Source organism: Syngnathus scovelli, chromosome 4 (genome assembly GCF_024217435.2).
Source record: "Syngnathus scovelli strain Florida chromosome 4, RoL_Ssco_1.2, whole genome shotgun sequence".
Classification (NCBI taxonomy): Eukaryota; Metazoa; Chordata; class Actinopteri; order Syngnathiformes; family Syngnathidae; genus Syngnathus; species Syngnathus scovelli.
The window spans coordinates 10,823,889-10,968,067 of NC_090850.1; the positions used below are offsets into that span (position 1 = coordinate 10,823,889).

General features: G+C 39.2%; 8 protein-coding genes across 36 annotated transcripts in view; 4 read left to right on the top strand and 4 right to left on the bottom strand.

The window, feature by feature from the left end:
• Positions 1-6,529: 6,529 nt before the first annotated feature.
• Positions 6,530-44,580, bottom strand: kcna4 (potassium voltage-gated channel, shaker-related subfamily, member 4). 2 transcript variants are annotated; one of them, XM_049718158.2, is made up of 3 exons: positions 41,546-44,580; positions 23,134-23,259; positions 6,530-12,124 (listed from the first exon to the last, which is right to left on the bottom strand). In XM_049718158.2, exon 1 carries the CDS (start codon positions 44,578-44,580, stop codon positions 42,511-42,513), a length of 2,070 nt encoding a protein of 689 aa, XP_049574115.1. In that variant the 3' UTR covers positions 6,530-12,124; positions 23,134-23,259; positions 41,546-42,510. The 2 variants fall into 2 exon arrangements, with proteins under 2 accessions (XP_049574115.1, XP_049574113.1); XM_049718156.2 differs by lacking the exon at positions 23,134-23,259.
• Positions 44,581-49,173: 4,593 nt separating this feature from the next.
• On the top strand, positions 49,174-52,397 carry fshb (follicle stimulating hormone subunit beta). The gene is made up of 3 exons (XM_049718500.1): positions 49,174-49,307; positions 49,881-50,065; positions 51,275-52,397. Exons 2-3 carry the CDS (start codon positions 49,901-49,903, stop codon positions 51,470-51,472), a joined length of 363 nt encoding a protein of 120 aa, XP_049574457.1. The 5' UTR covers positions 49,174-49,307; positions 49,881-49,900; the 3' UTR covers positions 51,473-52,397.
• arl14ep (ADP-ribosylation factor-like 14 effector protein) lies at positions 52,218-54,749 on the bottom strand. The gene is made up of 5 exons (XM_049718498.1): positions 54,566-54,749; positions 53,697-53,892; positions 53,468-53,599; positions 53,299-53,336; positions 52,218-52,973 (listed from the first exon to the last, which is right to left on the bottom strand). Exons 1-5 carry the CDS (start codon positions 54,634-54,636, stop codon positions 52,745-52,747), a joined length of 666 nt encoding a protein of 221 aa, XP_049574455.1. The 5' UTR covers positions 54,637-54,749; the 3' UTR covers positions 52,218-52,744.
• A 662-nt stretch (positions 54,750-55,411) lies between these two features.
• Positions 55,412-64,947, top strand: nr1h3 (nuclear receptor subfamily 1, group H, member 3). Of its 2 annotated transcripts, XM_049718141.2 has the most exons (12): positions 55,416-55,578; positions 57,541-57,651; positions 57,996-58,182; positions 59,073-59,153; positions 59,465-59,698; positions 60,161-60,427; positions 60,518-60,723; positions 61,196-61,375; positions 61,676-61,775; positions 61,971-62,084; positions 62,222-62,316; positions 62,502-64,947. In XM_049718141.2, exons 4-12 carry the CDS (start codon positions 59,111-59,113, stop codon positions 62,646-62,648), a joined length of 1,386 nt encoding a protein of 461 aa, XP_049574098.1. In that variant the 5' UTR covers positions 55,416-55,578; positions 57,541-57,651; positions 57,996-58,182; positions 59,073-59,110; the 3' UTR covers positions 62,649-64,947. The 2 variants fall into 2 exon arrangements, with proteins under 2 accessions (XP_068506565.1, XP_049574098.1); XM_068650464.1 differs by lacking the exon at positions 57,541-57,651 and having other exon boundaries at positions 55,412-55,578.
• An 848-nt stretch (positions 64,948-65,795) lies between these two features.
• Positions 65,796-97,947, top strand: madd (MAP-kinase activating death domain). 27 transcript variants are annotated; one of them, XM_068650358.1, is made up of 40 exons: positions 65,796-66,205; positions 68,229-68,444; positions 69,594-70,238; positions 71,648-71,951; positions 72,209-72,340; positions 72,582-72,695; positions 72,804-72,884; positions 75,308-75,364; positions 75,973-76,145; positions 76,262-76,497; positions 76,601-76,757; positions 76,894-76,997; positions 77,162-77,352; positions 77,517-77,770; positions 78,066-78,196; positions 78,404-78,505; positions 78,824-78,865; positions 79,574-79,591; positions 80,728-80,787; positions 82,141-82,249; positions 82,357-82,543; positions 83,032-83,182; positions 83,429-83,632; positions 84,883-84,933; positions 86,464-86,567; positions 86,730-86,813; positions 87,086-87,244; positions 87,563-87,683; positions 87,882-87,944; positions 88,876-88,996; positions 89,233-89,338; positions 89,424-89,534; positions 89,604-89,711; positions 89,803-89,967; positions 90,056-90,128; positions 90,579-90,685; positions 92,912-92,981; positions 94,429-94,475; positions 96,578-96,723; positions 96,756-97,947. In XM_068650358.1, exons 2-39 carry the CDS (start codon positions 68,386-68,388, stop codon positions 96,689-96,691), a joined length of 5,115 nt encoding a protein of 1,704 aa, XP_068506459.1. In that variant the 5' UTR covers positions 65,796-66,205; positions 68,229-68,385; the 3' UTR covers positions 96,692-96,723; positions 96,756-97,947. The 27 variants fall into 27 exon arrangements, with proteins under 27 accessions (XP_068506459.1, XP_049575141.1, XP_049575143.1 ...); XM_049719184.2 differs by having other exon boundaries at positions 86,730-86,810; positions 96,578-97,947; XM_049719186.2 differs by having other exon boundaries at positions 86,730-86,801; positions 96,578-97,947.
• Positions 97,948-97,990: 43 nt separating this feature from the next.
• On the bottom strand, positions 97,991-115,206 carry bbox1 (butyrobetaine (gamma), 2-oxoglutarate dioxygenase (gamma-butyrobetaine hydroxylase) 1). The gene is made up of 8 exons (XM_049719211.1): positions 115,050-115,206; positions 113,700-114,139; positions 110,834-110,948; positions 101,625-101,823; positions 100,599-100,704; positions 100,306-100,502; positions 99,943-100,109; positions 97,991-98,972 (listed from the first exon to the last, which is right to left on the bottom strand). Exons 2-8 carry the CDS (start codon positions 114,099-114,101, stop codon positions 98,821-98,823), a joined length of 1,338 nt encoding a protein of 445 aa, XP_049575168.1. The 5' UTR covers positions 114,102-114,139; positions 115,050-115,206; the 3' UTR covers positions 97,991-98,820.
• A 799-nt stretch (positions 115,207-116,005) lies between these two features.
• On the bottom strand, positions 116,006-118,206 carry fibinb (fin bud initiation factor b). Its single transcript, XM_049719213.2, has one exon. It carries the CDS (start codon positions 117,931-117,933, stop codon positions 117,310-117,312), a length of 624 nt encoding a protein of 207 aa, XP_049575170.1. The 5' UTR covers positions 117,934-118,206; the 3' UTR covers positions 116,006-117,309.
• Positions 118,207-135,824: 17,618 nt separating this feature from the next.
• Positions 135,825-144,179, top strand: part of si:ch211-98n17.5 (mucin-15) — an 8,524-nt gene continuing 169 nt past the window's right edge. The window contains exons 1-4 of the mRNA XM_049718210.1: positions 135,825-135,994; positions 138,125-138,937; positions 140,763-140,933; positions 142,588-144,179. The exon at positions 142,588-144,179 is cut by the window's right edge and continues 169 nt beyond it. Coding sequence (XP_049574167.1) covers positions 138,145-138,937; positions 140,763-140,933; positions 142,588-142,709 — 1,086 coding nt within the window. The 5' untranslated portion in view covers positions 135,825-135,994; positions 138,125-138,144 and the 3' untranslated portion in view covers positions 142,710-144,179. The remainder of the gene's footprint in view (positions 135,995-138,124; positions 138,938-140,762; positions 140,934-142,587) is intronic.

The following is a 144,179-nucleotide window of genomic DNA, read 5'->3' on the forward strand; positions in this document are numbered from 1 at the left end:
ATGATGCAAACTTGGTCAACTACTGCTACATTAATGCGATTATTGCAATTTAGTTGTATCTTTAAATGTTTTTTATTTGACAATAAATGTGTTATAGTATCTTTACAAGCAAGGATATTGTGGAGTTCATCACTTTGTGATCAACTACATAAGCAAATAGTTCACCATCTTAAGAACAACATATCTCAACATAAATTTGCTAGCGATTCATCATCTGCGGTCTATAAAATCATGAAACGATTCAGATAATCTAGAGAAGCCTCAGTATGTAAGGGGCAGAACCAACACTGAATGCCCCTAACATTAGATCCCTTATTGTCAAGTGGGTTCAAGAAAACTTCAGAAAACCGTCTACAAGTGCAGGTTAAAACTAAACAATCCAAAGCAAAATCCACATAGCAACAACACAACCATTAATTAGGATCTATGTTCTCTGCTATGTAAAATTTAAATTTTTTTTTTTGGTTAGGTTTTTGTTTGGTTTGGATCACCATGAAAGGCTTTTTTGTGACTTTATGATCTAATTGGCAACCATTTGCCCAGGTGGCATTCATGTGTTTGTAGACCATTGTACCTGTAAACAGGTTTTAAGAAGAAAACAAAAAAAGCTCCAGTCTTCATGAAACTAATTTTAAAAGTTCATATGGCAAATCTTGCTGCTGTTGACATTTGTTTTCTCTCTCTGAGCTTTACACTGAAATCTCACAAGACAAAACAAAATCATCTTCCACACAATCATCCCAATTGAGCAGTGCTTCAAACACTGCGCGTCTTTCTTCAGCTCCCTCGGCTGATCTGTGCGTTTCATGTAGATGTGATCGTAACGCATCATTACACATTTGCACCACAACCGGTGTTCCCATGTTCAAAATGGAGGAGGAGAGCAGCGGCGTGCCGAGCTTCTGGATCCCGATCAAGCCTCTTTGCAAGGGATGTGTTTTTGCCACAGCCCACACTGCCTGTTACCATGACAACAAACAGCCCTTCTATACGATTTACCCATGTGCTGTTCAACACCAAATCCATTCTCTTCCCTCCTCACTGTATCAAGAGACTACACGTCTCTGCATTCTCAGCATCCTGGAGAGTCGGCAGAATACGCTCCAATTGATCTGCTGCAGACGAGTCGAGCAAGATGAATCACATGACTAATTTAGATGTCACTCCGATCACCGCCTTCTCTCAACTCGCCTTCAAGTGCTTTCCATTTATGAAGGAGCTGAAGAATGAACTGATGTGCTTTTCATAAACGTGTCACCACCAAGGAATACATTCCGCCCGGTGTCATATATCACCATTTGGGGCTCGAACACACAGCCTGGCCTACAGAATGAGGTGGAAAGGACACAGTCACCTTTCTGTGTCCAGCACATGATCGCAAAAATGCATTTTTTGAACCACAAACCAAAATAGGTTGTTCTCCTCCACTTTACTGTGGATACAATGGTGCTGATGGACAGCAAGGATACCCTTACACACGATGAGAGGTCATAAAAAACCTGCTCAGTACACACACCAACGCAGACCTAGACCTGTTTTTGGACATCTCCACCTTTGACCTTCTTTATTCATGCTTTAAAATGTCAGAGCGGGATGAGAATCTGTCACAGGGGCTATTCTGGGTTGACTGAAACACACACACATACATACACACAGTATATGCCTTTATGGAATGAGCAGCAGAGCTAAGTAAAACATTTGAGAAATCTTCTTTGGCATTGCCAAACAGCTTCTTTTTATGTTGCCATTGACTCGTGTGTTGAGCTTCTGGTACTAAAGTTCTGAAGTTCTATATATTAAGGGACGGCAGAGCCAGGCCGCAAAATGGTTGTTTTAAAAAGACGAGATTCCAAAGTATGGTTTGCGTGTAAGTAAGAAAGTACAATGGGCTGATTTAATTGCCATTTGTAGATAAGGTTTGCAGGATGATATGGCAATCTGTCCAGACTCAGAGGTCCTTTTGTACTGGTTTTGGAAATGTGTGAGCTGAAACCTGAAAATGTGGAGGAATATTGTGCACAGTGACGAGTCCAAATTTTCCGTACGACAGTTAAATTGTAGAGGCAAAATGTAGAGAGGACACGAGGAATGCTCTGCTGATTGCCACGTCATTGGAGTCAAATCTTTTCGTGGATGTACGCAGTGGGTTTGAGTGGCATTTCCATCATTGGAAAAAATGAGGCTTGTCTTCGTTGGAGCCAATTTTATTGCACGAGAGATATTGAGATGAGATTCTGCAACCAGAAGCCATCTGTATCTCCAGTTTGGGACCAAACTCTGTCCTCCAAAATCACAATGTTGTTTACTATTGGCAGAGAGGATTTTCCTCATTGCTCTGCTGCTCATCTTACAAATTTCTATTCCACATAATGATGCCCCATTTGTGAGAAATGTACAGTTGTGGGAAGAGTAGCACAATACAATACAATACATCTTTATTCATACAGCATTTGATTGGCTCAATCAGTGTGAAATACTTTTACCTCGAAGCACGGTATCTGATCACAGACACCCTCCAAATATCTCTTGCACACTTTTTTCTTTGTGTGCAGAAAGATTTGAAAGCTAACAAGAATGTTAAGCCTAAAAACTTGTTCCAAGCACTACTGGGCTTTGAGATAAATCCACTAGAAATCGGTGGTTGTTTGATGTAATGTTGCTTTGATTGCTGATCCCTCTACTCTTTCTTGTCTGTCTCCCTTGCAGCTCAAAATTGATTGAACACTGTCATGTGTGTTAAGATGCTTTTATTGAGTGCCTGTTGCTGTAACCGTCAGTAATTTATGGGCTCAAAGAAAGCCAGGCTAAAATGCATGTTGACACTTTAATCTGACCTTGTTTGAGTATTTAACATCCAGACAGTGGTATTTGATTGGAAGCCAAATTCCTCCGGCGTGTTTACTTAAATCGACTGAACATCAGAAATGTTACTTAAATGATGACTGAGCAAAGCTGCACACTTGTAAGAAATACAAACATTTTAACTCAAAATGGGCATTTTTTCCGTCATGTCTGGGAAATAAATAAACAGATGAATGAATGAATGAATGAATGAATGAATGAATGAATGAATGAATGAATGAATGAATGAATGAATGAATAATCATGAAAGGCCGTAGCAAGGACCCTTCCATATGTAATGCTGCTTGTTCTTCTCAGTGTTACGGACGAGCTGGAGCAAGCGGCAGCGTACACCCTTGATTGGTCACTTGCCAATCACAGGGCACATTCAAGCCATGCATGCATGCATGCATGCTCACATCACACTTATGCACAATTTTAACTATTAAACAATTAGGCTAGCATCCATGTTGAACATCCAGCCCAGATTCAAATACAGATCAGACCCACAAATTTAGTAACTGTGACACAGTCACAGTATAACCACGACATCATACACATTAAAAAAAAGTACTTTTTTCCTTTGGGCACTTGCAGTCTTCCATCACTCGATCCCTGTTCTCGACCTCTCCTGCTGTTACTCCTGCTATCAGGAAGTCTTCTTTCATCACATTCATAAATCTCTTTATGGTCTGCCTCTTTGCCTTCACCCCGGCAGCTCTATTTCCAATATCTTTCTCGCGATATATCCGGTACCCCTCCTCTGCACATGTTCCAACATTCTCAGGCTTGCCTTTCTAGCTTTGTCTCCAAACCAGAGCTGTTCTTCTGATGAGCTCATTCTGTAACCCGTACATCTTTGTCAGTCATCACTTCCATCTCAGCATCTCTCTCATCCTCAATCCTGCACCACTAATTCTGACCATCTCTAAACATTCAAAATAGCTGGTCACACAAAACTTTTACTTTTCAAGGTAACGGAATGATTTGTATACTTATTTGTTAAGAACACTTTCAGTTGAAGATGGAATAAAGCCAACACGAATTATTTTCCTTGAACCGGGAAGTCTGGTGTTGGAACAAACACTTTTTTCCACTGCGTATCCTCGTCGTCTCTCTTTCTGATTGGCTGCACGTCACCGTCAACCGTCTGCATGTTCATTCGTTCTTGGTGGACCACAACAGAAGGTGCGAATTCGCGCCATCCTGAGCAGCCAAGATCAACCTGAGCACACAACGGCAGGATTATCTGCTGAGACTATCTTTGGAGCCTTCCTACTAGAATCGGGGCTGATCTATGACCTACGGGAGGCGAGATTTGGGGCTAAAATCTAATCAATAATTCTACCGTAGAAAGCGGGCTTTAGGTAGACTCTGTAGGCATCTGTACTTGATGTTTATTTTTAAAAGTTTTACTTTTACTTCCTACTTTTGAAAACAGAATCATCAGCTGTTCTTTACTTACCTCGTTACACACTACAAACTCAGCGTATGATGACTCAACATAAAACAGATGGAATTAGATAAAGGTAAACTTATCTGTAGTTGAGAGGGTCTGATGAAGTGGGAAAAAAAAGACAGTAATGGGAGAAGTGTCATGTAAGTGGGGGGCATTGTAAGTCAAGGTACAAGAATGCAAAAAAGAGCTCCACCTAGTGGAGCTGACGGGGCACTGTCACACCCTGCCCCAATGTAGCATCTGTATCCGTCTTGCTCATGTAGTGGATGTATTGAATTATTTGCAATTTACTCTTTATGGAGCTATCAGTCTCGAACAACCAATTCTAGATCCATTATAGGAGGTGATAACTGTTATTGAGAAGTCATCATCTAGGCGGGGTCACTGATTGTCCAGTCAGTTAACTGAGTGTGAACAGTCGACCAATCCAAGACCATCCAAGCTAAATGTTTCCCTGGAGGAAGTCACGGGGTGCGTTCATAAATCAGATGGCCAACTGCCGTTTCTCTGGATGTAAAAGAAAGGTTTCCTGTCTGCGGAACATTGAACACAATTGTTCTGCTTCTCACCGGCGTCAGGCATCAGAAGCATTGTCTGAGGAGGTGAGCAGGTTTACCTTTTAGGATTTGGCTGATTGGGTTTCAGCGGCTGGCATTGTGCTGTACTGCAGCATTGAGTTTCCATGAAGGAAAATGGTGGAGACCAAGTTCACTGGCATGACTCCATCCATGTGATTAGATATTGTTCCATGTCAGGTGTCATTTTACACCTGTGAGTGATGTACTCCTTTTCTGGAAGGCCGAAGCATGCGTTGACTGAAGTAACTGGAGATGACAGCACACCAACTTGTTTTCTCTTTTTTAATATTCATTCTCAACCTTGATAGCTGACAAGTTTTTCATAGCGAACCCTTAATGTATTTTAAATTTGAATTGGAATTATCTCATGTACAGTTTCAAAATGTGCTATACAATGAACTTGATATGTTCCCTTCTAATTCATGTTTGCATTCAGGTGAACAGGGTCACTCTAATTCTAATAAATATTGATAAATGCTCACGAGGACGCTGTTGGATAATTGCAAAAGGAAACTAAATGGTCTACTACTAAAACCAAAGATGTAGGAACGCATGAAATGTTTAATAATCTGTCACATTGGTGCATGATGGGAGGTTTAGCTTGCTCATATAACACCATTTCCATCATATCCATACCACCACAAGCACTTTAATTTGAACCCAATGAAAAATGAATAATTTTCGAAATGACATTTTGATGTCTTTCCCATGGCCTTTGAGTGAAGGTAAAAAGGTTATACCCTCATGTGATAGCTCCATGATGTCTGTCAACTGGCCTGATGGATGAACTGGTGTTTGTCCAAGAGTCAAGTAATTGCACCATCCAACACCCATTTAAAATATTTAAATGGTGTTCAGCATGTACACTCAGGACTCGGGTTTCAAAAACAAGCACTGTAAAAAGCTACGGTCGAAGAAAACGTTCAGTCGCTGGCTTTTTCCCGCCTCTCCGTCACACAGGGCTCGAACTGACGCCTCCATCATCACCGGTTTGAGAGCGCAGAGCTCTGACCTTTGATCTAAAAGCCGGGTCTGACAGTTGAGTAGAACACAATGCATTCGATCAAAATTTTAATCCTAAAATTTTGTCCATATAAACATCCATTGAGACAGGCGTTCATAAACTTGATTTATAAGTGCTCCTCTCAGATTGGTAGCACTTGACCCACCAATTGGTGCCAAAGAAAGAGGCCCGGTTCTCAATTGGATCCCAGGAACGTCGCCAGCTGTTCACCATTGTGTTTGTAAGGGACTCTTGCTTTTTGTGCTGGCTGGCTTTGATTTCATGTGAACAGTCCGTCCTTCTTATAGGCTACATATTGAACCGCTGTCCTCTGTATTTGCCCGCGGACTCGATAAGAATGTTTGAGTTGTCTTTGTGTAGCACGCGTAGACAGCTGGGATTTGTGAGTGTTATCTGTAGACTGCAGTGAGCGTAGCACTTTTCACATGTACACGTTCATTTTAAAGCCAAGGTGCTATTAACTTGCTGCCCACGATCACTGTCATTTGTGTGTATCATTGCGTGTGTGTGTGTGTGTGTTTCTGTGTTTCTGTGTGTGCTCTGGCACCAAAACTTCCAGCACCCCTAAACTTCTGATGCTAGAACTGCCCCTGATTCACCAGTTGACCATAAAAATGTACACAAAAATGTTTTAAGAATTTTTATTGAATATATTATTTTCTTTATTCAACATTGCACATAGTCCATTTTCAATCACATCTCATATTGCTGCCTATAAAATGTTGTGAATGTAGAAAATGCAGAATTCAGAGGTTTTAATAACAACAAAAAAAGGATCATTAAAGACACATACTCCAAAGATACAACGCAAACGGGTGTGTGATAGAGAAGAATAATAACTCAAACATACTTTGTTTGAGGATGCATTGTTCTTAAAACAAAGCTTCATGCAGGTTAAAAGCAAGGCTGGCCAAAACTCACATGGATATTTCTTACACCTCAACTGTAGAAATATTTTACATGTTTATTAATAGTCAGTCATTCCTTCGTGGAAAATGACAATGGAATGGGCGTTTTGAAGCGCTTACACTATAGCAGCTTCAGCTATAGAAAACAGACAAAACACTGACTGCGACTGCAAAGTACGGAAACAAGAGCATCTTTGCGTTTGCAGATGATTTGACAATGACTGATGGAGATAAACCCAAGTCATATCCTCAAAATCGACCTTAGCTGTCCACACTGTACCAACTTGCATGCGAAAGCAAGAATAGTAGTCTGTGCAACCTGTCAAATATTTCTGAATTCAACTAAATCTTCATGTTTGTTTTTTGAACACATCTTTCATCTGCTGATTCTTGACAAAATATGCCACGGCTAACAAAAACCATTCTATCCCCGTCCCGTGTCTTTAATTTCACCTTACCAATCGACTCGAATGTGTCACTGCTTGTTGAGTGATGGCTGGTGCCAAGCGTTGCTTTGCTCAGGGGCACTCTGACAGCCTTGCATTCATTTGCTCCTCTCTGCCATCTAACACGGGACGCTGCATGAATGAACATAATCACTCTGACAATCTGCCGTGCCACTGCATGTGTGTTTTTTTTCCCCAACCGCCACACTATGTTAACAATAAAAAGTGTGGTGGTACATCACAGTATCCAAAATATTCCTCTTTGCAATTACTAACTTCATATGCTTCCAACCAATGTGCATTTTGCTGTGTATGATTTTCAGATTAAATCAGTCAGTCCATCAGCAACCAGCTACAATCGTCAGATTGTGTCCTATCTTCCTTCCACTTAGTATTGATGGTCTTCTATGGGATCAATGTATCGAGTGATTCGATTGATTTTATCCTCTGTTTGGTCTCACCGAAATAGAGATCCACATTTTTATGTTTGTTAATTGATTATGCTAAGAGACGTCTGGCAAAAGCTGCATTTGAGATTAGGAGGTTGGAAATTTGGATTTTACAAATGCGTTTTGCATCATTGAATTTTATCACCTGTCTGTTGGCATTCCTGTATGTTAGTGAAGTAAGAGTACTTCAAGACTGACTAGGTGGCCCTCAGTAAATTAGAATATTAAGAAAAGTTCATTTATTTCAGTTGCTCAATTTCAAAAGTAAAAATGATATATTATAACAATCAACACTTTTCTGAAAGTTAATTATGACCAAATGTCTGATTAATTAAAAAAAAAAAACTCAGGTAATTATTTTTTAGAATGATTATTTTTGGGTTCCCGTTAGCGATATGTTGACTTTTTGAATCAAACAACTGAAATTAGGTTTTTCCACAACATTCAATTTTAGAGCGATTCAGGGAAGTACACAAACAAAGGGTCACTGCATAGCTACAGTGAATGTTGGTAAAACATAAAATGGTCTCATCAGATGAATTCACACGCAGCATGAACACACCAGCAGTATTGTATGATTGCACCTTACAGGTCTTGCCAGCAGGTCCACTGTATGGTAATTGGAGAAGTCATGTCTCAGAATAACTGTAAACTGTGTCTGATGAGCGTGGCCTCATTGCCCTCCTGTGGCTATGACACCTCTGTCCTCTGTGCACATAGCCTCCGTGTGTTTTCTTGCTGGAGGCTGGCCTCATTAGAATTTCACTTTTCTCCTCTCACCTTGTTGCGATTGTTGTCTGATGGCCCCACCGGCGTTAGTGTTAACGTGGAAGCCGGCGGCTAGCGTGGTCCCGTGTGAGGTAGTCAGTCATTCATCTGTAGGGCTTGCTAAAAATTCTCCATTATTTCAATTACAAATTAGCATTATAATGAGGAGTTTGCATTCACGAGATGCGATAAATGCAAAATGAGAGGACAAGCCTCTGAAAACAATGTTGAATGGTGATTCAGTGCAGATAGGGTTTTTTCTTTTTATTTACTGTGTTGGCCACATATTAGTAAAAGTACAATACGTATTTACTATTACAGTATACAAAACCACAGAAACAATAGTTTGTCTGATCCATTTTCTGAAACGCTGACACTGCAAATCCCCACCCTAAGAACCGAGTCCGATTTTCTAACCACCCCCTGACCACACCGCTGTCTTTTTGATTTTTGATCAATAAAACATTAATTATATAGTTTTTTGGGGGGGGTAATAAGATCCCAGTGACACAGCCACTTGTTGCTAGGCAAAATTTGCAGGACGTTTGAACTTAAACAGGTCACCCCCAACCCTTGCACAACACGCTTCACAAATGCTATATTATATACTTTACTATAATATCCCTGAAAAATATGACTTTTGATATTTGGTTGACTATTCTACTGCTCAAGAGAATGATTTGACAGGTTAGAAGATGGATATTAATTGTTACAATGTTTCTGTAATGTATTGAAACTTTATATATTCATACATGACATAATCCAAGTAGTTATTGATCCCCATGTGGAAAATATAACTTGACCTTGTGTTTAGCATATCAACGGGTAGTCATTGTGATATCGCAGTGTTATCTTTCACATCAGCAGTGTGTGGAAGAAGTGTTGCTCGACTCAATTTGCAATGTTCTGTAAAGCGTAATCTTTCAAACCTTCATACTTAGCACAAACTGAATATTTTTGTCATTATTCTTTCACTCTTTTTTTAAAAAGTATGAATGACCACTTGCATAATGTGTTATAACGGCAGGTTAGAAACCTTTTCTAATTAGCAGCGTGAGCTATTCAATCATCATTAGTGTTGTAGTGGTCTGCTGTGCTGACAAAAGCAGATTTAAGGGACTGTGTCACGGCGAGTTGACATAACCGCAGCCTCAAACCACCGTCATTATTTTAATTAAGAGCCCACTTGAGGAAGTGGGTCAGTATGGTTCACTTGAACGGATTCCTTTCCTTCTCTTCTGGTGCTGTTTGATGCGCAGTGACTGGAGGTGTTGACTTTAACACCATCAAATCTCGCTCTCATTTGCCAGAAAGACACAATCAAGCATGTACACGTTAGTAGGAAACCAATATTTCTTATCGGAAAAACACTGTCCAACCAGGAAGACTTCACTATTTGGTGCAAACATTGGGCAAATAAATAATGTGCAAACGCTGCATTCAGGACTGCTAGTACTGTGTTGGAAATTTCCCTCTAGGAAATGACAAGATCCAGCCTCAGTTTTAGTGGATTTATAAAATAAGGAGAAAAAAAAAAATAGGTCATTGTGAATTCTTTTCTGTCAGCCAGCATTACTGCTTCTCTTCCTACATAGAAACAACTTGAAGCAATGTTCTGACTCACTTTGCATAGTCAGAGGTCAGAAATTTCCAACTTCTGAGTTCTCGGGAATGCAGCATATGCATACAAGTGTCCTAACAATCTACACTGTATACATACAATGCTCGTTGTTTAGCAGTTATCATTTTGAATTTGTGTATAGGTCCCAAAAATGTCACACTTTTCCCCCCACAAATTGTCTGCTTAGTTGATTCATATTCTCGTATGATAAATGTCTTACAGTGCACATTATTCAAGAGTTGACAAAGAAATGACTGAGTCTAATCTCATTGTTGTAGACGTTAAGAAGCTTGATCAACAGGATTTAGGTAAAATGACACAATTGGTTCACTTCACCCCGAAATACTTTTCCTATGCTATTTATTTTTTATTCCAGTAACTCTGCTGTTAAGTGACAAGATAAACAGCAAATCTAGTTCCCAATAAAAACATCTTCCTTGTAAGGTAATTTACAACGACAACCACTGACATCAATTGTAAAACTACTGTGGCTATCCTGTATTGTTACAAGTTTTTATGACACTCTGGAAACACCAGGAACATTCAGCGAATAGCTTATTCCCCCACAGATACAATCGGTGAGGTAATTACAGATATAAATTGTTCAAATAAAGAGCAGTAGTGTGTACTTTGGATTTTCTGTAAAAGAGGGGAAATACTTATAAAAAGATATTGGGCTCTAAATCTGGGATTCTTAAGTGATAGTATAATTAAAACTGCATGTTGAATAAAACCCAAATACAACTGAAGATACAGTTAATAATGCAAAACAGCTATGTGAGTGAACAACATTAGAGAGGTAAGAGGGAGGCAATTCAGCTCCTCAGTGCCCAAACAACATTAGTCATCTTGTGTTTTCAAATAACGACTTTTTGATAGGCTATGTTTTAAATAAATAAATAAATTAAAATTGAAAAAACAAAGTAGACGTGTGAGAGCAGCATTCACAACAATATGAGCAACATGATCGCATCGTTGAGGGCAAAACAAACACAGATGATTATTATGATCGACGCTCGTACCATAACAGTCAAATAAAGTTTGAAAGTCTCAAATGACTCTGTAATACATCTCAGGACACACAAGTATAAATGTCTGCTATATACATTGTCTCCTATTCGGTGTGCATCTATAACACAACATCTGAGCACAACATAGAATAAGTTCAGGGTTTCACCTTTGGTTATGTATTTATCAAGGCTAGGTTTAAAAAAATAGAGAACACGCGTTCATGTTACTTTGCATACACTTAAAAGTGGAAACAAGTCAACAAAGCAGCTGGTCCATTTGTGGTTTGCATCTGAGAACAACCTAAGGTGTATTGTCTTTACGAGTGGGAATCTTGGCGATAGTACTGGAGAGTTCCATCCATCATCTGGGATGGAAGGTGTGTGTGGCAAGATATTTATGGTGGGGTTTATGTGCCTGACATCTTTGTTTTGGTGAGAGTGGATGTTAATGTTCTGGGCGACGTGATACCAATTGATCTTTCAGTCCTAAAAACAATGTGTCAATGAGAATCGTAATGTTAGGACACAGCTCGGACAAGGAAAAACTCGGTTCCAGGCTTTTGAGCAACTCGGGTCAGCCTTGTTTGGATGACAATACGAAAGCTCAAAATACGTAGTACAGCTGACGGGACAAGTTACAATTTCATAACACCTACGTGAAACCTCCTTTTGACTTTGAAACCAAAAGTTGTTCTCTCTCTGGCATATTAAAATGTTCACAACTGTTTCTTACAAGACATTTTTTCCACGTGTAAAGAAAACATAAGTCTCATATCATCCCTTCATCTGTTTATGCGTGGTAATTAAGGCAATCATTCTGGGCCACAGTTTATTCATTTATTCAACCCTGCATGGTTTGTTTACCTATTTCAGAAAGTAGTAGTTCCACCCCCACATGCCCCCACATGTTGTTGAGCCCCCTCCAGCTGTTGTTTTTCTTCAGTGTCCACTCGTAGCCACCATGTTGGTCAAAATGCTGCGATGGTGAGATGCTGGGTTTACGCCCTGTCACTAGCAGAGCTGCAACACACAAACAGGAAATATTCAAAATACCAGCATTGGTTTTTTTTTTTATATTGCACTCCAAGGTGATGCCTCAGCTTTCAGCTTCACATCACCACCACACTCATTAGCTGCCAGCTCACACATGAGCACTGAGCGAGCTTAAATCACAATTTGAGTCTTTAGAAAACACCTATTTAAAAACAACCACAGGACAGTGTATCACTCTTTCTAATAGGCTAAGTTAGTCTTTTTTGTATACCATTGAAAGCAATATGAGGCATTGCAGAAATACTCTAGCTACAGGGGTGTCAAACTCATTTTTATTACGGGCCGCATCGTAGTCATAGTTTTCCTCGGCGGGCCATTATGATTGTCAACGTATTCCATATACAGTATAGGCTACAAAACAAACTGATGAATAACTAGTTTTGAAATCAGAGACTAGTAAAAACTATTTTAAAAAGACAAATGGTAATAAAAATTGCAAGCAATATCTCAATTTTTTTTAAGGTGAAGACAATTTATAATTTAAGTAATGACACAAAGCCGATGCAAAATCTGTCTTTGCGGGCCACATACAACGATGTGGCGGGCCGTATCTGGCCCCCGGGCCTTGAGTTTGACACCTATGCATTAAAGGATCATCATGTTACCATGCCAGTTAATAAAGCCACGCAAAATTAAATGCTTATTGTGGTTTTGGTTTGAGCATTTACGATTTATGTCATGTCAATTTTGCTTGTGTAACAATTGTATGAACTCTATCACATTTTGTTCCAATGCAGCATGATGAGAGAGACGAGGTGCTGAGATTATTGATGTGGTTAAACAACATATATATTGGATACAGACAGGGCCTTGCTTCAATCCCTAACCTATGCTAATGCTATGCGAATGCCATCGTAAAGCTACAATTGCAGTAAATACTTGCATAAAAACAGTTCTCAGCCATGACTATACAACAATCAAAAAACAAAACAAGTATGGTGATGTGTGACTTCTTTCCATGATTTCATTTGTGACCTCTAAGCAAATGGCAGGACCAAAACGATATATACAGAAAAGGATCAGTTTGTAGTCCTGACAAAAGCATTTCATGAATGAGTACTTAAGCAACAAATACAATCATAACCATAAATAAAGGTTTCATGCTCTCTAAAATGAATCAGTTAATGAAACGGCAACCAACAGAGCTGTCTTTATAATATTATTTTCACGCCAGTTATGTCCTTATCAAGCATTTCCGTTTTTCGGTCTTGCATTTAGGGCGACCGTATTGCAGAAGAATTGCTCCATTAAAGAGGTATGTGCCTATTAAAATAGAAGCTATAAAGAGGCTTATGCAGACTCTAAACAGAGCAGCTGTACAATTCTCCACCTCAGTAGTTTGAGGATTTCCACATCGTCTCAGAGGAGCTGGAAAAACATTTTGTATGCAATCATAGCTGCAGTAGCAACAAGACAATTAGCACTACATAGAGAGCCTTTTACCTAATTCCCCCATTAGGATTTGACTGAAGAACCAATGTTTGTTGTGGTTGCTTTGCTGTCTACATGAGATTTAGTCCACCCCACATGGAAGATTTAACATATCTGTTTCAAATATTTTCCCTGTGCAAATACTAATCAAGAGGCATTGTACTTTTAAAATGTATATAACAAAAGCTTCATAGATGTGAGTTTACCGTCTGATATCACGGCACTGACGGCAACATATTGGGCACAATAGTTTTTCTGAGTGTCCTTTGAAATAAAAATAAGCCATTTGTTGTTCACTTAGGTGCAGGAAAATGATTTGAAGACAGTTTACGGACAAGGGCCAGCGTTGGGCAGATTTGAAATGTTTACCAGATGTGGTAGATTGTTTGAAGATTTTGTAGCTTTCTTTGTACATTAGCTCTTCAGCAGCTTCATTTTAGCTTCAGATATCATTTTAATGCTCTCACTGCATGTGAATTTTGCCGATAATTGCTTTCATTTATAGACCATGGCCCCAATCATTCATGTAATATAAGGCCGGATTTACACTGCAGGGTTCAACTGACACAATTCACAATTTATCTATTTTTTGCTTGCCAGTTGTCCAATTTGGATAGCATAAAGTGTACAGAGAAAAACATGTATTTAATCAGATATCTTTGGATCAGAATCAGGCTTCTTCCAAATGTGAAAGCAAATTTGATACGTATCGCATACCTGCCGATGCTTGCGTCAATGCAATTGTGACATCATTTTAAATACACTGATTAGTGGCATACACACGTTATACTATAGAAAATGCCTGCCCAATATTAAAACAATATTAAATACTTCAATACTAAACAATAAATCTAAACAAAAACAAAAGCAGACCATTAAATGTTGTGTAAATAGTGTACATAACAAACCTGTAGATCATTTAAAAAAATAATTGCCAAAAGTGGCCAATGGAGTAATGCCAAGGTTAACCTAATTTAAAAGAATTGGGGACGCTAATTGACAAAAAAAATTCTATTTTTTTATTATTTACCTATTCATGTCCTCACTAACAGATGCTTGTAGAGTTATTTACTTGCAATTTGGGTGTCAGAACAAGTAGAAGTTGAAATGGGCACTTGGTTCTGCAATTTAAATGAAACCTTTAACCGTCAATTAAAAACTTAAAACTGTAGTGTCACGTTCTTAAAATAATGGCTTTTTTTTTCTTTAGTTAACAATATCATTCATTTGGACGCCTGAAAATAATATAGAGTGAAAAGTATGTTTACATTTGACCATCCAAGTACTCAGCTTCTCGTCCAAGTCAGCTGGGAATGGCTGCAGCATGTGTTTGCATGTTATAAACCATACGTACATATAATTGCCTCCATACAGATAAAACGTTTTAATCGAACCAATTATGACACAGTTTCGCGGCGAGGTTTGTCTCATTAGTATTCTTTGTAGTTAAAGTCTGGATCCCTCCTGAAGGCTGTCAGGCTGTTTCACTCCACTTCGACTTCTCGCCATTCGGCAAGATGTTGAACAGGATTAGGGGCAACCCATAGAGTTGTTGCACCGTGTTTTGGATTAGTATTATCACCTATTTGCATGTGTGCGCTATGTGACATTCCTCCCCAAAGACGCAAGAATCTAGTCCAGAGATGAGAGAGCTGCCACTCATTAGTGGAGCCATGAAGTGTCAGTGATAGATCATTTCAACTGCAATGAGGAATCCCTTGAAAGTCACATATCTTCAAAGAAGCATGTAGATTTGAGCCGGCATATCATAACAAGGAAAACGTTGCTTGAATTTCTGAAGGTTGAAAATATAGTAATCGTCATTTTTTTGTGCACGTCCAGAGGATTTAAAAACCCAGAAGGTTAAAGACACTTCTTTAAATCCTTCTATTCCTTTCTCAGAGCATTATGTTCAATTTTCTTGACAATACATCCACTAAATGAAGAGCACGTTTCCTCCTCCGCGCACATCTCCGTGGGCAACTAACTGACTGGTCTTGTGTAGCAATGCAGTCATGATTCAGTGCTGCACGTCATTGTTATTGCAGGATATTGCGGAACATTGACCTCTGTTTGAATTGCTCCGTGATGATCTAAGCGTAAACAAAATCTTGTCATAAGATTACATGCTCTATTTTCATAGAGAGCGCATATGTGTGTGCTCAGATGTCAAATCTGGTTAATTTTTGTAAAATTTATACATAAGTATATGAATATCTTCAGAGGACTACAAAGTGTAAGAACTTTTACCATCTCTGCTAATGATGGCGGTCTGTGTGATCACAAGCAATAACACTTCAGCTACTATCACTGTGGTGACTGTTTGGAAGGACATCAGAAGCACTGATATTCTCTGATGACATAACTGACAGTCTATGCATGTGTACATTTTCTGCACTTTTAACTTTTACATAGCTCTCTTAGCTCATTGCAACTGTGACATCATACTTTTTTTTAATGTGCAACACTTTTTCTTCGTTAGAGGGCGCAACTAGAAATTTCATTCCCCCTAGGTCAGGCATGTCAAACTCATTGTTTTCGCGGGCCGCATTGTAGTCATAGCTTCTTTCGGAGGGCCATTATGACTGTCAACCCAAATAAATGTACGAGCACCTCATATTATATACAGTAAAAGCTACAAAACAAACTGACAAATAACTCATTTTCGAATCAGATGAGTAAAAACTGGTCAAAAAAATAAAAAGATATTAAAAGTGAAGACAATTTGCAATTCTAGTAATGACACGAATTTGCTGTACGATTTGTCTTCACGGGCCACATAAAATGATGTGGCGGGCCGTATCTGGCCCCAGGGCCTTGAGTTTGACACCTGTGCCCAAGTTCCTGTAGGAGAAAAGATGAGTGCCGATTGACCGTTTTGCATAACCTAAATTAAAAATGCTGTTATCCAGTACATATGGGCTTGCTATTGCACAGATTCAAGCAACTTTTGTATGACTACAATTATTGTTCTGTTTCGAGATAACTTTAAACTAGAAGTAGAGCGAGCAATCTGTCTCAGTCATTTTGGTGTTAGTCAGCACATGTGACATGTCATGGCCTATGAACAATGCACTCCTGGCAAATGGGTGTAGGCATGAAAGAATTGTCATTCGGTGTCAGACGAGTGAGGAAATTCGTTTGTCAGGTTCTGTTGAGGCGTTTATGTGGCAGGTTTAGTAAGTTTCATGAAACTGCAAATAAATTAAATTAATTGAGCTGAATCACGTCAGCAAAAGAGATCAGTATGTATAAGCACAAGATGAAACTAGTGTTTTGGTTGTTGAATATATTTTCATGATGATGACAGATTGCACTTGAGCTCACCTTCCCTGGAGACTCCTTTGAGACACAAACGTTCATGTTAATACTTTCATCAACGATCATGTGATCTGGGCGCCAGGAGCAGCTGAAACAACCTCCATCAAAGCTACGAGAAGAGCTTCACAGGCACGTCACCTGTCGGAAAGCCTTAGTGCCGGTCTTAGATGGTATTAGGACTGTGTATTATAGGACGCCGAGTGTGCCGTGCTGAAACGGTGTTTGACGGCTTATCTGACTGTCAGTGGTCAACTGTGGGAAATGTTGCGGGAAGTTCAATAATCCCATCAACTGATTTTTACCACATGCGCTCATCATCAAAACGTTCTAACCTTGAGCAGGCGTGTCATGAATCTTCAGCATGAAGCAAATAACCGCACTCCAATTTATTCTACAGCAAGTTTTAATCTGATGAAATGATTAACATCAACAGATGGACTCATCAAAAAGCAAAAAAAAAAGTAGTTTTCTGGCTAATCACCAAAGATCTAAGTGACATTTTCTATAAATTTCCCCGCAAATGAAGGCTTTCCAAGACCGAGAAGCACCCGACTGGAGAGTGCACATGCACATGATGCCTGGCTTCCCGCTTGCTGACACTAATCCAAAGGCGGTGGGGATTTTCTGCTTCTTGCTGCTTCTTGCCTCACGCTCCTGCAGGGCTCTCACATCCACTGTGTGTTTCCCAGTCACTCACACATACACCAAATTAGATGAACACACCATTCACACTATAAATACTCTGACCCGCATCGGCGTTGATGCAGCGACACAAAAAATATCTGCCACCAACCTCGGTGTCAGCACTTTGCACTTGCACATCTGCTGTACGGTTATTGTTGATTTAGGCAGAATGGTGCATGACTGCGCCCCATACTCAAATTAGTCCTGTTGCTGCATCCATGTATGCTGGCCCCATTGAGTATCACGTGTTGTGCGCATGAATGGCAAAATGTCAAAAGGAGGGAATGTTGTTTGGATGTCACTGAAGCCAGGAATGGTAAAAAAAGTTCCAAAGAAATGTTGGTTTATGAGCAAAGTATGTGGAATACAGCAAAAGGTGATGCTTCCTTTGTTGTCATTGATGGAAAGATTCTCTAAAGGTACTGTTGGGCCTTACGTAAGCAGCGTACATGGCATGTTACATGAAACCAGACAGGAGAAGCAGCTGAAAAGTAGGTTAGTACCAATTACTTCCATGCCATCAGACAAATAATCTATAAATTTCTTTCTTCTTTACTATGACATTGATCAAATCAGACAGCAGTTCTAATCTAATCTTTCAGGCTGATAACTTGCTGACAGAGCGAAGCGATTCAAGAGTAAAATGTCAAACTTAAGACTGATCTCTTGATGGTGTATTTTCCCTACAAGGACGAACAAGAATACAAAATAGAATGAAGTATATTATAGAAATGTACAGTAATGTCTGCAGCACATATGGAAAGACTTGACAAAGAAAATATTGTTTTGATTATTATATGGCTTAGAAAAGTATGTTACTTAGCTTGGCACTACTTTATTTCCAGACATTGATTGCTATGAGGTCCTTTTCTTTCAACCCAATACAATCACTTACAGGGTGCAGATTGTTGCTTTTGTTCATACTGACTTGCACTATTAGTACATTCATCACATCTTTCCGAAAGTGAAAGAACTGAACAAATTCAAATGCATCTCTGCAACCCTGTTGGTCACTCTGTACTTCCATCCCCAGCCTGTATTCCTATTGCATAGTTTACCATACATTTCACACACAATGCACTACCAGAGTTTTGTTTGTATTTGTTTTTTTGTTTTTTTTTCAATCGTGTGAAGCTCAGCAAGCGTCCAGTGTGCTTTTATGTAAGATGAACTCTATCAAACAGTCCATTTGTGTCAAGGACTGAGAGAGTCATGTTCTTATGAATATTAAAGAAGTAGAGTTCAACGCAAAGGTCATGACGATGGCCATAAAATGCACCCGAGCAGTTTAAACTATTCATTGCACAATTACACATCTATCACTATCTGCTACCCGAACAAAATGTCCCATCCTTTAGTTGTCGACCAATGCCCACACTTTCTAACCCTGCCGGACCTTCTGTTGGGAGGACGCCATGTGGTTATGAAGAAGTACACCATCTGGATACAGTGGTAAAGCAGGATGCAAACCCAAACATCATGCTACAGTGGCTCATGTTTATGCTGCCATATGTGGATGTTAGATTTGGGAAAGAGCAATGTTTGTTTAATGCAATGTAGCGAAGAAAGTCCAAGCCAAAAAAGCAATATTCTTTTTTTTTTTAACAGATTAATTGACATTCTTGTATTAAATTTGAAAATAGGGGAATCCACTAATATTACAACGCAATAAAAAGATCACATTTACTTAAGCAAAGGGAGAGGTCAAATTGTCCACAGTTGCCAGTCAATAAACTAGTGTAGGTGTATTATTTGGAAACTTTAATTTGAGATAACCCACTAAAATGTATACTTTGCCCTAAAGCATTTGACATATCGGGATGGTCAAATGTACATTCATAATGCTCACTTTTAAAGTGACTTTGCCAAAACATGATTTCATTCATTACATATCCGGCTGCACTTTTCAGCAATGTGTTTTGGCATGTGTCAGAAATGTGACTTTATGCGACAGGACGTACGGTTATTGCCCACTCAACCTCTATTTTTCCAGAGTCATGCATAGACAACACCAACAACATAAAAAAATATGCAGAGGATTCCAATATATGCTTATAATACGGGACTCATACACAATCATTAAACACATCTTATTTCTGAGACATGACCAGCATTCATGACCCACTCTTAAAGGTCAAAAAGCATAATTCAAACAATAACAGTAAGACAATAAGATGGTTGTAGAATTATGTGTTTCTGTAATGTAATGTAATGTAATGTAATGTAATTTAATGTAATGTAATGTAATGTAATGCAAGTGACAGAAAAGCCCTGCCTTAATATTTCATTGCATTCTATGACACCTTCCCCCTGTGCAGTGTTGATACGTGTTAAACAGCAGAATTAATTTTTCCCCCAAAATCCCTTCAGCATCTCCTGTCTTTTCAATCACACCATTATTTACATCCACTTACCAGGAAAGGAAGAAATCATAATGAGTAAAATACTTAAGGCTGTGAGTCAAGAGATTTCTCCATTCATTTGCTGCTAATGGGAAATGCAGGATGAGACAAATCACAAATCCAATTCTCAAAAGCAATCAGATTTTTGGGGAAGCTTTTTAGAAGAAGCAACACAAAGGTCTTGTCAATCCCTTCTCTAGGTCTTAACTATGTGGGCTGTTTCTAATAACATCTTTGATCAGTTTTATTGCAGCTGGTGACATATAGCAATTCGTATTAAGACGTCAACAATAGCATAAAACACGACACAATAGCCACTGTCAGCTATCACAAAATAAAGATTACGCCACAGCTAAAACACTAGCAATACTCAAATTACAAGGAAGGGGAATCCTTATGTAACAAATGAATTAGATTGCGGTAATACCAATTTCAAGCCAGACATATAATTTATGGTGGAAATAGCACATGCTAATTAACTTTTAATTTATTACTTGTGATTGGTTGATGACCAGTCCAGGGAATGCCTCGCCTCTCGCCTGGAGTCAAATGGGACAGGCTCCAACACACATATCGTGTTAATTTCTTCTGTGGTTTGGCATCCCTGCTCGAGTTAGCCAAAGGACACTGAACCCATTGTGAGCTATTGTATTTTGTTTGTGTATATCGTGCACACCTATTGCAAAGGCCTAAAGCTTAAGAACGGCTTCCAAACAATTCAAGCTTGCAGGGTGACACAGGCAACTGAGCATAAAATCAGTTCAATACACTGTCTTGTTACACCATTTGTCTAGGTCATATGAATGAGCAAAATCAATAGACTACAAATATTTACTATTTGAAAATATGACTGAATTTGAATAGATTCGTTTTTGGTCAATCAAGCTTCAAACTAAGGCCGGTTGAAATATGAAAACAAAAGTCAGCATTCTAAGAGGACAACACATTTATAAACTTTTTTCATTTAATTTGAAAAAATAATTCGGATTTTAAAACGTCATCCCTAAGTGCTATGTGCAGAATGTAAATAGATATGCACATTTTGTTCCGCACCAATTTTACCTTTACAGATCACTATCATTCATACAACTAATGAGAGCGAGCCAGAGTGTAATTTTTTTCAAGTGGAGCCAATTTTGCAATCTACGACTGAAAAAGCCTTCTGGCAGAGCAATGAATCTAGATGATCACGCTGTACAACTATCAAGCAGAGATTTTATAGTGTCGAATATTTTCATTTTACTGTCAGTCTTCAGGCAGCACAGTTGCATATTGGTTAGTGCTGCTGCCTCACAGCAAGAGTGTTTTGAGTTTTAATCGAGGCCTTAGGGTTTTCTGTGTTGGAGTTTTGCAAGTTCTACATGTTATTGTTGGCGTTCTCTATGAGCACCACTTCTCCTCACGAGGGTCGTATCTATCCCAAATGTCTTATGGCGGCAGAGAGGGCATACTCTAAAATGGGTCACCAGCCAATCACAGGACACCAATATACAAACAACCATTCACACTCACAATCATATCTACGGGCAATTTGGAGTGATCAGTCGGCCTACCATGCATGTTTTTGGAATGTGGGAGGAAACCTAAGTACCTGAAGGAGACCCACACAGGCACGGGGAGAACATGCAAACCACACAGGAAGGCTGGAACGCTGCACCTCTGAACTGTGAGGAAGATGTGCTAACTAGAGCATGACTGTACTGCCCAGTATCTTTCTGGTAAAATGTAACTACACACAGTTAGGTGTGTTTTTCATTGAATAGTGAGCAGCCCAGGCCTCATTAACGCAACTGGGATGGCTCCAACTTATACATGGCAAGTGGTGGAGCGAAATAATGGATGGTTGTTGTTTTTCTTAATTTTTTTTTATAAGCATTTCTTATGAGTTTCCTTTCTACAGCCATATTTTTTTATTCTGCAGTAAACGACACACACACACACACACACACGCACACACACACACACACACACACACACACACACACACACTCTCTCTATTTAGAGATTACACTTGATTTTCCACAGCCATTTCTATTTTTTTCTCTGAAGGGAGGGCTTCTCTCTGAAATCACCGAGACAAGTTTTAGTCTGACAACACTTCCATTTTAGGAATAAACAAGGAGGTTTCCAAGGCTCTGTCAAAATTAATTAATCATATAACTCTGAACAGAAACGTTTAAAATTTGTTCTGGAAAAAGGTATGTATTTTTAAACCAAATGTCCCCAAATTCTTCTCTTTGTCTGAGCAGTTAGCGTGTCGGTGTCTGGTTTGATTGACAGTAGCTGGCAGGCAACCAGATTGTTGCACAGCACTGAACAGAGACAAGGAGAAACGTGAGGCGACAGTGGGTCACCAGAAGGCGTTGTGAAGGGCCGCCCCTTCTAACAGGAACAAATATCTCTGGCAAGAACATTTTGAGTGCTTTTAATGTGCCTCACCTAATTGCGACAACAACAGGAAGTTGGCAGTTCACTTTCCAAATGCATGTCTGTATGGTGGCGCGTCATAAATATGTGTGTTAATTGGGCTTATTTTCAAAAGACTTATTTAAAATGGCATAGATATACATACGTTCATTTACAATAGTGAACAAAAAATGAGAACTTCCATATGGAGATCTCAATGTTTTCTGACTTTTTTCCCTGTGAAAAAGAAAGGATGAAGTACATAGTGTGCTTTTATTTATTAGTGCAACATGCACTGTTTGCAAAGTGAAAAATAGTGTTTGGATAAGACCGGGGGGCCCTATTTTCATTCCAGTTTAGCGCTTTTTTTCTCTATATTCACGTCTTGCTAGGTTTCCTTTCAGTTTGGCTCAGTATATCTGACAGATTGTGAGGCTAGAGGCCTGCAGAGTCCCAGAAGCTCAAAGGCGCATAAAGGTTCAGCCCAAGATCTACCTCTGGATACCATCGCGGTCCCTCCTCTCCCATCACCTTCTGATGGGTCCTTCACGTTTCACACATTCTGATCAAGGTCTGACACATTCTGTCAATGCTTTCTGCAGATGAAACAAACGCAGGACAGCTTTGGGGCATGTTTGTGACCCCCTCCAAGTTGTGCCCTTACGTATGTAGTGTCATGTTGTGTTGCATTCTTTCCACTTTACTGCAGCCAACTTGGTTTCTCATTCATACCGTGACTGCGTGTCCATTGTTGTTTTTGACATCTTAAAAATCTGGCATCCATGGAAATCATTGTCACGTTTGCCCATCTTCTCCCTCAGTGCTGTGTCATGTCCATCCCGTTTTGTCTGCAGTGACCTGAAACATGAATACCTATTTATAATGTATATGAATGCAGCGTATAGATGATTCCTTTCTTAAATGCCACTGAGGTTGTTTTCTGAACCGGAACTATGGGTGAAATGAAGCCTCTTTAACCATTTGGAATGCAGTTAAGCATTTGGACATCATTAACATAAGATTATAGTGAGGAAGGCAGGTGACGCAAAAGTCTTTTCAAAGAGCTGAAAAGGGTGACTAAATAGGTCTTCTTTGTCCTTGGATATTGCTTGATTAGACAGTTGAGGTTAATCACAATGTAAAGAGGGCTACTGATTGTAGGCCAGTTTCCCAGATTGTCATTTAATCTCATTCTGGACTCGATTCTTTCAATTGAGATAAGATTTATTGTTCTCCATAAGTGTTTTTACAAAGTTGAAAGGACAAGACAAACAAGGGCCAAGGTGAACACTAAACACCATGTCTCAGTGCGAGTCATTTATTCTTTTATATCTAATTTATTGTGGTAAGGCAAATAAATAAAAAAAAAAATCCTGATGAGTCTGAAATCTTAAATATGAGTGCAATGTGATCAGACACTTTGGATAACAAGATCATCTGACTGAACAATATATAATTGTAAAGCCGAACTACCGCAAATGTAAATGAAAAACGTTATGAGCATGTACAAATGTTATTTTTCACAAGTGAATTGAAAGCGTGATGTCCACATTGGGGCACTTGAAAGAACATGTACAAACAACGGTTATCGTCTCAAAAACAAAGCATTAGGACTTGCTTGGTCAAGTTGCGTTATCTTCACTCAGGTGCTTGCCTGTGATGCAAACTTTGAGATCATGTTTGACTTTTGCTGTGAAGCACTCAGTTAGAAATAAACTACACTGGCTAATAATAACTGACAGTGTATAAGCCGCTCAAAGCAACAGTATTATCACAAAGCAAAATGTAGACTCATATGCATGACTCAAACCGCAAGAGTTGGGTTCAGGTTGGGTTCAGGACAGACATAAGCGATCCAACACATGCAGAACTCTTAAGGTTTACAGCAAAAACAAACTCAAAAACCTAATCAGGTATTATTTGAAAATGTATTATATTTAGCAATAGGTTAACTTACTCTGCCAGGGAACCAGATTTCCAAACTGAGAGTTCAAAAGGAACCTTGCACACCTCATTAAAAAGTACTAACCATGTGCCCCCCCACCACCAATCAGCACAATAATAATGGTGGTACTAATAAAAGATATACAATGACAAAAACTCACAAAAGTTTTAAATGTTTCACTAAAAGGCACTAAAATGGATGATGAAAAAGTATTCCAATGATGGTCTCATAAAGGGACCAGAGCCATGGTTATGGCTGCATAACTCATCATAGTCATTTCATGAGACATTCTGTCTCAAACAGAATCAAGAATCTGCAAGAATAAAGAGTAATAAATGGTATCTGGATAAATCATAAAATACGCAAACTACAGCAATCTACACACCAAAATCAATTACGTCAACCAAAATATAACTTATGTTGCATTTAAAAACAGCCACATTAAAATGACGAGAGGTACTGGATGATATCAGCATACTGAATTATATTTTCTTCCTTAAAAAGTGTCTGTTTCCTGTTCTACAGCAGAGTAGCTGTACAGGGGCTGCATTTAAATGAAAACGACATGGTGTAACATTCACAGCATAATGCATAATTCAGACCACCACTGTGTCTTAAACGCAACTCCCCAGCTGTTACGTAGTCACACTGTGTAGTACGGCAGCCAAGTTCTCAAAGCGCAATGTTATGGTGCCACAAAGCACAATAGACTTAGCCGCAGAGGGAAGCATTCTTATTATTTTGCATCTCTGTCACCAAATTGGGGGAAAAACTGTTCCTTCTCAGCTCAGAGAGTCTCAAAAATGTTTTTTTCATCTACTCACAGTCACTAGTCGTGGTAGAGTTTTCAATTGGAAAATAGCTCCTATCATAGATTCCAGTTTTTGTTGCCATGGTGATGATTATGTTTACCTCAAACATTTGTCATTACGTGGCGCTTCTCCACTCTGACTTTGGGAACATGGCAAAGAGCAGTAATGAAGTCCTCTTCGGAAAGATGCACTATTCAATTGAGATTGTGATGGCATTTAAAATGTATCTAAAGCAAATACTCCTTTTAAAATAAATACCCTTACGTATAAGGTCTTAACACCAGGATACCAATGCTATTCGTTAGCCCGTGTCTGATGGCATTTGACATTGCTTGTTTGCATTAAACTGAATGGCAAAGCTACAACAGGTACAGTAATCCTCTTTTGTATGCTTAGTTTGACAGTAAACTACAACCAAGGGTGGCAGTGAACAGCAAGAATACATTTTTGAAAGAAATCTGTCAAATGACTGTTTACATGAGTGGAGTTGAGTTCACAGGCACCATGATGACAACTTGGTGACAGTCGAAGTATAAAATCTGATGACACCTGTACTTGGAAAAACTCAAAAGTCCAATCGCCCGCCTGTAAAGGCACAAATGAAAGTAGCTTCTCTTGCTTTAATGTAAATTGTTGCAGAGAAAAAATTCACCATGCTCACTGCTCCATACATCAGATTTTATAAGCGAGTAGCTGCTTGACTTCAACTCGCTTCAATGTATAAACAAGTATTTTGTCTAATACAATATTGAAGATCATGATGGCTTGTCTCCAAAAATTAAAAAAAAAACATCAGCATCTATGTTGCCTCTTAAGAAAGGACTACTTATTTTGGTCAATAAATATCAGGATGACATAGACATTATATAATATCAGTGTTATTCAAGCATTACATTTCAATATGCTGTATGCAACCAATCATTAAGTCCTCTTTGAGATTGCCTTCTCCATAAAAGGAAATGAAATATTCATCTTTGCTTGAGGAAAATTTTCAACGTAATAAATGGGAACGTAACCCCCGAACAACATTAAATGGAAGCAATTGATCAAGGGTGACAGGCAGGATGGAGGCAGGGTGCACAGGGAGCACATTTTCACAATCATAAATTGGAAAAAAAAAACTGACCAATCTTGACACTCTGTCGCTTTCACTGATTTAATATCTAACAGAACACATGACCTTGCATTTATCACATGCATGGATTTGCACTTTTTTAAAATTATTTAACTAATCAACTGTCATAAGGTCATCATTTACTAAGCTTTTTTAATTGTTTAACTATTCAACTGTCATGAGGTCATCATTTACTAAGCTTTAAGCCTGCAGAATATCATAGCACAGTCAATCATGGTAGTACTAGAAGGTACACAAATACTATACATTTTTATAACAGTCACATCAGCGAGAGTACTTTTCTTCTGACATCTTCATACACAGTCAAGATTAAATTCAGCCTACTCAGCATTTTTGATTCGATTTTAGTCAGCATAACTTGATTAGCTGTTAATTGCTTCGCACATCTGAATTCATTGTTCCGTCACACATTTGTTCAGGACTTTCCTTTGATTCATTTTTGTTTGATCAAGAACAGAGACAAAGAGACAAAATCCTCTCACATGTGGCTTGCTAAACCGGCTGAATGGCTTCTTAATCACCACACTATGTCATTTGACATTGCAATGATTCACGGGTGAAAGAATAAAGGAATTATTACAACTGCTATAATCACATGTTGACACACTGTAGGTTTCCAGAAGTTGTAACGGTAGTTGTGGCTTTTTGGATTTTAATAGTACAAAAGTGTTATGATCAAAATGTCAGTTCCATGAATGATGTTTCTCTGAGATGCAGTAACCAGCGAGTCAGTGCAGGAAATGCTGTACCTATTTTTAACCACAAACATGCACTTTTTCAGCAGGGACACATGGGAGGGTTCCAATTAGCTCACAGGAAACCCACAGAGACAAAGAAAAAAAAAAGGGATGGCTCAGAGTAAGTCTTTCCTCACACTGCTGACACACAACACCAGAGGGAAGAGGAGTCAACATTCTTAAATTCTTTCAAAAGATCCCAGCTTTTATTACATTCAGGTATATTTTTCATTACATTAGTAGAACTTCATCTTAGGAATGTCACATGGACAAGCCCAGGAAGTATTTGTAGGTCACTGAGTACAGAGCGTTTTATCCAGTATTAAATCAAGACTTTGATTAAGCAATTTAGTAAATGTTAATGATTTGTGAATGCACCTTTAAAAAAAAAGAAGCTTTCACAATCAAAGCTTTTATGAATACATTGTGTATCTATATACATTTGTCTTGTCTTTGATAATGAGCTTTTTCTTTCATTCACATTAACTCCCATTGTTGCTTTTCATCAATGGACACCCACTTACTCATTTATTCACTTTTTGTTCTCTAACCTTTTATTCAGGCTTATTGTTAATAGACTTTATGAAACATGTTTTCATGAACTCATGGTCAACTCACCACAGTTCTCGGAAGCACACAGAAGATTCGAACATGAACTGAAGCATTACATTCGTTGTGCTAGCTGGAAATCTTAAATCCTCAAATATTATGATGCACAAAATCCCATTTGTTATAGTTGAATGCTTTTTGGCCAACTCTCCAAAACGCTGTCAATTGCAGACTGGATTTTGCTTTTGCATTTGTGCATTTGTAATGGGGAATTTTGCAAGGTCACTCCATCACTTCTTCTTAGATAAAATGCTGGCAAACTGGACTGAAATGCTGTCTTTGCTTGTATGTCTCTTTTTGTGACTGACTGACGACCAATTCACGGTGTGGTCCGTTATTAACAAAATAGCCGCAGGCTGCAACCCTGTTGCCTGCTAATTACATAATAATTCCTTTGATTTGATGGTCGCGCATTGCGAGGTCAGTTTATAATGTGAGTGATGCAAATTTTAATTTGAATGACAGCTAATCTGCTTTGTCCTTCACGGCCAAATCAGTACCATTCCTTTAAACAAGTGATGTAATGCTTTTATTTCTGCACACTTTCAGAAAGGCAAAATTCCATTATTGAATGAGAAAACCTAAAAAGATTTGACGTTATCTACCTTATGTCAGAGTAAATTTAATTAGGCTATTTTTGGTGGGAAATTTAAGCGGTGAGTCACACTTGTGCACGTCCATCCATCTGTTTTCTGAGCCGCTTTGGGTCACAGGTGAAATTGGAACCCATAACATTTGATTTTGGGTGAGAGGCCGCGAGTGATACCCAAAATTGCAGGACTTGTGTACTTAAAGATGAAAAGTATGATTTTCTCCCATTTAACAATGATGAAACAGAAGGCAGCAGTTGACGAGCCTTATGCATAATTAAAATAGCTCTTTTAGTATTCTTGTCTTCTAATTATTCTCTATCCATCCAGTTTCCCATCATTTTAGTGCGTGTGGAAGATTTATGGCTCACACAATGCGATACTAAAGCTGAGGCAAACATTTACAAATCAGCCATTTGTTAGCTATGTAAAGTTATATGGAATTTTCCATCAGTGCTTAGGCAGCAATTTTACCCTGCCAAGTCTGGCTAACGAAGAGGCAAAAAACCCAATGATTGCATAAAGTCAGGAGTTGGCTGGATGGAGAATGGATTTACTGTTAGTGGCCTAACAAGTAAAACAAAAATCCTAAAAGAGGATGGTGTGGTTTTTCTTTCCATAATCCAGCAGACTTCCAGTGAAAGTTTTCCAAAATAGCAACATGGGTTGGACCAACAAAAAGGATACTACAAAGTCCCTTGAATTGATGCAAGGATGTTTTCTAACCTCAGAGGTGGGCCTACAATGTGAGAAAAGCCAAAAACAGTTTCAGTTTTTCCAGATTTATTTCCACACTGTGTTTGAAATAAGATGTCATTGCATTTGTAAGGTCAACCACTAAACATAAAAATGGACCTTTTTAACAAGCCTGCTTTGTATTGGCAATGTGGGATGAGGACCAAACAAAACAATGTCATTTCTTCATCCTTATTATGTCCGTGAAAAGTTGCTTTCTAAGCCATTCACCGCCAATTAAAAAACACTTTATGATTTTATTTATTGAAACATAAGTCCGTTTTAAAAGATGACTTTGGCCCACACATTTTTTATTGACAGGCAAAATAGTGTGCCCACGCGTGATGAGAGACAAGCTGATGTAGCAAGCAACATTGACATTGTTGACTTACATAACCAAAAAAGAGCACAATAATAGAAGTTAATAGGATGGAATCATAGAATTGGCAGAGAGAGACAAGGGGCAGAAGGGCAAGATAACAAACGATCTGAAGGAGAACTATTGGAGCATGAATAATTAAAAGCGTTCCGCCGCAGTCAAAGAAATAAAGTAAATTGTGGGAGCCAGTGGGAGGATGTGTGTACAAGTGGGGAGCGAGGCAGCAGCACAGAGGGACACATTCAAGCAGTGTGGCTTGTCCCATTTACGGTATTTGCTGAAAACGAGGATATGTAAGCAAAGTTGGCAAGCACAAGTGAGCTTCGAGTGAAGGCCACCATTGCTACACTTTTAATCCTGATCTTGTTCTACATTGTTGTCGTTGGCTAAATGTCAAACTTAACTTGGAATAACAACTGGAATAACTGCTTTTCCCAGTTGCAGCAGTTAATATTTGATTGTATAGTTACTGAAAGAACTTTATTTGGAAACTTTAGCAAAGCTCACTATTAGTTCTGCATTGTCAAGATAAAACCGTAATTGTGACTCGTGAGTCAACGGTTTCATCGATGCTAGAAAAAAAACGCTCACAATATAGGACCACACCTGAACATGCTATTTGTTAAAAATCAATATAAAATCATGAGTTTTGTCGCATGAATTAATTTGGATATGCTCTTACTATGGATACTAATAATATTCAGATAATTCATATTTTCTTGCTAATAATGTGTGTACATTAAATAGATGGTTTGGAGACTCTATATCACAGGTGTCAAACTCAAGGCCCGGGGGCCAGATACGGCCCACCACATCATTTTATGTGGCCCGCGAAGACAAATTGTGCATCAAATTCGTGTGTCATTACTAGAATTGCAAATTGTCTTCACTTTTAATATCTTTTTTTTTAAAACATTTGAGTTTGATTTGAAGACGAGTTATTTGTCAGTTTGTTTTGTAGATTTTACTGTATAGAATATGAGGTACATTTGTTTGGGTTGACAGTCATAATGGCCCTCTGAAAGAAGCTGTGACTACAATGCGGCCCGCGAAAAAAATGAGTTTGACACCACAGTTTGACCATATAGACTAGAGTCTATATGGTCTGAATCTCATTTTCACTGTCTAAACATAACAGGAAGAAGCAAACATACAAAGAAACACATGAGAAATTCTCTTTTACAAACATTTCACTCACCGAGTATAGTAATCTCGCTATAAATCAGACTTGTGAGAAGGGCAAACAAGCACATATCATAACCTCATCTCACAATGTGCAGCTTTTTACAAATAATCCATTTCCCACCAGAATTCCTAGCATTTTTACTGTGCTTCCTCCCGCTCATCATCATAAGTGGGCAAAAGCCCCATAATACATCTTGACCGTTCAAGTGTAAACTAGTCACAGCAAATGTTATTGTTTATGGCAATGCTTCTGCATCAGTCTGACCGCTGACCTCCTGTTCTGGCTGTAGGGCTCATAGCGTCAGCGTCCAGTCTTCACATGCATGGGAATTGGCACTATAGTGTTAGGATTCACAGCAACTCCTATGCACAATTACAAATCAAAGCATTTGCATGGATCAACATGAAGTGTGTGTGGGGGGATCTCAGTCTTGGCTGCCCATGAAAGTGAGTCATCTTCATGGAAGATAGTCAAGTCTCGGCATGCTGATTGGTCGAGAACCGCGTCCTCGTGCACAAATAAATGCGCGTGCATGCACACACAACGAGATACACCCGAGGCCCTTTAGTGCAAGCATTAGTCACTCCATATAAAAGCATCTCGTCACTCCAAAGCAGGGGAGCAGAGAACAAGTGGGAGACAAGGTCTGTGGAGGTCTAGTCATGGCGGCCATTTTCCAACACGTGAAGAGAAAACTGAAGACGTCTTCACCTTAGAGAGTCAAGCTCAAGTTTGCATGAGGAGACGCCTCTGATCCAGGCTCATGTTGGATCTGTGTCTCCCATTTCTACAGTGACCTTGTCTAGAACATGGCTGAAACCTGAGGCCATATGACTGTAATAGATGTTGACTCTGCATGTGACACTTACATAACCACATATTACCTATCAGCATTTAGCAGTCACACTGTCGTCAAGAAAAAAATTACAGTATACTTTTATTTCTGTGAGTTCTCCATCTCTAAGACATGTCGTACAATTATGATTCGCCAAAGTCAGGGATTGTCAACTGGTGGTCCGCGGCCCTCTAGTGGTCCAAGCAGTATTGCAGGTGGTCCACAAAATGGAAATGGAAATAATTGTGACGTTTTTTAAAAAAATAAAATTTATTTATTACTTAGACTTGATTTATTTTCTAGCTAAATTTGTGAATAATTTACAAATTATTTCAAATGCAGCTGAGATTCCCAAAATAGACATACAGATGCAAATAAATAGCCTGTATATGTAGGTCTATCCTCCTTTAGTACAAAATAAAATAATATTCCGCCAAAGCAGTGGTCCCCGAGTTGCTTCTTGGTTATAATGGTGGTCCACGGTTGAAAACCTCTGGTCAAAGTGTTGATGGACAGTGTTTCACCATGTACATTATGGACACGTCATCATGCAGCTGCAATCAAGAGAAAAGTTTGGAAGCTAAAGAGGATTTTTTTTTTTACTGGTAGTCATCAGATACTATGGGTGATGATGTACAGGTCAATCCTCTTACTATTTTGGCAAGAGCAGCATGCCCTTAGTACCTTGGAGATAAGAGTCATCTTGTGCAAAAAGTTCAAATAGGTTGCATTGTACCAACCTGTATTTTTTTGTTTAACATTTCTGTCGGCAATCAAGTGTGTTGTCCTTAATTATAATCAAATTCAGTGACATGAGCGTGTGGTAGAGAGTGTGTAAAATGCTAAATAAAGGTTCCAGTGCTGGACTAATGAAAAAACAAATATACCAATGAACCAAAATGTAACAAATACTTATATAGCTAAATCATAGAGATGAACGTTTTCCCTACCAATGAATAACTTGCTGTCTGTGTAGCGTTGTCATGGAGACCAGTCCCACTTTCCACATGCTGACCCAACCAAAACACAATGTGAAGGAACGCTTCGGCCACAAAATAGATGGCAGCTGTTGAGGGCCTATCCTACTGTGTATTTAAAGTCATTTGTTGATAGTCATCATCGTTCTGTATACCCCTTACACAAGATAGTCAAATGTGACCCTTTGTCCTACTTTTCCAACAAAAATGTAATAGTTTCCACTTATCTTCAAACCTCGAGCAAGTGTTATTGGGGGCGTACTTTTTTTCTTGGACAAAATGTTATAATACACTTTTCAAACCTCGTTGACTTTAATAGAAAAAGAACAAGAAAGAGACATTATCCAGAACAATGCATTAGATAAATCCAATGAGACAGCAATTGTGGCGAATAATAAGTTTGATCAGATTTAAACTCCTCCAAAAACTTTGCCAACATTGGTTCAGTCATTTTTTTGCCCTATTAATAACACCAATTGGAGTTATATTATATTTGCAGTCACCTTTCCAACCTGTGAGGACGGTGCTTCAGTGCAATGACAAACACAGCTGAATGTGTGGGTAGTGGCGCAATTGTAGCATAATGGCGCTCTTGGGTTTTAGTTGCTTTGAGGACTGGATGATTGCCTTCTTCTACACTAATAAGTCAAAAAAACTATACGTGTCATTTTGCATCATTAGGTACCTCAGAAACATGTGGAAACCACAATTGCCTGTCACCCTCTTTTTGACCAGCTTGGTCATATTTTGCTGTGGAATGGCATCACATTCTTCAAGAGGGATTTATTAGAGATTGCTGAAGGTGTTTGTGGTTGTCACACTGTCACAGGGATCCTTAATCTTTTCCAAACTGAGAGCTACATCTTGGGTGATGTATGTGAAGGACTTCCTGTTAGACATTCGTCAACAACAGATTTGCTGAAATTACTTTTAACTGTGTTATGACTAAAAAATTATGAGATTCATATAATATTGTCTCTGAAAATAATTGCTAACTATGCTTTAACACAGTGGGAAACAGATACATATCAATATGAAACACTTAACACTGTTTCTATAAATCTGCAGGTGTTTACATAAGTGGTCTCCGGCGTTAGTGTTACAAAATAAAAACATCCATCCATTCATTCATACACAATAATTTTAATAATGTTAATCCAGTTTTTTAAGTGAAAAAAAACAACAAGTGCTTGTACTTTCCTTATTCAACTGTTGCCAGGCAAATTTGTCAGTGGCTAACAGCAGATCAGTAAGTTAATTAATTACTAATTATATAATAGATTATACACAATAAACACATCAATCAATCAATCAATCAATCAATCAATCAATCAATAATACATTGTAACACTTTTTGAAAGCGTCCTATAGCAAGCCCAAAATACACTCTTAAAAATATGGGATACTGTAACTCCATCAGGAGTCAAACGCTCGTCTTCAGTATAAAGGAGACTGACTGTGTACTGACATACAGTAAATCTATAATTTATGCAATATTACATTTGCCGTGGATATTTTCTTGCCAGTGATGTAACCCAACCCATTACCATCACATCATAGAAGCATTTAAGCAGATGATTTCTCTGTTGGAGTTTGGGCAACACGACACCCAAGGCATATGTTTAATTAACAGTGCAATGTACACGTCTAGGATGAAGTAACATCGTAAAGCTGGGGATATTGTCAGATTAATGCAGCCAGTTGGAAAGAGGGGACGCAGAAGAGGAGAAATGACTCAGGTTGCTTCCTTTCAACAGAATAACATTGCTTAACTACCCAGTAGCTACAAGATGGTGTAAATTTACACTGGGCTTGTAATTCCCGGCGTGCTCTTGTCACAAATAGCTTTGAGCATTGAGTTAGCGTTGGTAATGGGAGGTGACAAATAATGTTTATTAAATTCTCAATGGCCAGACACAATCTAAAAGTTACCCTGGAGCAGTTAAGGGGCATTTTTAAACACCCACTGACTGTTTTATGGTAATTTTGCAGGTTACAATGGGAATTGATTTTGAGAGGCCAAATAAAACAAAGATATATTATTGCTCTTATTTTATTTTATTCCCCTGTATGTAAGAGCACTTGAATTCCTCATCTCACAAAAGCAATTTACTGAGACAGCAAGAGCACTTCATGACCACACTAACCACCTCATTATCGGCACATACAACAAAGAAACAGTGTGAAATTGTCTCCAACAAATCTTCTCTTCATTGTCATTGGAATGTTCGGTTTTAATTAAAGGTGTTGTTGTTTCTGCTACTGAACTCCACTGCGTTATGCTATGTGCTGTTTTTGGTGATTGGTCGCAGTGAGCAGTGTACAAGCTGATCACGTTCACTGTTGGATGATTTAATATGCTGTATGTAAAACAACGAGCACAAAAATGTACACACACTGCAATCCATCATACTGAGAGCTGTTTCTAATTAAAACAGCAAAGCAGCCGTACACCACTTCAACATAACAATACTGCACAGCATTGTTAAATTAATACTAACACAACAATATTTTTTAAAAGCATGTTTGAAACAGCATGCGTATCGGATATCTAAAAGGTTTATATTTTTCCTTTTTTTTCTTCAAAGATTGTCTTTAAATCTGCCTTTTGCTGATATTTAGACATGGATTGACTGAGAAGAATCTAACGCAGGGATAAACTGAGTTAGTCCCACAAGGGAAGAGAAAGCTTCGAACAACACAAATTCCATGAGGATAACTGCTGGGAATGTCCACTGGCAAACCTTCATCAGGCCTGATTAATGGAATAGCAAGACTCTCTAATGAGACTTTCCAGCTTTGTGACATTTCGTTCTGTTTTCTTGCCGGGTTGCTTTGGTTACCTCCAAGCAAAAGATTTGATCAGTGAGCCATGTCAGCTCATCCATAAATAATTATGAAAAATATTCTACAATTTTCTGAGACATTGTGATGCTTTCAAGAGTATGTCTGATTGTTTGATTAGACTTTTCCACAAAATCATAATCATTCATTATTTAATGGCTCTGTATCAGTGAAAAAGTACAAATTTAAAAAGGTCCGTGGGTTTTTTTCACAACACATATGCTCACTTGCACACACGGTCCCAATCACAAGCAATCAAAATGCATCTCGAAAGCAATCATTTTCAGAGATTATTATTTGCCCTTGTGGTCGTGTTACATCAGCCTCAGTGGCTATTTAGGGCAAATGAGACATTACCAGCACATTCACCAAATGACATTGATTAAGAAAAAATATTTAATTTAGTAGTAAAATTAGTGCCACTAAAATATTCTCAATATCTTCTGCTGTTTCGGGGTAGATTGTGTGCGTGTGTGTGTGTGTTTGTGTGTGCGTGTGTGCGTGCGTGTGTGCACGCAGCAAGTCGGGTTTTCTGTCGTTTTGTAGGCTTATGTTTGAACTGTATATAGATCTGCTCACCATCGCAGTTTTAGTTCATCCCAAAGGTATGTTTGATCGAGTAGAGGTCAAGTTTGTACTTTGTTTTGTGCACTGGGGCATGTTGGAACAGAAAAGGTTTGTCCCCAAACTGTTTCAACAAAGTTTTGATAAACTGAGGAATTGAGATTCAAGGGTAGTACGAGGTCGAGTCCAACACCTGATTAATTAATTGATTAAGAACTGGGTAATTGCTTCAGTCACATACTGATCCTTAGCATCAGGAGCAAATGAGGATTCAATGACTGGATAACTTCTACTTTGGGTGAATACGTGATAGCAATCTTTGTACTATGACCAAACAACAACGCTAATATCCGAGCAACACCATCACCAATTCATAGCAAACACGTTTTTTTTTTTTTTTTTTTATTCCTAAAGTGACTTCCCTAACATCAAAAGAAAATGGGAATTGAACAACTGTCTCTCAAAACAAGTCTGGGTTGGTTCATTTTCATCCACCTTCAGTTTCATCAGGCTTCCCTCATGGCCAACAGTTAATTCCTTTCTCTCAATGTTTTATCTGATTAAGAAGCACATTTGTGCAGGTGAAGGATGTCGCGTGACTGTCACCTGCATGCTAATGTTGTAGGCACTACGTGCTGGAAATTCTGAGCACGGCTTCAACCATCAACAATTTTGTGTACAGTGCCTCTATAAAAGCTCAATGCAAATAAGACTCGATTATAGGATTTAAGATCACTACAAGGCTCAATATGATCAGGTTGTCGTTGTAATTTGCGAGTCTAAATGTGCATTTCGCTCCCCATATTGACCTATTGAAAAACAAAATTGCGAGCGACCATAAGTGACCCAGCGTGCTTAGGTCACATATTGAGGATGCAGTAAAAGGACAAATGTGGTGGCACTTCAATCCGAAACGCAAAGCGGACACTGTGGCATGTAATCCTTGTAACACGGACCTAGTGTTCCACTTGTGACATTCCGACCAGCTTTTTGTTTTCCTTCATTGGAAGCTGAAAGAGTGGATAGTTGCAAAATAAATATTTACGTTCATATTTTGTAATTTTCATCATAAGTGTAGTAGGATAGTGTCAAGCCTAACATGTTCACCCGGTCATAGTGAACTTTGAATTTATCTGTGAAACAGTACACCGCCAGCTTGAGAAATTAATCATGTAGTAAAGGTTTAATGTGCTCATTATTGTAAACACTAACATTAGCTGGAAAATTCTACACTTTTACATATTTTGCTGCTTGCATAAACCTTGACTGATTACAGTTATTTTATAAAACAGTTTGTAGATTGACTAGTAGGTTCCTTATGGAATTAAGTCTTCTTAATAAAATGTATATAAAGTTTAATAGAAAACTTCATTTTTTTTGTGGGGGCTGTGAAATGGTGAAATCTCAAAGGTGCGCTATAGTGATATTGACTCATAACTGTAAATGTGCTTGGATGTGCTGTGGTGTGGTGACAAACGCGAGCCCCCAATGTCCCTGAGCAGGTTTTTGGCTGCAGGTATGACTGTTTTCCTCAACAGTTAAATGGGCCATTTGTCAGCGGGGTCAGTGCGAACTTTCAGTGCTGGTTGTCAGCAAAATTTGGCAGTTGTTTTGTACAATAAGTTATTACAGTTTCAGAAAGCCAACTGTAGTTAAAATAAACTTATACTGTAGTTGTAAACTGTGATAGTCACACAATGAGAAGTAGGACATATGCACCCATTCCTTTTCTACACCAAGTTTCTTCATTAGGATCACAGGTTAGCTGGAGTCTATGACAGCAGACTTTGAGCAGTAATTGGTTCACACCCTGGTTGCCAGCCAATCCACTACATGCAGAACATCACGTGATCAAACCTGGAAATTATCATCAGTGACTTTTTGTGTATGTCGCGATAATGAGACACTGGGTTGATGACGTTCTGACAAAATTTGCTTCACCATTTGCCTGAGCAAGGAAGAAGTGCTTTTACACATGTATAGGCAATTTTAAGCTTTCACTCAACCATTGCATGTCTTTGGAATGTGAGGGGGAGCCACTGAATACCCCCTAAGTACAAAGAGAATATGCAAACTCCACCCAGGAGAGCCTGAGATAAGATTGGAGTCGGGAATCTCTTGACTGTGAGGCAGATGTGCTAACCAAACAGTGCTCCCAGGCAAATAAGTTGTAATATTTTAGTACGGTCCATGATCAGTGGCAGGACACAGTATGTTAAAGCTCCAGGGGTGTGTGCATTTCACACTGAAATGACTAAGGGTTCCCTTTCCGTGACCAGCATAAATCCTGCGCAACTCTGCAAAGGGCGAATAAGACCGTCCAACCATTCATTTTCTGAACGGCTTGTCCTCACGAGGGTCGCGGGCATGCTGGAGCCTATCTCAGCGGTCTTTGGGCTGTAGGTGGGGGACACCCTGAACTGGCTGCCAGCTAATCGCAGGGCTCATGTCGACAATACTCACATTCGTACAATTTAGAGTACCCAATTTACCTACCATGCATGTTTATGGAATGCGAGAGGAAACCGGAGTACTCTGAGAAAACCCACGCAGGCATGGGGAGAACATGCAAACTCCACACAGGCCGGAGGTGGAATCAAACCCATGGCAGACACGCTAACCAGTGCATCAATATGCTAAGACCATGTTGGTAATTTTGCAGATGAACACAAGAGGGAGGGCTGCACTGCTGTGGGAGTGGTCACGACTTCATTTATGGCCAATCAAAACGTCTCCTTTCATTCCCTTTAAGTTTGCCCACCCATGCCTTATCGTTCTTGTGTGGCCATAGCTGTGCCACCCAGAGGGATGATTTAAAAAATATAATACAATTATTTAGAGGGTTTGATGCCCTCTCTTCACATATTTATGAATGAAAAAAGCTGCAGTGGACCAGCTGTGATGTGGTCTGAGCATGTGTAAGGTTTGGATTTAACTATTAACCGAGTAGTAGTGACGATCAACTCAGTTTTTAACATTACCATGAATGGCATTAAATGTAACACGAACTTTCTGGCAACCTTGGATGTCCTCTGACCGGCGTGGGAAAACTTCTGAGAAATTGGCATAAATAACTCAGTTTGTCACATGGCCCGGGCCATATGGTCTAAATCTGCACTGCAAACACTGTCCACGCATGTGACACTATCAAAACTATTCAGCTTTGTTGTGTGGCTCGAGATGATACAGGCTGTTTTCACACTCGGCTCAGCAGCGCAGCACTACGAATATGCCTGACCCACTCACTTTGCTTGAAAAATATTTTGGATTGTGCCTATTGCCATAAGCCACGTTACGTAAGTACTAAGTGTGAGGCACAAAGTGAAGATGGCCATGGGCCAGTAAGGCTGGGGCTGTTCCCGTGTTTGGTTTCGAATGAAAATATTGTGTATGAATAGTTCCTGTGAGAATATAAACACAGTGCAAAAAGTAATTACATGCTGCCGCAGTGATTTTGTGTTGATGAGAGCTGAGTGACAAGGTGCATTGTTCGGGTGCTTGTGTTGCACTTGTAATATTTTATGGTTATAAATGTGCTGCAGAGAGTTGTCAAACAACATATTGGGTTTTTTATGTTTTTTTTACAACATTGAGTGCAAATGTACATGACATTAAACATAGTATTGGCTCATGGAAAAGTGGCCTTCCTGCAAATGTGTAGACTAAAAGTTTTAAATAGGTACTCAAAAAAACTTTTTTTTTCTTGAATAATGCTTTTAACAACAATTTAAAAGGTCAACAACTCTTAAAAGCATTGCCCATGAATTTAATTAAAAGGTATGGGATTAAATGAATTGCCGAGAAAATGCATTTCCCTCAAAGTGGATTGCTTAATTTTACATTGTGGTGGATGAGTGATCCACAACCAATTTTCATGCAGCCAGCATGGGATTGATTCCCGCTTAGCGACTATATGGGCTCTATTTTCATAGACGTACTATGAATAAATAAATTGCACACATATTTTTGTGCAGGGGCAGCTCTGTTTGGGTATTTGGCATACTGCAATATAACTCACTGAGGGCGTTTTGTACTACACACATCTGGCACACTTCAGGTAAATAATTTGGTGACAGAAATAAGACTAGACTTTATACCAGGTGACTGTAGGTCTACGTTGTGGTGTAGGTGCTGAACTTGATCCAGGTGCAGTCAGACAGATTCAGCACTCTGGTGGTTGTCATTATATGTCATTCATGAATTTGAAATCATTTGTGCATCATACCATGGTTCCCACCTATGCTTCTGGTACGCGATCAAGAGGATGCTATTAAAATATTTGAACGATGATATTTTGTTCAACTAATTGATTCGTACAATGATTTTGTGGGATTGTCCCACAGTGATGTCATACTTAGGAAAGAAATATAATGACAACCATCGCATGTGTCTGTTGAGCTCTGTCTGCCTGGGCTTAGCTTAAATTCGCCACTATAAAATTACACCACCTGCACCACACCTTAGACCAGATTTTATGATTTTTCTCACCAAATTGCCAGATGTGCCGGTGGGCGTGCAATCAAATAAGCTGTGCCTCAGGGCTCAGTTTGCAAACGCCACATGACCAAACCCAGCAAACTTGTGACATTTGTTACCTGAGATGGGTAAAATCAGGTGGATTTTCCAGCTTCATTTGTATTCCACAAATATAAATTACAATGGTGTGTTAAGACTGGTGGGGACACATAGAACATGTTATTGTAAAGAAAGGTTTTGACTTGACTTCGTTATTGCTCAGTGGTGCTTTGGGCTGGTCTCAATGAAACGTGCGGTTCAGGAAACACCTTTAGGCGGTCAAGTAAAGCTTCACATTTTTAATGAGGTGCAAGAACCTACCCTTGCCGGGTATAACTTTACACAGTGCTCATCTTCACGTTTAATTGGTCAGGTTACTGCACTGACAGATTCTATTAGGGAAATGCTTAATCTTTTTTTAATCACACACTTTTTTAAATTTATAAATTATGTATTTTTTTTTCTTTTTTTGCATTCTTCTCATAATTATCGTCATCTTGCTTCCTTGCTTGCTTAGGAGAAATCACATGTGCATTAATTGCAAATTCAGTTTAATATACATAATGTGTATTTTTTTTATAATCTTGAAATGTGGCCAATCCAAATCATACAAATATCATGATCTTCATTAGGATCTTTAGATACCAGAAATATTAGGATCTTAAAACACAAAAAATACTTGCCGATTGAATGAAATTGTCTTGCTCCAAATGTGAGCAACAATACAGGTCATCAATAATTCTGAGATACATAAGCATTTGGTTTTCCTATAAAGAATATATTAAGAAAATATGAGCATGAACAAAAATGTTGCATTCATACTTTTGTATTGTATGTGACAATTTTGAGTGCTGGTAGCTCGTGTGTCACAATCAAGCTCATTCAAATGGTTTCGATGTAACGGAAGATGAAATGAAATTAATATGGCAATATCAATCAGAGGGAACCTTTATGTATTACAAAACAAGATTTAGATCATATTTTGGAGATTTGCAATTTTAAGACATGTTTAAGCAGGTCAGTCACCAGATTGAGTTTTTTCAGCTTTTTTTAGAGCTGGAATTTTGAAATAGTCCTTGATCATACATACATTTTAAAGACAGGAAAGACAAGAATGACAATATGTAATTTTGCAATAGCACCTGTTTGGCAGAGGTAAAATTGTGCGTTTGATACAAAATGTGTGTTATAACTGATACTAGATACATAACTTCAGGCAAATATTTGACTGTTCATAATTTTCATTAATATTGTGAACAGGAGAAACACCAGGCTACATACCTTGGAAGACGTCCACATCCAGATGCGAGTTATAGTCCTCTTGAGTTAAAAAAAAAAAAAAAAAAAATGTGCACCAAGTCCAGCTAACATGGGGAAGTTGCTCACAACCTCCTCACAAGGGGTTTCCTCAACAGAGTCTTTTTTGCTTCAATTTTCCATTTGCGTCCGTGTAAAGGGATGTTTTCATTTGGAGGTGACTTACGGTAAATGTGTTTAGGGGCACTGACGTCATGTGTTGAGGCCTGTTCATTAAAAACGTGGAGGGATAAGTCCTTCCTCCTGCTGTGTTTAAATGCGTTGATTCCTGTGCTTTGCTCCCATGGCGGGTGCACATGTACAGTACAACATGATAATTTCTAGCCCTGGTTTACGTGATGACTGCTAAATGCACTGACCTTTCATCGAGCTTCACTTCATACAAGTATCAGAGAACGAGGACATTTAGCTGAACTTTTAGGCTGTTTCAATCGGGGTTGAGGGGTCATTTTCACTGAGACTGTGTATTTTCATATTTTTAAATGATGAAATAATGTCTGCCAGCCTATACTTTTTGTTCCTAAAATTGTAAATTGAGCGCAAATTCCTCTTGAGTACAAACAAATGGCGACTATACTGCATTCGAGTAAATTGACCATCACTACTCTTCCTGCTATTGACAGATGAAACTCATAAAGTGCAAGTGCAGAGCCTATTTTTCTATAATATCATGATGTGTCTAATTTGGTATAGCCAGCTAAATTCGATGAATTAATTTGGCATCAGTTGTTCCTAATGTTGTGGGGAAGATGTGCATGGAACTATTGCGCGACCTGGTAACCATGGCGACCTTCTAAGCGCTTGTCGAGGAGGGCGGAGGGGAGCTCTTCGGCCCGTGCGTAAAACTTGTTTGGGTGACTAACTTGATATACTTCGGGTGAATTGATATTTTCTCCGGGAAAAGAAAAACAAAATAAAAATATTTGTAATCACACGTCAGTCTGAATGGATTTGGAGTTCGTACTGTTCCTTCTGCTTATGTCTGTGCCGTTCCCTTTACTGGGGCTTTTGTCCAGGCCGCACAGAGACTCCGTCACCCCTTCTTCCATCTCCATGTACTCCGCTTTGTGTCCCACCGAGGAGCCGGATGCCGAGCCTTTATATTTGCATAAAAAGTTCGAGAAGTAGGGGAATCCCGACGGCATGCTCTCAGCCACCGGTTGCGCCTGGTCCTCGTTATTGTCGGTCTCCCGGTGGTAAAAATAGTTGAAGTTGGACACTATGACCGGCACCGGTAGCGCGATGGTTAACACGCCCGCTATTGCACACAGGGAGCCCACTATCTTGCCACCCACGGTAATGGGCTTCATGTCCCCGTAGCCCACCGTGGTCATAGTCACCACAGCCCACCAAAAGGCGTCCGGGATGCTTTTGAAGTGCGAGGTGGGCTCGTCCGCCTCGGCGAAATAAACGGCACTCGAGAAGAGGATGACGCCGATGACCAGGAAGAAGATGAGCAGGGCAAGCTCTCTCATGCTGGCGCGCAGAGTGTGTCCGAGAATCTGGAGACCTTTGGAGTGTCTGGACAATTTAAATATGCGGAAGACCCTGACCAGGCGGATTATTCTCAAAATAGCGAAGCTCATCGTCTGCTGCCCGTTTCCTTGATGCTGAGCCAGGTCCGTGCCCAGGGTTATGAAGTAAGGCAAAATGGAAACAATGTCAATGGAGTTCATGATATTTTTAAAGAACGCTGTTTTGCTGGGACACGCAAAGAAACGGACTATAATCTCAAAGGAGAACCAAATAATGCACACTGTCTCCACGATGAAAAAGGGGTCGTTGAAGGGCGTAAAACCGTGATCCGGGTGCGTGGAGTTGTGGATGGGCTGCAAGTACTCTTTGTCATCCCTGAACTCGGGCAGCGTCTCCAGGCAGAAAATGACAATGGAGATGACAATAACCAGCACGGACACCACTGCGATGCCCCTGGCCGGACTGGAGCTCTCCGGATATTCAAATAGCAACCAAAGTTGGCGCTTGAACTCGTCCTCCGGGAGAGGCTTCTCCTCCTCTTTGACGAAACCCTCATCCTCTCGGAACTTTTGTATTGCTTCCTCTCCAAGTTCATAAAACTTGACCTCCTCTGAGAAGATGTCAAAGGGAACGTTGGCAGGTCTTTTCAAGCGCCCCCCAGACTGGTAATAGTACAGAATGGCGTCAAAACTCGGTCGGTTCCGATCGAAGAAGTATTCGTTCCTCAGCGGGTCAAAGTACCGGATGCGCTTGTCGGGGTCCCCCAGGAGGGTGTCGGGGAACTGAGTGAGAGTCTTGAGCCGAGTTTCAAACTTGAGGCCCGACACGTTGATGACAACTCTTTCGCAGCAGCCCAACTCGCTGTAAACATTTGCATATCCGGATTGAGGACGTCTGTCAGTGATCGAAACGGTTTCGTCATCATTATCATCCTCATCATCATCATCACCATCCATGTTGCACAGAAAACTGGACCTTTGGAGTCCCTGCTCCTCCTCATCATCCTCGTCCTCCTCCTCTTCTTCGGCGCCCTCTTCCTCCTCAATCATGATGTTCTCCACGGAGCCGAGTAGCGCCAGTTCGGAGTGGCGCAAGTCCCCGCCGAGAGAGGTTCGGGTGCGTCTCCACCCTCCGACGCCGCGTTGCTTTTTGCGCTCACTGAGGAGTCTCTGCTTCTCAGGATCCTGAGAGGAGGAGGAGGAAGAGGAGGAGGAGGAGGAGGAGGAGGGGCGCGAGGCGGTACCGCTGCCATTGGTGTTGGCGTTGCGAGACGGATGCTGGCGGTTGTTAAGGAGATGCACGCCCGATGAGGCGGAGGGGGTTGTAGTGGTGGTGGCGGTGGTGGAGGAAGAAGACCCCCCATCCGCTCCGGATCCGCTGTCGGCTGCCGCAGCTGCTGCCGCTCTGGACTGGGCCGCCTGGCGCTCTCTCTCCCGCTCCCTCTCCCGGGCGCGTGCTTGGGCATACCCGTAAGGCGGGTGGCTGTTGCACCCGCCGTCCGCACCCACCATTGCGAACTCCATTTTAAGTCAGAGGTTTCAGTCGATGAGCTAAAAAAATAAACTAAAATAAAAAGCTGGAAGGAGGCCAAATTGAAGTTGTAGACCAATCAGCTGATCAAAGGAGCCCACCTAGTCAAATCCATCGTGCGTGTGCACTCGTTAATGATTAATAATAATCTTTTGACACAGGCCCCCAGTATTTTATGACATAATTTTCCCAGCAAAGGTGAAGGCCGTGGGGGCCCGGCCTGTTACGCACACACCTGCAGCAGCAACAGCAGCAGCAGCAGCAGCAGCAACAACCTTGATGTGGTCAGCATTGTGAGTCAGACACAGTATCTTTGGTGGTCTCCATCAGGTGGTTAATTTCACCACATCCGTCTTTTGATCATCCTTGCCTTGGTCACTACCGGTTGCCATTTTATGAGAGGCGTAAAAAAAAACGATCCTTCCTATTATTATAGGTCTGCTGACTAAGATCCTCCGACGTTGTCTGGAGCTGCAAGAAAATAGCACAAAACGATTCGTTAGTGAAACAGTTCAGATTGTGCAGTGAGGAAACTTCATTGTGTTGTTATTATCGGGGTTAAGGTAGGCTATTCATAAATCAATGCTGCGCGCCTTTGCTGCTCATTTATAGCTCCTAACATGTCTACTTACATGTTAAAAGGGACCAAACGCTTTCCAGATGAATCGGCCGGCGGGCGATAGGGTGTGCTAAAGGTGAGGATGCACTTCCAAATCTCCTTGTCAGTATTGGATGTAGCAGCAGCGACTACCTCATCCACTACATCCATGCGAGCTCTGACGCACTCCGAGAAGGGCACTTTTTGGCTGCTTGTCGACGTCTCAATTCAACAGCATCTGTTGCGACTTCATCCCACCGTGTCAGCTCCATCGCCACAACCCCCTCAGTGCAGTCGGTGGTATAGGTTTAAAAAGGTGTGCGAGCGGCGAAATGACATCGATGACAGCCCCGCGCAGCTGAAGCCAATGCATGCGAGGATGGGCAAAAGTTTCCCTTCAACCCGGTGAATGCAAACGGACCCTGTATGGCGGAGTGTGAGCATCACACATCTGGATGTCTGCAGCTGGATCCCCTACCTATGCTCCTGTATCTCTCCTGTGTGCGCGCGAATGCGAGTGCGTGTGTGGCGGAGAGTCTCTCAGTGCGAGATTGGGGCGCGTTTACTGCAGAGCGTGCAAGCGGTGCTCGATCCTCCCCCAGTGGACGCACTCGCTCACTGCCACCGTAGTGCAGTCTCACACCTTTAAGCAAACCACCCAAAGCCATCAATTAGACGTGTACACAGTTTATTAGGCATGATGAAACGTGGCAGAAAGGAGGAGGATGGTGAGGTCAGCCTTTTATGTCACTTTATGATGTTTCATCCCTCGTGTGTATGGAGAGCAGCTGCTCAAGTGCGCTCAATTTCCCGTGGGATCTATATCCGTCGATCTGCCTATATCCATCTAATAATAGCAATGCTGTTGTTCCAGTTGTTTAGCAACGTGTGAGTTTTCAATTGACTTGGTTGCAAAACTATAAGTCCAAGCAAACAATAAAGTCTACAATTTAGACGCTAAAAAATGATGTCACTGATCTGAATAAAAAGTGAGTTGAATTTAAATCTGGTTCATCTGTCTTGCCTTACCGGGCTACAGCAATCATTATTGATTGATTGATTGATTGATTGATTGATTGATTGATTGATTGATTGATTGATTGATTGATTGATTGATTGATGCAATAATAGAAACCAGCATTACTATAACATAACGTAGTGTCCAGGTGTGCTGTGCTTGTAGCCGACATCATCTGGATAAATAAATAAATAAATAAATAAATAAATAAATAAATAAATAAATAAATAAATAAATGTTATGCTAATTAAGTAGCTGACTTGCCATATAAAAACTAGTGGTTTGTGAAATAAACAGGTCTTAACATAGTACCCCAGATCTAATGGTGTATTTAATTTCACAGTGGGAAAAAAAAAAATGTCAAAAGCACTATAAATTAAGAATCCATTATAATAGCTATTGTAGAGTCATCAAAAGTTTGTCATGCAACCATCAAAAACATTAAATAAATACATGAAAGTTTTCAAGTAATGCATTGACAATGGTTAAAGGTCTGTGCCACAAAGAGCCAAAATAATTTAGAATCAAGTACTCTCCAGGTAGTCAATAACTCGCTCAACAGAAGTTTACACAGGCATCTCATCCACACCACTGACACACAAGAAGTCTCCTCAAACACACTCTGACAGTAAATCTCTTAATTTATTGCACTTTTAGGTTTAATGCGGTTGTGCAGGTAATCTGTGGGTCCATGCAGCTCTGCGTATTTAATCAGTATGTTGCCCACGATGCCTATTCCGTCTGAATTGTACAATTAATCTGACTGAAACACTAATTAGAATGAGAGCAGCTTGTCAATGCTGACTGTAAAGTCACCAGGAAATTCCCCTATTCCTCTCGGGAGTCATTCTCAACGGGAACATCTTGTTGTAATCTTCCTAAAGTGATAATTTGGTTTCCTGAGTACTTTCTTTCAACTGGTGCCTGTAGCAGAGATATTGAATTGCAACAGTAGTGTATGCATTAAATGATTTCATTATTCCAGGCTTCCTTTGTTTTGTGACTTTTTTGTTTGGTGGTTCACCAGAAGTTTATCTAACATAAAATGTGTGCATACTTTGGGAAACACTAACTGTAAGGTTTTGAACGAGTTCCTTTCTATTGAAGGAGATGGCAACCTTCCACCCACGACACATTGATCATGCATCTAACTTAGCACAAGAGGGAGATGTAAGGCCACTAGTGATAGAAGGGGACAGAGTGAAAACGGCCGATGATGTTTGCGTGCACTGGAGCACAACAAGTGCATCTGCTCACAAAATCTGTAAACATGATGCATAGCTGACAACACAACTGACTATAGCTAAGTTCCATTAGCAGGAACACCTGCCATTGGGAGGTCCCTACTAATAAAGATTCCTTCGATTTTAGCAGTCCAGTTGTCAAGATATAATTTACAGACTGTACCTTTTTATCTGAAGAAAAAAAAAAAAAAAACCTAGGATGTTCATACATCAGATCAATAAAGCCAAGTTGGGGAGTTGTCAAACTTAACTATTGTATACAGTAGTTGTGACCAAGAATTATGTTTCCTATCATATATCAGCTCTTTATAAGACATACGGGATGATCACCTCTCCAAGAATCCGTCTCAATTTCCATTATATGGTTTCATAACATTTTAAAATCTGTAGCCCTCTGCCTCAAAGTTGTAATTCTCCAAACATATATAACGTTGCACCCCAAGGCTCATGCAAGATAGTAATAATCACAAATTATGAACCCATTAAATCGTTAGGATGGCTGGAAGCTTTTTGTATAACATCTCTTAATGATTCCCTGTGGATCATTAGTCTTCTATCATTTTAATTCCTGCCGACCGGCACACCGGTTGCAAGTATTGAGTCTTTAAAGTTCAATGTCAAAAGAATTATCTGATGGACGTAAATTAAATTAAAGGTTTTCCTCCTCATTGCTTAGTCTACACAATGGCAAAGGTTTTGTAGTTGTATGAGATGCATTTCGTATTGCTAATTTATTGTCAAAACATGTTACAAAAATTACTGTTTAACAGTTGATGCCTCAGATTCAGGTGAATGTGTGTTTGCCACAATTCCATGGCATAAATGTTCAGTCAGAAAGCTCTTATTAACCTCGTATTATGTTCTGTGCAGCCCAACTAGTCAAAACGCAGTGTTCTGAAGAATGTTTCATTCATGGAATATGAATAAAACAGGCAAAATCGACCTGTTTTGGCCATTTTGACACTTGCTGTTCACTGAAAATGACATTAAAGTTGCCAGGTCCTAGGTGACAACCAATCACAGCCCAGCTTCAGAAATCTAGTGAGGCCTTTAAGGGTAACAGTTCCCAGGAAGACATTTCATAAAGGTCCTTGGAGTTTAGGTGGTATTTCAGCAGAATGAATTGAGTCCCTAGGGGCTGACGAGCCTTGCAGTCTGACCACTTTGTGGTGCAACGTAACTTCTCACAATTAATGCACCACAATACAAACTGTGACCAACATAACATGCATGTATTTAGAATGTGGGAGGCAGCCGAAGAGCACGGAGAAAGTCCACACAAGCACAGGATGAACATGAAAAACCTGAAACTCAGATGTACGAGGCTTCACCACTTTAATCCACCGTAATACCACCATAACACATTGTTGTGAAATTAAATACAAAAAGTAAAGACTTTATTCAGAGGTGATTTCGGTTGAGAAACGATGGCCAATGGATCGAGAATTAGTGACCCGCACTGAACCTGCAAAAGTGGTGGCATTATCAAAACAATGAAGAAAAAAAGTGATCGCTGATGTATCTTCGTGGGTTTCCATTTTCTGTTGAAGCAGATGTCATTTTATTTTTCTGTGCTTGGTCCAAAGGCTCCAAGAGATATGGTCAACCCCTCCTACGTGCACGTAGGAGTTAAGGCTTTACCTGACCTTATCTGGTGAGGGAAAAAGACGAGGATTTACTGTGTCAATGCTTGGACCAAACACGTGGAAAAAAACAAGACAGAGCTAAAGCTGAGAAGATTAACAGAATTTGCAAGAGCGACCTTATTTAAGAGCGTTGGGAGAGCCAAAGGATCATAAGCCGTTTTAGACATTTAGACATCAGGAGGACGTCCAAAGCGATAAAAGCCACTTCAAAAAGGTATGACTTTGGGCAAATGTGAAACTCGTGATGAAATTTGATCACATAATTGTGATCAAATAACTGCTCTGCCAATAGCGCATGGATGTTGTACATTTTTTGAAATTAATAATTGATGCTATATCTGTAACTCAGGGTTTTTGGACCTCTTGATAAATTTCTTTTATGCATCCAGATGTGGAAAATTCCAGTATGTTGAAAGTGAGCTCATGCTGATAGTTAGACAAAGGTTGACTTGATCATCGCATGCTCGAGAGAATGCTTGAAAGGTCAACAGATGCTGCTAGTATTTTCTTTAGATGCTCTCAGATATGTTCAGTATCAAATGAAGGACTGGTGGGGAGCCAGTTTGGAGACCAGAAATGTGGTTGAACCTTCTACAGGTCAAGGAACCATCAAAAATGGGATTTCCAATTTAGAGCAAATACGACTTGCTGGGTGGGGTTTCCAGCGGGAAAACACATCTGAGTAAACGAAATAATTTGTTTATTTGGTTTCAGATTGCTGAAATTGACTCCGAATTTTTGACATGATTGTTTTTATAATGTTATGCCTGATCCCCTCTCGTGGCAGACGCTTGTGCTCATCAGAGGATGCAGCTAGTTGTCATGGCAACAGTGCTGGCGCTGGCACTGGCAGGTACCGCTAAGCATTGCAGTTTAGGCTGCACCCCGCGAAACATCACCATCCCCGTGGAGAGCTGTGGCAGAACCGAATACGTCAACACCATCATATGCGAAGGACAGTGCTACAATGAGGTACTGCAAAGATCTAAATGTCACCGACAGTTAAGCCTGAGCTTGACTTTCTGTTTTAGAAAACTGTCACAAAATTACTGACAGGTATTAAAAACATGCTTTCGTCATTTTTAACATTCAAGCAGTTTCCCACAGCTGAGCGGCGGTTTGGAGGTGACCAGACACGCTATTGTGTGGGTTCAGTGCTCAATTACTCTCTCATAACCAGACTCTGCTGCCTGAGAGTAAGTAGCAATACCACTGCTAACATTCAGGGTCACAATTCTGACACAGTGTTATTGTGTACTGCACACTTGTGTTCTATACAATAGTGGATCCAATCTACTTTAATCCTCTATGAAATCTTTTTGGATTTCCTCAGCCCATTGGAGCATGTGAAACCGGTGAAATGACGCAGGCAAATAGAGAGTGTCTCAAAAGTGGCGTAGTTCTGCCACTAAAGTTGTTCTGTGTTTGTGACCTGTTTTTTTTTTTTTGTCCATCACGTCAGTCAATTTAAAGGACAATTTGAGTTGTTAGGTTTAGTTTTTAAAAGTTGTTTGAAGAACTGTTTTTATTCTTTGGCTTTTGATTTACTTTTGACTGTTATTGTTCTGCTACTGAATACTTTACTGTTTTCACTGTCTTAGTGGTTGTCACATTAGTATACGTATGTGAAGAACTTTGTTACAGCTGCAATTGTTGTACGTACATGAATATACTACAACTATACAAACAAAGTTGTATGTATTGTGTTCTGTAAGTGAATCGCATTTTACATCGGGATTTGTTCACATTTACGAGTTTAACATTGCAGTCAGATTCATAAAATGGTCATGTTTAATACATGAATCAAATTAAGTAAGCGGCTATTGGGTAGTTTCTGGCCTTTCTATGTAGAGTTTGCATCTTGTCGTTGTGTTGCCGCAGACTCTAGCTTGCTCCCACATTCCAAAAGCATTATTATTATTATTATTAAAGACCAAATAATAAAAGTGGGAATGTGAGGCTGAATGATTGTCTATACGTGCCCTGTGATTGGCTGGTGATCAGTTTTGGGTGTACTCTGCCTCTTGTCCCAAGTCATCTGGTTTAGCCTGCATCTCACCCAGGAGTCTTAAGTGGCATAGAAAATGGACGTTAAATTGATCACCTTTGTTCCAATGTCATCGTCTCCCATATGGGGAGTACTGCTTTGCAAACAACTGTAGGCTTTTCTTCTGTCCGCAGGATCCAGTCTACCTGTCTCCGGTGAAAGAGACCAAACAGAAAGTCTGCGATGGCAACTGGAGCTACGAAGTGAAATACATCAGAGGCTGTTCCGTGGGTGTCACCTACCCTGTGGCCAAAAGCTGCCAGTGTACTTCATGTAACGAAGACTACACAGATTGTGGACGTGTTCCTTGGGTCATGCCAAGCTGCTTTTGAAATTTGCTTTTTAGTTTCAATTAACATTGATACTGGGAAAGGTGTGTTTCCACATTCAAATGTGAAAAAAAAAAAGTTGATTGTTGCTTTGTGTAATTGATCACATAAATAAATGCCAATAACTTGTAGTTGTCATAAATCAGATTTTGATTTTGCATAGAATTATTTGACTCTTTGTTCAGATGTCATTTTGCATGACGTTGTGGGAGACCACATTTTTCTGTACGGTTACAGAACATGACTGACATCAGTGGACTTAAATCTTTTGGTTAAATTTCCATTGCTGAGGACTGCATTGATGTTCAATCATCTGAGGTTCATTTGAGCATATTTGGGGATAGACACTGGTTAGCACGTCCGCCTCACAGTTCAGAGGTTGCAGGCTTGATTCCATCTCCGGCCTTCCCTGTGGTGGAGTTTGCATGTTCTCCCCGTGCCTGTGTGGGTTTTCTCAGAGTAAACAGGTTACCTCCCACATCCTACACGCATGCTTGGTAGGCAGATTGAGCATTCCAAATTATCCATAGGCGTGAGTGCGTGTGAATAGTTGTTTGTCTCTGTGAGCCCTGCAACACCACCTTTAGTGCCAGCACTATTTATAGGCAGCAAGGACAAATGGGAGTAACAAACGTGTTTTGGCCATCATAAGATGACTGCATTCTCATACTCAATGTCATGAGCACAAGACTATTGAGGTCAAGGATGGACATCTTAAAAAAAAAAAAAGTGACACCACCACCACCAATTTAGAAAGTGTGTATTAAATTTATTCGTATGACTTGGCACAACAAAAAAGGTTTTCATAGGAATAAACAGAACAGGTTCAAAATTAAAGGAAGGCAAAGACAAATGAAATGAAAATCCTTATATTGTACAGTGTTTAATTCTGTGATGGACAGTAATGTATCATGATGACCACTTGTGTCCTTCATACGCCCAACATCTGGGTTAAGTTGAATTGTGTGAAGAAGCAAGATCTGGTTCCGCGCATCTTTTTATGGAGCCTTTTAGAACGAGTCCATCACTTATAGGCAAAAATATTAGGTACACTTAACGCCGGTTAATAAGATCCATTGTAAAAGCTCCAATATTATGCCCCTCTCGTGTAGTTAAAGGTAAAAGGCTAAGTATGATGTAATGCACTTCTACACCACTGTAGGCCACTACGCATGGAAACGTTTGTGACATTTCTTGTGTAGGATTGCATCTAAAGCTCCACTGGATCCCATTAGATTGTGGCCACGAAGTGTGAATACAGTTTATCTTGCTTTATTAAAAAGCAAATTTGTTGCGGATGATCTCTCCTCCCTCCACCTCCATCTGCTCATAAAGCCACTTCCTGTCACAGCGGCACTCAAATCCACACTTGCGTGAGCTGCAGTCGGAGCAGGGGTAGAAGCAACCCATGCAGTCCACATCCAAACAGTCGCACATGTCCTTGCCGTTGGACAGTAGTCGTCCTTTGCTATCGTAGACTCTGCTCTTGCCTCCAAGACTCTGCCTGCGGGAGACGTAGGAAAACCATGATACATCTGCTTCATTTTTTAAAATACTTCTACTTCAGTTTGGGTTTTTCTAATGAGAATATAGCTAGACACCCAGTCTTGGACGCATCGAGAATTAACCGCTGAGCTAAAAGTCTGTATTATTGATCAAATGATCAACGTACACCACTGCACTTAATACATTTATGTCAAGCGGGGAAATTGGGAGGAAGGGTTGGTGGAGCTTTACTTTTAACTTTATTTTGAGCAGGGTGCATTGTATTTGAAAAAAGAAAACACTGGTTTGGCAATAGTTCTATTATCTACACCCAGGGGTCTTACCTGTCAGAGAGTTTCCCACCGCGGCCACCTCGTCCACCCTAAAACAAGAATAAGCATCTTGAATTAACTTAAATCATGAAATAAAATACATGTGTTTCTAGCAGATGAAGCTGGTTACAGCTGGGTATGATGGATGGATGGATGGATGGATAGAGAAAAGAAAACTTACTCTTGCACTACCTCTCTTTTCTCTGCGTAGAATGGCCAAATCTCTCGCTTTGTCCCTCTCTGCCTGTGACCCCATGTTTGTGACACTGATATCCTTAGGAAGGGGCATCGATTGTCGTTTTCGTAGTTCAATCTATCAAATATTTTGAAGAGGTCATTTATTTTGCCACAATGGCAAGGAAGACTTCTTTGAGCATTGTGAGTGAGGAAGCGACATATTGCACTCAAACCTTTAAAGCGTCTTGCCCGTGAGGGAACAAGGACGGCACAGCATCCTCCCTCAGAAACTGTTTTCCATTGTAGTCCCTGAAGCAGTCAGGTGAAAAATGTTCTGAACACAGGCAGGTGTTGGCAGTTGGGATGAAGTTTCTCAACCCTAGACTCTGAACCCATCTGGCGGAGAGTGAAGGTTTGCTCAGTGGGAACCTGAGAGGAAGAAATTTTAATTTTTCAGAATAGTGTACCATTGCACCAGAGATTATGATTCAATAGGTTGTATTTGCCTTTGTTAAGTGGGGAAATAAAGCAAACTTATGCATGATGTACAACAACCTGTGACACAGCTCTGCCATAACAACAGCAGGTTTAAATGCCTGTTTCAAGGGGATTTATCCAGATTATCATTTTATTTTTTATTTTTAAAAAAAAATGATATTCCTCATTTATTTTCAGGACAACGTGCTGTGTTTTTGCTTTGAGTTCAAAATACAATGTCTGTGAATTAAATGTTCAACTTAAGGAGATGGACACAAAGTGACATTTACTATTATATTTAGGCATTTGTCACATACTTTACTTTCGGACCGTGATCTATGCTCTTGTATCGCAGAAATACATTTTACAGAAAGATGTCAGTTTGGTTGACTACTCAATTCAAAACATCAGATAAACAAATATGGAGTGTACGGGTTGACGATCGGGTTGTTAGGACAACTGGTACTGATGTTAGTCTTGTGCAGTTGCGTAGCTGTGTTATCTCAGGTTGAACAAGTATGATCGAGTGATTATATGAAAAGATTATGTGCCGATTTGTCACGACATAGTTGAAACGTTAATGTAGAAACAAAGTGCGCGTCTACCTCATTAAAAGTGGACTTACCGATAAAATCGTATGTCCGACCCCTTCACAAACTTATTGTTGCATCCCAATGACGCGCATGTGACGGGCATGATGTCGTTGCACCCAAATCGATGTGAAAGAAACGGGTTTGATTGTGCACAGAGACTTGTGTTTGCAGGTCTCCGAATTGCGCATAATGTCGGATTCTTCCGGGTTCCGCCAGCGAATAAATGTGTATCAACCACGCAACAGCGGCCTCTAGAGGGATTTTTGTCTGCCATCTGACGACATTGTTTCGGACTTGTAAATTGTACCGTACTTTTTCTTAATATTACTCTTGACAACATAATTGAGAAGTGTCTATTTGTATGAGAAAAGGCAAATAGTTCATAAAAAAGCAAAGACAAATGTATTTGTATCATAGAATGTGCAGCAGGTTTAAAAAAATTGGTGTGTTTATTCATTTCTAAATTGGTGTATTATTTATTCATTTTCGAGTGGGATGACCTTTTTCATTTTACATTTTTTATTACATCAGTGCAATTGACATAGTTAAACTCACATTTATGAAACAGAGAAACATAAAGACTTATCAGAACGACACATCCAATTTAATATCCAAATAACTTTTTGTTTCTTTATGTGATATTTTAATTGCTTGAGATTATGATTAGTTAGTTTTTGTTATAGCTCTTTTATAATGTTACATTCGAAATTTTGTATTGATTTCGCTCTGTGTAAAGTGAATCTATACTTGAACTACTTAAATTACAATTCCCACGATACTCAAATGTTTTCACATTATAGCTGTTTTTATTCGAACAGATGAGGTTATTTGCAGCCATAAACTGCTCTGTTGATGTTTTTATCCGGTGAATATGAATGAGTTATCTTCACTTCCGGTCTTCTTGGGCCTCCGCATCATATGATGCAATTACGTTACGATAGCAAACATGCTAACTGGCTAGCTACGGTTGTCAAAATCGCTGTCAGTAAACACAAACGCCCGGTGTAACCTCAGTAAAAGAAGTGACAGACTCGCAAACCACCAGGCAAGTTTACAAATGTTCGCTTTAATCGTGTTTTCATTTGTCGCCCAGGGAGCACGAAGTTAGCCAAGTTGAGGTGTTACGAGAGAGTTCCTTTCGAATGCGGGTCGCTAACCTCCAGAATTGTTTTTGTTTAGCTTACCCATCAAAATGATGTCGTTGGCGTTGTGTTTCCTATTCAGACTAATTATCGATTATTTTAAGATCGGTGTCATAATTCGTGACAGCACCTTTAACACCTTTGTCAGCATTTGTTGGCTCGAAAGCTAACGCCCTTGCTGTGTTTTATTTTTATGATGCTTAACATCGGATTAATTTCACTAGGATTGCTAACTTTGTAATGCTAACATCGACACGTTCTTTTAGTATGTCATAGTAGAACTTATTCGGAGTTTTGTTAGGTAACGATCCATTGTTGACAAAGGCCTACCCTCACTCTGCACGATTACCTCCGTGCAATTGTAATAGAAATGTTCCAAACAAAACAGTAATATATTATTTAGATGACACATACTCTATATCTATTAAATCAACTCAAACTTCGGACTATAATATTAACCAGGGACAGTTCTGCCTTCAATTTTAGCTTGAATGTTTTGTTCCGTTGAAGTTAATTGCGTTTGGATTAGTTGAATGAATTATATCGAAACGAATGTTGGTCTGCTCGCCTGGGAAAAGAGTTTATAATTTTTTTCCAAAGTTTGTTGTAATCCCTCACACAGGAACATATAAAGCTGTAGATTGATGACTCAACAATCAGGCACAACAAAGCCTTGGATTCTGAAGAATTTGGCCCAAATTACATAGGTTTTATATAAAAATAATGAAAACAAAGATAGTTTACTGTCAACTGAAGCAAGTTGGCCAGCCACTAAGTGATTTTTATGTGTGTACGAAACGAAATGTTGTGACTGGAGAAAATCGGATAAAACCAAACATTGTCATATGAGACCTATTACGCTTCTTTAAGATGGCGTGATGGAATATTACTGCATGATTTTCTCCAATTTGACAGGCTCAAAAGTAATAGGACATAATTGGCTCGTAAAAAAGTTGCAGTCCTTGTGATTGTCCAAATTCTGTACTGTACCTTTGGACTGAAGTGACTGTAAAGCTATTTGTTTTTTTTAAATATATTTGTGCCTATTTGTGTTCTATTTTGTCACATAAGAGACATGCTACAATTTCCTCAAACTGCTATGTTGAGTCATCATCCCAAAATATTTTATGTTAATATTTTGTTTCGTTATTCAAGCCCCATTTGCTGGTCAGAGAAGTGAAAACATTTCAGAGTATGTGAAAGGGTGTGTACAAATGATGTACTTCTTCTTCTAGGAGTATTTGTGGGAACTTTGATTCATTTATGGACGACCCGCCCTCGTGAAAGCCCTGATTCTTTGCTTTCACTCGCAGATGATGCTGAGTATGGTGGTTGTCCACTTTTGCTTCACCAAAGGGTGTGACACCTGAAACTTGCACTTGCTTCACAGACTCTTTAGTAGTTTAGCCTGGAGAACTTGTTTCCATTCCGATGAGTTTGCAAGTGTTTGACATTAGTTGGTTGTTTAATGACCGTATGTGACAATTTACTTACTATTGATGAGACTGCAACCTATTGAAAATGCCTCTGACATTTTGACGCAGTTTATTGTGCTGTTCAGAATATGCAGCAATCGTGCACTCATGCAACTCTTGGCTCAACATGTTAGGTTTTGACTTGGGTTAAATATTTGCACTTGGTACAGAAACGTGCCCAAATGACATGACAATTACTCCCTCCCAAAAAAACTGCAAATGAACTCTAGTGGGTTGAATATTGCTCCAATATTTGAAAATAAACTCAGTTATTTGTGCTTGACTCCAGTAGATCTCACTAAGTTATTTGTCTGACATCATAATTAGTCAGTATTGTCACATTCATCAGCCTTTTATTTAATTGTTTTATTTGAAATGTTTAATTCCCAGTACTCTATGAAAACAAAAGGTGACTGACCGATAAGATGCAGTGGACATTGGACTTGAACAGAAAATCAGTGTAAGGATGGCAGGTCACAGGATGTTTTATAAGCAAGAACGGTGAGTTTTTTTCCCCCCCTCATTAAACGTTCCATATCGGTTAAAAGTATTGTGCTTGAACTAAAAACCGATTAAAACATATCACATTGTTTTGTGGATTAACATTGTCAGACATTTTATGAGTGAACTGGATTTCAGGCAGGTGAGCTTTGTTTTCGTTTGCTGGCTGAACACAGTCGGGGGGTTCGCGAAGGGTGCTCATCATTTGTCGTCTGCTATGTCTTTGTAAAATAGGAAAGGACTGGAGCACTGCTGGGGATTGAAGAGCCATGCAAGTGACCAATAGTGACCTCTTGTGTTCCCTCCCCCTTCCCTTACCCTGTTTTCCCTCTTGTCTCCCACAGCGCTTTGTAGGAAGGAACTCATCTTCTCCCTTTCTCTTATCAAGTCAGCGAAATTGAGCGCAATAAATTGCAGGGCACTGACACCTTCAAGCCTCTTCAGTCAAAAAAGTCCTCTATTGGCACAACCATCTTTGACTGGCTGAGACCATGATGGACTTGCAAGCAAAATAAGATATCAGCATCAGAGGTAGGGTCATTTTAGCAAGCTTATGTGTCCTGATCTGTCAAAATGTCATGTTTTGGAGATTTTTTTTTTTCTACTTTAGTATTCATCAAACACAGTGTTTTGCCAGACTCTTGAAAGTGTTTCAGATTCGTGCGGTGCAGAAAATAATGATGTTTGACTTCTAACATGATCTATTGCTTAGAAGGGTTTGTTTAGCTGTGCGAGTGTAGACATGACAAAACAAGGTCTGGCCCAGAACACATCGCTGCTTGTAAATTGTCTTGGGCTTTTGTGAAGTCTTCTAGTGAAATCCAGCGTGATGATTTGAAATAAACAGTTATTGTTTATTGCAAATTATTTTTATGTCTTCGATACCAGGCCCAGGAATAGGGAAAAAATACTCTTACGTAAGGAATTTAATTCAGCAAAAAATATTATTTAATATCTTCAAATAAAGCCATCTACATATGTGCTTTGTAGTTTTGCTATTACCTAATTATTTTTATAATCTTATTTAAAAATTGGTCTAGTCCGAGCCAATCGTGCAAATCATAGTCAGACAGTTTATACTATATTTCTTATTGTAACATTTAAATGAGTAACATTTTTCATATACTTGGAAGCTTGGTTCAAAATAGCAAAGTGTCCTGTCTGGGTCTGCTGATAGAGTTTCCTGAATCCATCTATAGGTGGCACATGACATACTTTCATTTCTGCTTTTCCGCATGCTTTTGCTTTATAATTGTGTTTAAAGATGATCTCAATTTGGGTGGTGGTTTAGAGCGCTGCGCCCCAGCCACATTTTACTTAAATACGCCCTTGAACAACTAGCACAATATATTGTACGGCTGTTATTGTATTGTCATTCTTACTCCGCTCTGCTTTTTTTCTTTTTTCATCTTTTCACATAGGTAAATAGATTTCGTTATGACAACCAGCTGTACAGAAGATGTCAACGCTGCCTGTGACTGATATCCCAGATGTTGGTCATGGTAAGATATTTGTCCTTAATTTTTGGGCTTGGATTAAATAGCATTGTGATCAATTGTGAAACATAAAATAATAGTAAGAAACCAAATTTAACTGCATTATACTCTAGATCAGGGATGAGCGACTTAAAGGCTAAGGGAGGGCACACATTTCTGCTGGGGGGGCACATAACACCACACACTTCTTGATCAGATGTAGTAGTTAAATCAAGCGGTCGCAAGTCATTTGCTCATCCTTGGTCTTCATTATGACATTTTTCCCAAAATTATTATTTGATGCAAAAAAATAACACAAGTTTTGTCCCACTGGTCAGACGAGAGTAAAGTTTTTGACGGAGCTGCGGAACTGCAACTTCATTGCATGGTGGAGAGCAATGGCAGCATGGCAATGAAGCACGAAAGCCTGCTCTCTCTTGGTGACCTCTCCCAACCAGATGACTTCCCTGCCTCATCTCATAATGGCCCAACTCCCACTGGGATTAGCAGTCCTTTGCCAGTCGAGCTGAGTGACACTAAGCCCGATGTGGGCGACACAGCCACCAGCACAGGTGAAAAATGACTTGTGAAAAATCGTTCCTCTATACAGCTTTTAGCCATTGTCAAAAATCGTTCCTCTATACAGCTTTTAGCCATTGTTCAGTCAGTTCTGATTATTTTATCTTTTACATTGATTTGAATTCAGAGACTATTTAATATCTTTTATAAAATTGAATAGCCAACCGTCATTAGTACTGCAAAATGGAAGGGTTGAGTTGCATGTTACTCAATAAAAAGTCTACATTAAAAGATTAATACACCAACGCTCAGGCAAACAGAGAAAAGAGTTGTCACTGCTGTTTTTAAATATTAAGTGTGTTAATCCTGTAATATGTAGTTTTAGCAGAGTCTCAGTCGAGTGTAAAAAAAGGGTTGCATTTCTTTTTCTATAATTTTCAATTACACCCTAAGTAGATGTTTTGTTTGTTAAAATGAGCTGCTTTTCACCTCTATTTTACGTACATGTTGTATAGATGGTCAGCCGGTAAAGAGAAAAAAGGGTCCCGCCCCGAAGATGCTGGGAAATGAGGTGTGCAGCGTATGCGGTGACAAAGCCTCCGGATTCCACTACAATGTGCTTAGCTGCGAAGGCTGCAAGGGCTTTTTTCGACGTAGTGTCATTAAAAGTGCCCAGTACTCCTGCAAGAACAACCAACGGTGTGAAATGGACATGTACATGCGGCGCAAGTGCCAGCAGTGCCGCCTGCGCAAGTGTCGTGAGGCAGGCATGCTAGAGCAGTGTGAGTGTTTCAATTTCACTGCGTTGTGTCTAGTATTTTCAGCCATTTGATTGTGTACTACTTGCAAACTCTGTCCTCTCTGGCACACAGGTGTGCTTTCTGAGGAGCAAATCCGTCTGAAGAAGATGAAAAAGCAGCATGATGAAGAGACGGCCCGCTCGTCCGCAGTGGTTACTCCCACTCCTCCGCAGGAAGTAGCTTCACTGGATCCTCAGCAGCAGGAAATGATTGAGAAGCTGGTGGCCATGCAGAAGCAATGCAACAAGAGATCCTTTCTTGATAGACCAAAAGTGACAGTAAGTTGGTATCTTAGTATTTTATTGAAGCAGCTTAATTCGTTCTTCCGTCCTTTTCCCCACTTAAGCTTCACTCACATCCGACAGTACTTGTTTTCTATGGGAAATTAACATGTAGTGACACCTGCTTGTCCAAAACCAGGCAGGTACATTGTTAGTGAGCCTTAACTTGATGTTTAAAATAGCTCTCTAGTCCAGTGCTTCTCAATTATTCTCTTTCAGTCGCTTTTCTCCTCTTTCTCATTATGTATTTACAGTACAGGGAAATATTTGAATAACGAAAATGTAAATGTCATACTCTGATCATCACACTGATGCTATCAAACCAATATTATAGCTAAAATGCCATTATTAGAGTGTGCATGTCCACCGAACCACGAGTACGCGGGGCTCCACTGTATAAGCACGTGGGTGTGCATATGACTAAGCATGGTGACTATGTTTGTGTGTGTCTTACAAATAACAACCACAGCCATGGCCGCAGAATCAAGATCTACAAAATCGAGAAGTGCGTCAGCAGCGTTTTGCCCACTTCACTGAGCTGGCGATCATGTCGGTCCAGGAGATTGTGGATTTTGCCAAGCAGCTTCCTGGATTTTTAGAGCTCACGAGAGAGGACCAGATTGCTCTATTGAAGACGTCAACCATAGAAGTTTGTTATGTTTCTACTTTCAATGTTGTTGCTGTAGCGCCAAGTATTGACACGTTCACTTTTGCTCTGGCAACACGACATCACCTGTATTTTAATTCACCCATTTGTGTCACACACACAAAAACAAATCATTTTCTTCTTTCGTGACCACGTAGGGTTTACAGATAAAAAACTTTACAATTCATACTGGCTTCTATAGGGGAATTGTCTGTCTCCATAATGCTGTGAATCATAGTCCTCCCCAGTGTGTTGACTTTGTGTGTACAATACGAAACGAACAACGATGTTTGTCTTCGTCAGATTATGCTGCTGGAGACATCTCGTCGATACAACCCTGCCATTGACAGCATTACATTTCTAAAGGATTTTAGCTACAATAAGGAGGATTTTGCAAAAGCAGGTACTTTTTATTGTGCAATAGGTTTTATTGTAAATTAAGCCATTACTCAATTAAAGGCAAAAATATCCAAATTAAGATACAATGTTGTTACTTAGCTCAGACAGGTGTGTCACCGCAACATTATTAACATAGCATTATTTGAAAGCGACAAATCATATTTTTAATCATTTTTTCATATCTCTCTGTTCTCAATAGGCCTTCAGTTTGAGTTCATTAATCCCATCTTTGAGTTTTCTAAAGGAATGAATGACTTGCAGCTGGATGAAGCTGAGTACGCACTGCTGATTGCCATCAACATATTTTCTGCAGGTCAGATTTCACCCCGACCGATGATTGTTAATGTTAATGATCGTTTTTTTTATTAATTTTAAGATACTGAAGGGATGTCTCATATGTTGTTTTCTGTCTGTTAAAGAGATGTTTGTTGTGCTCTTACAATTTTTCAGATCGGCCAAATGTGCAAGATCATGATCTTGTGGAAAGGCTGCAACAACCTTATGTTGACGCCCTGCGCTCTTATATCACGATAAAGAGACCAAATGTAAGTACCCACTCGTTGATATAACCTCTTCTCTTATTACCCACAGTGTGTCAACATGACTTTGTTGTTTGTCATACCGACAAGCACATCGGGGTCATGACCGGAGTAACTTTTGAAGGCATTGGATTCAGCGATACTAACCTCTTAGTCATCAATTAATTGTATCTTTTGATTTGTTTTCTCAGGATCACTTGATGTTTCCACGCATGCTGATGAAGCTGGTGAGCCTTCGTACACTGAGCAGCGTGCACTCTGAACAGGTTTTTGCCCTTCGTCTCCAGGACAAAAAGCTTCCCCCGCTGCTCTCTGAAATCTGGGATGTCACTGAATGACTGCAGTCCTAATATCACACTCCTTGGCATGTTCAATCTTGACTCGGACGTGGCACCAGTAACAGGCTTGAACCTGTCTCATCTGGTCATGGACGACTTGCCGCATTGAGCTGTTGGGCTTTTTTTGGGGAGCGTCTCAATGCCTTTTGCTCTCAGAGTCTGAAATGGTTTGTATTCAGAAGGATTTTTTTCTCTTAAGGCCTGTTCTTCCTTTTTGTGGATGTTGGCATGGTTTTGCCAACATGAAATGCCGGCTAATGGTTTGAATTATTTTTTCTGATTCAATAATGTGTTAAGAGTGCGGTTCGATTCTTTTACAGTCTGAATGCTCTTGGCGTATAACTGCTCTCGCTTCATGTCATAATTCTAGCCATGCTTTCAAATTAATTTATTCAGTAGTCTTGCCATCAATGAATTGGAAGTTTTGTTAGACGTGACCTTCTGCTGCAGTTTACGTTGATGGTTTTACATCCAAGTATAAAAAATGTTTGCATACATTTTGAGGCTTTTCATTACAGAGAACAAAGTAAGTGTAGTTTCTCAGGTAAACTAATGTGAAGTAGAGGCATCTTTTTTTTTAGATCACTCGAGTGCCCAAAGGGATCCTTTTTATCAATACTGATGCACACAAATTATTTATTTTCATAAGATGTGTGTGGAGTGCACAAGTATCCACAAGATTGTACAATTAAATACTAACCCTTAATAATAGCAATCTATACATGGTAAGAGGTGTCGTCTAAGGGAACAAAGGTGTGGAAGAAATAGATTTCATACATGTTGGATTGGTGGTACTCGTACTACTGCCTAAAATTCCTTCATGCTAAGAAATGTCAAATGTAGAATAAAATTAAATTACCACTTTTGTCATGAAATATGAGATATGTTTATTTCCTCACAGAGGAAAGGTTGATCATAAATGTTATTCCACATACTCGAGGATACGGCGGGTGTACAAACACATTTGTCAACACCTACTGGTAAGATCTCATAACTTTATTAGGTGTGTGAAATAAGGACAGCAACCGGACTTTAGTTAGTATGACTACTAACTTGCATGCGTTTAATTCCTCTCATGCAATAAAAAAAATTACATGAAGCAAAAATAAATCATAGGCTATAAATTTAAACGTGTTTATTTTTACGATTTTGGTGGGTTTTATATTCTTCAGGAAACTGAGTCAGCGATCACCTTTTTGCACTGTTTTAATTGTCAACTGTATTCACATTAATCTCTACATTACTGTAACTGTTGTTTCATGGCAAATGCCAGCAACCATTTCACATTGTATTTCATACAACAGTGGTAATTACTTTTTTCTGACCTTTTACGATACTTAGCTATAATTTGTGATGATTTGAGTAATAAAAAGACATTTACTTTTCACATACGCACACAACACTTTGCAACACTTGCAGTAAAAGAGGCACTGTATTTCTCAATTGTAACAGGCAGGCCTGCTTTGGCTCTGCAATTAAGCTGGATGTTTTTTGAATGACTTTAATTTCTTATTGTATTAGATTTTTTTTAAATGATCTCCCAGATGGCCGAGATGTTAATAGCTTTTTTCCATAGCAGACATTTGTGCTTATCACAGTGAGAAAAGCACAGATATTTCAAATATAATAAACAACTGATGACTATGTTTTATTCAGGATCGCTGGCAAGCTTACAAAGTAATTAGCTGCAATTTAAGTGGCACGGTACAATGTGCAATTCATAATCATGAATTTAACTGCGTTAAAGGTCTTAAATTGCATCTGTCCAATACTTAGGGAGTAAATGTTTGTCTTACAAACTTCAACAAATCAGAAGAAAACCGTACTATTAATCAACTTTTTCAATCAAATTATTCATTGCTCATTTAATTTGCTTGGTTGCATTTGACATTTAATTGATAATATGTAAAAGAAATGTATTAAATTATCAAATGCTTGATTTAAGCCAGTGGATAATTGACATATACTCCTGATGTCTTTGGTGTCTGTCATTTAAAGTAGTCTGTTTGGTTATTCTAAATGAAGCAAAATTGTCCTCAAAAAATACATTTGTTTGGCTTAAGTACTGACTGCGTATCAAATTGTGCTGTTTAAAATGTCATCTCTAATCTTGTTACGGTTTTTCTGTCTTTAAAAAGTGTGTGTGTGTGTGTGTGTGTACATATATTTATATATACACATACATACACACGCGTAAAGAGTTATATCTATATACAATTATATTTTAATACATGTAAGCCCTGAGAATCCTCTGTTTTGTATGTAAATTAAATTAAAGCTGTAGTATGACTGCTTGGAACCGGAATCATATTTTTGGGTAGTCATCCATCCATCCATCCATCCATCCATCCATCCATCCATCCATCCATCCATCCATCCATCCATCCATCCATCCATCCATCCATCCATCCATCCATCCATCCATCCATCCATCCATCCCACATGCTACGTGGACAAAACCTTGTTAAAAACAATGACTTGGACATATGTAAAGTGAAGATACACGTGGTGTTTTTGGACTTTATTTGTATATTAGTGTTAACGTCTTTATACATAATGAGGTCATTGCTAATTGTAACTGGAAAGAGTTGAAAATAGGCCCAATGCAGGTGAGCATGAAAAATAGTTTATGGCATACAGTACAAATACATCTTTATTTATACAGCAGCACTGTCTTTTATATTGGTCAGGTCTGCACCTGAAAATTTTATTTACTGTGGACTGACAGTGACATGACTGTTGCGCTAGGCTCAGGTAACGACCTGACTCGGATTGCGACCGTCGCATGACTAAACTCAGAAAACAGCTGAAACATGTTTGCCCTGAGCAAATCCAAGCCCCCCCTAAAAAAGCCTATTGACGCCACTGCTCCGAGGTATATCAGTGTAAAATTGCATTGCACCATCCGGTTTTTTTTTTTTTTTTGTAGCCAACGTAAACTTTGTAAAGTGTCGTGCTCACCCCCATGCGTATAAAAATAAAAAAATATTTATTTCATCAAACTAGCTATCGCTGTTGGTTAATGTTGAATTTGTTATCGACTAAGTCTACGTATATACTGTATACCCCCCCCCCCCCCCCCACACACACACACACACACGCACACACACACAAATACGAACAGGTTAGTGCTTTTTCAATACTAAATGTCATTACACCGGTTTGAATGGGGATGAGCACCTAGTTCCGCAAGGCTTGATGTAGTTTCCGTTCTAGAAGTCACCCTCGCAATATGCGGATTGCGGAACTCCTCAGATGAGGATGAAGAGGAGGATGTTGTGAAGGCAGGTTGAAGCTGACCGAACTGGGAGGCGTAAACGCATACTTTGCATCCATTTAACTGTGCCGCCTACGTATCGCTCGACGAGGCCAAGCTCTTCAGACGACGCTTGTTCCTTGTGTCTTTAAATGACAAGCTGCATCGAGAGAGGCAGAGAACGAGTCAGGCACACGCAGCTTCTCTGATCGACCGGGAAGGGCATCTACTAAGCAGCCCGTCTGTCACCAGCAGGGCAGCTGGTGTTGCAGCCGCTGTTAGCAGCTAGCTCGCTAACCAGGTAAGGATGCAGTTTTTCAACGATGCACTTTGCTTTTCATGTCATCAACGATCGCGACAGGGAAGCGTTTTCGCAAATTTGCTCTCGTTATAGGATTTGCACAAGTATTGCGGATACGAAACGATAAGGCTACCAGGAGCAGCTAACTAGCTAATCCAATAGTGACGTACAAAATCACCAAGCTAGCAGTGGGGGCGAGAGAGACAAGCATAAGTCAAGACAAGGCCTGTCAGAGATATTATTGCTGTTTTAATATTATTACTGATAACACCCGTAACAGCTACACTAATCAGTACAGCTTATTAGAATTGTCACCATGCCATCTACCTTTATTTAACCGTACTCTCCATTACTGGTTTAATTCATTTGACATTATACTTTTACACGTACACTTAGTCTTGCGTTCAGATACCATAAGTGGCATTTGCAGGCGTGACTGATCGATTTTATTTGCATGATCAATTTCATGATGGGTTTTTTCCGTCATACATTTACTGTTTTTTTTTTTTTTTTTTTTTTGGGTGACATGACTAATTTTAAAGGGGAGGTCAACCCCCCCAAAATCTTTACAGTAAAATATTGTATGTGCCCCCACAAGTGTAAAGAGGGCATTCTAATTAATAGTGAGTTAGTGGTATTGTTTTTTACTCATCTTTTTGAGGAAATAATTGAAATAGACAGTCCCTGTATTGCCTTTGTAAAAGACCTTTAAGAAAAATCACGGCTGGATTGGGTATTTGAGTGTGAAAATCATATTATACTTAAGGGAAATTCATCACACACTCCATGTATACTTTTGCGTTGCACACCACATATACTCGTGGAATCATGCAGCATTGAGTAGATCGCATGAAAGGTGTGCAGAGTGTTGTAGTATTGCTTAAGTTGGGGAGCTGGGTGACGATGATGATGCTGAAGGGCACCTCGACAGTAGCAAGCAAGGACACTAGTGTCTCTCCAACATTTGTCCTCCATCTGATAAGATTAGTTGACAGGTCCTGCTGCCTATCAGCACCATCACCCCTAAATCAGAGACTGCCACACCTACCGTGTCAGATAATTCACTGGGATCGATGAGCGAGCCATCGTGTTCTCTGTGCCTTGCATTGCGTGACGTGGCTGATCATCGTGCAGAGTTATTTTTAAAATCTGTATTCATTCTAATTGGTCTACTGGTGGAAGCTGCAAGTGGGGCTTGCTACATATAGTAGTTATGCCTGCCTGATGCTTTCCAATATATAGGACAGCTAATCCTGTTGGGTGTCTTTTTGAAAATCAATATAGATTTTCGTGCCTGCCTTTTGTAGCTTGACTTGTTGTGTGGACATGACAAAACCTTAATGTAGAGTTTGTCAGGGATAAAAATTTTAATTTAAACATTTATGTAATGGAAAAATCTCCATGTGTACTTGATTTCAGTTGTCCAAATTTATTTGCTGTTTGCTGTAATGGAGATGAGTGTTGTTTGCACAGCTGGGCAATTGTAACTGTTTAACAACCGTAATGTCCGTTGTTGTAGAAACACAAAGGTTCCTTTGTGTACAACGCAATACAAATAATTAAAATATATTTCTAATTTAGATTCTAATGTGTCTCGGACTTATGATTGTCTCCAGTGTATAGAAAACCATACGTAATAAAAAATTGTGTTGTAGTTTGTAATATATTTTGTATTCCCGTAATTTCTGGACTATAAACTGCACCTGATTATAAACCGCACCAGCAAAAAATTGAGGAAAATTGAGTTTGCGCTGTACTAAAAGCTGCATGTGCATGCGAGTTATTTAAACATGGACTGATTTAAACAGAACTGTCGGTTCTGTTGGAAAAGCTCCGAGTGTGCTGTTTCACTCGGACTGTTCGGAATGTTGTTCAAATTCAAGTTCAGTTATTCACAATGTGTTTCTATGTATGATGTGACCTGTTGTTAATTTGAGAGTAAGTACTGTTAACAGATTTTTATATTGAGTTATGGCCAAAGAAAGCAAAAAATAGCCACTGTATTTACCCTTTTATGTTACAGGTTCAATCGAGAAATTCCAGAACCTTCAAAATGATTATGACAATGTATAATCTCATAATACAATGGACATTTCCCAGCTTGGAATGAAATCATCTACTAACTAACAAGTCACCATTCATCACGGATGACGTGAAATACAAGACGTGGTCGATCCAATATGGAGAAAAAGAAACCGTGCCCACGACTCCTTGACTACTTGGTGGTGGTTGGTGCAAGGTAAGGATTTTCTTTGCCTGTTGTTGGTGATGTGGTCGAAAGAACACGTATGGACTACAATAAAAAAAAAAAATGTTGCACTAGTAAAATAAAAATACAGTAATTCTCTGGAGATGCTCAAAATTGTTAATAGGAAGGATTTATTATACAGCATTAACTTTTTTGTTGAAAAATATTCTCATTCTATTTTTGCTAGTTTTTCCAGCGGTTTACTCATATGAGCAAGCATGCAAAACGGAGTACAGTAGTTCTTTGTTTGAATTTGCACTGGAGGACCATCTGATTGTTCAGCAAAGAGGTGTTCATCGTGCAACTGTCAAGAGTATGGTTATAACATTTCAAGTGTTGTGCTTCATGGAAATGTTGACGAAGTCTCCATGTTCAAATCTGTGTTATTTCTTTACTTCTACGAAACCATAACCTTACCCAAGTATTAATTCTAACAATGTTGAAGTGCTGTTCTCAGAATTCCTTCTCGGATGAAGAATTGAAGCAAGCACAATGAAACTTTTTTTTTGAGGCGAATTAGTCGCTGCTCTCTACCCGCCCCACTGTATATTGAATGCATTTGTTACCATGACAACTATGAACACAGCTCGGGTGCAATTGTACTGTTTTGTTGAGTCTAAATCAAAGTGTGAACTGCGAAGCCCATGCATGTTCCCACAAAGACAGATAAAGTATTGATTGTACATATCTTCCCCTAGGGAAGCAGCACTTTACCACCAAGCCGCCAAATTATTTTTGTCAGTTTAGCAGATCTCTGCATGCAGTGGACACATTACCAAGCGTTGGTCTTTTCTCCCTCGCTCTCGTTTAATGTATTTATTTGTGTTTATTGCGCGGATGCGACTTTAGCCACCAGCGTGTGTTTTGATGAACTTGGCCATTTTGACACACTTTTCAAAATCGCCGGTACCATTTGTCACAGCCCTAGCCAGTTTCTTTTGTAATTAGCACTAAGACTGTTGTAAATTTATTTTACACGTTGCATACATTTACTTTTGAAAATGTATTCAAATCACTGTTGATTCCTGTATTAGATATGTAGATAGATCAACTAAGCATAAAAAAGTTGGAGTCCACCAATCATGTTACACAAATGTCATGTTTCATTAAAAATCTTGTGTTTATCTATTTCCCATTTAGGCAGCCAAGTAGCGATAGTGTGGCACAGACCCCTCAGCTTCTCCGCCGATATCCACTGGAGGACCACCACGACTTTCCACTCCCACCAGATGTGGTCTTCTTTTGCCAACCAGAAGGCTGCCTTAGTATACGTCAGCGCAGGGTTAGCCTTCGTGATGACTCGTCCTTTGTTTTTACACTGACTGACAAGGACTCAGGAATCACTCGCTACGGAATCTGTGTCAACTTCTACCGATCTTTTCAACGCGGGCATCACCGTACCCGTACGGACAAGGGAGGTCATGCAGACAGCGCAGCGCAAGGAGGGGACAACACAAGTGAGGGGTCTGATGGGAGCACTGGAGGAGGCCAGTCTTCTGGGTTGTCACCATCCAACAAAGCTGAGTCAGCTCCTCTTTCTGCTTCTGGAGAGGAGATTGAACCAGCAGTTCCTGAGCTCAATGCTGGAAAGGCTGCAGAGCTCAGGCGCAATGCTGCAAAGATAGCTGCCAGGAATCGCAACAGTACACTGACCTCGTTGTGTATACTCAGCCACTACCCCTTCTTCTCCACCTTCAGGGAATGCTTATATATTCTTAAGAGGATGGTAGACTGCTGCAGTCAGAGGCTCACGCAGCGTGCTGGAATGCCCCGTACATTCCAAAGGTGAGGAATGTTTGATTCACGTATGCTTCTGCTTTCGAAGCTTCCGGAGTTTCAAGTTGAGCAATGTGTTTTGCCCAAAATGTTTTACAATCATTGTTACAAGAATAACTTGTATGTCTTGTGTTCTTATAGTGTTGCTTTCACTTTCTATTGTAATTACTTAATTACGCCCTGATTTACACACACATCCGTGTGCAGATAAAAACACACACGCACAAACGCACGCACACGCACACGCACACACACACAACATGCAAATTTAAGAAAGCGTTAAAATTGATTTTGTAAGGACATGCAGTATCATACTTGCATTGAAAGTTGTGTTTTAAGGTAATTGTTTTTGCGACAGACTTGTGACTAATGACGTGATTAGTTTCTCTCTGCGTTTTGATGACTTAATATCAACTAAATACGGACGTTCCACAAATTAAGTGAATTTAATCATTTGACTTGAAAACAGCACAAAGGATAGTAGCTGAAACTAAGTCATTTACTCCTCACTTGAAAAAGACTATTTCTAGAACCATTAAGCAGCACAGACGAAGTCATTGTGGTACTCCTGTTTGGCTTACTCGTGATAGCAATTTAAGAGTGACAAAATGTTTCTTATCCTGTGTGAATGTGTTTTCTGCCAATACATTTAGATTCACATTCACCATAGTAGTAAAACCACTAAATCTTCGCTTGAAGATTGTAAATGTGATGGAACGGCGCTACACACTGAGCCTTGTCTGACTTGCCAGGCTCCAACATACCTAGCACTTTGGTGTTACATCAAGATAGAATCTTTGCTTGTGTAAAAACTTCAGAAAGCAACACAACATGGGATAGCTGATCATTTTTCTGTCTGACACTGCTGAATGAAATGTCAGTCAATGACGGAGAAGAAGAGCCATCATATTGTGGCTGAAAGCATTTAGCTTTTTTTTTTTTTGTCGCCTTGCAGCGATGCCATTAACAGTTTGAGGTCTCCAGTTGCCTTTGGTGAAGCTAATGGGTTTTCTCTCTCTGCCACAGACACAAACAATGCACTCAGAAGTATTTGACACATTCATCATTTAGTATTTTTAAATGCACAGTATCTGCTGTACTCACATGCGCACCGACACACACGTGACTACACTAAATGAAGACCAAGACTGTATAGTAAAATCCTGTGCATCTTTAGTTTTTCTTGAACAACAGTTGCAGTATACTCTTGAAAAGCCAAACAGACGATATCTTTGTCAGTGTTTCAATCCTGTACCAACTACAACACCGATGTTGTTCCTGAGCCTGGAGATGTTCGTGTGGCAATACTTCTGCATTAAAAACGGCATCTCCTTGGCCCATGTGCCTCCATTTGTGATCGACTCCTGCTCTTTCACAAGTTGACGTATTTATCAAAAATAATATTCTGTCCTCCACAGAGATACAATGTGGCGGGTTTTCACCGGCGCACTCTCAGTGGAAGAGAAGGGAAGCCATCTATTGGCTGACCTTCGGGACATTGAATCCTGGATTTACCGTTTGCAACGTTCACCCGTACCAGTGGCAAGCCAGAGACGTGTGGATGTGGAAGTTCTCCCCCATGAAATGAAACGACCCCTCACCTTTGCACTGCCTGACAACTCCCGCTTCTCCATGGTGGATTTCCCATTGCACTTGCCTTTAGAGTTGCTGGGTGTAGATGCCTGTCTTCAGGTTCTCTCGTGCGTCTTGCTGGAGCACAAGGTAAAAGTAGATCAATGAATTAGTCCAGGATCTTAAATATGTCAGACTTGTATGTTGTAATATCCCATCATTGTATTAGACATTGTGGTTAAAAGTCACCCCCTTTATCAGTCTTCTGCAATTTCCACATGGAAACCGTCTGCAACTTTGTATCCAGCAACTACTACATTTGGGATTTTCTTAGCAGAGGCTCCAGTTTAAGTTTGGGCTATTGAGTGTATTTAGATTTTATTTTTCCGTTTTTGTTTTTCCTTCAGGTTATTCTCCAGTCAAGAGATTACAATGCTTTATCCATGAGTGTAATGGCGTTTGTGGCCATGATCTATCCTCTGGAGTACATGTTCCCGGTCATTCCCTTACTGCCAACCTGCATGGCCTCAGCTGAACAGGTAGAACATATCGTCGTGCCATTGGTGTGTGAAATTATTTGAAAAAGGAAGGAGAGCGTTGTGTAATATGATTCGGATTGTATCATCAAACATGCTATTCCATTCCAACGACAATTTTCTGCTTATGTGCATACAAATGTTGAAGGACAGTAAATAAAACATGTGGTACGTGTTGTTGCACGTGTTGTACGTGTTGCTGCAAAGCATTCTCTCTTAACATGTTTTCTTTTATTCCTCCCAGCTCCTTCTTGCTCCGACTCCCTACATCATCGGTGTACCAGCTAGCTTTTTCCTTTACAAATCTGACTTCAAAATTCCAGACGATTTGTGGCTTGTGGATCTGGACAGCAGTAAGGTAACTACAATCACATTATAAAGACTTTCCTCGTGTTACTTTTTTGACATTTGTATTTTTGAAACAATCAAAATAAATGGTGTTCCTGCAATTGCAATTATTTTTCAGGTTAAAGCACCTACAAATGCAGAGATTCTACCACCTCTTCCAGAGCCTGAAGCTGGTGAGCTCAAGAAACATCTGAAGCAGGTACTTGTACTGTGTGACTTTTTTAATTCGTACTTTTTTTACCCTAAATCTACCTGTGCCACACGCCACAACTTTCTGGAGGCCAAGCATTTCTTACCAGCCAAACATTGTCGTTTTTCATCATACTTATTTCGTTTTGTTGCTCTGTAAGTCAATATAGAAACCTTTCTTCCAGCTGTGTGAAGAGTAGGGGCTTCCTACCCCAAAAGACTTGTATGTATTTTGTCTAGCTTGTGCAAGCAGTGGAAATGGATTTTGTTGTGCACTAACAAAAAAAAATTGAATGTTTTCTGCTCTTTTCTGTTTTCTTTGCATGCTGTAGCTCTTGAAGGTAAAATCAGTTCTTAGAACCTTGTTATCTAGGAGAAAAATAGTATTGCTGTTAAGACTGGTTGTGACATATAATCCCTCTAAACCCTATAACTAAAGACATCATCAGAATTTGGTTCTGATTCATGGAGACAGACACTTTGTATTTGTACTTCTACAATATGAGCACATAATTGACTTTCGAAAGTGTTTATTCGTTTTTATATGAACAAATCATGCTAAAGGAAGATGTCTTAACTTTGATCCAAACATATGCGTGCGTATACGAACCAAAAATTAAAGTATGTGGAATTATTAGTTCGGATTAGAATTGAAACCTATCAGGAGAATATTTACAATGGTCTGGCTGTAAGTTTTTGACCTCTTCGATTTAAAGAAGGCAGGTTCAGTTTCTATTCAAGCTGTGTTTTTTTTATTTTATTTTAAACCATTTCAGTGAAACCTTCTCAAGACTGACATTGTCACACACACTCTTGCGTATATCGACATTAATATATTATACTGTATGGCACTGGGTGGAACGCTTGTACCACCAAAATCATTACTTTTTACAGAAAAAGTGGCAACCATTAACATCACATAATCAAGTATGAGACATCAACACTTAAGATTGGCAAGTAAACCAAAAAATTAATTAAAATAAAAAATTTGTGAGACAAAAAAAAATGAAATGCCAAATTGTGACACAGAGGGTTTTGGCCAGATGCCGTCACTGTGCAATACATATCTTCCTTGAATCAGAGCTAGTTTGATGGCTTTGTGTGTTTCCTTGGTCTTTCCTTGTGTACTCCTTTGTCTTTCCTTGGCGACTGGTGTTTGGAGGTGTGTGAAGCCTCTCCCTTTAGCAGTTTAAGGGATGTGAATGGAGGAATTAACACAGAGATTCTGAACCTTGCCACATTAAAACTGAAGTAGCCATTGATGTGAAAGACTTGAAAACTTGTAATGTAGACTTCTATGTTTTTTAATCTTTTCATGTTTCAACTTTTACTATATATAATAAGCATGCTAAGAGGTAATCTTTGTAAAAGTTCCCTTATGCAAGTATTACATAGGTTTCTGAAAAGATCCGGTGATGAGTCATCATTATCATCATCCCGTCATAACCACTGGGGCATTCCACATACACCTGAACCTCATTTTGACATGCTTCGATTCCACAGGACTTTCTTACGCGTTTTCGTCGTAAATACATTTTCAAGTAATATTTCAAATGGATGGACAGTATGAGGCTAAATGACTAGGACGTAAAGCTTAGCGCTAGTGATTTGATGAATTTCCGTGACCAATTCAAACGCGTTAGATAATAAGTCAGGCTGTTTGTTACGCATAGCTAGATCGTTTTTGATTGGGAAAGGGGGAAGTTCGTGGAAGCACCTCATCCACACAGTCGTAGAATAAGTGGCTGCTTTATTCTCTCTTCCATCCAATTCACATAGCATCAAAATGACTTACTCAGTCCGCCTGATATTTTCATCTACATATTGCTTCTCTTTTAATAAAATGTCAACAGACTTTGATGTGTGTGAAGCAAACAGACCCCTTCGGCTGTCTAAACACATGCTTTTTTTAAAAACAATACTTTTTATTACTTTCTGTATTTTGGGGTTAACATGATTCCCAAATTCTGGCCCCCAAAGTCAAGGTTTAGGGGTAGTCACTAGTACTATACGTCCTTTCACACGGCCCAAATGTTTGCATCGGAACGTAACAAAAAGTTATTTGTTTGTCTGACACTCATTTGTGCATTCAGATACGTGTCCAGCCAATGGCTTTCAACATGCCTTGGGCAATGACTGTCCGGTGTTTAAAAAAATAAATATAAATAAAATAAAAATAGTACACCGTTACACCCATATTTGTGTCCAACACTAGCAGTCTGTGTATCAGAAAAGACAGCAGAACCACCATAATTCTTCAGTAACACAGTGACTTTAAATATCTTTGTCACAGAAAAAAAAATCATATATTGTTTTCCTGTTAAATGTTGCCATTGAAAAGAAATTGAAAGGGCCATGATTTTATCATGTGCTGCTCCAGTGACACTTATCACCTCGGGCCTTCTTGTGATTCTGCCAACATCTTTCTCCTAGTGTCTGGTTAGGTTGACCGTGATCACCCAAAAGCAGATCTTCTCTGGTGAAAATAAGGTTACTCATTTATTCTCCTGTGGAATGCTCCCGCATCCTCTGTCACAATGCTTTACTTTGCTCATAACAATTACTAGATTTTCTTTTCTCAAGAATTGAGTTACATGCATAACAGCAGCGTGTCTCCGAATGTTTTATGGATCCCTTAACGTGCTGCTTAGCTCTGGCTTGAGCATGACTGAATATGCGTGCCTTGATTCTTGCATCAGTGAGTGTCGTGGTAACCAAAAGGAGAACAAAGTGGAGTCGATACATTTTAACAGACATTTCACCAGATCCAACAACTCAATATTCCATTATGCTTAATTTAACACTGATAACTCTGCAGCAGAACATTCAGTACATTCTGTCCTCTTCTTGATAATGACACCCACTACAGGCATCAACATGCACAGATATGCTCGTAATAGCATTTGTACAATTTCCATCAATGCTTTGTTGAAGAAGTTACTTTTTCAAATTAATAGATATTTTTTTAGTGGGTAGATAGTTGTAGAGAAACTATTGTAATGTTGGTGCCTCATGTGGGAGTGGCTCATCAAATGCTTTTTTTTTTTTTTTTAAAACTCTTGCTCTCTCACTAATTATCACTCTATCACTTGTTCTAGGCCTTGGCGAGTATGAGTCTGAATACCCAGCCCATTTTAAATCTGGAGAAGTTCCAGGAAGGTCAGGAAATGCCCCTGCTTCCCCCTGGACGTGATAAAGCTTCACCATCATCCACTGAGTTCAACCCCCTCATTTATGGCAATGATGTCGATTCTGTGGACGTCGCCACCAGGCAAGCCTTTTGTCTAGTTATTATTGGTGTTTCATATTTGTTCATTTTCCACTGCATGTGTTTCGTTTTTGAAAGAAAGCTGTAGTGTAATCCAGATATTTTATTTTACTGAACAGGGTGGCCATGGTACGGTTCTTCAATTCTCCAAATGTTCTCCATGGTTTTCAAATGCACACACGGACCCTGCGCCTCTTCCCACGTCCTGTGGTGGCTTTTCAGTCATCACCTTTCCTCGCATCTCGACCGAGGCGATCTAATTTTGCTGATAAGCTTTCCCACACCCAGGCTGTGGAGTTCTATGGCGAATGGGCTCTCAATCCCACTAATCTAGCATTTCAGAGAATACATAATAGTAAGATGATCTTGTCTCTTTTATAGCTTCTTTCTAATTGTAACTTTTCTTTACATTAAACAAGACAGTTAAGTGTACCCCCCCCTGCACAATTTTATTTCAGATGTTTTCGACCCGTCCTTAATTGGTGATAAACCCAAATGGTATGCTCACCAGCTTCAGCCAGTCGTTTACAGAGTTTATGATGGGGGGTCCCATCTGATTGAGGCTATGGCAAGTCCATTTGAGGATGAGAGCAATGACTCTGACCCCACCGACAGGTAAAGATGAGCGCACTCAGTTTTTATTTGTTTGTTTTTTAGTTCTTCATCATTGATAGCAATGTATACAACTTAATTGGTAGTAATCTGGTTTTACAAGATAAAGCATGTTTTTTGTTTTTTCCTTCTTCTTCAGCGGTAGTGACAGTGAGGCATATGATGATTCCAGCTCATCCTATTCCTCACTTGGAGATCTTGTGAGTGAGATGATTCAAGGAGACATTCAGGGAGACACACCAAGTATGTTTTTAAGTGTTGTTTTTCCCTAAAGTTTTCTCCATTTTATATTTGATATTCTTATATCAAAGCCTCTTTTAAGTCTAGCAATTAGCTTGTATATATATTTTTTTATTGCCCAATTAGTTTTATATTAATTATCACCTTCACCTTTGTTTTTTTCTTAGGCCTACAACCACATACACATGCTGCTCTGGGAGATGCAAGCGAGGTGGATTTCCAGGACTTAAGAGATGGTTCAGAGGGTCCATCCAGCGGGGATGCTTCTGGCGAAACATCTGATGGACAGCCCCTTCGCTCAAGCTCCAGCACAACTGCAAGCTCCAGTCCCAGCACAGTCATTCAGGGAGTCAACCATGTACGTATGCCATCACCACCAACGATAATTTGCTACCCACCTCCTACTTATTCCGTAATCACCTTTGTTAAAAGGTCTATCAATATTTTACATCTATACTTCTTTTTTTGCTTTTTACTTTGTTATTTAATATAGCTTTGCAATCATATATATTTTTTAAACAGGAACAAGTGGAAGCACCAGATGGCGAGGCACCAGCCGGTGCTGGCCCACAGAACCCAGTCATTGGAGTTAACAGCCAACCATCTCTCAGATCAACCATTGAAGCTGGCCCGGTGGATCCAGCTATCAAAAAACGAGAGTATGACAACCCCTATTTTGAGCCTCAATATGGCTTCCCCTCTGAAGATGATCCTGATGCAGAAGAACAAGTGGAGTCATACACCCCTCGATTCAACCAGAACCTCAATGGCAACAAGTGTGTTCAACTTGTTCATCACTTGAATGAACTAACTCTTCATTCAAAGGGGGGGCTCTCTGACCAACCATGTAATGTCAGAACCCAGTATGTACAAGTAGTTCTCCATTCATGGTGGTCTTGAATCTTTGGCAATGTAATATTGTCATTTGTATTGTATACTATTATATATATTTCATATACATATCTTATATATGTATAGAATGTTTTAATACGTTCCTCTTGTTGCATGCAATTAATTGTTCTCTGAAGAAATTTGAAGAGGTTTTTTTTTTTTTTCCTCCCCTGTTTAAAGAGCACAGCGTCCTTCACGTCCAAGTAGTCTGAGGCTACCTGGGGAATCTGATGGAGAAGGGGACAGCTCACCAAACTCAACCATTTCCAACAGCAGTAATGATGGATTTGGCGGACTAATGTCTTTTGCTAGTAAGAATATTTTGAACTAATATTAATTTGTGCTCTGTTCCTACGGTGTATTAACGTGTTGACCTTTTAATGCCTTCTCCAATTCTGGGAAATTGTGCAATGGAAATCACCTTTTTTCCTCCCTCCAGTAGAAAGAATGACTTGATTGTGATTTGTGGTAAATGATGGCCAACAACTGCTGTTGTTGACAACCTGTATTCATTGTAGGTAATCTTTACAAGAATCACGGTACCAGTTTCAGTCTGTCCCAGCTGGCTCTACCAAACAAAGCTGCAAGGGAGAAAGCCACACCTTTCCCCAGCCTGAAAGGTATCGTAGCGCAGCCAATCACACACATTTAAACGCTCTCGATGGACTCCTTTTTTGTTTCGAAGGCTGTATACTGGTCATTTGATTTCCTGAGCCCAGCTCATTTAGTTTTATTTTTTAAATCATATATTAGTCTGCCAGCGTCATCATTTTATCTTAATTGGTATAATGTATTGTTAAAGTATGTGCATGGTTTGATTATTAAGGCATTACTTTTAAACATGAGCCTATATGAAAGTTCAGGTTCTTAATCATTTGAATGACTGTTTTTTTTCTGTTCTGTTTTCTTCATCTAAATTATTTTTTCTTTTATAAAAGAATATTTAAATTTTGACATTGAGGAGGAGCTGGACCAAGCAGGTCTGTAGAGATTCCATTTTTATAGCCTGACTTTTTTTTTTGTCCTCCCTCTGATTGCTAACAGTTATGGCGCTATTTTAAAGGAGGGTATTGAGGATTTTAGGCACAGTTTTTTTCTCAAGTCGGTAAATGGGAGAACTCACACACACAAAAAAACCTTGGTTTTTTGTTATGCTTTTCTAGGGGTCTATAATTTTGTTAGTGTTCCCTTATAAAACCAAAAAAGCTGCTGAATTTGCAACACTTCTATCTACCTTTAGAAGTTTGGTCTGATGATGACCACTTGTATGCACTCATTTTAAACTTAATGTAAAATTTGCTATCAAGAGTATCTGGTTAAATCACATCGCAAAGTTAAACAAATACACAACATATTTTGAAAAAAATTGTTAAAAGTTTCAATAGGCGATTTAAAAGAGTGTTTATTGTAAAACTTGTTTAACTTCGATGTGTTGGGTTGTATTTGCGTCTGTTATTTCCTCCTTCTTTAGCCCATTATTGGTCAATATGACAAATTCAAGCTATTGGCCTTTCCGTTCCAAGAATGAAATTACTTTTAGAATGATATGAATTCTGCAGAGGTTGGATTTTTCAACAGAGAGAAAATAAACAGGTGTAGCATGGTACTCAATAGCTCCAATTCATGTGGAATAGCTGCCATAGAAAATGTTCCTTTTCATTTCCGTGTGTTCTGTCTTTGTTGTCCAGATCCACCTGACAGTCCGGGTATGTCATGTATGTTGTGACGGTTTGTAGTGACACCTTACCCTTAGTAGGTCCATACCTATCTTGGTTTTTCAGTGTAGGACTAAGATAGAAGACACTGTGGTGTGCTGTCTGATCTACACCTTCCCATTCCTTCCATATTAACTGGTGGTGGTCTTATTGATAAAGCTATCCCCCAACATAACACAAAGTAAAGACTTTTACTCTGGGAAGGGCAAGCAATTTTCATTGTGACAGCTGCATATTTGCAAGTTACAGCGTTCCCCCACATATTCCCGAGTCACTGCTTGCCAATTTTCTCTCTATCATCTGTTAGTCGCCACAAAACTCACAGATTCGCTGTTTGCTGTTTTTGTATTTAGGCCAACGCCATAGAATTATTGCTACGGCGACATCTTGGTGCCAAAGAACTATTAAGACTTAGAGATTTACTGTGCATTGCTTTTCTCCATTTGCCCGCATCTTTGTGCCAAGGAACTCTATAAAATCGAACAAAGGAGCTTCATGTAGTGCTTTGGGGCAAGCTTGTGGCATAAATAGGCAATTATAAACCATTTTCGGGTTTTGTCAAATTCTTGCTATTTGCGCCAGGGTTCAAGCCTTATCCCCAGCTAATAGCAGGGGACCACTATACAGTGGACAACCGATTAAGCTCTGTTTGCCTTTGAATGAATTCCCAACAAGTCGACTGCTCCCCACTTGAGACTACTCTTTTGTTTTGTCTTACTCTGCTTCATAATTGTCAAAATGACAAGTTAAAGAATAGTGGCCTGTTATGAGTGTCCTGATGCTTTTGAATTTTGTTCCTAAAAGCATTAAAATATAATTATACAGTCCAGCGTGTGCATACTTTAGGCCTATATATGTTTTATGCTTAACACTACATGAACAACATGTGCAACTTCCACTTATTGTATTGTCAATCATTTTCTGGGATGAAATCATCATCAGGACATCATGGGCCATCGTGTACTTTTATGTTGTTTGTTTTTGCTACTTTTTTTTCTGTTTGGCGTCATATTAAGTGTGCATGCGTGATATTTGTATGGGTTGATGTTCAGACTGGTTGTGATTGGGCCGGTATCCCCCGTCTCTGTCCATTCCTGGTAGCAACTAATTCTGGGTTTTGTGTGCAGTATTTGGGCTAAATTCTCTAATGGAGATAATAACAGAGGCCGGCCCGGGGAGCGGAGAAGGTGGGTTCTGCTCTTTTCCCGAGTGAGCTGCATGCTTCTCCAAGCCAGTCAACTACATCTCCCCACATCCTTTGCTCATTTTACTCCCTGTGTGTGCCACCAAGGATTCACTGTGTTTTCCTTCAGTCTAATTTCATTCCAATTTACACATTATTAATGCATTACAAACAATTTAAAAGTGTGGCGTGGATTTAAGTGATGTACCACATTAAGCAACACAAATTACCAGCACCAAACACAGACCAGGATAAATAAAACCAAACCTCTTGTCGCGTGGTTCATTTGATCCCTGCTTCTCGTTTCTCGAATGGGGTTGGGCCTAATCACGCTGTACTGAGGATAGTAGCTATACATTGTTATGCAGCTGCAAACGGTTATTTCCCAAAAACTACAACCAAGGTTGTAAACTTAGTTTGTTGAGCTATGTTGTATTTACATCATACTACGGAGTACGGATGCATTTGTTGTTTGTCAGAGAAAAGGCATTATTGTTTGTGTTTTATTTATTTATTGTTCTGCTGATTTTGTGTGGTCTTCAGCCTGGACTCATAAAACGAAACAGTTGGTAACTGTGATCTTGTGTAAATTGTACTTTTCAAAATGAAATTCGTGAGATAAAAGACTCAAAACCACATGCAAACTTTTTGTGTCAGTTAACTTAAAGATTCACAACAGAAAGGCAATTACATAATAGTTATTTTGTCTGAGGTCCGTATAATTACAAAATAATAAATTTTATATATATAATTAAATAATATAAGCCCACACTTGATGCTTGCTTTTATTATCTTTGCTGCTGTGGTTTGTACTAAAAGCATGATTGACGCAACGCTTTACAAGACTTCAACAACATTGCGGCAGATGACTTGCGTCAGCTTGTGCTCTTTTGTTTTCTAGCTTTATTGAATTTAGCAATCCATCCTCCTTTTCTGTTGGGCATGTAATTATGGACATAGTTTCTCCGCACAATAGTTTTGGTCTCATATCCAGTATGCGCCAATCCAATGTTATGCCACCACCCTGAGCAGGATTTAGCTCTCCTTTTCGTGCGTGTCTTTGTGTGCGTGTCTATTCTATGCTTGTTTGTTTTGCCCTTCAACTCTCCTGTTGCAATATTGGTCTTGCAGCTTTGGTGATTATGTGGTCAGTAGTTTACTCGGATTACTAGTGTCAAAACAATGATGGAGTGGGGGGGGGGATAAGCTACTTAAAAACACTGTTTCTCTCCTGTTACAAGTGTGTTTACCCAGAATTCCTCAGAGTTTTACCTTGTGTGCAAGTTTGTGATGCTATTTTTAAGGTTAGCTGTTGTGTTTCGAGATCTCATTGTGTTGTTTTGTGTTGCCACAACAGGTGCACGTGCACCTCGGGCACTTGTGGACCAGAAGTCTTCTGTAATCAAACACAGCCCAACGGTGAAGAGAGAATCACCCTCTCCTCAGGGTCGCATTAATAATACAAGGTATTCTTTCAAATAAACAAACTTTTTTAAGAGAAGCATGACTTTTTGGAGTATGAACGGCCTTTGCATGTCTGTTGACTACACCCGAGTCTCTGCTATCAATACAGCGAAAACCAGCAGTTTTTGAAGGAGGTTGTACAGAGTGTCCTGGATGGACAAGGTGTCGGCTGGCTCAACATGAAAAAAGTGCGCCGTCTGTTGGAGAATGAACAGCTCCGCATCTTTGTGCTGAGCAAACTTAACAGAGCCAGCCAGTCAGAGGAAGACTCTAGACAGGAGATCATACGAGATGTGGTAAATTATTTCAATCCCATCATATATTTTTGTTGTTGGTGGTGGTGTGATTTAGTTTTTACCTGTTTTCTATGTTATATTTCATGTTTACTCACCATATTGTTCATTAAGTTATTAAAGACAAAGCTAGGGTAAATTTTATTATGCCAGGATATGAATATTATATATTTTCTTTAACCTAGGAACGTTTAGTTAAGATTAGATTAGATTATGATTGCCATTTAAATGTTTATGAACTCTATGAAACATCTATATTTTTGTCAAGATCCTTTTTTAGTTTAATCTGAAATCAGTTACTGATAATTGAAAATACCAGTATTAAGAGCGATAAAGCAATTATGACCTGATTTATTTAAATGTTTTTCCCAATGAAAACCAACACAAAAATAGTAGAGCAACTTTGCACAGTGTAAAAAATGTAAAATCATATTTATTTTGCAGTTCTTGCATGTGCTTGTATTTTTGACATGAATCACCTTTGTCTTCAGGAAGTGAGCCGGAAAGTGTACAAGGGCATGCTGGACATACTGAAATGTACGGTATCCAGTTTGGAGCATTCCTACACAAACGCAGGCCTTGGAGGAATGGCCAGTGTCTTCATCTTATTGGAGATAGCACGCACGCATTATCAAACCAAAGGTAAGTTTAATAGAGAATCTTTGCAGTTTTTCTTTTAGTATATTACTGGTAAATACAATTCATGTATTCATCCTTAAAGTTTTTTTTTTTTTTGTGAAGCAGCATGGGCTTGTGCCTAAACACCGGCCAAAGCTTTGTGTTGCATTTGTGTCAAGCTCTCTTTCATTTAACTAACGAAACTAACAAACTTTCCTCTAATTTTGCTGAACTTGGTCTGTGGCCCTTTTACTTTTGATAACTTGTTAGACCCTGAAAAGCGCAAGCGAAGCCCCACAGATAGTGCTGGCAGCCCCGGGAGTAAAGAGAGTCCTTCTGGTCGAATGGAGGCCGCCAGACCACAAGGTCTTCTGACCGTTCCTCATCTGCAGCTGCCACATCACACAACGGGCAGAGGAACCCGCCATTTTGACAGCCGGAGCCTGAACGAAGAGAACTTTATTGCCTCGATTGGTGTGTACATCACTCCAGCCTGGTTGCATGTGCACAGTGAGACTCCTTGAAAAGCTCATCTACCCCAGAACAAATTCCTCTCCCTTCTCCAACCATTCCCAAGAAACTTACATTCACGACAATGCTGCAGGAGTTACAATATTCCATACATTACTGTTAAATTGGCTTTCGAAGAATTACAGCAACGGTCTAAGCACCTGAGATTGTGCAATGTATTTATAGTTTACATCCAGGTTGACATGTTTAAATATTAACTAATATAAAACAAGTCTGCAATAGTACAACTCGAAAATGTTTGGAATAATGTGTAGCCCTGTGTCCCTGCTCAGATTGCGTTTGTCCCGCCCTCCTAAAACATTTGTGTCCCCGTTTGCCTCCTCTCAAGAGGTCTGTCGTCAGCCTCTCGGCACCTTGAATGCATGTCTTTTTGCTTTTATTTTCAAGACCTAAATCTGCAGTAGTGGCCAAGTCATATAGGCATCAGTTGAAAATTTAGCGCTTGCTTGTGCCTTTACTGCAGGTTCCTAAACCTAAAATATACCTCTTGCTCTCTGCATGGATTGTGGAAATAAACTCCCAGGAAACAGTCCCAGTTAAGAACAAAACAGACATTATTTGAGTTTTTAATGGCCAAAGCATCAAGTACAGTAATTGGTTTAAATACAAACTTTTTTTCTGGGCCTGTATACCAGGGACACTATGAGTCAAGTTACTAGTAGCTTGAGACCTCTCTTCCTGTTCGAAGTTGCACCCTCAATTCTACAGAATGCTGTGTGACGTGCATATCCCAGCTTTTGCAACTGCTCCCATTTCATCATGTGGCTTGCCGGCCCATCGACGACATTCCATGCTCTTCTCCAGTCCAACAATGGCTCCCTCTGATCTGTTTACTGGCGAGCCAAACCACTTCATTTGATTAAGAATGTTCTCTGTTCTGAGTCAGAACACATTCTGCTGTTGGTGTGGCTCTCCAGGTGCTCTGAGTGTGTTGTAATGTTACCATCGTAGCTATCTCACATCGTGGGCTCAACTTGAAAAGCAATAAAAAGTCTTTCAGGTTGTTACGCAGCTACATGCAAACATTACAAAACATTCTACTGACGTCATTCGGTAGTGTCCTATGTTTTTTAAGTTTATTTTGAACTTTATTTTACTTTGCTTTCAATGCTCATCCACCATACTACATACTTTTTCAACATGCTCTCTGACTATCTGTCTTTCTCTCCTTGCTTGCAATGCATCTTGGGTAGAATTGTGGAGCAAGCACCAGGATAAGCAAAAATCTATGGAAAAACCACAGAGTAAGAAACTTCACACATCAAAAAAAAAAAAGATTGGGGTATTAAGTTGTTGACTCTTTTCTCACCCCTCTCTGTCTTTTTATAGTCGACTATGTCTTTACCTCGCCGTACAAAAGGGACACAAAATATGATGTACAAAACTATTAGTGTAATGTTGACTCACAAGTCACATAAACCCATTTTAGTCAATTTCTTATGGTTTACAGTCTAAAGTCTAGGCTTCATAAATCACATGTGCAGTATGCTTTGAACAATAAGCAGGTTTAAAATCATAGTACAGCTTGTTATTTTTCTATACTTGGCAAATTCCATAGGCATACAGCATTTTTAAGCTATTTCTACTGTAAGACGTTGCATCAAAATTTACACCTGCTGCCCTTTCCTTCTCTTTATGCTTTCCAATTGTCTCGCTTTTCATTTTTTGGTTTTAGATATTATTGATGCTGTTTCTTAATGTTTCATATGACAAGATAACCAAATATGTCATTTTCGGCTGAAGGTGACAGACTAATTACACTTATTGTTTCTCAGTTTGTCGGCATGCCTAACTGCCTGTGTCTGTGTTTCTGAGCCACATCGGCAGCACTGACGAAGAGTTAATGTTGCGGTCTGTGATGGAGTGTTACACTGCTTCACGCTCTTGCAGTTTTGTTTTCATTTGTGATTGTTTTTCACAATTTTTATTGCACTTTGGGCTTGCTCCCTTCTTGCTTCACTGTCTGGTCCTCTTGAGGTTTCTCAATATACACTTGGATGAATCTTTGGCAGTTTATGTACACTCACCATCCACATGAATTCACAATTGCACAATTTAGGTGGGTCAATGACATCATGAATATGTCTGTTTCTTGTTTCCTTCTGCTTTGAAGTTAATCTGTAAATACTTGGAATTTTTTTTTAGATTTCATCAAACCGATTGAGCTCATAATTGAGCACAAAGTACTTGAAACAATCCTGCCAGTTTTTTTTTAAAGGATTCACATTCTTTTATTTATCATATAGTGTATTTATATATTTTCAAAAAATATATCTATATTTTTTTTAAATGTTTGTGTACTTTTTCATTATCTAACTCACTGGCACAATCCTGCACAAATTAAGCAGGACAACTACATAGAACATGAATGGTGTCATTTGACATCTTTTATATAATTCTTTATAATTCAAGAAAACAAATAAATTTAACTTATGCATATACATACCCTAGTAAGTATTTATAGTGTGAAATTATTTTCTACAGAAATTCTAATATTGCCATGACATTCATGTCCCTGGTGAATGTATTTAAAACTGTTTCTGCAATTGCTAAAGTAGTGATAAAAAAGGATTTCATACCAAGTATAATGGTCTCCTTTATGTTCTGACCAATAGCCGATTATGTGTCAAAAGATTTCTTAAATGAAGTGAAAACTTTGTATATATTGCTATTGTTGTTGATGTGCAGTGCTGGCTTTGAATCGGGTGACTCGCAGCAAGGTAAGATTGCAAAAGTTTCATTGAGAATAGTCTGACAGTTGTATTTCTACTCAGGGGCTGAAGGAGCAAAGCAGCAGCGCCCCCAGGTGACTGATGCAGAGGAAAATAAATCTCAGATGAGTGCTGATAGTGGTCTCAGTGTCACATCTGGATCTCAGGTTAGCCATGCATGGTGTACATAAACATTTGTAGGTAGAAGCTATAATGGTCATAAACGGGTTCTGGTAGCCAATGTAATCTCTGATGTTGCCTGACCAAAATGCATTGCTCTCATGACTCCTGATTTTTGTCTCTGATCTTCTGTCGTCTTGTCTTCGTAGAAGAGTGACACAGAGTCTGTAACAAGTTCCGAACCGCCCATCTTAACAAGAAGTACCAGCCAAGACTCAGAGGCGAGCACAGTGGTAGGGCAGGACCAACCCAAATAGTGCATTTTGGCTTTGTCTACATTCATTTTACATCCTGGATGATAGTTATAATGAATCAACCAGTCATTTATTTTATTTTGAGAAGTTGAATGATCTGATTTTAACATTTTGGAATACTTAAAAAGCAATATGTAAAGGTGATAAAGCAAAACTCAAGTGAACTAATAATCTTTTCAACTACATTTATTTTGTGTGTGTGTGTGTGTGTGTGTGTGTGTGTGCGTGTGTGTGCGTGGGCGTGCATGCAGATAAGCAACAGCTCTGGAGAGACTCTGGGTGCTGACAGTGACCTGAGCAGCACATTGGGAGATGGTTTGGGTGGGAGAAGTGCTTTACATCTAGCACAGTCCAGAGGGACCCTCTCTGACAGTGAGATTGAAACAAATCCTGCTACCAGTTCAGTGTTTGTAAGTTCAGAAATTCTAACTCAAGACTTATTTTATTTTGAGATAACGTCTCTTGGATTGATTTGTTTTTATGTGGCATGTTTTTAAGCGCAGGTTTGAGTAAAACCAAGGTTTCAGTTATTGTAGTCCTAATAAAACGTATGACGCAAGTTCAGAAATTGATCAAGTCTACATCATAAAACCTCCTTTCAGTAACGTCAGTGTGTGGTTGCATATAATTTATGATGCGCATTAAGAAAATATACATTGCTGCAACTCAATCAAAAATGACGTTATTTTGATGTTATAAAATGTGCATGATTTGTCTGGTTTTACCAGGGAAAGACTCACACACTAAAACCTGGCGCAAAAGAAAACACGTCTGCAATTGCAAAAGGGGTGCCCACTCAGCCAATGGAGGACATCAGTATGAGGATCTACCTTTGTGATGGCCTCTTGGGTATGTTCAGTTTGTGTTACAATCACTTCTGTCGATCTCATTGTCTCTGTCTCTGCTTTTGTGTTTTCGGTTTTTCGTGTCAACTTCAACTTTGGAGTGTGTGTTTTGTTTTTGCTATTAACACTTTTTCAATGATGGCCTAACCCCCTCTGCTTCTCTTCCCTCCTGCATCTTTTTCCTCCTGGGCAAATATTCCAGGCCGCGATAAGAGCTCCGTTTGGGATCAACTAGAGGATGCTGCCATGGAAACCTTTTCGCTAAGTAGGGCTAATCTCTTGCTGTGGGCCTTTTTCCCTTTGTGTAGGGTGCAAATGTTGTTTACCAAGTCTAGTGCTTAATTTAACAGCTGGTGTTTTGTGGCGTTCTCCACTAGATTAATTATCTCGGAATCAACGCTGCATGTTGTTTTTTACTTAATAAGAAAGGGAAACCTTCCAAATACAACTGTCGCCTGGCTTTATACCTGTAAATACGTTTCTCATCCTTCCTACCCCTTCAGCCTCTCTTACAGAAACGAATAACGGTGTGAAATGATTATCTAATAATAATGAAAAGAGTCAAATAATACTATTTTCTTTCTAACTGCAGTCCAACCCCTATTTTAATGGAAAGCACATATTGGAGGTTTAGCACCTTTTTTTTTTTTTTTGAAGAATTTTTTTTTTTTTTCAATTCATTTCACTTTTCATTTCATTTCATAATGATATATGGATTTTCACTGTTCGTGGATCAGGCCCAGCGCATTGCTGTGGTTGTCTGTATTGATGAATCATCTCTTTATAAATCGTCATACAATCTTGTTGTGGTACCTGAAAATTGTGCTGCAGCCTGTTCTGTGACGCTGTTTCAATTTGGTCTGTCAAAGTTAATAATAAAATGGTGTTTAAACACTTAACCATCACAAAAACAAAACAAATTCCACCACAAATGTAATGAAAGCTAATCACTAGATTGAGTTCTTGTCAATCATTGCAAAGTGGTGGACTCAAATGCAAAATGCTGATCAGTGAATATCCAAATGCATTTTTTTTTTTAATTAATGCAATATAACCTGATACATGTAGTTCTATGAAGCCGCAATGACAGCCCACCTGATATGTCACATAAGATAAGTAGTTTGAACTTTAAACCATGCCTAATGATTATTCAGCATCGAGCTCTGCACACTTGAATGATGTGATGTTTTTTACAGGTAAGGAACGCTCCACACTCTGGGATCAGGTGCAGTTCTGGGAAGATGCCTATTTGGATGCTGTAATGTTAGAGCGGGAGGGGATGGGATTGGACCAGGGACCTCAAGAGATGATTGAAAGGTTTGAGAAGTATATCATTACTTAGACTTTTCTTTTCTCTCCCAAGCTTAGATTGGAATTGATTTGTGTTTGGATTGATGATTATTTATAGGCTGGTTAGCTAAAGCTTTGCGGAAGACTGAGTGCTATTTCACTTCTGAATAGAGTTCTTGATGGAATTGATGTAAGAGAGGAAATTAAATTCATGAACCTTTCACAGTGTTCCCAAAGTATGTTACTGGTCTGCGTTTCACTAGATACTTGTCACTGGGAGAACATGACCGCAAGCGGCTGGAGGATGATGAGGACAAACTTCTGGCTACACTACTGCACAACATGATTGCATTCATGCTCATGCTGAAAGTAAGAAATTATATTTGCATCATAGCTTCTACAATTTTAGATACATTCATATATTAAACAAATATTGCCATGAATGTTTTTCTAGGTGAGCAAAAATGACATCCGCAAGAAAGTGAGGCGCTTGATGGGCAAGTCCCACATTGGCCTTACCTACAGCCAAGAGATCAATGAGTTGCTGGACAAATTGGCCCAAATGGTCAGCATATGCTTCTTTTAATGTGCTTTTTGAACTATTGCGCATCACGTTTTTGTGTTGTCCTCCTAGAATGGCCGTGAGTTGTCAATCAGGCCCTGTGGAAGCCGTCATATCAAGAAGCAAACGTTTGTTGTACATGCTGGTACGGATACTACTGGGGACATTTTTTTCATGGAGGTTTGCATCGTCTTCATCATTCTGGTTTAATATTACAAATTGAATTTTGGCCCTGTTGTCAAAGTTTTTTTTATTTTACTCAATGCCTCAGGTTTGTGATGACTGCATAGTCCTCCGCAGCAACATTGGCACCGTGTATGAGCGCTGGTGGTATGAGAAGCTCATCAACATGACTTACTGCCCCAAGACCAAGGTTTTATGTCTTTGGAGACGTAACGGCCAAGAGACTCAACTCAATAAGTTCTATACCAAAAAGGTGAGAAATCTCTCCTTCTTTTTTCCTTTAATTAAGTGGAGTATTTTCCCACTCCCTTAACATAGAGTGCTTTCTGTCTGCTTCCTAGTGTCGGGAACTCTACTACTGTGTTAAAGATAGTATGGAAAGAGCTGCAGCCAGACAGCAAAGCTCCAAACCAGGTATGTTTTTTTTTTGTTTTTTTTCAGTACCTTAGATTTGCAGTATTTGTGGGATAGCCCTAGCAGTTGAGATCAAAATCAGATTTTACTCCAAAACAGAAAAGTTTGTGCTATTTCTTGTAAAAAGCTTCCACTAAGCATTGCAATAAATCTATTCAGACAGAAATCACCTGGTGCAGAAGGCTCCCCAGCTACAGCGATGATGTAACGGTTACATTGTAACGCAACTTTGTATGCAAGTCACCACGTGCTGTAGACTTATTTCTAACCTATGCGAACACAATCAAAATTGGTTTAGAATTTAGAAAACTGGCCATGTATATACATATGTCAAATTAAAAGAAGCAACTATAGCAAAATAGTTTCAGACACATGTTACGAAGCTCTTAAATTTGTCTAAAAAAGAAAATTCAGCGGAAACAGCGCCAAACTTTGGGTTTATTTGGTTAGGTCCAGAACTTGGTGGAGAGTTTCCTGTCCAAGATATGAAAACTGGTGAGGGAGGATTGCTGCAGGTCACATTGGAAGGAATCAACCTGAAGTTCATGCACAGTCAGGTAAGTAGCACGCACCACTGCAGAAAGAGGCTTCATACCTCATTCAAGGGCATGAAAACAAAACTCACTGTTGGTAATGGAGTTTTCATCCCATCTTACTCTATGCCTTTCTGCTCATTTCACGACTTTGCATTCCCGTTCATGTTGTCTTCCTCTAGTGTTACCCACTTTAGCTAATAGTAGTCCAAAGGTAGTAATAGCTGGTCAAATATTTGATTGGCCTCATGCTAAATATTTTCCTTAGAGGAAGAACTTGTGTCTTTTGCGTTTTGGATTTTGCTGTTTTCTATTTGTGTTTGTGTGTTTGCCTGCATGCTTGCATTACTCAAACAATAGCAAGTAGAATCACATCCCTCCACGTTTCTTTTCGCATTTGGGAGATAAAGCTTCTTGTTCATTTACTCTGTGGGAGGAAATTAAGTGTTGTGTGTTTGCTGTGCATCAGTGGTAAGACTGATGACCTTGATCAAAGACTTTTCATTAATAATTGGCTATTCAGTAGCAACCTGGACATTTTAAGTTTGGACCCTCAAGCATTGTCATGTGTTGTCTTCACATCTGTACAGTTAGTGACTTAGGACAGATGGGTGACATATTAAAGGAAGATGCTTCATAAATGTGACTTGGTTGGTGGTGGTGGTGCACATTGGCCTAGAATTATGGGCACTATTCAAAACACACAGGGTGCCAATGCAGCCATTTTAAAACGGATATAATGTCGGCCCACCCTCTGATTCTCGTCATCACACAGAGTTTTGCAGTAACTCCAGATAGCAGTACACTTCTTCGCAAGACCAGAGAGCAGGGCATTAAAATAATCCATGGGCAAGATATAAAAGCATGATTTAGCAAGCATCATTTGGTCACGTTTACATCACGTGGGATGAAATTAAGATCAATCTTGAGTTACACCTACATTCTTTACCTATTTCAAGGTATTAAAAGCAAATAGATGTGATACAAGTTTCTCTCTTTCACCTGAAGATCAGTGATCTGAACCTCTGTCCTGGTTGAGATACAAGAAATTACTTGTACACTGAAACCTCTACTTACGAACGTATACACTTCTGGACATTTCAAGATACGAACCGGAGCCTCAGCAATTTTTTGCCTCCTCTTACGAACCAAATGAAACTTCCGAACCCGTAAATCTTAAACTCTTAAGATAATAGAGCTACCTGCCTTTGTTCTTAAATTGTATCTCCACTCGTATCACAGCTGTCAATTCCGGATGTTTGATCTTCACATTTAAATCTTAATTTACGACTTGTAACTGTGCTCAAAACTGGAACACCGTTCGATCGAAATGGATTGTTTCTCTAAAACATTAAACGCACAAAATGATCAAGTACAGGCTGTTCCTTTGCAGTACGACAATGCCAGATGTGACATTTATACGAAGCTGTAGGAACCAAGCGTCCATCATTTGAGTGCCCTCGTGAATTTCTTGTGCTTGCGTGAGCGTGTGGTGCCAGCCCTTGTTGCTGGAGGAGGAGGCATGGAGGGCTCTGGGGGATGGAAAGCAAAAGGGAAGCCAGCTTTTTAATACCCTAGTCGAATACTTGCCCTGTTATTTTTTGTCTTCATAACGTCTAGGGGTACGGTCTTTGCTAGATTTTCGACTGTGGACAGTGCCCACCCAGAGTGTCGTTGAGTGTTTGTGCTCTTCTGTCCGATAATAATCCAAACCATTTCTCTCCCATGCTTTCTCCCCCTGCAAGGAGCGGAAGGTACACAACCTCTGCTGTGTTTGTTTCTTAGCAGTAACATCTTATGGGTTCCTTTTTCTTTTCTATTGTTTCCTTTATTCTTGTAGCTGTGTGTCCCTTTCTCTTTTATATGAAAATTCCATGTATGCAGCTATGGGCCACATTTCTTTTGACGAACACCTCAAACAGAAAATGATTTAATCTCTGATGTGACTTACAATGCTTTTATCAAGCACTTGTTAATTTTGAACAGTCCCACTGCATTTAACTGTTGCCCATGTATCATGGAAACTTCTCATATTGTGCTTTATTTTTTTTTTTCTTCCGTTGCTGTTAAAAGCTTTGCATTCACATGTAGTTTTTTTTTTTAATTTATCTTTCATACTAAGGCAAGTTTTAACCTGATTATAATTTTTTAAATATATATACTATATAAAGTTTGAACTTTCATCCAGTATTGTTAAGTTAATAATGTTCTGTCTTGTGTTGTTCTTTTGTTTTTTGTTTGCTTTTTTAGGTTTTCATAGAGCTGAGTCACATTAAAAAGTGCAATACAGTGAAGGGAGTCTTTGTCCTGGAGGAATTTGGTAATTACACCATCTATTGATTGTAGGCCTGTACTTGGCGCGGCAGTAACTCAGCTTCGTGGCATTGAGCTAAATAAATGTTCACTTAATTGGACGTGAGCAGTAGACTGATGGGCAAAATGGAGCAAAAACACATTCATTCTGAAATAAAATTTGAAATTAACAATGTAAATGAATTGCTTGATAAATCTAAATGTCTCATGGTAAAGTTACATACTACATCGAGAATGATTTTATGGTAGGATTACTCCAAAAATCTAGTTGGGGCAGTAAAGTAAATAGTGAACAAAAAAAAGTATAGAATAAAGCCTTGAAAACTCCAACAGATGTTCCTAAGCGTGAAAGAGAAATCTTCAGTGCAGATGGCAGCAAGCCACCATATATTAGTAATATATTCCTCATCAGTAATTTTTACTTATGCATTCCACCCTCATTTTTGGGATACAAAACTTATCTTAATGCCAACGTCTTGTGCCAGGCATAAATGCAAACTCACCACCGAAATCAGGCATAATACATCCCAATTTTATTTAGGCGATTATTTAATCCAGAGGTCAGTGAATGATGGAGTAAAACACAGAGTGAGTTGCCGATATTATTGATATGAGTCTAGGTTAACTGAACAGCTGGAGCGTAAGTAGGTTGGTGTTGTAATTTTGTTGTTCTAAAGAGCAGGCAGAGAAGTCGGAAATAGTTTCCAAAGGTTGAAGTGAAGCGCCAGGCTGGGTTACTGTCGTGTCTCTGTGCTGATTTTGTAATGTTGCCCTCATCTTTGCCACTATGAAAACCTTCATTCTCCAGCAGGTAAAGTGTTGTCACCTTTTTTATTCAGACAAATCACACACACACACACACTGTGATCTTTCGACTCGTTCATTTTGCTGTCCTGTGCTCACCTCATCAGTTGCGGTTCATTTGGGAGATCACCCCAGACTCCATCTATCATGGGCCATTTTTGGGGATCTTCCTGAACTGTGTTTTTTTAGGGTGCTGAGAGAAGAGGTTTAACATGTCCTTCATGTGTTTAGTCTCCTCTTCTCTGCTATGGGTTCAGTTACTAATGAAAAGTCAAACTAGGGCCAAATATGTTGGGCACTGCCGAGATGCTTCTTCGTCATGTCACCTTTCACATTCATTTCATTGGGGTGAAGAGAAAATTTGTCTTTGTGTTTGTTCTTTTCATTTAATTTTGTAGGTTTCTTGAAAAACACATTTGTCCATTTTTGTGGGCTTTGTTTTGTTCTAAAGTGGAGATTTATTGGATTTCATATGAAGTTCAGTATTGTTTTTTTGCACACACGCTCACGGCACATTTAATTTGTATCCACAACCTATTTTGAAGCCATGTTCAGATTTCACTTCTTTAACACCGAAAAGCTTTCAAAGATAAACTGACTCAAGTTCCTGCTGCCCTTGAATTTCTCTTCTGTCTCTTGCATCGGCATAGTTCCTGAAACTAAAGAAGTGGTGATCCACAAGTACAAGACCCCCATGGTGAGTCCTTATCTGTCTGCCAGCGCACCACTGTCTCTCAGTCAGTATGTCTCACGGTACTAAAAGTAGACTTTGAAAAATATTTGTATAAATTAGTCTAGCTGATGATAAACCATGTCAAATTTTCATCGTCTGACTTGCACACATTATCTGTTTGGAATATGATGGACAGTTGCTGGCCCCTTGCTGCTCACAAGTCTCACATTCACCTATTCACACATTCAGGCCCGTTTTTGGTTTACTGAGTAACCCAAGGGCACTTTTGAACGATGTTCTGTTGGGAAACTCAGAACGTTATTCAAATGCGCAGTTGAGTGTGTCAGCGTGGCTGAAAAAGCCAGATAGTAAAGAGTTGACTTAGTCATCCAACCGCAGAACAACGACAATGAAACTATGTCTTCATAATGACACTATAACTGTTGAGGTTTATCTTAAAACATTTTAGCACAACTGTAATCTGGCATCTTTAGCCAAAGGTGCAATTCTTGTGGTTTAATGCCCGCCTTGTTTATGTTTTTGCTCAAAGCGAATGTAAGTCGCCACGAATACTTTCAAAGGCAGTGCAGCTGCTTCGTCATAGTTGAAAGGAGGAGAAGAAGACAACGGTGGTATTGAAAAAGAAGCAGCAGCAAGATGAGCACCAGTCATAGCCGCCAACATTTCCTTGGCACAACAAGGGTTCAAAGTCATATTAATCCACCAGGATTGTACCTTTGGCTAAAATACACCATTTTAGGATAAAAGTAAAACTTGAACGTATCGTTATATCCTACTGGTCCACTGCCAGGGCGCAGAGCACACTCCTCTCACAGCCTACAACTCGCTATTTATTCTTCATTATGCATTTTAAAAATTAAATCTTGGATTTTGACAATGGTAGTGCAAAACATTTCAGGAATTAATGAGATTGTTTTCTATAATATCTTATTGAGCAGATCCTATCAATGATGTTATTGCGGGTTGGCAAAATTATGACATTGCAAACGATCCGATTTTGAAAAAGAAAAAAAAAAGAAAAATATCTGCCGATAAAATGTAGTGCAAGTAACTTCTTTGTTCATCAAAAAAATGTATTTATTATTTGATGTCACTGTGGCATTATGCAGTTTGACCATTGAACCAGCTTAACTATAGGAACATTAAAAAAAAAAACTATATCCTGCACAATAAACACCAAGATTAATGTTTAAAAATAAGAATTGTTGAAGATCAAATGCAAATATTTTGAACTTAAAAGTTAAATGCAACTCGACTGTACTACTGCAGTGATTTGCTTATGTGCCACTAGTGGGAGCCCGTGTGGCACATATGCTACATATAGCAAGCGCACCTTGAGAATCACTGTGCAGGGAAGTACAAGTCCTCGAACAATGACGTACTGTGTTTGCTTTGCACATTTGTTCCAAGGTGCAAAATCTACTTTTTGACCAATTAAACGGGATCCTTGTTTTACGCCGCTCCCACTATGACTTTTCAAGGATAGCAACAGCATGAAATGAATTTGTAATAATATGTAAACTATTAGTTGGACTGATTTATATTTATGGGCCAGATTTGTTTTTCATACAAACATGCAGTGTCATTTTGACTTCAGCCTTGTGCGTAGTTAATGATGAATGGAAGTCTGTTGCACCAAAATAGTATCATCCATGTACAGTTGCTCGTCAATGTCCTTCGACCCACTAAAGACAGACGTATCCTTGTTAAATCAAAACTACTACCTACTAGGGGAGCAAGTTTTAATAATTTCTTTCATTACTGTGTATTTGTTTGCATTTTTTATGCATTTTCCATGCATTTGGTTAGTCAGTTAGATCACTACATGATGTCACTGATCAAATCAGAATTTGATTTACAGTACACCACCCAAATACTAAATGTTTACCCAAAAGGTTGAAGGTCAGCTGGAAATATGTTGACAAATGTTCTATGGGGGCAAAATAATATTTCAAAATAGACATCTGTGAGTGACCCTCCAACTTTTAAACCGCAACATACAGGTGCAAGTTTACATAACCGGTCATTCTCACGCTGTTGGCATTTTGACATGATGACACCAAGACACCAGCTAACATCTTCCACCGCCTCCTCATGTTGTGCAGGCCCATCAGATCTGTTACTCGGTCCTCTGCCTTTTCTCCTACGTGGCAGCTGTGAAGGGGAAGGAGCCAGATGGAAAAGCCAAGATTCTATCGCCACGACCCCTCCCGAGCTAGTGCACCCTCTGCCCCCTCTGGTCTCCAATTCCCCTCCTCCTCCTCCTCTTCCTCCTCCTCCTCTCCTCCTCCTCCTCCTCCTCCTCCTCCTCCATGTGCCTCTACTTGAGTTCCAACACCACAGACGATCCCTCAGTAACACGGAAGCACACAAATCTGTGTAAATATTGGCCTGTTTTAGACCCTCTGTGCTCTGTGATGTCATGTAAATATTTGTTCCCAGGAGGTTTGTCCTCATCTCTTTTCTTTTACGATAAGACCAAGACCAAATGTTCTGTAAGAACATTAGAGGAACCAAGTGCATGCAGGTCCCGTGCACACAGCTCTCCCGTCATACAACTTTGTGTGATTGCGTGCTTATTTAGTGTGACGTGGCCGCTGAGGAAATAATGTGTTCTCTTGCTGTTAGCTCAGTCCGGCGGGCTGATTTGCTGTTCTAGTTTCACTGTAACCTTGTCTGTGCTCTGCTGTTGCTCAATAGCATGTTATTTTGACCATTCAGGAATAAATATTATATATATTTATATATATAGTATTTATTTAATATATACTTATTGCTGTATATTTCTGAAAAGAAATACCCTTAAATATTGACTTGCCTAAATGTGCAACATTTAGATGTTACCCATTGTTTGTCTCGTCAACGTGTGAACTGTAATCTTTTAGTAGGTCGGTCATACAATAGAAAAGCGCTCAATTGAATGTGACCTTCAAACTCAAGATGCAATGGTAGGTTGTACTGTCAATGTACAGTTTTTGCCTTTGCGTAAGGGTTGTCACATGGCCACATTTTAGTCGGAAAAGCGATAGAGGCGTCATTATTCTATAAAGAAAGTTCACTTAAAATCAATGATGAAGATGTGAACACTGATGAAAGTGGGACATTTTCTGGACTGTGATGGAAGTCGCCCCTTAATCGTATATTCAACTTTGTGTCTGTGTGTTCAGTACTTTCTCCTCATCCAGCAATACACTGGTACAATTCCATTTTAGCCATAGACTGTATACAAGTGAATAAGTAGGAATCGCCGTTAATTCCAACTCATCTGTCACAATAAGCCCAAATCCAAAATTCAATACGGAACTGGGAGAACACTTAGAGGATCTGTGAATCTTTCCAACTGTTTTGTCACTGTTGTTGACTGGCTACTGTTGTCTGAGGAAAGAAATGCCAAATGTGAGTATTCTATTAATCGGCGTGTTTAAAAAAAAAATATGTACAGTTTTAGCCATCTAATAAAGTGGTCCAAAATAGAGCCCCGTGTTCTTGATTCTTTGGAAGAACTACATTAGACAGACTGCTAAAATGTTGCTTTATTGTCGATCCAGTAAAACAAACGTTTGTTGATTTACTTACAACTTTGGCATCGTGGCTTTTATGTATGTCAGGGATTGTCAACCGATGGTCAGTGACAGTATTGCAGATGGTCAGCGAAATGGAAAATTTTAACATTTTTAAAAATAAAATTGATTTATTATTTAGACTTGATTTTCCAGCTATTTTTGTTAATTATTTACCCATCCAAATTCATTTAACCATCCAAATTTTGTTAAATGCAGCTGAGATTTCCAAAATAGACATACAGATGCAAATAAATAGCCTGTATAGGTCTATCCTCCTTCGGTGCAAAATAAAATACTATTCTGCCAAAGCATTGGTTCCTGAGTTGCTTCTTGGTTATAATGGGGGTGTCTCTTGGACAAAACCAGTTGAAAATCCCCGATGTAATTTAAAACCAGCAGAAAAGGATAAAAGGCACAGGACTACATCCAACCTAATCATTTGGCTTAATTTACCATATGACATAAAATAAATAAGGAAAGGATCTATTTGCAATTGGAAGAGCTTATTTTATAGACATCAAAAAGTGAGTGGTAGAAAATGCACCTATTGGGATATGGCAAAACGGCAGACGAAAACGCAGCTTTGATTATTCAGTTCAAAATGTTTTTCAAGGCCGCCCTGTAAAATTGTTTAATAAAACCAGAGTTCGTAAATAGTTGCATTGGCGTGTTGCGAGAGTAATGCTCAAACTCCTCCAACTGTGACAAAGGCAATTGAGATATCATGCGGAGATTAAAGTGTCACTATTTAGCTGTCACGGTGTCATGGAGTGACATGGGTCAGCCTAATTGACGGCATTGCGGAGTATTCGGAGACGAGACATGACTTCGTCCCAGTCCAGGTAGGCGCCCTCCAGGTGCCGCACCTTGTCCGGAGTGCTGACATAGCTCTTTCGACCATGAAGTAGGCGCCAGTTGTCGAATGTCACAATGTCCCCTGGAATGCAAGCAGAAAGACTTTTGACTAAACGCATGTCTGCAGAGGATTGGTAGCTGCATGTGGTGAACAAAAATTGTTGCGAATACTTAAGAGGCTAAGAAAATAAAATATATAAATGTATTTTAGAATATTAAATGAAATGCCGGGGTAGCTTAACTTATTTTGCTCCATCCTGACAAAGGACATAAAACTGTCTCAAAGGATTCTCCTTTGGTCTGAGGTATGTTAAAGATTGGATTTGTACCGATTAAGATGTCCGAGGCAGCTTGGGTTGACAGCCTGAAATATTAAACGTGTTGAATATTTAGGATAAAAAATCTGGAGGGGGAAAGCTGACTATTTTATAACTCATTTGACAGTTGAACTGTGACGTGAACGGAATGCAGCAAGACAAAAAAAAAAGTGCCCTGACTAACAAACAGGGAATAATAAAAGTTGGCTCCCCAGACAAAGTATTTTCACAAGTATTTTCTTGCTGACAAACTTTTTCAATGTTGCTGCTCCTTTTGCGTTCGATCATGTGAGAAATGGATGGTGGGGTTATTGGAGCACGCCACACACATTTTGACCAAAACTGTTAAATGCTTGGTTTTCTACACTACCGTTCAAAAGTTTGGGGTCACTTGGAAATGTCCTTTTAAAAATGAAGTCGCTATTTTTCCCTAAGGATAATATTCAAGTTATCAGGAACACTCTCTGTACATTGATAAGATGCTAAATGACTATCCAACTTTTGAATGGTAGTGTATCTTTGTAATTTTTTTACTCTCATGTCATCTATTTGTTTTTAGGGGTAGAGTAATTTAAGATGAATTTAGAATGCAAGTAAACTGTTTTGAGACAGTATAGGCAATGACAATAAATGTTAATTTTCTTGTTATTCGCGGTAGGGTTCGCTGTCCCTAATTGACCCCAAATGAAATGTTTTGCAGAAGAAGTGGTTTTGGGGAAGGCAGTTGATGCTGACCTGGCTCCATCTTGTAGCTGACCATATTCTCGGGTCGCTTTATGAGGTTCACGTAGGCCTTGAGTGCTCTGTAGAAGGGCTGAACTTGATGAAGTGGGAGGTCCAGCACCGAATCCCTTGTGGCGTTGTTGTAGTTTATCCTCACAACTTGATCCTGCTCATTAACGCTGAGCACAAAGACAGACAATAATACCGCCAATAAGAGGTGACTTGGGCAACTACAAGAAATGAATACTTCAATATGTCAGCACACATGTTGGGCAGCAGATGGCAGTGTTTCTCTTTCTAATCTCTCGTTCAAAGAGGTCTATAGCAGATTGTTCCGCATATAGTGTGTGTGTTTTGACAGGCCACCTCACTCACTCAATGATCCTCTTCTTGGACTGCAACATAAAGTCACAGTAGTCCGTCCCCGTGTCAGTGAAGTCCACCAAGAGTGTGGCGAGCGTGTGGAAGGCCTCGGGGTCTTCGCGCCGCAGCTGCTCGGCCGTGTGAAAGCCGTCGACCACCTCACTGTCGCCGCCCTCTTTGGCCTGGGTGATGCAGTGCAGGAACTGCACCTATGCTCAACGGGCCGTGATCATGCCCCTTTTACTATGCATTCAATGCTGGGGGGGCGGAGCCTCAAATTGAATTATGCAACTGAATGTACTCACTCCGGGAGCAAAGTGTAATGCAGGGTAGTCTGTGTGGAGGCTGAGATTTCCTGAGGTATAGGCCACATTGTTTGCGTTGTACTTGTCCACAACCTGCCATGTATGCCTGAAGACAGAAACAGGAAGAAGACACAGACATCTTTTGTTATAGCACTTTTCCGTCATTACGTAAAAGCATGTGAATAGTGGCCTGAGTATTCATCAATATATAAATGGAGGCATTGAAAAGCTGTAAGTGTATGAGTGCTTTGTTTGATAATTCTTGGAAGCTAAATTGAGTAACTCCCATGGGCTTTTTCTTTGAGATGCAGGTAGATGGTTGAGTCTTGACCTGAAGCGTTAGCCCGTCCATGTTGTGACAACGCCTGCTCAGTGGTTGCTTGTGTTTTCCTTCGGGCACTTGGCGGCATTCACTGAATCATTTGTTTGGTTTGGGGTGTAGCAGCCTTGGTTTCTGATTTTAACCCGCGTGTCATCTGAATTGAAAAGATGTGGTGTTACGACAAAGTTTCAGCACATCGTACTATGACTATAGCGCTTGTGGGGCTTTCTGCTGTTCATTAAGATGTGTTGAGAACGAGCCGAGTGCTAATGAGGTAACGTTCGCTCCCATGTTTTGACGATGAGAAGTAGACAGCTCTTTAGTTCCAACTCTGAGCTCATCCTCTGGCAGTGGAAAGACACTCCAAACCTCTGTTCTGAGCGAGTGCACCAGGTAATTCCTCTGGGTTTAAAGCAGCTGGAATGATTTTGGCTTGCTCCTTCGTGTAATAAACCAAAGTGATTAACTCCAATCAACGCATATTTTCCTCGTAAAGAATATTTAGCGCAAACTATTTTTTGATTCCTTGGGAAATAAATAGTATATCGAGTTGTATTTAATTACAGTCTTTGGGCTGAGCACCAGCTAGATTATGCACATGTGGAAAAGTCACCATTTGAGCATTTGGTGAGGTCAAAGCTTATTTAATAGCGGCTTGGCTGCCGTTGGCAGGCACGCAATCGGGTAACGTCACTGAGTCTTACCCGTAGAACGTCAGTCTAAGATAACCGATCCTCTCGGCCAGTCGGGCCACGTGGCCTTGCTCTGCTGGAGCCCCCTTCAAGTAAACGATACCAACGCGTCTCAGCGCCACAAGCCACGCCAGCGCGGCCTTGTCATCGTGGAGGATGTCCTGGTAGTCGGCAGTGGGGATACGCAGTTTGCTGTCCCAGTAGTAGCGCTCTGAAACGAGACAAAGAAATGGAGTCGGAATCAGAAGCATGTTTATTGCCGGTTGACTTTTGATACAAACCGCATGAAATGCAGAGTTAAGATTCAGATCTTGAACCTCAGAACTGCCATGCCAAATATGAAATGATAACATAAGAAACTAACAAAGCACAACCTTGACTGCTCACTAATGTGTTTAAAATGCCAGACAAAAAAATTATCCTGACTATCTGTCTATTCAGCAATGAAACTTTGGAGCTACTGAATTATCTAAAGCAGTGCCCATAACATCAATTGCGTTCCACCAGTTTTCCAAAACTCTCGCAAAGTGGCCTTATTAGCCTGCAATTTACTTTATCTACTCTAGACTTAAGAAATAGTATAAAAATTAAACAGGCACCAAGAAAAAAGCCAAAAAAATACCCCTTCCATATAGACTAAGATTATTTGTGACAAAAAGCTTATGAATACTGCTAATACATGAAAACATGTTCAGTCAATAGAACTAAATGCTGTCGAGAGGTCAGAGAGGGAGATTGTTTGGCTCAAGTCCTACTGCAAGTCCAAATTGGGTAAAGTGGGAATAGTTGATCCTCGAACTCTAATATCTCTGCATGTACTGCAGTGTGTTTATACGTTTGACCTACATGCATCTTAATTGCGCTCAAATCTATTTCACATTTTGCACCAACATTGTGTGAGCAAAACCTTTTCAACTTTACAGTGGGTATAAGCAATTAATTACAGTATGTGTCTCTATTGAGAGATATGCTTCCTCTGGAGGTAAAACTGGGACACGTTCTGCTGCAAAGGTAAATTGATGCAGTACACTGGGACATGCTCTAGTTTTTGAGGTTTCATTGCGATGATTTATTACAGTGAAAATAAGTTTTCAACACTAGTCATTATGGCTCTCACTATTCACATAACTATTGTTTGAATCCCTCGATCATTTTAAAGCTGTGATGAGATACTATTGATATTCAGCTAGTGCTAATTGTCTGTGAGGGGTCAGCTATTGGGTTCGAATTACGTTTTAGTACAAGTTCATCTTCCTTTACTCCACAGAGAGCAAGCAAAGATGCTCTTCTTGAGTTCAGTGTTGCATAACGGACGTTCTACAAGAATGTCAGAGTCTTCTTCTACTTTACCACCAAAGTCCAAAGAGACCACTTCTTGTACATCATTCTCAACAAAAGGTTCAGCCAAGTTTTCTGTCTTAGTTGGCCTTGGGTAAGTCTTCACTTGTCTCAGAAAGGAGGAAGTGTTTGACCTAGACAAACACTTTATTCAAATCAGGTGTATTTGCTTTTGCAAGCAATGTGTACCGTTTGTATTGAGCTGGAACTGTCAGGTACTGTTGGGAGTTATGTTGTGTTTTTCCGTCAGTGTTTGTGTCCCCATTTCCTTGAACTGACACGGTAAACTCATACCCTGGAGCTGTTGGTAATCAGCTCCTAGTCTTAAGCTCTGTGGCCACACCAGATTGTTCTCTTATGATGGAGGACAGAAGATAAGGGGAAAATGGCCTACTGGGAACATGGGCAGATGCCAATACTTGTGTGAAAAGGGACATAAAAACGAAGAGTAGTACACAAAGAAAGCAAGACGGAATGGAATATGGTACGCAGCTTCAAACAAAGGAAGTAACGGAATTATCTGGTGTGGGTGATTGACTCAAAGGTGATCATCAAAATGACCTTCTTACTCACTCCACCATGGGAAAAAGTCAGAACAGAACATGCCAGAAAGCCCATCATGAAATAGTATCAGGGTTAGTCTCAAAACGCACTTGTAAATATATATGCAACCAATCAAGAACAATTACAAAGTTCCCAGAGAAATCCTTTGCCTTCAAGATAACTTTTCAAAAGGTTGCATTTTTCTGCTGACAACAGAAACTCTTAATGTGTTTAACGCTTTTCATTGCTAAATGTAATGTAATATTGATGCAGCTTAAACAATTTCAAGCCATACTATAAAACGACTTTCCTTATTTTGCTGTTTTGTGCTGAAGTAATGAGGCCTGGATCGTAAAATCCACCCTGGAGTGGTGCAGATGAAATGGATAAGAAGCATCTCAGTTTGGAGCTGAGATGAGCAGTAGAGCGTGCCCAATCTCTTAAACACGCATCACTACCTTGAGAGCGTATTTATTATCATCCTCCAAGGGTGAATCTTTTCATTTTCCATAATAAAACTATATATTAAACAGAAATGGTCACCTTCTATAGATTGGGCTTCCTATTGCAACCCAAGCACTTTGGTAGCTTGCTACTGAAAGCAATTGAATATGACAGACACAGAAAAATCAGCAAGCTTCTTTCAGACAGACAAATGGAAAAATTCTTCCCGCTGCTATACGCCATCTGGTTACACTCCTTTTTCCATGGAGCCGCTCTCCAGCGACTTCCATCAAACAGCTGCAAAGTGTATTTCTGGTGTGAGGAGGATTTATGCGCTTAGAGTTTGTACCTGGCTGATGCTTGAAGCGCCTCCACATCTCTTTTTTTGTAGCGATTTCTTCAGAGCCTTTCAAATTTCTGTATTGCAATCAGACCACAAAGCAGAAGTGGACAGACAAAAAATGTGCAGTGTGTATGTATGCAAGTTCCGATAATGTGAAGGGCCCCTGAATGTGTTACGGGTCATCCATATTTTCTTTCGTAAATCACTCAACGCTCTTTATGTCTGCAGTACTGATTGTTAGTTGGTAAGTTCATGTAGCTATATACGCTGCAGGGACGCGAAAGTGGAAAATCGCTTCCCATTCCATGTCAACACAGCACAGTGACTAATTACAGCCTCCATGCCAGTGAATAAGCTACACTGACTAGTACCATTGTCATGAAACGAGGCTGGGGAGAAAGATGGAGAAGCATTGCTAATTGCTAAGTCAGTGACATGCAAAACACAGAAAGAAGTGATTGGATGATATGGTGCACTCATCACACAGGCTTGCCTGAAATAGAGTTGGAGCGAAATATCAAGCAACTCAAGTGTCTGGAGAAAATATACACAATAAAAGTACACAGATACTAGTGATGTGTATTACAGTTCTTTTAAGTGAACTGATTCTTTAGAATTAGTTCTCTCAAAAGATTCGTTCAAACGAATCGTTTAACAAATACATTAGGTACAGCGCCATTTTCAGGTGTACCTTATAACAGGCCACTTCATTAGGGAAAAATCATGGCCAAAGCTTAAGTGAAAGTGAAAAGTGCCACACCCGCCCTCAACCCCATTTTCTGATTGGCTGTTTGATCCGTGACGTCACTTGGACACTCCATTAGGTACACCGCCATTTTCAGGTGTACCTAATAACAGAACACTTCATAAGGAGCCACTCAGGAGCCAACACTAACAGATAAAGAGGATCAGAAAATGGAAATAAATTAGGATGCCACAACGACATATGTCAGTCGAGAGGAGGGGCCTTCATTGACCTGTATTGATCCCACAATGGAGAAACTCGCATTGTGTTCAGCAGCAGCTACGGATAAAGGAAATACAAAAATAACATGCAAGAAAGACATTTGCACAAAATGTACATCACACAAACTAGAAATCTATTCCCCAAACCAATCTCCCAGAAATGTTATTTGTTTGCAAAATAGAGTGCCAAGTGAGTTTTAATTTTGACTTATGAGATCTGATTAATCCTTTATACTGTAAATATATACTATAATATGGAAATTCAGACACTTTCTTCTGAAAGAAAATTTCTATAGGTTGGCAGCTCTGGAGTTTACTGTAAAAGAAATAGAATGAAAAATGAAAAAACATTGCCAGCTCATTGCTAGCAATCAATGGAAACCAAATTGACAGGCTAGCTAAAATTAGCATTTGAATTTAAAGGCGACTACACAGCAGCAATAGCAGTTATTCTTTTATTACTGTTGCACAGATCAAAAGGTCAGGAACCTTCTGCTTCTGATGACAAAACAGAACATGGGGCAAAGGTCAGGCTTGGTTGTAACAAGTATGTACTCTTGAGAAACCTGGTGTTTCAACTTCCTTACGTTGACGCTTTGTCAGTCAAAGGTCCAAAAATAAAACCACCATCCATACGAACAAATGACACACTATCTAAATGTATATAACGTAAACAATGTGACTTGCGTCATTGCAGAGCTGTAAGTAATTTCCTGGGGAGTGGACAGCACTTGGGGCATAGAAAAAAATGACTCATCAAGGATTAAAAGAAAGGCACGGCTGGTGATTAAAACTCACGAGTGTCTTCGTCAATCTCCCCCATTTAAAAAAAAAAAAAAAAAACGGAACGGAAAACTCTGCAGATTAAATCACCCCTCTTTTCCACCCATATGGGAAGGCCCGTGCGTCAGCAGTCAACGAGAAATCAACGTTGCTGTCTTACATAGTTTCCAGCTGTGCTGGGCTGAGAGGGCCATGTAAGAATCAGCATGCATGTTGTTTGCTTAAATGTCTCACTATGTGTCAAAGAAGAAAAAAATCAGTGTATTTGTCCTCACCCGCATCAAAGCGCTCAAGAAGGACTGTGGAGGTGCATGTTTGAAATGACAGTAGTTTTTTCCAGCGAAAAAAGCTAGTTCGGTAGCTGCCAGACAGCTCAAGGCAGTGTATCTCGCGCTTCATTGTGCTCTGTTGAAGTCTGGAGGTCTGCGTCACCTTCTCTGCAGCCCACAAAGGAACTTTGTTTCATCCTGAGTGGAATTTTATCACAAAGCTACCATCAGTTCAACCGGCCATCTGCGGAATGCACACACAGGCGCTCCAGCCAGATGGAACTAACACATTTAAAATAATAAGGCAATGTGTCTGACACAAAAAACATCTTTTTAATTTTTCTAATAAAATAACCTGGTAATGATGCTCAACATTTTATCGTACAATTATTCTCAAGTACTGTGTTTTAGTGAAGAGGTGCAAGCAGAAAGAGATGCTACAAATGAGACTGTCTCACCTTTTTTCAGAGGTTAGCTTGGAACTGAAATTGGAATTGCCACCGCCACTGATACAATGAAAAGTTTATTGAAGCGGAAAATCCTGTTCATAATTGAGTTCATTCTGAACAAATGATTTCTGCAAGTCCGTGAAAGGCGTTCTTGAGAAGAGAAAGCACACACTTCATGAGTATCCTGCCAAGATGCATGTTACTTTCTCAGCAATTCACTCTGCGACATCGGCTTAAAAGCTTTGTAAAAAGACTCGAGAGTTCATTTTACACGTTGACGTTCAGAGACTTTATTCCTCTCAATACTCTTGGCACTGATATTGTAAGTGCTTCTTCTGTTTTTCCGAGCCAGCCACTGCCGGTCCCAAGCCCGTATCAAACACAAAAATTGGGTAGGTTGTGTCAAGAATTTTTTTTTTTTTCAAAACAAATCACATGAATGACTTACTGACGGCATCAGCCGACAGGCGCAAAAAGGTATTTGAGAGTTTATTTCAAAAATTGATCATAAAACATAGCTTTTGCATTGGGAGACAATAGTTTAAAAGATTTAAGATTGGCGCAGAACTGACAGCAGTAGTTTGTTGACAAGACGTCTTGGAGAAAATTCTCTGATTAAGCTTAATATGTGAACTGAAGTGACTTTGAGAGAACATCCAAGTTTTCCATGGTTGAACATTCACAGCTCTGCTTTCAAGATGCTTTGTGTCGCCAAGACAAAATTTAGACCAGATGGAGAAAGAGGAAACCAGATAGACAGCATGATGAATCAGCTTTTACTTAGCTGAGAGATGAAATTAGTCAAGAGACTGAAATTGCAATGTCTGTGAGAGTTGCAATGAAGTTAACGGTTAGACAGTTCACCCTAAGTATTATGTTCCAAATTCAAAATTAGCTAATCTTAATTAGCATTGAAAGGTTGAGGTAAACAATGTCTGTTCCTTTCTTTAGGATGTGATGGCAAGAAGTTTAATACGTGCAATCACAATTCTTAGCTAAAATGTGCCACCTCGATCAGCACTAGCTGTCGAAGCAAAATAGAAATGTTCAGTTTTGGTGGTGAGCCAATTCTGATCTAAATACTATATGACCCAATTCTCAGATTTTAAGTACTTTATAAACACATTGATGCGTCAGCATAGGAAGAGGTGATTAACGTCAATCGGTTATGTGAGAAGAACGTATTAAAATGGTGTAGCTATGATTGCATTCCATAAACATTCATTTGCGTAATTTCTGACCTTTAGGCACGTATTAAGTCATTAGTCATGATTTGAGCTCCAACTAAATAATCATGACATGAATAAATTGCAAATCTTGCCATAGGTCAAATTTTAAGACACATCTGACGGATTTGTTAAGCAGGCAAATTTATGACTAAAAAAAATGGGTCATTACTGATAAGAGACTCTGCATGACAGAAACTTTCAGCGAAGCGGAAATGTTACACGGCATTGCTCTCCTTATGCGATGAGTGTGTCTCTTATGAGCAAAGGTGACAAGAATAAATAGCAAATGCCAATAAGTTTCTCAAATAATAAGTGATTTGGTTGTAGGGAAACATTCTGAAGAACAGAACAGAAGAGGTCACCAATGGCCCAAAGCATTAAACTAAGTTTCTGAGTAAGGTTAACGAAGCGGCAAGTCAGAATCCAGCTTAGAAGCACATACTATGGGCTCTGGGAAATATTTGTTCATTCCCTGGAAAGGAAATGTTGACAGCGGTGGGCTTGCGATTTGGAAGAACATGCAGATCTTTTGTTGACCCTCACTCTAAATCCGTTTTCCATGTGGCAGAAAAGAGGTGCTCACAAGCGCGACCTGCTCTTACCTAACGTTGTAGAAAACTGCCGAAAGAGACTTACCTCGCAATTCAGCTGTAAAGCGACGTCTGAGCATTTAATTTGAAACCTAATTGAAAGGTGTGATACACTGCCGTTGTCACTAGGAAAACTGTCTGACCAAAAGAGAAGCATTTAAGAGCATTAGAAGAACATTAAACTGAGGGTGAGGATTGAAATCTATGTTAACATATTCTTTTCGGACAGGCAGTACTAGTACATTTTTAATTTTTTTTTGTTATTTTTGTACTGTTCAAAATTAAAAACTGGATCATAATGTATGCACTTCTCGTTCTAATAATCTACGAAAAAATAATACTCTGTCTTGGTGAGTGTTTCCAAGTGCTTACATACACAACATAAACTATGATTAATGTAATTGTCATGTAAGAAGAGATTTGTGTGTGTGTGTGTGTGTGTGGGGGGGGGGGGGGTTCAGGCATGTGCCTTTTATTGTGACACAAATAATTTCTTCCCATTTCTATATAGAGTACAATTTATGTAATTTAATAAGACTACGTCATACTTTTGCGTCAACCATAAATCCATCATAATGAATGAATATGAATGGTAATGAATATAACTTGAATGGTAATGAGTGTGAATTGAATTTACCATGAGTGGTTTTAACCGCATACTGGAAGGCACCGGTAGAAAGCATTACCTCAATGTTGAAGGGACTCCTCATTTGGTTAACGTTTTAACAGACATTCTAGCCCCCTCTTGAGATTTTAACAAGAAAATTTAATTTCTACTTGATAGAGTAGAGCCAATAAACTCTAGGCAAATTCTGACCACCACAGAAGAACACGGAAAACAAAATTACTAAAACGACTGAAAGGAAATGGGGAAAAAAATAGAAAAATAGTAAATCTAAATAAGTAAATAGTAAATTTACTAAATCTACGTTTATCGAATTTAATTACATACACAAGAATAAAGTACCATAAATTAATTATAATATGATAAGATACCATAAACAATACTCACGGGCATCTCAGGGACTTCCAGGTCTTGTTTTTCTCCTCTAAGCATGACATTTGACTCATATCAAAGAGACTCATTGAAAATAACACTTGCATTTTTATGGATTAGTTTCATGCCCAACCAATAATAGCTACCGTAGCCCGACAACAGACAGCAGTGAGCATAGACACAGAAATAGCAGCAGCAGAAAGGTAAAACATGCTCCAAGACACAAAAAATGACATGCAGTACCAGCTGAAAAACAATCCTCAGAGGGCCAGTTATTTTATTGACCTCACAGTAGCCTTTCCCAGTGAGTATATTCGCGTTCAAGACTTTTGAACAGGCACATTCTGGATTGGGTTCACCATATGAGTGGGGGAGTAAGACCAACGATGAATAACACATATGTGACATTATGAGAAAACCTCTTGGAAGAAGCTGTTTATCATTAATTTGTCCATCTTTCCTGTGTTTTTTCCCAGTGGAAGGAATTTCAATCTGGCTCCGAGGAAGAAATAATTAAACCTCAAGAGTGTGTCATTTTGCACTGCAAGCAAGCCAAGCAGCATTTTAGAGGACTGCAGTTAAAATCTAGAAACACACTCAAGAGTGTGGTTGGTTTGCATGGAAAAAAAAAAAAAATTTGTGGTCATTTTTGCATAAGCAGGCTCAATAACTCATAACTGCAATGAAAATTTAGCCTCCTGTAGAGGATCAGTAATCAATCTGGAACAGGTACAGCAGGAACCACTCAACCCTGTGGGTCCTTCAGGACCGAAGGTAGATCACACAGTCCAACTACAGTCCACTCCCGCGCCAGCCACTCAAGTGCAAGACCTTAAACTGTGTAGAGCAGACTGGATCAATGTCAAGCTATCAACTAAGTCCAAATCTAAATCATTTCTCTTGCTTTCATATGAATGATTTAGAAGGTGTTCCATCCTTTTAGGCCAATTTTCAGACACTGGCACAATGTTGTTTCTGCATAAACAATAATTTTGTTGTCAACCACAAGATCCTGCTTTTACTGAATGCCAGTAAACGGTGGAAAAAATCAATTGAATCATCAAGGTGATAAGTGGGCCATTTAGAAAGAAAAATCTGAACCTCTTATTCACACTTGCTTTCACAATTTCTTCAGCTTGTCGTCGTCAGATGAAAACTTAACACTTGTGGGACGATAGGAATCTGACAAACATTTCTGCTCTTTTAAAGTCATTCGAAAATAATTGGGTAAGCTTTCAAATCCAAACGAGGAATAAAAACAGCCACTCACCATTGAGGAAGAGCTCTTCTTGCATGGCTTCTCTGGCCTCAGGAGAAAAGCTGCGTTTCTTTAGCCACTCCGCATCAAACACACTTGTGTGTTGATCAGGCCACACAATGGACAACTGTGGAGAAACCAGAAAAAAAAAAAATCTCATTTCCTTCATTTTCTATAGCCCTCAATAAGTGTCGGAGATGATGAAGCTGGTCCCAATTAACTTCTGGCGAAAGGCAGGAGACATTGTGACTCGGTTGTCAAAGGTGAACTTCCCAATTGGCAATTGCCAAGAGGCACGCTCAAACGCTTTCATAAATGTTTTGTTTGCTTTTAAGTAGTAATTGTTTATTCATTGTTATTCTTAATTCATGTGCTATAAAAACACATCAAAATGCCGCATCTATTGTGATTGATCCAACGCTTCCCCATCCTTTTGCCTTTTTGGCAATGGACGACTTTTATCTTCTTACTGCTATTGTGCAGACTTGATTCAGAGGACCGCAAGGGAAAAAAAAGCTGTTGGAGGAGTTGTGAGTATGAAGTGGTGTTAACTTTGTGAAGCAGAGAAGACGAGTTTTTTTTCCCAACCTTTTCAAGGTGACAAATGTGCGTAACAGACAGTGACAAACACAAGAGCCAGACACCGTTGCCAGCCGGTAGCACTGCTGGCGATGGAAATGGAGAATGGCACGAGTCACACACTTTATCACTGAGATGTAAAGCAGTCAAAATCTGCATCCTTTATCAAATCTAGTAGAAGTTTAGGGATGATTTACTTGTTAGAAAATCCTCAAGACAGATCTTGAGGATACTTTTTAGAAAATATATTAAAATCGGTACGTAACTAGTAAAAACAATGTAACAATTAATTCATGAATAAACAACTAATAAATACTATTACATACTGTTGTGGGTCTCGAGCTATCAGGCAGTTGCAGCGTAAACCCCGCAAACATATTTGTGTCAAAATGAAACATAATTCAGATTGGCTTGCTTACAGACACAATCTCAGCAATAGGAAACAAAGATTGACTTTGTAGAACAATCTCACACTTGAGCAGACACACCAGAGACACAACTATTTGTATTTAAAAAAAAAAAAAAGTCACATTGCCATATGTCGACTTTAATGCTTCCCCCTTTGTCGCTTGTTACTTTTGCGTGTGCTGAAAGGTGAAAATGCTCTTCCATTCAGCTTTTGAGCAGATGCCCTAAGTGTTTGTGCCAAAATATACTGTTGTCTGAGACTGATCACAACCTTGACTTCAACATGTGTTCCAGCTAAAGAGAAACAGCCTCAAAGACCAACGCTGCCATCGCGGATTCATCTCAAGTTGAGTGCACTTTTGACGAAGTCCATTTTTGTTCAGTATGCTGAATATGTATGGTATCCTCACTCTAAAAATTATCCTCAGATTTGTGTTGCTTACTATATATTTTCTTTATTCCAAGAGACTGGATTAGTGATTATCTGTCCACTCGACTCCAATCAATTAATCAATGGTTAACATGTGAGTGAATATTTTTTATTTTATTTTTAATGGATTTGGCACTTTCCACACTAAATCCTACACCCGTGTGCTCACTGACACATCTCAATTATCAGAATTTTTAGGATTGGATTCACTTGTGATTGGATTTGTGTGACTTCTGTTTCGTTATCTTTGCTTTGGTTGGTGCATACTTATTTTATTTTATTATTATAGTTATTTTTGCCACATAACTAAATTAATTTGCTATCACCCCAAAAATTCATGGTCAACATCTGAGTGAATATTTTGGATTTTATTTGATTTTATTTGGAATTTGTTGGTGCCCAGTCATTTATATTGGCGTTTCATTTGTGGACCAGAATTTAATCTTTTACTGAGTGACTTCTGTTTAGCTATCTTTGCTTTGATTGGTGTATATTTATTTTTGCCACATAACTAATTTGCTACCATCCCAAAAATGTGCAATCAACATTTGAGTGAATATTTGTTACTTTATTTGGTTTTATTTTTAATTTGTTGGTGTCCACTCATTTATGTGGAACTTCATTTGTGGACCAGAATTTAATCTTTTACCGAGTTCTGTAATTTTCACGCATATGCTCTGAGATTGTAATGTTAAAGCTGTACTCCACAGGATTTTGCCCCTAAATAACTTTACAATTACTTTCATTTGTCCATTTATGGCTCATACATCTTGCAAATTGCAGATTAAAACAATGGGTATTCTTGCAAGCTTCTGGAAAATAATTTTCAGGCTGGAATCGGGTTTTCTGCGCATGTGACGTCACGCGCATTCTCGTGTTAGCTCGTTGTCTCACGGAGTCCCGACCAGAAGCCATAATGGATTCTACATCTGCTCAGAAGAGACCAACATCTAGCATGCCCCAGACACCCAGTTTCTCAGAGGAAGCCTAAAAAAAGGAAAACCCATGCATGTGAGTGTGCAATTTCATTTTTTGTCCACAGGTAGCAGTAACAATTAGAAACTTAAAATCCTGCGGAATGCAGTATTAAAACAAATCCAGCTGAAAGCTCGTCAAGCCATCTGGTGGTTTGTTAAAAAAAAATAAAAATTAAAGGGAGCAATAAATCACAATCTACCCGGCCTCATTGTTTTCAGTCAACAATATAATGAGATTAAATACATGAAATGAATCAATTATGTGGCCAATATAAAAGGAATGAACGATTAGTTTTGACTGTTAGCGTCAAAAGCAAAATTACGAAACAAATTTCCCTGCATCATTCATGTGTTTGCAATATCACGATTGTAATATTTATCATGGATCAATGTTTTTTTTTTAGGTTTCTCTGAATGTAACTGACAATGACATCCATAAATGTAATTTATAATATAGGTTGGTAATAATGATTTGTTGACCTACCTTGCTGTCATTGGTAACCTCAACAACATTAATGCCTGTGTGAATGTCCAGATCGGACATCAGCAGTTTACGGGCCTGAGCTGATTGCAGTGTACAAAGTGAGCACTGGCAATTGTCCCTCAACCACGTGAAGGGATACAGGTTTTGCCCTCCATCTTCCCATTCAACCTCCACCAGACGCTCTTCATCCAGTGCTCGGGCATGTCTCATGGAGTGGCTGGCCACAGAGAAGGAAGATGAACCCAAAGTCTGCTGTCCACGAAGCTGCACAAGAGTCGGATGAACAGACGATGGATGTGAAACCTTTTGTGGTCTACGACAAAACTTGATCGTCTGACAGGCCACGGAAGACGTGCATCTCTGCAGAGCAGGCCGGGTGACACGGGCCAAGGTACTCAACATTGTTCAGGCTTCCTTTCCAAATGACACAGAACCACCAACTGTGAAGTAATACAAAATGTCAATAGCAAAAAAAAAAAAAAAACACAACTTAACATTGTTTGATTTTTATCTGTTTGATTTTTATCTGTTTTGAAGTACAACACATATGGTCCTCTTAGTGTACTTAGATGTTTTGTTTCACGTTTTTATTGAAGCATTGATCACGTATGCAGTTGAATGTGGCTTGTGACGAATGCTTATTTCACTTTTTTCTATTTAGCTTGCGACAAATCTGCAGACAGGAAAAACATTAGTGGACTGACATTGCCCTAACGCCCTCATCTGGGATGGGGAGCCAGTTTATCTGGAAGCCAGTTGAATGTAAAACCAAGTTGTAAAGCAACCTGGCTTCTCAAAAGTCAATTCAAATGTCTCTTGGACATAATGATTCCTTGCAATGCCAGACTTTTCAAGATGTTCTCATAACTCATCCCGAACCTTAAAATAAAATTTTATCACGCTATTCCTGTCTATGCAGTGTAGCTTTTCCCTTTCAACCTTTAAACAATTTACTTATCCAACTGATCTGCACGGAGCAATGGTTACTTTGTACACATGTAGTAGTAGTAGTCCATGCGCACTTAGTGGTTTGTAGCCACAACGGAGTAGCTGTCATGTCTGGGGCACTGTACTGAACACAACGGTGCAAACAACCGAGTGTCCGAAATTAGCGTTACTTCAATGTTACGTCTCCCAACGGTGTACAGAACAAATGCCAAATATCTAAAAACATCTGTTTTATTGAAGAATTGCATGCCTCCTGCGAGGTAGCTAAATGACGTCATCGTTGCTCGTAGGGCTTTAAACGCCACATTTACTTCGCGACCAGTTTTTGTTTTTATCAATGGTATCCTGCAGCCCAGAGAAGACACTAAACACATCGGTTTGAGTACCTTTGTTGTACTGTACCTGATTTCCTCGATCCCCGTGGCTCGCTGTCCACCAACACAACATATGCCCCGGCTGTCAATGGTGAAGAGAAAGTCGGTGAAAGGTCGCAGGAGGAGGCAGTGCAACGTGACAACAGCGCCCGTCACGATTGCGCAGCCAAAATATCACTGTGCTAGCAGTATTTTATTACCCTACATGTTCCAAAGGCCAATTGTTTACAACTTAGTCATAAAGGTGACCTGTGCCTTTGTGACAACAAAAGCAGCACGCTAATTAATGTGGTGGACAGATACAAAAAAAAAACAAAAAAACCTATGAAATTTTATTTTTCCAGGAATTAAAATGGATTATACCTGTATTGTTGCACAGATATGCATCCATCGATACAATAAATGCACATTAATAAGCTGCGATCCATTTAGTACAACAGCTGGACAATATTGGTGATCATAAGCATGACAGTAATCAAATAGTTATCATGTAATTTATGTGTAACAGAGGGGCAGACTTACTTACTCCATCTACTACTACATTGTAAGTTACATTAAATTACATTTGTTACTGTGTTTTAAATCAAGAAACTTTTTTAGTTTAGTGACAAAACGTCCTCTGTGCCACTTACTGTGACTACACACTGTAAAATGCTGTTTTCAGTGCATTGGAGAAGAGTAATGGGGGGAAAAACTGCTTTGTGGAGGCCCACTATTGTACATCCAATGAGTAGGTTGTTCCTCCACAACACTCATAATTAGAAGGCCTCTCTGTGTCTAATTTAAAGCAAACCTCGAAACTGTCAAAGATGTGGGCAGGAACGTGTGCCCATTGATTATAGTGCTGTCATGTCACACTATGGGCTGTTTTCCCCCAACAGAAGAAAGGTGCATTCACTAATAATGATTAAAAAAATGTGTCAAAAGATTCCTATAAAGTATAACATCTTTTAAATAACATACAGATGACACTAAATACAATACTTCACTTCAAACAACTATTTACTTGTGCAAACACAACACAATCTGATAATGTCACACAAATTGCCGTTTGAGGTTGAATTTCTCGAGTGCTGCCTGCAGTCTTTATCTACTATATCATATATTTATACAAGTATGCTGTCTCACACATACTGTATATTACAATACACATAGGATGCGCCATTTCAACCTTAGCATGAATTAAGAATACACATTAAAATATTTTTTAAGATAGATACTGGCACTCAACATACATACATACATAGCTTCAGAACAAACATTACATTTTATATTGCCTGCCTTACATTTTGAGTTAAATATTTAGCACCCCAACAGTCTGGTACTGTGCAACATCTGCTGGCCTGTTACAAAATTCCTAGGTATAGACATCCCTACGAACGTTGGAAAAATAAATCCTATATACTCAGTAAATAATTATTATGGTTTGAATTCTTCTCTCCATTTTTCCTGCTCTTCCCTTCCTGAAAATTAGGTTATCCAGCAAATCTGTCAGACATGTGTCTTGCTTAAGGGGTACAATCAAGGCTGCTTCCAGGAATTCTGTGTGTGTATGTGTGTACAGTGTACAGTTGTGGTCAAATGGATCACACTTTCCATGACAGGTAAACTTTGAGAACCTCAGATTTGGAAGCTGTTTGTCATAAACCCAAATAGAATTAATCTGTAAATTAAAGCCTAATGAGAACTATTTGTGTATTGCACAATTATAAATGAGTTGTAGCTGATTTTCATCGTTGGACATAAGAAAAATCTGATACAAACAGATTTTCAAGTATATAAAATGTTTGGGATTATTATAATTACAGTCACGACAGTATGTCTTATAATTTATAAGTAAAGTACCTGTGGCCTAATGGGTATATTTCTTCAGCAAAATACACCATGCTATAGAGAATGATTTTTTTTAGGTCAAACCTGACAAATACAGCTGACAACTCAATTAGAATAAAAATGACATTTAGATAAAGAACAGAACTTGGCATCAAAAGGGGGGGAAACTGTACTTGGTGATCTATTTTCCACCACTGCCTGTTCCCAAGATTGAGGCGTTTAACATTTTGCACAGCCAGCAAAAACAGATATAAAAAGATGGTTATGCTCATTTTTGATGGACATGTTCATGACTGGTTTGCAGCATTGCAAAATATAAACACAGTGATGTTGAATCAAAATTGATTGCCAGAAGTAAGAGTACAACGACTTGATTGTGCCTGTGTGTAATTGCGCTCCCTCAAGGTCAAACATCATAAAAGTACAGTGGGGGGATGAATATCAGGGCTATTGTCTCAGAACTTCATGTACTCATTCTTCAGCCTACTGAGTCGTGTGCCGTGACTGCGGACGATGAGCGAGAGCAGCTCATGTTTGTCCCTCAGGCCCAGAGAAATGTCCATTGTCTCTTTGAGGGTGTCCCGGGTGCTCACGATCATGTTGAGAAAGTCGTCACTGAGCCGGTGCTCTTCCTTCAACTCGTTCTCCTGGCTCTGCTTGAACTTCACCTCCAGCTCCAGCAGGGACTTCTCGGAGTTCGTGAACGCGTCGCTTATCTGCGTTGTCTCTCTCCGCAGATACTTCCCGTAGCTGTCCTCTCCGTCCAAGTCGTATGAGATGCTCCTCCCGAGCCCCTCCAGCACCCGGGCAGAGTCTTCAATCTGCCGCCTGATGATGATGAAATCGTCCCGGATGACCGAGTCCTGGTCCTCATCGGGACCACACTTTCGTTCATCGGTCATTCGGAAAAGTAGTTGGCATTTCTCCGGGTCGTCGTTCTCCTCGTAATCGCCGTCCGGCACGAAGTAGTGGTGAAAAGTGCCGTTCGACATCTCTGGCTGGAGAGGTCCGCTATAGTAGGCTCCACAAAGACGCAGTGTCAACATCCCCGCACACAGCAGCAAGTGCGTAAAAGCCATTCTGTTGTCTGTCAAAATAATAAAAAAAAGTCACTCACACACAACCAAACTACTGCAGACTTCTACACGGAAGCATTTCGAACATTCAAAAGGGCGCTATCGTCGAAGTGTGCCCCCTTCGGTGCTTGGCAGCTTCCACTACGCAGCTAGAGTAAAGGCGAGCCTCTGAATGGAAACCATTCAACTTCCGACTTGGGTTGATGCGACAAACGGCATGATATGGATGGATGGAGTGGCGAGAAAAGGAGTTGTGCAAAAGTTTTCCCAGCCCGTCTCGGATTACATGTCGTCACTTCAAGGCAGCACTCGGGTTGGAGGGGTCAGTCTGCTGCTACTACTACTACTCAAAAAACAGGAGCACTTGCTGGTTTTCATTGTTGCAAGGAATCGCACACCAGTGGCTGCAATATCACGGTTTACTTTGGCACACTACCAAAAATGTCACAAAAAGGAGAGGGCAAGAGCGGGTTGAGACAGAAGAACAATGTATATTTTCTTTGAAAATATAATTTGAATATCTACATCACTGGTGTCAAACTCAAGGCCCGGGGGCCAGATACGGCTAGCCACATCATTTTATGTGTCCCGTGAAGACAAATTGTGCATTAAATTCGTGTGTCATTACTAGAATTGCAAATTGTCTTCACTTTTAATATCTTTTTAAAAAAAAATATTTGACCAGTCTTTACTTGTCTGATTTTAAAACGAGTTATTTGTCAGTTTGTTTTGTAGCTTTTACTGAGGTGCTCATACATTTATTTGGGTTGACAGTCATAATGGTCCTCCGAAAGAAGCTATAAATAAAATGTGCCCCGCAAAAAAACAAAATGAGTTTGACACCCCTGATCTACATAATCTGTACACATAGTAAACACATTTGGAATCATAACAATGTAAATTCCTAGAAAGGGACACACAATGTGAATGACACATTAAAAAATTATTCATAAACAACTAAGAATCACCAAAGAAAGCTTTTTTAACCATTGCTCCTTATACAATTTGACATATTACACATTTTTAATGAAAAAGTGTCATAATGTTCTAAGAAATATTTGTCAGTAATGGCTGCTTTGCACTTAATTATTTTCTGGTTTCAGTATAATAATCACTAAGTAATTTATAGGTCAGTGTAAAACACCACTCAATACTATCCTTTATTGTCATATGTTTAAACCTCTCTTCGAGTAGTTGTTTCAATCATTCAACTTCAATTTAATTAAAGCTGTTAACATTTAAAGTACCATCGTAAATGTTTTGTCTGCCATTTGTCAATTTTTATTTCTTGTACAAGTGCTTTTCTCCACGTTATTTACAGACCTTGGACTCAAACCCTATATCTGTGTTCTCTTTTTGTTTACTGTGTGGCATGTTCTGTTAGAGGCTAGTTCGCATTAAGCTTACCTGGAAGGGTCCATCTCTCCAAGTTTGCAAAGAGGCTAAAAGTGAAGTAACAACAAAAGCTCTGGTTAGATGGGTTTTATTAATTGATAACTTAACAGCTTAACATATTTATACGTCACATGCAATGCTATGAATCATTCTCACTAATACAAAAATTCAGATTCTGACTTTTTAATTGTCAATTTGCATCTCATTGCAAGTCACTACCGCTTTCTGCAGAGCCCTACTCATTTACATCCACGATGAACGCATTCCAGGTCTAGCTTGCGGTGCAGTTTTACACCACCACAATCTAAAACCATAATCATGAACAGGATAATAAAACTGAAATAGTGCTGTATTAGATGGTACTGGGACGTACTGGTGTGCCTCATGTTGTGACGTGTGTGTGTGTGTGTGTGTGTGTGTGTGTGTGTGTGTGTGTGTGTGTGTGTGTGTGTATACACGCGTGCGTGTGTGTGTGTGTTTGTCAAATACAAGGAGTCTTTTTCTCAATGTGTCTCTTGGCAGCACATACTAAACTCTAAATCAGCTGCTCCGGGATACATAAAAAAGGTGTAAAGATAGCACATTTTGCTGTGACCACCTGTTCTTTCCATTGCCCGCTGGCATTAAATGAAGAGTCAGGATTAGCTTGAAAGAAATAAGACTACATGTGACTTTTATACTGAGAAGCATTTGACCTATTTGTATTTATTATAGCCCACAATTCACATGCAGAACAGTGTTGCAATACATTTTTTTGTGTGTGTATGCCGAATTATGCAGAAATGAAAATAAGGCTGTTTGTTACCTTTATGTAAAACAAATGTAATTGAAAAATAATCAGGTTTTCTCTCCCCAGACTGAAGAATAATTTCACTTTCAAAAGGCAATCATGATTCCCCTCACATGAGAATATCTTTCCAGTGGAAAATGGAAACGACACAGACCACCGGCTTTCCCACTGCATGACTGTTTATTTGGAAGGCGTAGGGGTTGTGACACTGATCCAAAAGTCTTAAATTGACGTGACAGTTTGGTAAGTTTTGGTTTATTTTTTTTGATTTAGTGATGGAACTGGAGAATAAATTTAACATAGAAAATCCTCATGTAATCCAGTCTGAGCAAATCTGCATGAGTCAATATTGCGTGCTAGGAAGTCTGTCTTCATGTCTCTGTGGCCCTGATGTTTATGACCGTATTTACGTTTGCCAAGTTATTTGAGGGCTCAGTCCTGGACAGAAAACTACTTGTGCTGTGAAAATAGAATAGAGAGACTGGAAAAGTGATTTTTTTTTGTGTGTTTTTGCTTTTTCTTTCTTTCTTTCTTTCTTTCTTTCTTTCTTTCTTTCTTTCTTTCTTTCTTTCTTTCTTTCTTTCTTTCACTCGGTACACTACCCAGTTTTGAATTTAATGAATTGCATTGTCATTTTTATCTAATCAATCTGAAATGAACTCGAGAGACACTCACACAGTAATGTGCCATTAAATGAACGAAGTCTGTGAAAGTTATTAACAGTAACAGCACATATCATTGCTCTCTAATGCAAGCTCACCCAATTTGTGCTTCCTCTTGTAGCTGAAGTGACTTGGTAAGAAACAGAAGCAACATTATTGTGTGGCAAATTAGAGGTAAACTGTGAAAACAAACAAGAACTGTGAGGTAGAAAGGGAGTCGACTTCTTTGTGCAGAAGCGTACAATTGCACAGTCCACGCACCTACAGCTTGACAGCAGCTTCACATGCCGAGTGTTTAATTAAGGGGAGCGAGATGGAGAAGCAGGAGTGGCAGAAGCTGATGATTAGGTGCAGGCTTAATTGCAGGATGTGACTGGGGACAGATGTTTAACAGGTAATGACATGGTGAGCTGACCTGGCAGCTTGCAACTGGCAGATGTGCTTATTGGCAAAAAGTGTCATGAATAATTGGGCCAGACTTGACTCTGTTTGCAAAGATGGTTCTGCCACACACTACACCCGTCAAGAAGCTTAGTCTCCCCTAGTTAAGCACCAAAATCTATCAAATTTCTACAGTGCATTCTCCGATTAGAATATTCTCACATTTTGAATCTGATGCCTTTGACGCCTTGCCAAAAACTGGGGCATGGGCTACAAAAGAGGAATGCTGGAAAACTGTTGATTGAAATATATCACAGAGACTTTTAATCAATCATTTGTCAGCAACACCCAGTAACGTCGCTGACTTGTGCGGGCCCGAGCTCATCTGAAGAATGAAAAAGTGTGCATCGCTCTGATGACTACACATTTGAAATTGTTTTGGGAAATCATGGCTGTCGCGTTTGTGTGTGTACAAGACTGACTTGCCAGCAGTCCAGACCTGTCTCTTATTGAACATTGCATTATGAAGTGCAATATACAAGGATGGAGACACCAGGCTGTTGAAAAACTAAAGTAGCACATCAAGCTGAAATGAGAAAAAATTCCACCTACAAAGCCTCAAGAATTAGTGTCATCACTTCCCACATGCTTATTGAGTGTTTTGGAAAGGAAATGTGAAGTAACAATGTGGTAGACTTTGCACTTTTTGGGTGAAAGTGAGTGAATACTGTATTTAAAAAAAAAAAAAAATCGATGTAAAGCTAACTTGCAAACAGTCGTTGGGATGGATACGCTCACCAAGGCTCGTCCAACCTCTTCGAAACAAATTCAGACACAGAATTGTGCTGAATATTTTTAAAAAATCTCTTTTAAACCACAAAGAAAAAGTACCTCACTTTCCTCGTGTTTGAACAACCGCAATAAAAACTTTTTCGGTTGAACATCTGGAATCACTATAAACTACCCTTATGTCACAGTTTGATTCAAATTAGGTCCAGACACCATGCACACTTTAAACCATCGACTTCTAACAGTCTACCACATTATTTCAAGCCAAAGAAGTGACCCAGCAAAACGAGTGATGACAGGATGGTGTCAGTAGCGCAGACTCTTACAAGTTCCGTATGTGCAATAGTCTAGTGGAGTGTAGTCTCGTGTACTATATAAGGACAACCAGTTTCATACACACTTACTTAATAATGCATGCATACTGCCAACATTTGGTTATGAAAAGGAGGGAAACATTTTTCTGTGGCATCTTGGCCCAAAGTTCATTTGCAGGGTACCAATTTTTTTATGCTTTATATTTACCGCATGAAGGAAAACTATGCATTCATTGTTGTTCCTCTGATATTCAATAAATGGTTCTGTTTACCATTAGTGGATAAGTGAGCACTTTTATTTAATGAAATTAGTGTAAAATACTAAGGTTAAATCAGGCATGTCCAGCTCTGGTCCTCGAGGGCCGCTATGTTGCCATGTTTCTTCTCATCCAACACATCTGATTTAAACGATCGGCTTATCGGCAAGCTCTGAAAGAGCCGGATAACGATCCTGATGATTTGTGAATGTGGGCATGATTTGTGATGACTATTATTTCAGTCTTTTTGTTTGGTGCTTTGGCTCATTAAAGGATGGGAAACTGGATTAGAGGTTTCACTAACTGCACCAAATCAGAACATCCAGAAGGTTGAACAAGTACACGCTTTTCATGATTTTTCGTTCCATAAAATGTCTCTTTTTCCTCTGTTGTGTTCTTAGAACCTATTTTTACACTTTCAGTTGTAATGAAAGTGTTCTTATGTGTCAAGATCTTTTTTTTCTGTATTCTGACACACCTCAGCTGTTGCTCTACATAGTCATGCTCATTTCCCTTGACTTACTATAGTATATAAATGAAGACACTTTTGACAAGCAACCATGTGCTGCCTCTTGGCAGAAGATCAGTCCAGATTGATAAATCAAAGCGTTTTTTAAAATCAGCTAACATTCTGTTTATCTTACTTATTTCCTATCTTTACGCTGGACAACCATGTATCGACTATGTATCATTTCTGCTTCAGTGGAAACTTGCTTGAATTAAATTGAAGTACTTTGCAGCCGAGGTTTTTTTCTAGAGGTTCTTCAAGAATTTAATTGCTCAAAATGATTCACCACAGAAACTACTGACGTAAAACACCCTCTTTTAGACGAACCACTTAATTATAAACACACGACTACAAATACTTGCGTCATGATGTGTTTGATGATTTACTCAAACAGGAAGCTAAAATGAGTCACAACAACCATGAATCAGAATTACAATTAAATAACAATTTGATCATTCGTTAACACACAAAAAAAATCTAAAATCAGCTAGTCAATCATACGATCCATCATTCTCTATAGTATGTTCCATCACAAGTCACTTTCATTTATAACAGGAGCAATGTTTTTGCTTTGTAATCGAAAGCTGTGTTTCTAATCATGCATGAAAAGGAGTTGCATCAAAATTACATTCAAAGCACATGATTGAGTTGGACAACATATGCATACAATTTAACATGTAAAATGCAGTAGACAAAATCACAGTTAGCCAAACAACTGCGAATAATTGTCTACAAGGAACTCACGACAAATATTAAGTGATTAGAAAACATTTTAGCCCCAGTAAATGTCAACTCTTGTTGCTTTACATCCTTTGAGTACCAAAATGATGTATATGCTGTAGGCTTTCCAACAACAGCCTCAACACACTTGTTACTGTAATTAGACAATTACTAAGCACTTGAAAAAATGTTACGTAGAAATATTTCATAGAAATCTTACTACTCATTTACTCATTTTACTATGCTAGGCACTGCTACATGTGTGTCCTCATCTATTCCAGGAATATATTCTGAGAATCACAAAATTGTAAACTACAGCAGTGCTGTTATCCAACATGATTATTTTTACTCCCTGAACAGAAACAGTATTACATATGATCAAAAGCTACCAGGCCTTTTTTAATTTTATAAAACAGCATTGTTAGGAAAACAAATACGGTAGGTAAAACGGCACTGTTTGTATCTGTTTTCAGATAAAGCCAACTAAATGGCCAAACGCCCAAACTAATTAAAACCACTGGCAGTCCATGGCAGTCACATATTTAAAATAGAAAAAAAAAAAAAATCCACCTGTAGGAATCTATTTCAAAACTTGGCAGTTTACCAAGGCCTTAACACATTGTGGGAGACAGAACTAAGCGATTAAGAGTAAAGCTGCCAAAAGTATGTCAAACCAACTGCGAACTCTATCTACAAGCTTAAGTCTATCTCTGCTGACTTTTGGTTGAAAGACCAGGTAAACCCGGGTACTGTTTGCGAGTCAACTGTCTAATGAGATTCCAACCATGGATCTCAAAACCATGTGGCAGGGATGCAAACCACTCAACTCCAATGCTGCCAATACTAGATACAATTGTAGAATGCACACCCAGCCCAGGAGTGGCACTGAAATTGCATGAAAAAAATCTGATCCAAAGACAACACTGTGTCCAGGTTGTAATCATATCATTCTGAGAACAAGGTTGTTCAGTGAGTGTCTGATTGAAAAGATCATAACTTTAGGGACCTAATTTGAATGTGGAAGGAAAGAATGACGCACAGCTATACACACGTAGAATAGAGAGAAAAATCAATATACAAAGCAGCAAGGCCAGTCTGCGCAACTGAATTGAAGCCACAATTTTGATGAAAATGATTACCAGAAATTTTCAAGCGGGAAAAAACGTTGCTGGCGGTTTTCTGCACACTGACATTGATGACAAGAGTCCTGCCCAAGCCAATAAAGGCAATTATGTTGAAGACAGCTTGGAGACCGGGTGGCAAAGTTTCTAGCTACTTGGTGATGACGACGCCCTGCTTTGAATGACAAAAGCTAGCCAGAAAAGCGGTAATGTTGTGGAGCTCGAAATCTGACCTTCTGGAAAAGCAATGACTCTATTTTCAGTCCTTCCAGAGAGCAGAAACCCTCTTTCACAATTCAACTTTTCATGGCATAGTACTCGAATTTAATTTGATTGATCAGTTAATAAATTCATTTTAAAATGTGTCAAAAATGATTGTTTTGTTTTATGTTTTGTCTTGTTTCTTTATGTCTCCTGATCATAACAACTTGTTTTTGCCTCCACCTTGTCTTGTCAGCCCAGTTGTTTTTGTCTATCAATCAGATTCCTCCAGCCACATATTTATTATGTCTTGCCGTCTTACCAATTTGTTTGTATTTAGTTGTCTGCTCATTTTTTGTCTGATCATTTATTGTTGCATGTCACGTTTCTAGTAGTTTTTTTCATGTTTCCTGATGTGACGAGTGTTTTTTTTTTTCTTTGCTACTTTGAATCTCGATTTTTGGGACTTTGGGAATTAAGCATTCAGATATTTTTTCCCGAAGTGACTTGATTGTCATTTTGTGGTTTTGATTTTTTTGTTTTGTTAAGATTTGTCCTGCCTTGCCTCCTCGCTTCTTTGTACTGGCATCCTGCACATTTACCACCATCACCACAAAACCCTAACAAGTGGAACTTTTATCCAAGTTGTCACATCTACACACGTCTCAACAATGTCTGAGACAGCACAAAGTATTTGAACAGCTGTCTTGGTGCAGAACAATGTTTTTCTTACACAAGAAGAATGTACAGCGAAATTATATGTGAATGCTTCACTAAATTGTGAAATGTAGTACAACATGATGATATCATGCAGACAAGGAGTGAAGGTCAGAGTGGAAATGAGTAGATGAGATGTTTGATTGCTTCATCTAACATTAATCTAGTCTAGTGATAATACAAGACAATATTAACATCCTTATTCATATAAACGTGAAAAGGGATGGGAGTGACAATAATTGATGTTGACATAGAACACGACGCAGAAATGTTTTTAGCTCTTTTGAATGGAGATTTATTTTAACCTGTTTGATCTTCTCTCTGCTGGTTGAGCAACACTGATGGCTTTGGAACCACCTGGCCATGATTATCACATAACACGCCATTTGTTGAATTACGTAAGAAATGCAGAGTTCTCTTGATTAGATTCCACATTTAGTGCCATAAGACAAATTTTCTCCTCCTACAATTATTTTGAGCCATTTTGTGTTCCAACTGGTGACAAATGTTGACTCCAAATAAGTTGTCTACCATGACTATAAAAGAAAAACATTTAATAGTTTTATTTTGACCACGGTGAATCGGTCTGTCACTACCATAAGAGAACTAATACCTACAGAAATAGAAATGAATGTGATGGTTTTGACTTTGATAGGCCGAACGCGCTCCAAGGCTGCAACACATGTAAACTGGCAGCCCATCAGACACTCACCATATCAACAATTGGATTGTAAACTAAGGTAAAAAACTAAATTACGGTGGGTGCTGTTGAAACACTTTTGCACTTAATTTCCCAGTGTCTGGAGAAGAAAGTGTCTCTTTGTAACAAACGATCAAAACAGAGGTCACAGAGACAATTCACTTTGGCAACCAAGTCCATAAACAATACACCAGATCAATAGAACCAGGCCCTGAGCGAGCTGCTCTGAATTCTCCGTCATTGCAAAAATGAGTGCAGAATTGTTCGCATTTTGAAGTGACACAGAGTCTAAAACTGAGCTTTGGTTTTTCATCATCGATGTAAACATCTGTTTTAAAGACTCTGATAGAATCATTGTTGTCACAACTGATTGAATAACACCTTGTTTTGGCTGTTAAGTTCTTTCCCTTAGGTCACAAGGAAATAAAATCCAGCAGGGGACCGTGATTAGTTCCATAGAACATGGTTTCCTTGTCTTTACTCTCGCATTTTCACTTTCAACGTCTCTGTAAAGTTCCCCAAGGTAAACTTGACTCCAGACAGGAGGCATAACACCAAATGTGGCCATAAAACACTTGGGTATATGTTTTTTTCATTTCTGGTATTGTTCCAATTCCTATTTGTAACTTGTGAATTGTCAGAAAAAAACAAAAACAAAAACAGACAAACATGAGAAAAGGGCATCATAAGAACTAAAAGGCTTCAGTAGTGTTATAAACAGGTTCCATGTCCATACATCCATTCTAAAATCCGTCTGTCCGTCCATCCATCGAATAAATGCATACAGGGTGACTTTTGAGTATGATTTTTTTTTAAAGTGAAAATGATTAAATTCTACAGATAGCAGACGGCAGCGAGATTTAGAGTTGAGCAACTGAGCTGTTTCCCATGATGAAAAACAGTGGGGGCACAGTAAACAGCACAGAAGAGGGAAATTGAAGAGTACAAAGCAGTGGTGTTATGGAGAATGTCAGACAGAAATAAAAGAGAAACATTATGGATTGACAAATTTATGCGGAAGTTTGAACTGAATTGTTTACATAACTGGGAGCCATTGGAGTTGCTGAAAGAAATGGGTGATCTAGTGCGGAGAGGTGTTTTGGTGAGCAGATGGGCTTCAGCATTGTTCATCAGATGAAGTTTATTGAGAGATTTATGAAGAAGACTCAAGAAGTGATGAGGCTAAGGACAAAAAAAGTGGCAGTGTTTGGTTACAAAGGTGAAATCTGGGTGATTTTGTGAGAGTGAAACTCTATCAAGAATCACAACCAGACTCTTGGGGGAAGGGGAAAGTGAAGAACTCAATTATGAAAGAAAAGCTGTCAGCTTTAGACAGTGTTATTTTAGTGTTGTTTAGATGAGGAGAATTGTCAGTTTTATTGCTATAAAGTTTCAAGAAGTTTGAAAGAAATTTGGTGGAAAAAAATCAATACAGGAAGGAGGTAAGTGAAAAGTAAAGGCCCAAAAACACAATCCTGGGGAACACTTGGTAACTCGGAAAAGAAAGTATTGTAAATATTTGATCTGAATGAACTGAAAGCATTTTTCGAAAGCTGCGCGGGAAACCAGCTGGCATGTGTGTGATGGCAAAGGATGAGACTCACAATGGTGGGTAAGGTTTGAGATAGTATAAAAGACTACAGTATGGTCAACTCGGGTGTCGATAAAACGTAAGACAGAATTGGCAGCAATGAATTTTTTTTTTTTCAATTTTATAACCACAGCACAGTTTTCTTTTCTTTTTGTTTTTAAACATAGAAGCCAATGGCAGGTTCATACTGTATGCGAAAGTGTAATCACTCATTGAGCAGCTGTAACAGAACAATAAGTGACTGTCTGTGGAATATGTGTCATACAGGTAATCAAAGATCCATTCAAAGACAGCCCAATGGTGTCGTTCCGTAGCTCGGCTAAAAGTCTGCCTCATGGTCGCTTATTTGAACTCAATTTGTGTGCATGCTTTCCACATGCTGTAAGATATTGTGGTAGTTGGCAACACGGTTGAACCAGTGCGGTAATTTTTGGATCACCCCTCCTAAATGAATGATGGCTGAGACCATGTAAATATGTCTGTCTGGCAGTACTGATTCTTGTGAATGACACCATTAATACGCTCAACTGGGACATACCTCTGGCGCACACAGTTAAAACTATCAAGTCACTTTTTAGACTGGCTTTTGCAAGCACACTTTTTTTTAAACCAGTTAATCCATGTAAGTACAAAAAATAAGTTGACAATCCCCACTCCGTTCGACTTTGGAGGTTCCCGAACCATCTTGGCATACTGATTGATTTTGGCCACATTGCACCCTCCTGTCATCACGGAGGTTTCTTGTCAGCACTCTCCTGGTTGCAATTCTCTGCCTAACTCCAAACTTGCTAATGATAACTGACACAAGATGACTGCGGTAACTGGAAGGTCATACATCTAATTAGTGCAGCACATGCTGCGTTTTCAGTACTTTATTATTTTCAATAAATCAGTATATGTTGTAACTTGTATCATATTCTCTGTGTTGTTTTATAAATGAATACACCTTAAGTTTTGCAGCGAATCCTTGTATTATTTATTTTCTACAAATGCTACAAGAGCTGAGGCGATGTCATACAATTTCATTAAGTAAAGAGTAACTTTAACGAGACATGTCTCATAGCCATATAAAATGAAACATTGTAAGTTGCAGTGGGTTTTTTTTTGTCACGGAAAAAAATGCCTATCTAAGTCTGTCTGACACATGATTCAGATTATTTGCTAAAGTCTTTCCATTTGTCACGTAAACTCAAATGAAATGTGCAGTGAGATTAGTCAATGGGCTTTTAGCTTTAGCCTGAGGCATTGGTTTAAGTTTTCTCATTGTTCAAAAAGCTATTAAATATTGCTGTGGTCATTTTGAGAAATCATGAACATTTTTCTATAATGAGGGGAAAGCTGCAGGAGAACATTTTCTTCAACCATGCTATTGAATTTTGTTTCAGTTTAAGAACTATTGCTCTCCAGGTTGTGATAAATTTCAGTGGGATATTTTTCCCACCAATAGTTAGTCAGGGCTGCATTATTTTCAGCCTGACACATACGGCAAAAAAGAAAAAAAAATGTGTAGGAAAATATAAATAGAGTTTCAACAAAATACTAGGTAATGGTGGTTCCAAGCAAAAACTGGTCACACAACAATAAACATTCCTATCACAGGACCATCTTTGGCTTAACTTCCAGTATTAAAAGCAGGCCAAGAGCAGATTTGAACAGACGCAGCTGCCACACTCTGATATAAAAGGTCTGTTATCATTTAATCATCGAGCTTTCACAGACTTTTCTTTGGATGGATAAAGTAGTTAAGAAGTTTACGTTATATGAAGAATAATGGGCAATGACGTCAACCTTTTCATTCAATCCCAGGTTCTAAAAAAACAAAAACAAAACAAAAACCAGATTGGTACACTCCAAAGCCAAGAAAATCCAAACAAATGTCATTGGATGGAATTCCGGTATTTTCCACAAATATTTGTCAGAGTCCCTTTTGTCTTCCTGGCAACTCTGAGTTGTGGTGCAGAATGTCGGCTCTTTTTGTCAATAGAGCCTACTGGGAGATTTCATTCTAATTTTTTTTGTTGCATTAATTGTTTTGTCCAGAGCGTTCCTAGTGCCACGTATAAGCAAAATAAAATGTGTGTGTGTGTCAGGCACTCTATATAATCCTCTGATATGACTCAACGGCTGTGGTTGCAGAAAGGATAACATACGAAACGATTTCTAACGACACAGCCAAAGACAGTACAATTCAAGTCAAAGACATTCATGAGAAAGATTCTCTATGTTAGTCATGTCATTCATTCACATTCCTATGCTACCGAACAACTTGGAAGAAATGCAGTGTTTTTGCACCATACCAACTGTAAATTATATAGTATATAATTTTGGGCTTCAATAAATTTTTAGCATCATCCTCAGAAGTAATTGATGATGTTTGTTTGTCTCATCATCTTGGGAGTCTTTTATGCTTGTGTGCTCATTTATCACTCAAGTGGACAGGTTAAATGCCAAAGATACGTCATAAATGCCACTTTGAAATACAAGTGGAGGTTTTGATTGCTGCTGAGTGGCTGACATCTAGTGGTGAAAAAAGCATGAGCATCTAAGCATCTATCTATCTAAGCATCCATCTATCTAAGCATCTGTCTATCTAAGTATCTCTCCTATTGACCAATCCCAGATGGTTTGCCTTTCGATCCTTTTTTGTGTCACACCATTTTCACTTCTCTCTGTTTGAAAAGGGTAGCTTTTGACTTTAGTCACAACATAACTGCGCAAGCCTTGTAAATGTCTTGGGTGTCCTCGGTCTAAATTGTAATAAAAGTCTTTCCTTCCATCACTGAGGGTGTTTGGATAAAACATCTCCAGGTAATATAGTACTAGAAGCCTTTTTGCATCGTGATGAATAGCGTAGTAAGTCAAAGCCATGCCCATGATGTTTGTTATTCTCTGTCCGTCTAAATAAAATGGATGAATAAAAGACTGCACATAATAAAGAGGTTGTCTTAACCACAGTTAGTCATCATCTGAGTTGAATCATGAGACAAATACCGGCTCACCAAAGGTGAAATACAAGGAACCAGACCAAATCTATGTATGTGCTTGAGATAAAATATTGACAGAAAAAACACAAAATTGTGAATAAGGGTGATGCTCATCTGAGACACAAAATGATGTTAATACTGGTAGAAATATTTGCAAATGATATGATTAGAGTCAGTTTATATTTTAAATACAATAAGTACATCCATTCTTACAACCCTAACTACTCGTCAATCCTCATAGTCACCCAACCCAGTTCCTTTAGCTTTCCCCAGTAAATTGCTTTGGGTTTTGAGACAGATTTACACTTTTATTTTTTATTTTTTTTAGTGCAACCATGAATCAACTTTCCTATAACACTAAAAAAATGCTAGTGTGGTCTTTATGTCCATGTGGCCCATATATCTAGAAGAGAATCCGCTAAAAAAAAAAAAAAGGTCTTGACTTCAGGAGCTCAACAAACTAATGCAATGATAGAGAGTATCACAAATTGATATGATCACCAACTGAAATAAAAATAAGTGTTTTAATGTGTGTTTTGCATCATATTTCAGCAGCGATGGTTCTAATGGCTCTCCTTTCCCATTTCCAGAGGAGAAAATAAATTGTCATAAAGCTTTACAATTTTAATTATATAGCACCTGCTCTGTTTCCTTGAATATAATCAATAGATAAAGCAAACCTTACCTTCATTTGCTTTTAAAGCTGTATTGGCTATATTCTTGTCTACTGTGATAAAGCTGTTTCTATGCACTCAAGAGTCCCTGAGAGTATCAGCGCAATAAAGCAACATCTGCCCAGACACAAATTTTAACAGCATAAAGTAGGACAAATGCGTAGTATCCAAACATATATTAGAAAGAGGGATACAGCAGATAATATCGGGGCATGTTCTGAAGTTAGAAAACACACGTAGTAACTGCATACTTGTGTGCTGCATAGATTGTCAATTCCACTTAGAAAATGCAATTTGTGGTTTTTATCCTTATTTCAATCATCTCAACCACCTCGATTCAAACCAAAAAAACAGCATAGACTAGCATGGTTTTGTTGTCTTTTCGTGCTGGTCTTGCTGGTGCAGCAAAAGCAAAACAGCAAATATTCTAACAGTCAGTGACCAATCTGCTCTCTGAACTGAGCCATAGCTGCCCAACATGGGCAGTATGTTGTTGTCTGCCAAGAGTTGGTAATAGCTGGTGACCAGCTAGAGTCTTGATGGTGTAATTGGAGGCACGGAACATGGCCCATTTGGAGGGACCTGCCTCTTTCATCCTCCCACAATGCATTTGGGTCTGCTCGGTGTCATCTTCCCCCACCATCAGAGCTGAGACACCACCAGGTAGTGATCATTTGACGGCTACATCCCTTTCTTCACTCAAGTGTCCAAGACATGCAGCCTCAATTCCAGTGACGCCCTCCCAAAGTCGATCATCAAACTGCAATCTACGGTGTCTAAGTGCCAAGTGCATGTATGTGCACATCAATCAATCAATCAATCAATCAATCAATCAATCAATCAATCAATCAATCAATCAATCAATCAATCAATCAATTGACCGATCTATTTGTAGAGCATGCATGATAAGGTAAATCACAGTGATTCACATTGGTAAATGTGCTTCACATTGTTAAATGTTATTAATTATGGAAGGTAAGTGATGTGCAATAACTAATCAGCGATTAATCAATCAAACAAACAAACAAATAAACAATTACACTATTTGTTGAGCACTTTTAATACATAAGGTAAATCAAAGTGCTTCACATCGTTAAACGAAATTAATTATGGAAGGTAAGTGATGTGCACACAAGTCCAATAACCAGTCAGCGTTCGTTTTTTTCCTGAATCTCAATTACGATATAGACTGTTCAGAACTGTCACGTTCCCTGTCTTAACAGCAGAAATGCAGGCAGGACAAAACTGTGTTTCAAGGGATAACCATAGTGCATAAACAAGTATGCCAATCATAACGTTACAGAGAATTACAGCAAATAAATTGCAAAACGTAAGATACAAAGAATGAATCCAAATAATAAACCAACTCAGACCTTTTCACCCAGCGCCATTTCCTTCAGAAATACTCCCAGTGCTTATGATTAAAGATATAGCTACAATAAACTTCTGCTGCTAACAAATGAAATGCCTCTAGAATATCCACCTAATTATAGATCCAAAGGTCCCTTTGAGAAACACGGACAATTTAAGAAATGGAGAAGGCGAAAAAGATATGGGAGAAAAAAATAGGCTCAATGTGAGGCATCTTTTCATCTTTGCAACAATCTGTTGGATAATTATAGTATTTCTGGAATATTTGCAGTGATTTGCAAAGAATGGATGATTGTCCTTTTATCCCTGTGAGAAACCACACTTGGTTGTTAAATCATTGATAATAAATCATAAATCATTTGTGTACCTGCCTACTTTTGTTCAAGTAATGATTGCACACTTTCTGTAAATCCTATAGACTTCATTTCACTTCTCAAATATCACTGTGTTTGCCTGCTATATGATATATTTAACTGAAATTGCTGATCCAAACAATCAACGATTTAAAAAGGAAAATAATGAAAACGATCAGGGGTGCCCAAACCTTTGCATACGACTGTATAAGCTCAAGTGCACAAACACATTGTCAAGAGCACTCAGTTTAGGCTTCATTTATTTTCTTATATATACACATCTCGTTTATTAATGGCTCAAAGTGAACTATCCAACCATAATGTAGGTCAGATAATTCATCTTCCTTTTCAGAACTAAAATTGGAGCAGGGCAAGCTGGATGTATATTTTGTGTTTTACGTGAAGATTGATAATATTACAGTATGTTTGAGTTCAAGGTTGACAAAGGTTTTGTTTTTATTAGGGTAATAAATCAGTCATTTTTATGCATATTTCTAAATAAATAATGTGATTCACCAAACTCATTGTTGGGGTCCCCCCTGGCAGAGGAGGGATTTGTACCGATACGAAAGAAGCCTTAATGCAATGTACGGATGTATGTTCAAATGATACTCTCCTTTTAATCCCATCTCTGATAAGGAAAAAATGTCTATGAATTTATTAGCAAGAGACTCAGTGGCCAGCGGACTGCAAATGGGCTGTGTTGAGGCAACAGTCTAACAATGGCAAGAAGCTATTGAGCACTTTTGGAAGGCCTGCAGCTACCAGTTGGAGTTATTGACGTCGGGGGAGGGTAGTTTGCACACAAGGCCGTGAAGGTATGATGACAATTAACTTCCCCTGGCTGGCCCATCAGAGGAAACATTTGAATAAGAAGCAGGAGAATAAGAATCAGTGGGGGATGGTTGTCTACAGTTAAATCGTCACAGTCAAATCATCACAGCAGCTACTGTTAACATGAAATTTTGGTTACTACTGTTAAAAGTTTATTGAAATGACAGAAATATTTTTAGAACAGCTTTTCTCTTTATAAGTGTCACTACAATATTGCTTCCAAATGGGACCAATGTGACCATGAGAAGACTTTTAATTGAAAATAGGGGTAAAATAGAAATATGTTAACAATAAAACTATGTTAGCTAATAGTGAATATAAATGAAACTTAAGCAAGAGAGCAGTAACAGTAATGAAGGTAGATAGATTTACAATTCATGAGATGCAATAAATGTTCATTTGAAAGTAAAATTCGACACTCAATTTTTAAACCATGGCTCTTACTTTCATTGCATGTGATATATAGTTGGCCTCATAAGGCTCGCTGTAACAGCAAATCTAATGTGTATAAAAGTAAAATCTCATGACATTACATAATTGCCTCATGCATTTGATTATTATCTATTTCAATCAACCTGCATGTGTGTGTTTGCTGTGTGTGTGTTAAAAGTGTAGACTAATAAACCACTGGTCTGTTGAAAGATGTTTGATAGATACAGAATTGACAGCTTTGGATTTTGTGCAACGTTCCGCATTGTTAGGGGGGCAGATTTGGCCTACCGGCCTTAAATGTACACGTGTACTGTCTCATTGAACTCCTGTCATGTATTTATTTTTTTGCACAAATAGCTGACGCTGTAAGACCCACGTCTGCTCTCTCATTCAATTTCATTCATCTAGCAGGGTGGCAGAGGTTGCATGTTTGTCCTGTTGTGATTGTGTTTGACCTAAGCACATCATATTTCACATTTCATGCAGACAGCTCCACCCAGGGAGTGGTTTCTTTGTTTGGGACTGCATTGTGTGTATTTATGCCGCAAGGAAAACAGTCGTCTCTATATCTTATATGCACTGCTCTGTTCTTTTAGCTGTTCAACCCTTAATAAGATCCAGAAAATACACCACATAAAACGGCCTTCTTTTCACAAAAGCTCAGGATCCTCCAGTACCAACTCATCCACTTGTCTTCAGCACTGGAATCTCATTTCAACCACATCATGACGCAGTCATAGGAAACTGAAACAACAACAATCACGGTTCATTTGACTCTCAACAGCTGAGTCACTTCGCAGACTGATATACACCGCACGCAAAGGTGAAAGGATGAAACTTGAGCTTGCCAGGCACCTTAGGGTTGCTATGACGACAGCAGCGGCTTCCTTTCTCTCAATTGGGGCAGAAAAGCCTCGGGGGACCTGTAAATTAGAAGCTCCACCCAGTTGATTCACAAACTTGCAAACCAGGATACAATCAAGTTATTTCAATACAAACTTGACATTTAACAGTTCTGTCATGCAATCTGGGTTCACTTATTTATATACGTATGTATGTTTGTACTATCCGTGCATAAGATTGGATTTAGTTGCGGGCGTGTCGCTTTTGTTGAGAGGCGTAGAAGCAGGTTTAGCAGGTTGTTCTTTGCGTGAGTGAGTGAGTGCTCCCTCCTCTCACAGGGTGACTCTTGAATCATTCGGGCTGATCACTCAATGAAGATAATTGTTGCTGGAGCACCTGTTCTCGTATGAGAGAGCCCAAGAATAAGGTAAGGATTTACTGGGGAAGGCTTGATTTGTCTCATTGTCCAGCAAAGTACAAGCTAAATGTCAAACTCTAAGATCAATAGACACTTTTCTCATAAATAACCTGTGTGGGAGTATCTGAGTCAATATTTCTAAGAGGAACCCATAACAACAACAGAAGCTCAAACATCCTTACACATTGACATTTTAGAATTAAGTAGTGAAGAGTACATCAACGTAGAATAGAAAAATTGTTAGAAATGTGGCCATGATCTGGCTGTTTATTTTATATTTGCAATTTAAGGATTAATGTTTTGATGAACTCTGAGCAGCATGACAAGGTAGTTAATAAAGCTACAGTCAAAACACAGAAAAACAATTTAGAATAGAGTAATGAGGGTAAAATTATTTAAAAAAGCAAAACTAATTACAGTTAAATAAAACTATCAATTTGAGCCATTTAATTTTAATGGTGGCAAAACCTAATGAGTTGGTTTACTTACATGTTGTACAGAAGTTTGTGAATGGGGATTCATATGAAAAGAATATATGATTGTTTTGCATTTGTCAGTAAAGTTAGGTAATATGTCCACTTTGATTCTTATTTTTCCAGTTAGCTTGAATTGCTATTTAGAATTGGTTTGTTATGTTGTCTCAATTTCTCTAATTATATCCATTTTCTACCATGGAGGGGTTCATATATGCTTTTGAAATGTTTTGAAAACTGACAGAACTCTAAAACTTTAGTGCATATAAGACTAACATCTAGTTACGACACAGAATCCACCACAAGATTGTCAGAGTATCGGTTGAATAAAGGTTGTTTGTTGATTAATTGAATGTTTTAATTGAATCAACTGCTACAGTTAAAAGCACATTTAGATGGTGGATGCATGTTAATGTGGGACAATACAACATCATGGCTGTCTTTATGTACTGCGCTATGAAGAGGACAGCAGGGTTAAAAATCTCATCAGGCTGATCACTTAGTGTCGATAGAGGAAAATAACTCGGACGATTTTAGATCACTTAGAGTCAGTGGGATATGCAGTTCTCTCTGCTGGTAAAGAATAGCATGTCAAAATCATTGAAATATGTTGTCACATAACAGCCATCTCTGAAATAAAGCTTCATTACTTACAGATTTGAGTCTCAAAACATGAGATTTTGATGTATATATTTATTCATATGACAGTTGGAATGCCACCACACCGGTTTGTTTGCAGTCTGACTATGGACCGAGGGAGAAATTATTAGCCAAGTTAAGTTTATTTACACAGCATTTTAACACACAGGAGTCTCCAAAGTCTCCACTGGCCCACAATCCACCCAAAAAAATGACATCCCCTGGTCTAGACAACAAAAACCTCTGAGCAAATCCTTTAATAATTTCCTGACAATGGGCAGGAATGCAATTGGCGGATGACCAATCAAGGGCGTGCCCTGCAACTCGCCTATAAAGTCAGCTGGGATAGGCTCCAACTCAACTCCAACCCTAACGACGAAAACCGGTACAGAAAGTTTGGAAGGGCGGGACTGCAATACAGTGTGACATGTGACGATGTGATCAGATGTGTTAATAAAGAAGATTTAACATTCTTCAATGTATCGTAGATGTATTGGCATGTTCTCTGCTGTATTGTAAGCAAACTTTAGGAGCTTAATTGAGAGTTTGAGGGACCATTAGCAACCCACCACTTGCATTTTAAATATGTGAGCAAAACAAAGACTGTAATGTCTTTAGCAACTAACTGCATGCTTATTTTATTTCATCTCTATATGTTATTTCATTAAAGTTTCATGGAACATACAGTATGAGGTGAGTCAAAAAAGTTCCAGGACTGATGTCATTCAAAACCTCACTTCCATAACCAACACATCTACAAGGAGATTGTGTGGGTGTTTGCTTCGTTCAGTGTGTGAAAATAAGCGAGAGTTGTGTCACGACACCTTGTGACTTGTTCACCATAAAAACACACCTGCTCGGAATAACCTCTCCGCTACAGCAGTACTTTGGTGTTAAATCATGTTTTGTTTCAACCTCATCTCTCTGATAGTGCTAGTTTTTGAAGAATGGTACTTTTTTCTGGAGTTAAAATCAGTTGGCATCCGTCAAATTGTTATTAATAGAAATAATATTTTGTGTGTTTTAGGGGCATACCACAAGGAAGAAATGGAAAGGCATTTTATCATCACCATACACCTGCTGCTATTTGTTCATACTTTTTACTTGGTATCGCTCAACAATACAACCGATTCTCCAGTGCACACTTTTAATAACGACTGGTTGCGTCAGCAAGATCTTGTCGCTAACGAGGAAGGGGAAAATGGGCAGGAAGGTGATGTGTCTCATATGGGAAGAGGCAACAATTCCAGCAGTGTAGTATATGATGAAGAGAATGACGACGAGCAGAATGAAATTGAAACATACGACGATCTGAATGTTGCCATAACTACCGAGCCTCCCACATCCCCAAATGCCTCAACGGTGCAACCTGAACTGTCGGATGATAATACCAACATCACAAACACAGAATCAAAACAAAGCAACGTCAGCAAAACCGAGGGGGAGTTCATGAATTCAACCACACCTGCTGAGATTCCGGATGTCAATCAAAACGCAACCATTTCTCCTGATTTCTCCAATCACACCGATACAAACAACACCACTACCTTGGCACCAGAGATCCTGGATTTCAATGAAAACACAACAGCAGACACAACAACAATAAAGACAACAACCATAACAACATCAGGGAATGAAATGGTGTCAACCAACGTAACAGAATCTAATGACACCAATGTGACAACCACGGCAGCAACAGAGATGAACACAACATCTGCAACATCTACATCAACAGACCTTTTTCCCCTGGAACCCACCACTATGACAACCGTTGCTCCTGAAACACCTGGAGGCAACTTGACAGATAAACAGGCATCTTCAGGGAGCAGCTCAAACGCAGGTAGAGTTGCATTTTTGGATGTCCAAATTTTGTTGAAACCCGAGTTTCTTGTTTTTGTCCACACACAAATTTTGTCTAAGGTCACTAAGAATTGAAATCTAAATATGATACCAGATTGAAAGAAAAAACAAGTGGCATCAATACTATTATACTCTAGTTGGGCCAAAAGGTTGATCCTCAATTTAGGTGTAACGGATTGAACTAGGGGAACTTTATAGTGATATAATCCTCTGATGATCATTTTTAGGTTTGAAGTTTGATATTTAAACTCATTGTTTAACAGCACACAGTACCTATCAGTTGTCACTTATTTGGTTACTATATTCTGTCCACCATCTCACCTATATCCATTTAGTTTTCCACAAGCTGAGGACAAACATCCCTTCTTTCAATAGAAAAGGCTTGGGTTTAGGTTTCAGCTCCTTATTTTGCCTGAAGGCTCCTTTTATAACGTCTTACTCAGCAGGAACAATGATACATTATTTCAGTGGAAAAAAAAACCTGAAATAAAGAGCTGGATTTCAGAGATACCTGATCTGCAGCTACACCGCCATATAAATGATTTTCAAATTCATACTATCTGCATAGTGATACCAAGTGTGAAATCAACTTAAATAATAACAAATAATTTAATCATAGCTAAACAACAATTATGATTGGATTACAACATAATATATCTTGAATGTCATTACAATGCACATAGAGTGGTCATTTCCCAATCTAAAGATTGGGGTTCACTCTCTGTCTAATGTGACAATGTTGAAGTGACCTTGACCAAGATATGAACCCAAGTTGATCCTGATGATCAATACCTAAATGAGGTAAAAGTGTTTGAGTACTGAAGGTAGAAAAGTGCCATACAAGTGTAAGTCCAAGTCCAAAGATGTGTGCCTTTAACGTTAAAACAAACTGCTTCAGAACAGTTTTTCTTAAAGAGGGGAAACTAAATACATGAATAAAAACATGAAATAAATCCTTATGAGTTCAAGCAATTTTAGTTCCTCACCGTTTCCTCCAGAGAGTTAGTCTCCACTGGACCTGGACTGGGTTGCTCAAGGCACAGAATTGTTATCCAGGCAGGTTGGGACGAAATAGCCATTAGATTAGTTTTTGATTAGCCTAATTCAAAAGCAATAAAAAATACATGTGCATGAATTAGACTGGAAGCGACGCTACTAAGAGAAGGGATAGCAAGAGTGGATGACTTTAAAGAGAAGAGTATATTGGTAGAAGGAGGATGAAGATGGCGCTGCTAGGAAAGAGAACTAGAGGAAGACCAGAGAGACGATTGATAGATCAGTAGTGAGGGAAGACGTGAGGGCAGCTGGTGTTATAGGGCAGGATGAAAAAGCTCGGCTTTAATGGAAAAGTATGAGGCACTGTGGCGACCCCTGACTGGAAAAGCTAAAATATGAAAAATTCAAAAAAGGGGAAAAAAAAGGAGCATAATAAGAGCAAAATCAATGTGTTTTTTTCTTAGTAATGTTCCTACTTGTAATCTGAATGTTAGGCGAGGTTTGTATTTGTGTGCATTTCCAGTGGTCTAGAGTCCTAAGTTTAACTTATTCACTGCCAAATATTTTCTGACCCCCAATGGAGTTGGTGTTAGATGTCTGCATCCTGAAAAGACACAACTATACATCACTGGCAGTGAATGAGTTTCATCATTAAGAGATAATATTCAGATCAATTGAGTGGTAACTCCAGTGGTCCGTCTCGTAAAGATATTCAAAGCATGTTTCAGCCAAAGTTACAAAATACTACATTGATGAAATCTCTTTTCGTCCTTCCTTCTAACCCTTCGTTTCCTTATCTTATTCTGAAGGGTGGCCATCTGAGACCAGCAGGAACAAACGGAATGAAGCGTGGGGAGCTATATTAGGAACAGCAGTGGTTGTATCCTTAGTGGGACTGGTTGCATACATCATCCTGAAAAAAAGACACATCAAAGGTTTCTCACACAGAAAACTGGTTGAGGAGTTCCCCTCTGAACCAGGTAAGATGATACAATACATCATAATGCATATGAGTCATATACAGATAAAGTAGACAACGGACAAATAATGTCAGTCTAATATTGGGTCGAAAGATCATTAAAAAAAAAAAAAAGGTTAATCTGAATACACAGTAGAAGCTGTTACTGTATGTAAAACCACTTTAAGTATAAAAGTGGCCTGGTGTTTTTTTTTGTTATTTTGAGCTAGATAAAAAACTAACTAATGAACTCGCTAACTAACTCGCCAACTCACTCGCCAACTAACTCGCCAACTAACTCGCCAACTAACTAACTAAAAGAAAAAGAGCAGCTGATAAAACCAGGCATCGAGTCTAAGAGTTTTGGCCAACACTGCTGTTGTAGAGTCTGATGGTGTTGGGCAGAAATATGTCGGTTGCTCATTACACAATCAGTTTTACTTGGACTAACTCTCTAACAGTTTGAAACAGCACATTGACAAAAACACTGACATTTGTTCATAATTTAAATTGCACACACACATGCACGCACGCACACACTCGTGTAATGATCTCACAGTGTGTAAAAAGAGGGGCATGTACCAAGGCAATTTGCAATCAAGCAAGAAATGTCACTTATGAACTAAAATTACATGCTTAACCTTCTTGTTAAAGTCAAAAACTAAATGTAGGTACACAATGAAAAAGAAAAGAGCACGCTGTTGTATTCAATCTCTAAAGTATGTACCGTGCTATAAATGAATATGAATTTCTGAGTTTCATTTCTGAGTTTACTTGCTTCACAATTAAATCAAGTGTAAGGCTTTTGAGAGCTTTCTTTAATTAATGCCACTTCAATCATGCATATTGACTAAATAAATGGCATGATATATACTATGGAGTATGAAGCATTCTTACAGTGATTGCAGATTAATGACGAATTCTCTTCAATGTACAAGACCTTAGTTTGGCGGTAACGGAATAGATGAAGTCCAAATGTCACAACCATAGAAATTGAAATATGGCTGGTGGCAAAGTAGGACACATATGTCACAGTGGACAAGAAGTCACCAATTTTTAAATGATAAAAGAAGAATGGAACGTAGCTGCACTAGAAAATTGGACAATTTGGGCTGTATTTTTGTAGACAGCGGGAACAAATCCTAATTTTGTGTGAGGGCAAGGCTTGAGTAGGCCAATTGGCAGACCAAGCTGGGTGTGCCGGTGCAGCATGTTGTTGGATGAGTCGACTCAGACCACATCTAAATGCTGGCGCAGGATAGACAGCTGGTTGAACGTGCATTTGGATGGACGTCAGACACATTTGATTTGTAAATATGTGAACAGTGTACTTCACAAAGCAGGTGTACGTTCTGCCATTTCAAGACTATAGTGCATGACGAGTGCAGTCCAGTTCAAGCGAATGAGAAAAAACACTTTAATTTGCGCCCTTTAAGTTATTTTTATGAAACGTCACTCACCTTCCATTCGGTAATTTAGTGTTCCCAAATTTGTATTGAGACAAAACACATGACTTGACATGAGAAAAATCTTTGTCTTGAGTCTTTGACCTCTTCAGTGAGAACATTCACTAAACAGCTGATGATACACAACCAGTGTTTGAATTTTATTTTTTTTAAATATTAGTTTTATAGCTCATCGTATGTAACCTTTTTATGTCCATGTTCATCTTCCAGTTCTGAGATTGGACAACGGTGAACCTTTGGATCTGAATTTTGGTGGCTCATCTTATTACAACCAGGGACTACAAGGAGACAACATTCAAATGGCCAACCTTCCACGGCGTCAGATAAAGTAGAAAGACACATGGACCATGAATCTTTCGACAGGGAGTTTGTTGAATGACAAAGGATTTTAAATATATTTAAATAAGTGCCACTGATAGAATTTCTGGATGAAAAAAAAATCCCTTATTTTTAATTTAATGCCTGCAACGCATTCCAAAATGTTGGGAGGACATGTTTACCACTGTGTTACATCTCCTTTCCAACACCAACGCTTAATAAGCCTTTGGGAACTGAGGACACTGAAGCTTTGTTGGTGGATTTTTTTCCATTCTTGCTTGTTGTGCAATTTAATCGTCCAGGGTTTTTAGTATAATATTTTCTGCTTCACAATTTGCCACACAGGACTGGACTGCTTTTCGGCCAGTCTCGTGCTTGCAATACCTGAAAATAATTTGCCTGGATATGTTGCTCCAAAACATATCTGTGTATTCATTTGGACGTTGGTTGAAAAGGATTTGCAAATATTTGTAATCTCTTTTTTTTTTACATTTTAACAAATGTCCCAACTTCATTGAAATTTGAATTTATAACTGTGCCTGAACAATATAACATTAATGTGTTTACAAAATAAAATGAGAAGCCAATACGAACAATTAACTCATGCGCATTAGTTTTAGCGTGCTACCTTAAGCTGATCCTATTTTGCCAATCTATCTTCCGTCGTCATTCATTAAAATAATCATCTTTCCGCCACCGTCCGTCTTAAGTTGTGCTTTCAGTTGCTGTTAGCCATAACCACACTCCATAACAAGACATGGCTCTCAAAGAAAACCATATTTCAAGTAGCTGTTGGATTTGCAGATTGAGGTTTTGGTATTCCATGAAGTTAAATATTTGGTTGTATGATAGCTGCATCAACAAAATCTTCCCAAACATTCTATGACCTCTACATGTTGAGATACACGACTTCTTTTGTACAGTGGTGTGATGCACCTCTGAGCGTTACATCACATTCACCTACAGCATACCAAGCAGAGATTGTGAAATGCACAGTAGTGTAACAAACTTCTTCCCAATTTCATTGCAATTCTTCTCATGAGCTTTTTTTGACTTTTAGTGACGACCTTCATTCAGCGAGTGTCTCTAATGTCAATATATTTTTTATACTTGGGGAGAATAATTGTTTTGTAGAGGTTTTGTTAGCCAGTCAAACAAAATAAAAACATATTGTCACATGTTTTTTGCCAGATAGACAAGCACTAATGAATGTGGTCTAATTTTGATTCATAAGCGCCAGTTTTGTTAGAACAGCCAATTATAACCCAAGAGCTACGTATGTAACTTTTTGTTGTTCTTTAATCCATTGGTGACAGGTCAGCTTTGTTCTAATTCAGCTTTGTTCTAATTTAACTTTGTTCTAAAATATGACACGATCAATCAAAAGCAGCACTTTACGGCACAGTAATGGGGTGCAGCACTGTTCAAAACTAATGCTGTGTATTCTGCACGCCATATCACTGATTGATTGAAGTTTTTGATCT

Bases quoted from the DNA above. Each gene is read 5' to 3' on its own strand.
- kcna4 (XM_049718156.2), bottom strand. From the start codon at position 44,580: ATGGAGTTCGCAATGGTGGGTGCGGACGGCGGGTGCAACAGCCACCCG.
- fshb (XM_049718500.1), top strand. From the start codon at position 49,901: ATGCAGCTAGTTGTCATGGCAACAGTGCTGGCGCTGGCACTGGCAGGT. The intron at 50,066-51,274 runs GTACTGCAAAGA...TTCTGTCCGCAG, and splicing joins AAGGACAGTGCTACAATGAG to GATCCAGTCTACCTGTCTCC.
- arl14ep (XM_049718498.1), bottom strand. From the start codon at position 54,636: ATGCCCGTCACATGCGCGTCATTGGGATGCAACAATAAGTTTGTGAAG. The intron at 53,600-53,696 runs GTTTGAGTGCAA...AATATTTGATAG, and splicing joins ACGGGCAAGACGCTTTAAAG to ATTGAACTACGAAAACGACA. The intron at 53,337-53,467 runs GTAAGTTTTCTT...TTCTTGTTTTAG, and splicing joins AAAAGAGAGGTAGTGCAAGA to GGTGGACGAGGTGGCCGCGG.
- nr1h3 (XM_068650464.1), top strand. From the start codon at position 59,111: ATGTCAACGCTGCCTGTGACTGATATCCCAGATGTTGGTCATG. The intron at 60,428-60,517 runs GTGAGTGTTTCA...TCTGGCACACAG, and splicing joins GGCAGGCATGCTAGAGCAGT to GTGTGCTTTCTGAGGAGCAA. The intron at 62,317-62,501 runs GTAAGTACCCAC...TTGTTTTCTCAG, and splicing joins TCACGATAAAGAGACCAAAT to GATCACTTGATGTTTCCACG.
- madd (XM_068650358.1), top strand. From the start codon at position 68,386: ATGGAGAAAAAGAAACCGTGCCCACGACTCCTTGACTACTTGGTGGTG. The intron at 82,250-82,356 runs GTATTCTTTCAA...CTATCAATACAG, and splicing joins GGTCGCATTAATAATACAAG to CGAAAACCAGCAGTTTTTGA. The intron at 89,535-89,603 runs GTCAGCATATGC...TTGTCCTCCTAG, and splicing joins TGGACAAATTGGCCCAAATG to AATGGCCGTGAGTTGTCAAT.
- bbox1 (XM_049719211.1), bottom strand. From the start codon at position 114,101: ATGTTGAGTACCTTGGCCCGTGTCACCCGGCCTGCTCTGCAGAGATGC. The intron at 110,949-113,699 runs GTAGGTCAACAA...GTTTCTCCACAG, and splicing joins AGGTTACCAATGACAGCAAG to TTGTCCATTGTGTGGCCTGA. The intron at 100,503-100,598 runs GTGAGTACATTC...CGTTGAGCATAG, and splicing joins CATTACACTTTGCTCCCGGA to GTGCAGTTCCTGCACTGCAT.
- fibinb (XM_049719213.2), bottom strand. From the start codon at position 117,933: ATGGCTTTTACGCACTTGCTGCTGTGTGCGGGGATGTTGACACTGCGT.